A 107,377-nucleotide genomic window follows, 5' to 3' on the forward strand; every position below is an offset into this window, starting at 1 on the left:
AAGATTGACGGGAGAAATATCAATAACCTCAGATATGCAGGTGATACCACCCTTATTGCAGAAAGCAAAGAGGAACTAAACAGACTTGTGATGAAGGTGAAAGAAGAGTTAAAAAGCTGATTTAAAACTCAACATTCGAAAAACTAAGATCATGGCATGTGGTCCTATCACTTCATGGCCAATAGATGGGGAAACAACAGAAACAGTGACAGACGTTATTTTCTTGGGCTCTAAAATCACTGCAGATGGTGACTGCAGCCATGAAATTAAAAGATGCTTGCTGCTTGGAAGAAAAGCTATGACCAATCTAGACAGCATCTCCAAAAACAGAGACATTACTTTGCCAACAAAGGTCTGTCTAGTCAAAGCTATGGTTTTTCCAGTAATCATGTAGTGTGCGAAAGTTGGACCATAAAGAAGGCTGAGTGCCAAAGAACTGATGCTCTCAAATTGTGGTGTTGGAGAAGACTCTTGAGAGTCTCTCAGACTGTAAGGAGGTTAAACCAGTCAATCTTAAAGGAAATCAACCCTGAATATACATTGGAAGGACTGATGCTAAAGCTGAAGCTCCAATACTTTGGCCAATTGATGCAAAGAGCTGACTCATTAGAAAAGACCCTGATGCTGGGCAACTTGAAGTCAGGAGGAGAAGGGGATGACAGAGGATGAGATGGTTGGATAGCATCACCGACTCGATGGATATGAGTTTGTGCAAGCTCCGGGAGATGGTAAGGACAGGGAAGCCTAGCATGTTTCAATCCAAGGGGTCACGAAGAATCAGACACGACTGAACAACTGAACAACAACCCAGGCTAGTAAGGTCATGTTTAAAATTTTGCGTGCTAGGCCTCAGAATAATGTGAACCAAGAACTTCCAGATGTCCAAGCTGGGTTTAGAAAAGGCAAAGGAACCAGACATCAAATGCCAACATTCGCTGGATCACAGAGAAAACAAGGGAATTTCAGAAAAACATCTACCTCTGTTTCATCGACTACACAAAAGCCTTTGACCGTGTGGATCATGACAAACTGTGGAAAGCTCTGTTGTCACCTTGTCACACTCTCTCAATCCTGAGCCACTCTGTTGTTCTACGCAGCCTTCTAATTGTTGCTTCTTGACCCGCAGACAGGTTTCTCAAGAGACAGATGAGGTAGTCAGTACTCCCATCTTTTTAAGAGCTTTCCATAGAAAGATTTCCTCTTCTTGGGCTCAAGAATCACTGCTGATAGTGACTGCATCCATAAAGTCAGAATACAATTACTTCTCGGCTGGAAAGCTATGACAGTCCTACAGTGTGTTGAAAAGCAGAGACATCATTCTGCCAACAAAGGTCTGTATAGTCAATCTATGGTCTTCTCAGTGGTCAGGTATAGTTGTGAGAGCTGGAGCATAAAGAAGGCAGAGCGCCAGAGGATTGATGCTTTTGAACTGTGGTGCTGCAGAAGACTGCTTTGAGTCCCTTGGGCAGCAAAGAACAAACATAAAGTCAATCTTAAAGGAAGTCAACTCTGAATACTCATTGGAAAGATTGATGCTGAAGCTGAAGCTCCAGTATTTTGGTCACCTTATGTGAACAACCAACTCATTGGAAAAGTCCCTGATGTTGGGAAAGATTGAGGGCAGAAGGAGAAGAAGGTCTCAGAGGATGAGATGCCTGAATGGCATCACTGATGCAATGGACTTGAACTTGGGCAAACTCCAGGAAATGGTGAGGGACAAGGAGGCATGACATGCTGCAATCCACAAGGTCACGTAGAGTCGGACAAGACTAGGTGAGTGAGCAACTGCAACATAGCTTTTGTTAGAACAACTTTAAGTGAAAGTCGTTCAGTCGTGTCCGACTCTTTGTGACCCTATGGACTATACAGCCCATGGAATTCTCCAGGCCAGAATACTGAAGTGGGTAGCCATTTCTTTCTCCAGGGGATCTTCCCAACAATATTGAAATATAATTCACCCACTGAAAAGAATCAATTATAGCATATTCACAGAGAGGTCTGACCATTGCCACAATCAATTTTGAAAGGTTTTCATCACCCAGAAGCATTTTTAGAATATTGTTATCTAGGTACCAACTTCCCAGGTGGCTCAGTGGTAAAGAATCTGCCTGCAATGCAAGAGAATCAGGAGACATGTGTTCAGTCCCTGGGTTGGGAAGATCCCCTAGAGAAGGAAATGACAACTCACTCCAGTATGCTTGCCTGGAACATTCCATGGACAGAGGAGCCTGGCAGGCTACAGTCCAAGGGGCCTGAAAGAGGTGGACATGAATGAGGAACTGAGCATGCATGCAGGCATTGATGTACCAATTTATTCCTGGGCAGTCAGCCCCCATTCCCCTTCAACATTTCCCTCATCTCTAAACAAACACTAAGCTAATTTCTATCTGAAGGAATTTGCTTATAAAGCCTATAAATAAAATCCAACAATTAATAGGATCTTTTATTCTTGTTTTCTTTTGCAGAGCATAATGTATTCAAAATTCATCCACAATAGGCATCCATGTACTAGACAACTATACTTCCTTCTACTCATTTTCAAGTAATTTTCCAATGCGTGTTTGTACCGCTCTTACTAATTCATTCATGAAGGGATGGAGATTTGAGTTTTTCCTGCTGTTTGGCTATCATGATTAATGCTGCTGTGAATGTCAGCTACAAACATGATAGTGTAGACTGCCATTTTCATTTCTCCAAGGTAAATACCTAGGAATGGAATTTGAGTCCTAGTGCAACACTAGGTTCAAACTTGGAGGAACTTCCAGACTATTTTCCAACACCATTTTTATTCCCACTAGCAGGTTCCATGCTTCCAAATTCTCCACATCCCTCCGAGGATATGAATCTTGGTTTCTGGATTGGTGGGGATCAAGAAGGGGATGTCACCTATGCTCCCCACATGAACAAGCTCTGGGTTACATTTCCTATTACAGCTCATAAGGCTGAGCAAATCAAAGGGAAGATTGTCCCCAGATTTGCCTAATGCCCTAAGGGTAAAAACAACATCTCCCTCTGAAATATTGCCCACATTTATATTTTGGCCTAAACATTTATTCTCTTGGTACTGTACTTACGGAAGCTTTTTATACTTTGCCTATTATTTTTATTTGCTTTCACTGGATAAATAAGCCTTAAAACCAGGCTAACCATGTTACTAAAAATGGAATCCCCAAGGCCTATTTTTTCAATCCTGCTATTTTTCTGGCACCAGGGTAGTTGTCAGAATACAAGTCCACCCACACCAATGATACTTTATGTCTTCTGTGAGCCAGTGTTGGTTTGTGACATGCTTGTTATTGGATCACAATAAGAAACATGCAGACATTGAAAGTGAGCATAAGCAAGTAAAGTACCTTATCTTGACCCAGACTGGTAATTTCCAGGAAAAAGATGAGCATTTTTATGATATCATTGGATCTGCTAAGACTGTTGGATTATTAGTCCTCATGGACTAGAGATTATAGCATGGTTTCTAAACTAGTACTTTTAAAAGACATTTGTGTGGGTCACACGTAAATTGATCAATTTTATATACACTTTCCCCAGCAAAATGCATATACAAAGAAATACAAAAGTTCAGTTCAGTCGCTCAGTCGTATCTGACTCCTTGCAACCCCATGGACTGCAGCACAGCAGGCTTCCCTGTCCATCACCAACTCTCGGAGCTTGCTCAAACTCACGTCCATTGAGTTGGTGATGCCATCCAACCATCTCATCTTCTGTCATCCCCTTCTCCTCTTGCCTTCAATCTTGCCTGGCATCAGGGTCTTTTCCAATGAGTGAGTTCTTTGTATCAGGTGGCCAAAGCATTGGAGCTTCAGCTTCAGCATCAGTCCTTCCAATGAGTATTCAGGACTGACTTCCTTTAGGATGGACTGGTTTGATCTCTTTGCAGTCCAAGGAACTCTCAAGAGTCTTCTACAACACCACAGTTCAAGAGCACCAATTGTATGGTGATGGGCCTTCTTTACAGTCCAATTCTCACATCTTTACATGACTACTGGAAAAACCATAGCCTTGACTAGACAGACCTTTGTTGGCAAAGTAATGTCTCTGCTTTTGAATATGCTGTCTAGGTTGGTCATAGCTTTTCTTCCAAGCAGCAAATATCTTTTAATTTCATGGCTGCAGTCACCATCTGCAGTGATTTTGGAGCCCCCCAAAATAAAGTCTGTCACTATTTCCAATGTTGCCTCATTTATTTGCCATGAAATGATGGGACTGCATGCCATGATCTTAGTTTTCTGAATGGTGAGCTTTAAGCTTACTTTTTCACTCTCCTCTTCACTTTCATCAAGAAACACCTCAGTTCCTCTTCACTTTCTGCTATAAGGGTGGTATCATCTGCATATTTGTAGATATTGATATTTCTCCTGGCAATCTTAATTCCAGCTTGTGCTTTATCCAGCCTGGTATTTCGCATGATGTACTCTGCATATAGGGTGTCCCTGATAGCTTACTTGGTAAAGAATCCACCTGCAATGCAGGAGACTCTGGTTCGATTCCTGGGTTGGGAAGATCCCCTGGAGAAGGGAAAGGCTACCCACTCCAGTATTCTAGTCTAGAGAATTCCATGGACAGTCCATGGAGTTGCAAAGAGTCGGACATGACTGAGCCACTTTCACTCTGCAAGTAAGTTAAATGAGCAGGGTGACAATATACAGCCTTAATGTACTCCTTTCCCAATTTGGAACCAGTCTGTTGTCCATGTCTGGTTCTAATTGTTGCCTCTTGACCTGCATACAGGTTTCTCAGCAGGCAAGTCAGGCGTTCTGGTATTCCCATCTCTTGAAGAATTTTCCACAGTTCTCTGTGACCCACACAGTCAAAGGCTTTGGTGTAGTCAATAAAACTGAAGTAAATGTTTTTCTGGAACTTTCTTGCTTTTTCTGTAATCCAGTGGATGTTGGCACTTTGATCTCTGGTTCCTCTGCCTTTTCTAAATCCAGCTTCTACATCTGGAAGTTCTAGGTTCGCATACAGTTGAAGCCTAGCTTGGAGAACTTTGAGCGTTACTTTTCTAGCATGTGAGATGAGTGCTGTTGTGCAATAGAGTGAATTTACTTTGACATTGTCTAACTTACAAAATTAACATGCAATAAAATGTCAGTATATATGTATGGGTCCATGAAGACTTATAGATCTCTTTTCTAAGCCTGGAAAGAGACAACGGCAGCTGGAGGACATTTTGAGTAATCATTTCATCACTCAGAAGTGCACTCCATTTATCTGAAAGTATAAACTAGATTAGACAGAAACTGGCCCTCATAACGCAAGGTCACAGAAGTTGAAAGATATGATTCATTCACCCAACCTGACTGGTTACAATGGAGCAGACCAAGTTCTGATCTAGATCACTGCTCACAGCGATTGAAATTTGTCATTCTTTTCCCCTCCCTGACTCTCCTTCTCCAACCCCAGAATCTGTACCCTCTTCCCAAATGAGGGGAATTTCACACTTGATGATCTTGGTGGAAGGCAGACACCTTCCTCCATTAGACAGAAAACCTTGCTTCCTAAATATTCCTGCGGGTAGAAAGAGGCTGAGGGTCCACCAGGCAGGTTACCACATGCTGGACTCTTCCTTAGGACATGGTGCCACAGAGAGATTGGAACTGCACTGAATGCCTTAGGCGCATGTGGCACACGGGGCAGAGGTGGCAGTGTGCCGTCCAGGTGTCAGAAGCAGCAGAGAGCAGGTCTACCACAGGGTCCATTGTCCAGCATCAGGGCTGACAGTGCTGTGAACAGTGATGTCTGTGCTCAGCTGCAGGGGAAGGGGTTCCTGTGTGGGACCAGACCCAGGTGGGATTGAGGATGCTGTTCCCTGCCGTGGCCTCAGGGCTGTTCAGTGGTTTTCCCTGAAATAAACTCAAAACCATAAGTGTGCCTCTCTGTTCCATTTAGAACAATTTGAAATCTTTTTTTCCTCCCAGAACCACCTAAGAATACCATTCAGGGAAGTCTCAGAGAGCAAGGATTCAGAGACTTTTCCTTCTGCTTTATTATGATTGATATACAACATTGAGTCAGTTTATGGTGTACAGTTGTTGATTTGATACATTCTGTACTGCAAAATAATCGCCACCATAGCTTTGTCTGACAACTGAATCATGTCCCATAATTACCTCTTCTGCATGTGTGGAGAAATTTTAGATCTACTCTCTTAGCAACTCAGGGACTCTCTTTATGGTGAGCTGATAATCACTTCCTAAATTTTCAGCCTGGCGATAGCACACGGCAGAAACAACATGTAACTCGCACCAAATGTTTTGTCTTTTTCCTCTCAGGAAAAATACATTTAAATGTGTGTTTAAGACCCCTCCCCGCCTAAATCATTCTCTGATCTTTAATGTCAGTGGATCCCAGTCTGCTCAGGACTGCTTGTAGAGATTGTTACAAAGTACTCAGGACTCTTCCCGATCCATCATCTAGAGTGTAGGGCTCAGATTCCGGGAGTCTGTTATGAACGAGGTGTACAGGGAGGCACAGCAGGGTGGGAATCCAGATCTGTGTTCCTGCTATGAAATGCGTGATCTGAAGATCAGCACCAACCGTGCTATAAGTCTATTCCAGACTTTCTGTCTCTAAGAGGAGTGCAGGTGAAGGACATTCCTTCATGTCCTTCAGGACCCTTTTCCATGTGCCATCTAGAGGTCAGAATGGTGCCATCTGCTCAGGTGTGTGGTCTGATCAGTTCCCATAGTGCAGGGGATTCAGGATTCAGTCCTCGTCCCTCTGCTTCTGTAGCCAATTCTCCCTCATCTGTGACCTCATCTGTTCTCAAGGCTTAGAGCATCATTTACATGGTGTCACCTCTTCCATCTATTTCTCCAGTCAAGTCATCTCACCCAAACCCTAGACTAGTAACCCCAACTCAGTGGCCACTTTCTTAAACCAAATGCTGATGGTGATGCCTCCTCAAACATGCTCCTTCCAGAGTCCCCTCATTTCCACAGTAGGCGCCCCACATGCTTACTTGCAAATCTCAAATTTTGCAGTCCTCCTTCACCCTTTCTCATAACTCAGATTTAATCTACTAGGAAATCTGTAAAATGCATTTTCAGAATAGGTCCAGAACCTACTCATTCACCATTATCTTCCCTGCTCACACCCCAGAGAAGCAGCAGCCTCCCCAGCCTGGACCCTGCGCTGTTTCCCTCAGGCTCCTCTGCGCCTCCCTCGCCCTTCACCTCCTGCCTCTGCACAGCAGCCTGGCTGACGCTTCCAGAGAGCAGTCACAGCAGGTCCTCCTCTGTTCAAATCATCCTATAACTCCATAGCTTACTGAGATAAAAATCTACACCCTTCTAACATCCTGGAGGCCCACAGGACCTGGCCGGACATGGGAGCTCATCACAATTCCTTTTCCTTCAGCCCCGGCTGCCTCCTGGCTCTCCCTTGAACACAGACACTCTCCTGCCCTCTTGCATTTGCCCTGGAGGCTCCTCTGCCTGGATAGGACCTCCCCTAGACCTCCTTGTGGACATTCCTTCATGTCCTTCACATCTTTACTCCAAGGTCACTTTCTCAATGAGGCCCCTGTCCACCCTAGTAACACAGCCACCTTCACTGTCCCCACACACTCATACCTGGATCGCCTTCCTCAGAGCACTTACGAACCTGTAAGGGAAACTCTCCCTCACTCACTAGGCTCATAGTCATGCTCTGCCCCTTCCCCCTAGAACACACTGCACAAGGCGGACTAGGTTTGTCTGGTGTTAGTTCACTGAGCTCTCCTAGATGCAGAAAGAGTGTGTTATATCTCCGTCACACAACAAATATCAGTTGAATGAATGGTCAGTAGAGCGCTTCCCTATTCCAGAGTGTTTTATTGATGTGACCTCAGGGCACTTGCTGTCTCGTGGCAGTTACAGCACAACCTCCATTCGCACTGACCTCAAGCTGCTTATATTTTACTCACAAAGGCTGATCTTCCTTCCCTCCCCCACCAATCAGCCTGCACACCACACACAAGGCTCTTTATTTCTTCAGAAAGGAAGATCCTTCACTTCTGGGTCCTATATTCAACCTGCTGTGTTTTTATTAGACTCTGCTTTCTAAATCCATGAGTTGAGATGATGTGGGGGCGGAAGAGGGGGCAGACTGCAGAGAAGTCCAGCAGGAATTAAGTCAAGATATGAAACTATGCAAGTTCCAGCATGTGGTTTCTTTAAAAAGATGGAGAAAAGTTGGAAAGAATCCAGCAAAATCTCTAGAAGGAGGGCAAAAGCTGTATGACTCTGAAATTTCTCTCTTGACCCCACCGAGATTCCTGTGTGCATGGACCCCTTGCACTTGTGGGGACAATGACAAAGTGACCCCTGCTGCTGTCAGAGATGGGTTCACCCAGAGACAAATGATACCAGGGCTCTACATGTGAAAAAGAACAGCTATTACACCAACAATAAGAGCAATAACTAAATAAGCAAAATATAAACACATTCCAAAATGATAGGAGCCAAGGATTGGACGAAGGCCTGATCCTAGCTTACCCATTTAAGAAATGCACCCTGCCCATGGTCCTGGAGATACAACAAGGCCCAGGTGACTTCTGAATCCTTGATCACAGGTCCTTGGTGGGACAAGGATTTACTGAAGGGACAAGGACAATGGAATGCAGATGAGGACCCAGCCCAGGAGTGACCATGGGCAGTGCATGGGCAGTGCATGCATGCCCACCAGGCACTGATTCTGGGCACAGCCCTGTCCACACTCAGCTCCTCACAGCCTCCGCCTTTCCTTCCTGCAGCTGACTCAGCACAACAAATGTGGATGGATCTGGAAGGTTCTCGGTTTTTCAATTTATTTCCTCTTTGAAATTTTAAGAATCCTTACCTTTATTATCTGATCCCCCTTCATGGCACCAATTAGAAAAAACAAATTCATACATACAGATTTTATTTTCAATAAGGAAATAAGACATCATTACTCAGTGCATACGAAGCAAAGACAGGGATGGAGACGGCCCAGCCCTGTCTCTGCTGGAACAGGACAGTGGATCAGGGAGGAGAACACAGGTCAGGGCAGGAGGGGGCGCGGTGGGCAGGGGTGAACGGTCTCCCCAACTCCTCACGTTATGCTACTAGGAGCACAGACACGTGCAGATGCAGCTTCAGAAAGAGGGGTCCGGGGATCTGATGGCACATAGCGGGATGCAGCATCACTGTCTCACACTGTGAGAGAAAAGAATCAGGAACCAGTTAGGTCAGTCATGTAAGCACTCATATTCTCCACAGCCCCCCACACGCTCACATGTCCCACTCAAAGATCCCCACCACCCACTGTGTCCCCTCTGTTCCAATTCCCCTTCCAATATAGTCCCTCCTGGGTCTCACCTTTATGAACCGTGAGAGACACATCAGAACCCTGGGCACTGTCATTGCCTGGGGGAGAACAGGACCAGGACGTGGTCAGAACCCACAGATGAGAAACTAGAGAAGGAACTTTGAGGAGGGTGAGTACCCCATGGCCTCCTTCTGCACCCTCACAAGGGTCTCAGGAATCACCCCCTCCATACTTACTTGAAGCCTGGGTATAGGTCCCTCTTTTTTCACCTGTGAGAAGAAAATATCATGTGAGAGGCCAGGGAGAAGGCTGAGTCATGAGATCCTAGAGCAACCCCTAGTCCTGGACCCCAGAGAACATTCTGGAACCATGGTAAAAACTCATGCTAGGATCAGGAACACAGAGAAGGGAGACGTGTAAGGATGGGGCCATCTGCCCTCCTGTCCTCAGCAAGGACCTCCCTCTCACCTTCAAGTGCTGGAAACTTGGTCCCCAACTAGAATTAGGAAGGTGAAAAATTTGTATTTCATTTTCACAATGCTTTAGAAAAGAAAAATGTTAGCATTAGCTCCAGATTCCACATGTGTGTGGAGGGTACTTTCCAGTAACCAGGCAGGTAAACTTCTACCTTGGCTTGAAACCCCCAGTGAGACAAGAAAACTCAGATCCCTCCCTCCCTTCCCTACCTGAGCACTTCTTCCTCCAGATCACAGCTGCAGCCACCACAGCCACCATGACGAGGAGAACCAGGCCAACAATGATGCCCATTGAGGAAGTGAGGAAGGAGGTCTGAGGAGGTTCTGTGGAGGAAAGGGAAGGGGCCCTGACCTCAGCTTGAGCCCTGACCTTGCTGAACTGAGTGCTGAAGGGCTCCTGCTTTATCTGAGAGGATGCTCCATCCCATCCCCCTCCTTACCCCATCTCAGGGTGAGGGGCTCCTGAAGCCCCTCATGCTGCACATGGCACGTGTATCTCTGCTCCTCTCCAGAAGGCACCACCAGGGCTGCCCACTTCTGGAAGGTTCCATCCCCTGAAGGCCTAGTCTCCACAAGCTCCATGTCCTGCAACTGGTCCTCCCCATTGCGCTGCCAGGTCAGTGAGATCTCCTCAGGGTAGAAGCCCAGGGCCCAGCACCTCAGGGTGACATCATGGCCAGAGATGGGGTGATGGGTCACATGTGCCTTTGGAGGGTCTGAGGAAGAATCAGAAAATTCAGTTTGTGTAACCTCCATGGGTCACTGAAGCAGCATCATGTGACCATCCTGAGAAAGGACAGAACAGTGATTTTTCCCCCAGCTTTACTGAGGTATACTTCACAAAAATTGTACACAGAGTGTACTACATGTTTCTTTGATATATATGTACACTGTGAAGGTAATTAATATATTCATCAACTTACCTTATGTGTGTGTCTGTTTAACAGAGATGATGAGAATGATTAAGATCAATTTTAAAGTATATAATACAGGATTATTATTAACTATAGTCACCAGGCTGTACATCAGATCCCCAGACTTATTATAAACTTTTTACCCTCCGAGCTACAGAACATTCAGGACCATGGTTCTGAAAAAACAGCACAACAGCTATATAACAGCCTCATCTTAGAGATCTATATTAGTTCTTGGAACTTTGTAGAATGAGAGACTAAGACAGGAGCTCTAAAAATGTGAGCGGGAGAATACAGACTAAAGGTCCTGACTCTGGTGGAGGCTGAATGACTCAGAAAAGCTGGCGTCAGGCCTCCTAAGATGCTCTCAGGGTGAGAAGAGGCCTTGAGAGAGAGAGTCATGGATCACAAAATGGTGGCCAGGGTCAAAGGGCACCGCTGACGAGCTATTTCAGGGATGGTTTGTTTCCTGCTTCTTCCTCAAAGACACTGGATTCCTTGATTGTCGTTCAGAGAAGTGGGGCCACTGGTGACTGTCTTGTACAGAATATGAAAACCCGGGCGCATTCCTCCCTCTCCTGACAAGAACCTGGCGCGCTGTTCCCACAGGACCCCACTTTCCTCTCCTCGTGGGAAGCCAGCTCCAGCCCGAGGGGAGATCAGGGCGGCCCCGCGCCCCTCGTACCTGCGCGCTGCAGCGTGTCCTTCCCGTTCTCCAGGTATCTGCGGAGCCCCTCCACGCACCGGCCCTCCACGTAGTTTCTGAATCTCTCCGCAACACCCTCCTTCTCCCACTTGCGCTGGGTGATCTGAGCCTCTGTCTCCGCCGCGGTCCAGGAGCGCAGGTCCTCGTTCAGGGCGATGTAATCTCTGCCGTCGTAGCCGTACTGACTGTACCCGCGGAGGAGGCGCCCGTCCGGCCCCACGTCGCAGCCGTACATCCGCTGCCAGGTGTGAGACCCTGACCCGCCCCGACCACCGCGGTGATTAAACCCAAACTGAAACGAAACCGGGTCAAGTACCGCCGTCTCCTCCCGGGTCGGGGGTCGGCCGTGTTCCGCAGTGTTGGGGTGACCCTCGGACCCGCAGACTCGGGCGACCCCGCCAGTCCCTGGGGATGGGGGCGAGACCCGGCCCCGGGCCGCGTCGCTCACCGGCCTCGCTCTGGTTGTAGTAGCCGCGCAGGTTGTTCAGGCTCACTCGGAAAGTCTGTGTGGTGTCCTTCATGTTTCGAGTTTCCCGATCCCAATACTCCGGCCCCTCCTGCTCCACCCACCGCGCCCGCGGCTCCATCCTCGGATCCCGGGCGTCGCTGTCGAACCGCACGAACTGCGTGTCGTCCACGTAGCCGACGGCGATGAAGCGGGGCTCCCCGAGGCCCGGCCGGGACACGGCGGTGTAGACATACCTCAGGGAGTGGGGGCCTGGGGGCGGGGAGGGGTGAGACGCGGCCCGACCTCGTCCCGGCGCGGGTCCCGGGTCCGAGTTGATAGACCCAGTAGGGAGGAGGGGGCGTAGGGCCAGGGAGATGGAAGAGGTCGAAGACCGGCCCGAACTTCCGAGGGGGGAAGAGAAGAGGGGTCGGGAAGCAAGGGAGGGACAGGCCGGGACCTGGGGAGGGGCGGGTCTGGGCAGGGGCGTCGGGGTCGCTCGTTCCCTGGGATCCTGCCCCCGCAGACTCCCGGGAGATCCCCTTGCCCCTGCGCGCAGAGGCCGTTCCCTCCCGACCCCGCACTCACCCGCCCGGATCTCGGTCAGGACCAGGACTCCCGAGAGCAGCAACAGGAGGGTTCGCGGCCCCATGACTCGCATCCTCTGGGTCTGGGGAGAAGCAGAGTCCGGGCGGGTCGGTGGAAACTTTATAACCGGGATCCACGGAGAAGCTGATTGGTTTTTCTAGAAACCCGGTACCCAGTGGCAGTGAGAACTGGCGCCGCATCACGAGTGTCCAGGCAGTAGGGCTAAACACAGGTTATGAGAGAGAAAGTGAAACTCGAGGAGACGGGGAATCCCCAACATGGAGCGAGCGTCCCAGCCCCAGACAGCACCCTTGACCCTGAAATCCTGAACCGCTCGCCCTCCAGGAACCTGGGACTTTGCCCTAATCCCTCCCATCCTGCTGGGTAGAATGTTCAAATTACTGAATAATTGCACTCATCTCACATGTTAGCAAAGTAATGCTCAAAATTCTCCAAACCAGGCTTCAACAGAACCTGAACCCTGAACTTTCCGATGTTCAAGCTGAATTTAGAAAAGTCAGAGGAGCCAGACATCCAAGTGGATCATGGAAAAAGCAAGAGAGAAAACATCTACTTCTGCTTTATTGACTGCCAAAGCCGTTGGCTGTGTGGATCAAAAAAAAAAAAAAAAGAAAGAAAGAAAGTGGAAAAATCTTCAAGAGATGGGAATACCAGACCACCTCACCTGCCTTCTGAGAAATCTGTATGCAGGTGAAGAAGCTACAGTTATAACAGGACATGGAACAACAGACTGGTTCCAAATTGGGAATGAGAATGTCAAGCTGTCAGACACCACTGAGCAACTGAACTGAATTGAATTGATGTCATGTTGTGTATTGTCACCCTGCTTATGTAACTTACATGCAGAGCACATCATGCAAAATGCTGGGCTGGATAAAGCACAAGCTGAAATCAGGATTGTAAGGAGAAATATCAATAACCTCAGATATGCAGGCGATAACCACCCTTATGGCAGAAAGTGAAGAAGAACTAAAGAGCCTCTTGATGAAAGTGAAAGAGGAGGGTGAAAAAGTTGGCTTAAAACTCAACATTCAGAAAACTAAGATCATGGCAATTCGTTCCATCACTTCATGGCAAATAAATGGGGAAACAATGGAAACAGTGGCAGACGTTATTTTGGGGGCTCTAAAATCACTGCAGATGGTGAGTGCAGCCATGAAAGTAAAAGATATTTGCTGCTTGGAAGAAAGCTTATGACAAACCTAGACAGCATATTAAAAATCAGAGACATTACGTTTTCAACAAAGGTCTGTCTATTCAAGGCTATGGTTTTTCCAGTAGTCATGTATGGATATGAGAGTTGGACTATAAACAAAGCTGGGTGCCGAAGAATTGATGCTTTTGAACTGTGGTGTTGGAGAAGAGTCTTGAAAGTCCCTTGAACTGCAAGGAGATTCAACCAGGACATCAGAAAGGAAATCAGTCCTGAATATTCATTGGAAAGACTGATGCTGAAGCTGAAGCTCCAATACTTTGGCTACCTGATGGGACAAACTAACTCATTGGAGAAGACCCTGACGTTGGACAAGATTGAAGGCAGGAGGAGAAGGGGATGACAGAGGTTAAGATGGTTGGATGACATCACTGACTTGATGGACATAAGTCCGAGCAAACTCCAGCAGATAGTAATGGACAGGGAGGCCTGGCGTCCTGCAGTCCATGGGGTTACAAAGAGTCCAACACGACTGAATAATTGAACTGAACTCCCCTCCTGCACCGAGAACTCTTTGTTCCACTGTCTCCCTGAGTCCTAGCTCTGGGGCTGTTTGCCATTTTGATTAAAATATCTACACAATCTTACAAATTAATGAGGACCCCAAGGATAGTATTATGTGACCACTTCAATGCATATTTTCCATACTATGAATAATACACTAAAGATTTTTTTTACTTATTTAGAATAATATTAATAACCCATGCATTTAATATGAATAACTATTTCCCAAAATAAACAGGGTAGTGAGAAGTATGGAGAAGGAAATGGCACCCCACTCCAGTATTCTTGCCTGGAAAATCCCATGGACAGAGGAGCCCATAGGCTGCAGTCCATGAAGTCGCTAAGAGTCAGCTGAGCGACTTCACTTTCACTTTTCACTTTCCTGCACTGGAGAAGGAAATGGCAACCTACTCCAGTGTTCTTGCCTGGATAATCCCAGGGACGGGGGAGCCTGGTGGGCTGCCATCTATGGGGTCGCACAGAGTTGGACACGACTGCACAGAGTTGGATACAACTGAAGCGACTTAGCAGCAGCAGCAATGAGAAGTATAGAGCTTTTTACATTTTTTCCAAGTATCTTTCCTGTCTCTTTCACTAGAAGACCACTGGATTTTCAGGTTTGCCTCTGCATTCAATCTGTTATTTTGATTGTAGTCTGTGAAAGTGAAAAAGCCTTCACATATATAGGAGTAGTATTTTGTAATAATCTTTTCAGATAATTGTGTATGTTCATCTTGGATACAAAAGTAAAACTATACAAATTGTAGTTTCTCAAGCCTGAAACAAACCTGAAATTGACTATTTTCTATTCTGTTACATTAAAATCCATAAGTCTGTTTTGCTCATTGAACATCTCTTGTACTAATACAAGATTTTTACAAAGTAATACATTGTTTCACTAAATTATACAGATCTCTCTGCTCATTCATTCTTTCAAGAACAGTTGTTTTCCATGAAAAAGAGGGTAGTTCAGATCACACAGTTTTTCCTTGGGCCGTAGGACTTTGAAATGTAGTAGAAGTGCTCGATGTGTACTTTCCATGTCATCACAGAAGATACTTTTAAAATGTGTATTTAAGAATGATGATTACGAAACAAACATTTTTATTTATTTTATTTTTTAAATTTTATTTTATTGAAGGATATTCGATTTATAATGTTAATTTCTGCTGTACAGCAAAGTCATTCACTTATACATGTGTATATATATTCTTTTTCATATATTTTTTAAATTTTGGTTTATTAAGGACAGAATTTTTAATGTGTCATTCTGAATGTTTTAAAGCAAACCTGATTATTATTTTTCTTTTTCTGCAAGAAAGTTTTGGCGAAAATAATTACTAGTGCAGCTTGGTACCATAGTCTCTGTTACTGCTGTTATACATCAAAGCAAATGTCAACATAGTGAGAAGTCAAATAATATCTGAGTGATGCTATAAAAGTAGCTTTCACCTCAGGGATCTCATGAAAGGGTCTCAGTGACATCAAGGGTTCCACAGACCACACTCTGAGAACTGCTGTTCTGAATGAACCAGGGCATCTCCTTTCTGATCCCTGCCTTTGCCTCCTCTTCATTTTAGAAAATCCTTTTTTCCTGAGCTCACTACCTGCCTCCCCAAACTTAACTGAGGGCCCTGTGCCTGGGCTCCTCTAGGAGAGAACTCACCCCCTAGAAAGTGATGCCAGAGATGTCCTCAGTCTGGGAAGGGAGGCGGGGGGACAGGTGTTTCCCCTTTGGAACTGGGAACAGTTTGTACCTGAGGCACCAGACCCACTCATAACCTAGTTTGATTTTGCTACACACCAGCTTAATATGTATTCATATCCCAGACAGAAATCTGATGTAGTGTTTAAGAAAAATAACATTGGCCCTTTCAACTGACGTGGTCTAGTGCACATGACTCGAGGCCCACAAACCATGAAGAGTAGTCCATTCCAACAGAACATTCTGTGGTGAAAGAATTGTTCTATGTTTGTGCTGTCCACTCAGTAGCCAGTAGCTACATGAGGCTATTTAGCACCTTAAAGTGTCTGTTGTGCTGAGCACTTTTATGTATTTTAATTTGAACAGCAATATGTGGCTACTAGCTAGCATATTGGTCAATGCATGTCTAGAATGTTGTTAATTAATCTCCCATCTCTTTTCCCTAAAAGATCCTGTGTGACTCATAGGTTGATGCATACTAAAATAATCTTAATACTGAAGTCTGTGGATTTGTCTGTGCAGGTTTTAGACATAGCTTTAAAATACAGCATGCTCTGAAAGTTCCTTTAACGTGTATTTTAACAGATAGAGTGTTCAGACATTAGCCAAACCATGGTTTATCACCTTAAGGTCGTAAGTGTTCAAAACTGCCCATCACTGCTAGTTGTCCAATAGTGAGAAATGGGTATAATCCTTGATCTCTTGGTGTTTTCCTTAAACTGGTAAACATAAGGACACACAGAAGTTATCAACTGCACACAACAGATATCAATACTTCGTAGGACTTGTACATACTTGTAAAGTTATGAAGTAGAAGATGTAACATTAGAATCCATCACCTTATAACTTTTTACTTACTACTCCTGCTATACTTTCTCTCCAAATTCCATCAGTTCTGTTTCCCTTCACCCTTGGACCCCTCTCTCCTAGACAAAAATATACATGAATTTTTTACTCTTGTGGAATGAAGCATCTTATGACCCATAGATGAAAAGCCATCAAAACACATAAATCTTCCCTATGTCAAGCAGACACTCATAAGATACAAACATATGCCCCTATTCCGATGGAAAGACACATAAAAATTTTGGCAAACAGGTAACATGCCTCAATGTTCTTCAGTCAAAGACCACCAGGAGCAAATCTGTGGGCAATCAAGTTGGATTTATACTGGATACAGCAAGGGAGATCACACAGCATCAGGGACCATGGCATCTCTTGTGATGTGTTAGAACATATACAGCAGGGGGTCCCCAATCTCTGGGCTTGGGCTGGTATCTCCTGTCAGTGCCAACATTAGATTAGAAATAAATGCAATGTGCTTGAATCATCCTGAAACTATTCCCTCCCTCCCCTGGTCCATGGAAAAATTGTCTTCATGTAATCAATTCCTGGTGCTAAAAATGCTGAGGACTGCTGACATACAGGATGTGGACTTTGGCTGGGTGATTTTGAGGGGCATCTATGCAAGACTGCTTCCCTCATAGCTCAGCTGGTAAAGAATCCGCCTGCAATGCAGGAGAACCCTGTTCAATTCCTGGGTTGGGAAGATCCGCTGGAGAAGGGATAGGCTACCCATTCCATTCTTGGACTTCCCTTGTGGCTCAGCTGGTAAAGAATCCACCTGCAATATGGGGGACCTGGGTTTGATCCCTGGATTAGGAAGATCCCCTGGAGAAGGGAAAGGCTACCCAAACCAGTATTCTGGCTTGGAGAATTCCATGGGCCATGTAGTCCATGGGGTCGCCAAGAGTTGGACTTGACTGAGTGCCTTTCACTTTCACACGCAAGACTGGCTCACTTTGATTGGGTGTTGTTAGGAAGTGGGGGCATTTCTATGACTGGCCATCTCAGTGAGTCGTCCCTGTAGGGAGGGCAGACTAGAGTGAGGATACAGATGTGATTAGAAAGAAGCAGTGGTGACTAGTATTAGCACCAGGAGAGGTTTGGTACATTGTGAGGGGCACAGGGCCACTTCTTTGGTCTGTGCTTAGAGTGATGTCATGGTCTTGTTTTCTCTGTGTCACACACTCAGATGTCCTTGTCTGATGCTGATCTTCTGTGAGATGACTTATGTCCAACAAGAGAATAACACAGCCATGTGGTGAGTTCCAGCCCAGCTAGAGGATCAGAATGTACATCCTAATGTATGAGATGAAGGTGATCTGTCCAGTGTTTACAAATGTAAGGGATTTTTCAGTTCAGTTCAGCTGTCGTTCAGTCGTGCCTGACTCTTTGCAACCCCATGAATTGCAGCACGCCAGGCCTCCCTGTCCATCACCCAATCCCCTATAATTTTTGAAAACATTATTTACCAGCACACAAGAGAATTGAAAAGATACTTAAGAATGTACAAAAATAAATAATTCATGTTCTTCCCCTCATTCCCCATTCACTCATATCCTCTCCTCAGAAATGATTGCAGTTAGAAATTTCTCACTCTTTCTTCCCAGAAAAATCTATCTGTTCATTAATGAATATTGTTATATCAGTAAAAGAGTTCAGGCCATAGCTTGGGTGAAATTATTGCAAATTTACATATCTGATAAAGGACTTGTTTTAAAATGCACAGAGAACTCTTAATCACAACAAACAATAACCAGTAACCTTTTAAAAATAAAGTCTGAACAGATACCTCTTCAGAAAGACATAACAATGGAAATGCATATGAAAAGATGCTAAACATCTTATGTTTTAGGAAATGTAAATTTAAAAATGACAGTAATGTATCATCACACCTATTAGAATATCTAGAATCTAAGAACAGGTGATGCCAAGTGCTGACCAGGATGTGGTGCTGCAGAAACCCTTGCTCACTGGGGCACTAGAAACGAGTCAGCAGTTTCTTATGAAGCTACTCAGAGACTCTCCATCCCTCTGTTCATCAATCTAGTACTTGCTCAACTCATTTGAAAACTTATTTTTGCACAACCCCCTGAAAAACTTGTTGATAGAAGAGCACCCCTTAAGTGTGGGCTGTGTATGGTGACTTCCTTCTAAAGACCACAGTGTGGAAAGTGGGGAAGTAAAAATAGAAGTTCATAAGGAGAAACCTGGGAAATGCTACCTTAAGTAGGTGATGAGGTGAACTGATTAGTGATATTTGAGTGGACAGTGTATACCCTTGGTGAACTGGAGAATGTCACTCATCTCTGTGGTCCTCTTCCCCAAAACCCTTTGCCCCAGTCAAATCAAAAGATGTTCTACTGTGTCTCTGAGCAGTACTACCCAAAACATCAAAGTCATCAAAAACAAGAGAAGTCTGTGTGACTGTCACAGCCAGAGAAGCCTGAAGGAGACACGATTCCCAGACTTAAGGGATGTGTCTTTGATGGGATCCTGGATCAGGTTAAAGGAAAACTAATGAAGTTCAAATAAATTCTGGAGTTCAGTAACACTGTGTCAATATTGGTCATTAGCTGTGACAAATGTATGATGGTGGTATAAGATGTTCCCATAGAGACACTTGAGTGTGGGATATACAGTAACTCTCTACTAACTTCGCTACTTTTTTGTAAATTGCAAACTATACTAAAATTAAAACATATTTTAATATCAACCAGAAACAAACAGGGAGTGAAGAATCAATTACTGACTCTGAGATTTCCAGGGTCTTTCATCAGTGAGCTGCAGAGAGGAGACAGAGAGAGAAAAGACGGAAAGCTGAGATACAGGGAGGGCTCCAGAAACCCTGAGCCTGACCCCAGAGCTGCTCAGAAAGCACCTTTACCCCCTCACTGGACCAGGGCAGCCATCTCTGTCTGACTCAGACCACAGTGCATCCTCTGCCTTCCCTGTACAGATCTGGAGAGGAAAAGTGGTCGTGCCCCCGTGTGGACACAGGGCTGATGACTGGACACCTGAGCTCCTCTTTGACCTCCTTACCAGAGACCTGCCCAGGCTCTCCTTGGGCTCCCAGCAGTGGGTCAGTGCTGTGCACACAAGCTGGTGTCCATCCAGTGTCAAGTTCAAAGTGTGAGTTGTTATCCACAATACACGCTGACATGGATGTTTCTCTCTCCACTAAACAACCAAAGACTTTGGCCTCAGAGAGGATCAGATATCAAGGCTGTAAAACCTGGTTCCCAGGTCCAGGGTGGAGCTCACAAACATACAGGGAGATCTAGCTATCAAGGGATGAGACCTTGAACCCCAAGTTCTTATCACTTCTTCCAGCCACTGACAAGGTTATAGACTCTTCCGCCAGGGAATGAACTCTGGAACCTCTATCCCTGGGATGGGGTGTAAGAATTGGGGGGTGAGGAAGAGGAGGAGGGGAGGGGGGAAAGAGGAACAGGAGGAGACCCCCCCCTAGAAATATGGGGAGGCTCCTGGAGAAGGAGGAAACAGTGACATTATGGGATGGAGGCCACAGGAGTGGAGGGGAGGAACCAGAGAGGAGAGGTGTGAGGGAGGGTCCTTAGTGGACACGTGTGCAGGGAGGTGGCAGTGTGTGGGGAGAGACACAGGGGCTTCTCGCCTGAGCACTGGTAGAGGCTCTATTTTCCACCTGGATGATAATCACAGTGTCAACTCCATATTTTGCTGGGAAATTGTACTTATGTTTTTGGTATTTTTCTGTAATTACAGATATGACATGACTCAAATACATGTGGAAGAAGGGAAAAAAGAGAGAACAGAGGGGGTTAAAGAAAGTCCTCTCTTCCAGAGAAATACCCCCACCCCAGTCCCCACTCTACACCCCACACACATGATGCTCAGGGAGGGGGAGGGACAGGGAGACTTAAGGAAGGCAGAGCCCACCCTCAGCCCACAGTCAGGGGCTACTTAGACATCCTCTTTTTATGAGCTGAGACGGCAGGGAGCACTGTGCCAAATACACTGGCCCAAGAGCCTGGGGAAAAGACCTGTCTGCTGCTGGCCATGAAGGTGCTTCCTGGAGATCAAAGGACAGGATGTGAACTGGAGCCTGGAGGCCACAAGGGTGACAAGGAGATCAGTCATGAGTCTGGGCCGTGGGTCCCCCTAACATTTTCCTGAGACATGAAAAAGGCATTCCTCCTCCCCAGACCTACACCACCATACCAAGGACACCAAGGGTGGACCCCCCTGTCCAAGCATCACCCTCTCCACCCTATGAAGCCTTCAGGGTGCCTTCTTCTCCTCCCAGGCCTAAGAGCCCAGGACCCTAGCCTCCTGTCTCTTCATCCCCTTCATGGACCTGACAGAGAAAGACCTGCTGTCTGGATCCCTCAGGCCTGATCCCTCCACCTCCAAACCATCGAATTAAAAAGTTCTGAGCTCCTGTACCCAAATCTAAATTCTGGCCCCGAGGATGACCCAAGGTTTGGGGTCACGGGTCCCAGAGAGGAGGCTTCCCAGGGCCCCACAGGCTACAGCTGACCCAGGCCTCCAGCTGCACAGATTAAGCTGGTTCTGGACTAAACCCCCACCCCTCATCCCCCCCACCCCCCCACCCCTCATCCCCCCCACCCCCCCACCCCTCATCCCCCCACCCCCCCACCTTCCACCCCTCATCCCCCCCACCCCCCAAAAAAATAGAACAAATCGCTGCAGGCTTTTCCTAGCCCAAGTAAACGTAGAGTCTGGGCCGCGTGCGGCGAATTTATCTTGCTTGGAGGTCCTGCGCCGCAGCAAGCAGCCCCCTGCTCCTCCCCCTGCAGAATTTCCCTCTCCCAGATCTTGGTCAGACCCAGGGACCCTAACAGCAGCGGAGTGCTTGAGTTCCTAAAGTCCCTACCGTCCGAACCTGAGGAAAGCAGTCGGGGCTGGTCGATAGAGACCCTGAAGCCAGGATTGGACACTGATTGGCTTCTAGAAACCGAATACTCAATGGGAGTGAATACTAGGATCTCGTCATGAGTATCCAGGCAGAAAGGCCCGACACAGTTTGAGAGGGGAGATAAGAGACCCTAAAACCAGGAACGCTGGTGACGTTGATTGGCTTCTAGAAACCGGATACGCAATGGGAGTGAGAACTGTTATCTCGTCATGAGTATCCAGGCAGAAAGACCCGACACAGTTTGAGCGGCGAGAAAGTGAAACCCCAGGGAGGTGGGGAATCCCACGAGGTTTGACTCCCTCGCCCAGACCCTGAGAGCCTTATCCGGGGACCTGGGACTTTGCCCTGACCTCTCACCTACTGCCTGGAGGACCCTGTAAGTCAGAAGTTTACAATCTTTCGGTTTCAGAATCAATGTATTCGACTTGGGACCTCAAAGATAGTATCACTTATGTGTGTTATATCTGTGAACATTGGCCATATTAGAAATTGAAACAACAGAAATCGATTGATTCAATTGTAATATTATTAACCCATTACATTAAAATAAATAATTTTATGAAAAATCTCTATTTTCAAAATGAAATAGTATAGTGAGAAGTGAGACTTCTAGACTTTACATTCTTTCAAAAGTTTACATTCTTTTCTTGTATGCTTCGTTAGAAGACTGAAGTATTTGGATATCTGCTTCTGTATTTAATTTTTTTTAAATTAAAGTAAATTAAAAAAATCCAGCCTCACACAAGTATAGGTAAGGCAAGTATTTTGAATAACATTTTCAGATAATTATACCTACTCATCTTTGATATAACACTAAAACTACACAAGTGTTAGGTTTCATGTGAAACTTGAAACTATAACTGAATATTTCCAGATCTGTTGCATAAGAGTCCATAGGTCTGTTTTGTACATTGAATGAATATTATATCAATGCATTTTTTTTACAGTAATGCATTGCTTTACCAAGTTTTATAGATTTTAGAGTGTTGACGTTTAAGATTAGCAAACAATCACATTTGTTAATGTCACCACAGCTTACACTAGAAAAGTTTGTCAGTACTGGGAAGCTGTCAAGATTAATTTTCTAATGAGAACTTGCATTTTATCATTGGCAATAATACTGTAAGTTGATTTCCTGGAAGGGAGAAACTCATGTTCATTATGCCAAATAACGAAATCTAAAAAATCATGTTTTCCTGTTATTCATTCTTAAAATGAAATAGTCTTCCATAAAAAAAGAAGCTAAGTCAGCTCAGAAAAATTATTTTCCTTGGGACATAGTACTTTAAAATGGAACAGAAGTATTTTATGTGTACTTCCCATTTCATCCTATCAGAGAGTCTAAAATGTGGACTCAAGAATGATGACTGTAGAAACAATAATTTTTAATACTACGACCCGGATATTTTTCAGTGAAACTTGCTTTATTATTCTGCAATTAAATTGTGGTGAAGAATTCATAAGTGCTATTGCTGTTTGTTGAAATAGGCTCATTTCTGCTAAGTTTTACCTCAGTGTAAATGTCAACACAGTGAAAAAGGTAGGGGCTTCCCTGGTGGAACAGTGGTCATGAAATGGCCCTCCAATGCAGGGGACAAGGGTTGATCCCTGTGGGGGAACCGAGAGCCCATGTGTCAAAGGACAACTAAGCCTTCAAGTTGCAACTGCTGAGCCTAAAGGCCATGCTCTGCAACTAGAGAAATCCCTCATGCCTCAGTGAAGACCCAGTGCAGCCAAAATAAGAAATACATATTTAAAAGAAAAAGGTTAATACATTTTTGGTAATGTCATGAAAATAGTTTTAACCTCATGGATCCCATAGTAGGGTCTCAGAGACTTCAAGGGTTCCACAGACCACAGTTTGAGAAGTACTGTTCTGAGTAAAGCAGGGAGACTGCAAGCTAGCATCCACCTCTCTGTCTCTTCACTTCTAGACTCCCTCTTCCTGAGCTGGACTCTGTGCTTCCCAACCTTTATGTATTAGGGCTCTGCCTCTTGGTTCTTCTAAAAGTGAAGTTACCCCTAGAAATTTGATGCCAGAGTGTCTCCACCTAGGAAGGAGTTGGGAGACAGGTGTTTCCCCTGTGGAATGGGAATAGTCTGTGCCTGAAGGCACAAGAGAGAAATTTATTCCTGACCCATTTTGGATTTGTTGGTACCAGCTTAATATTTATCCATATCCCAGAAATAAATCTGATGTAATCTGTATGAGAAATAGTATTGGCCATTTGGTTTTGAATGGGCCTAATGTACCTTACTTGAGGCCCACTAATATCATCAATAATAGTGCCACTCAGAGTTCTGGGTCTGCACTTTTCATGTGGTAGGTGCTAGCTCTATGTGGCTACTGAGCACTTGAAATGTGGCTAACATCACTGAGCAGTTGAATTTTTATTTAATTAAATTTAAATTTAAATAGCCATATGTGGCTAGTAGCTACTGTATTTGACAGAGCATATCTAAGTGGTTTAGTTTTCATTCTCCCAAGATACTGTATGACTCATAGATTGAAGTACATTGAAATTATCTTCATACATTTGGTTATGTGGGTCTTAGACATTACTGTAAAATACAGCAGGCCCAAGAAAATTTAATCTGCCTCCAGTGCAGGAGACCCAGGTTTGATCCCTAGATCCCCAGGAGAAGGGAATGGCTATCCATCCACTCCAGTAATCTTGCCTGGAAAATTCCATGGACAGAGGAGTCTGGTGGGCTATAGTCCATGGGTTGCAAAGAGTCAGACCCACTTTCACTTTCTTTAACATTATTAATCTAAACATAATTTATCACCTCAAGGTCATTAGTTTTCAAAAACACTCATCTTTGGAGCTATTTCTTATCTATATTACATTGAGACTCTTCATGTCATTTCTGTTTATCTGGTAAACATAAGCAAGCACTTATATCTTCACTTAGCCACAAGAAAGTATTTATTGAATATCCCATTATAAAATACCCTGTTGGTCCTACATAATTATAAAAATACAAAACAGAAGATAAAAACCTTAGAATTCCCACCACCTTTGAATTCTTTACCTATTATTCCTCCCCATAGTGTGTGTAAAGTGATACTTGCCCCCAGTTTCAGTTTTTGTTTCCTTTTACCCTTGGACCCCACTCTCCTCATTATCTCTATCTAAATGAAAATATACATAAAATTCTCACAGTTGTTGAATGAAGAATTTTCTAAGCATGACTCAAAGACTTAAGAAAAAAACACAAAGAAGAAATAAAACTTTTCTATGGCAACCACAAACTCACAAGCATGCAAACACGTGTCCATAATCAAATTTAAAGACACCTAAAAAATCTGAGTACATCATGAGAAATGCTGGGCTGGAGGAAGTACAAGCTGGAATAAAGATTGCCAGGAGAAAAATAACCTCAGATATGCAGATGACACCACCCTTATGGCAGAAAGTGAAGAGGAACTAAAAAGCCTCTTGATGAAAGTGAAAGAGAAGAGTGAAAAAGTTGGCTTAAAGCTCAACATTCAGAAAATGAAGATCATGGCATCCGGTCCCATCACTTCATGGGAAATAGATGGGGAAACAGTGGAAACAGCGTCAGACTTTATTTTGGGGGGCTCCAAAACCACTGCAGATGGTGACTGCAGCCATGAAATTAAAAGACGCTTACTCCTTGGAAGGAAAGTTATGACCAACCTAGATAGCATATTGAAAAGCAGAGACATTACTTTGCCAACAAAGGTCCGTCTAGTCAAGGCTATGGTTTTTCCAGTGCTCAGGTATGGATGTGAGAGTTGGACTGTGAAGAAAGATGAGCACTGAAGAATTGATGCTTTGGAACTGTGGTGTTGGAGAAGACTCTTGAGAGTCCCTTGGACTGCAAGGACATCTAGCCAGTCCATTCTAAAGGAGATCAGTCCTGAGTGTTCATTGGAAGGACTGATGCTGAAGCTGAAACTCCAATACTTTGGCCACCTCATGTGAAGAGTAGACTCATCTGAAAAGACCCTGATGCTGGGAGGGATTGGGGGCAGGAGGAGAACGGGATGACAGAGGATGAGATGGCTGGATGGCATCACTGACTTGATGGACATGAGTTTGGGTGGACTCTGGGAGTTGGTGATGGACAGGGAGGCCTGGCATGCTGCGATTCATGGGGTTGCAAAGAGTCGGAAACGACTGAGCAACTGAACTGAACTGAAAACATCTGATAGACAAAATATTAGCATGTGTAGATATTTTTCACCTAAAGACCACCAGGAACACATCTAGTTGAACACATTGTGTTTTCTACTTGATACAGCAAAGGAGAATGTATACTGTGGGGAACCACAGTGCATCTTAGAGTGAGGGGATAAGAAAGAATGTGTTATTGTGGGATATGGGCTTTGGTTGGAGAAAAGAGGGATTTACTTCAAACTGAGTATTGCCAGGAAGCATAGTCAATTACATGATTGGGTGTCCAATCAATCACATCTATAAGGAGGGCAGACTAGAGCAAGGATAAAGGAGCATTTGCAACCATCAGTCCTGTTACCCAGGATAGGGAGATGTTCAGTACTTTCTGAATTGCACAGTGCCCTGTTTCTCTGTGCTTAAATGAAATTATGTATAGTCTTGTCTTACTTTGTTTCATTTTATTATGATTTCAGTGTATCCTTATTTGATGTTTCTATTTTATAAATGATTTATTCCAAAGAGAACAACATGACCTAGCTGTGAGCACCGGGCCAGCTTCAAGTAACTCAGGTCTAGCTGTGAGTGTCACACCTGTTCCCTGGGGTCAGGAGGCTGATTTTTCTTCCTTAAATTCAATATTTTAAAATTGCTACATTGAGATTGGAAAATAAAGACTATAGAAAACAATTTGGCGGAGAAGGCAATGGCACCCACTCCAGTACTCTTGCCTGGAAAATCCCATGAATGGAGGAGCCTGGCGGGCTGCCGTCTATAGGGTCGCACAGAGTCGGACACGACTGAAGCGACTTAGCAGCAGCAGAAAACAATTTGGAAAAGAAGAAATGTAAATACCAAATAAATTATTAATAAATGGGAAAAATGGGAATGTGAAAGGGAAAATGGAAAGAAAAATTAAAATCTGTCAGCTTGGCAAAGATGAAAGGAAAATAAAGGCTAGACCTTTAATAGGTCATCTTGGGAAAGTCAAGGTGTAGGGCAGGGAAAACAGATTAGGATTGGCTGGTATGAACAAGTATCACCAGGCTTTGGGTTATAGTAGTGGTCTTTGGTTGTCTGGTACCTGGCCCTGGGATCATTAAGGCAGAGGAATATTGCCTCTTAGGGTACAAAGGCCAGAAGGAGGAGGGAGACGGGGTGGGGGGTAGGGAGGGTGGGCGCGGTGGGGGTCTGGGTTGGTTAGTTTGCACATCAGAGGCTTGCTTCTGTCTGGGCTGTAGTCTGGGAAAGCTGTCTCTCCTCAGTGAGAAAGATTTTGTCTTTGTTTTTTAATTATTAATTTTTATCTTTGCACTGAGTCTTTGTCTCTGCGCATGGCCTTTCTTGCTTGCAGAGAGCAGGGTCGGGGGCGGGGGGGTGTGGCCCCTTTCTAGCTGCAGCGCACAGGCTTCTCACTGCATGGCCTCCCATGTTGCAGAGCACAGAGTCTGGGCCCAGGGGCTTCAGTAGTTACAGCACATGGGATCAGTTGGTCTGAGGTACTTGGAATCTTCCCCAACCAGGGTTGAATCTATGTCCCTGGGTTGAACCTGAATACAAGGGGATTCTTATCCACTGTACCACCAGAGAAGTCCTTCAGCAAAACATTTTTTTTTTAATCTTCAGAAATATTTAATGACGTGGGCAGATGATCAGATAGGACATTAAAAGTGTACACTATGAGAGTACATATAATGCAATTTCAGTTTTGTAAAATAAGAAATATGCAAATTTTTACACCAGAAAAGTTAGTAATATACCAAAATGTTAATAGAGAAAATGTTTTGTTGACAAAAAGACTATGGGATTAAAAAAAAAACCTCTTCGTTTTTATAGTGAATTTATATTCAGTTTACAATCAGAAAAAAAATGCTTTTTTTTCTTTTCTTTCTTTTAATTAGAGGCTAATTACTCTACAATATTGTGATAGTTTTTGCCATACAATGACATGAATCAGCCATGGGTGTACATGTGTTCCCCATCTAGACCCTCCCTCCCACCTCCCTCCCCATCCCATCTCTCAGGATCATCCCAGTGCACCAGCCCTGAGCACCCTGCCTCATGCATCAAACCTGGACTGGTGATCTAGTTCACATATGATAATATACATGTTTCAATGCTATTCTCTCAAATTATCCCACCCTTGCCTTCTCCCACAGAGTCCAAAAGTCTGTTCTTTACATCTGTGGCTCTTTTGCCGTCTAGCGAAACATTTTTAAACAACTGAGCTATCAGAGCAAATTTCCCCACATTTTGAACCCAGGAGTTTAAGTATGGGAAGTTCTTTGGCAACTAGCATGCGCTCCCATGTCTTGAGAATGCTGAACTACACGAGTCTTGATGAGACCATGTCTTATTACAGAAGCCAAAAACACTTTCCGTTTTTGTTGCTGGGTACCGGCAGGCATCCTATTCTGGTGTGCTTATGGCAGATTTTGATTTAGGGGTTAGTTACATGAAGAACTAGGGCCTGTTCTGTCCACTGATTTCCTGAGCCCATTCCTTCCTCAACTCTTCATTCTCACCTCTGTATCCAGGAAAACTTTACCCATCAGTTGAGTCTATGAATCCACCAAGATAGCTATGCCAAACACGCCTCTGGCTCCGTAAGTAAGTGTTCTTACATCTTCCTCTTCTATTCCCCCCCAAACTATATCCACTCTCCAATAGCTTGGACTCATGCATGATGTCTTCTGTTTATATCCTGACAATTCAACAATCCTCTCAAGCCCTGCTGACTCCACCTCCTCCCTCTCTCACTGCAGCTCCCACCTCTCTGGGGGTCACTTGGACGTGCCTCCAGAATTTGCATGCAGACAGGCACACCCCTCCCTCTTTGCATTCCACATGCTCGTGATGTTTAATTAATTTCCCTTTTTTAAAAGTTAATATTCCTTTTTCTAAAATTAGGCAATTTGTTTTCTACTACTTATATGTAAGATTACTAATTTAACATTAAGCTACATATCTATTTCTACCATCTCAAAACACAGCCGACATTAGACATGACTTCAGAAGCAAGTGACTTCCAAAAACTCATATACACCTGAACCTTATATGGTTTTCCCTCTCGCCTTCCCACTGCAAAAATTATCAGAACGTGGCAGATAAATAAAGGCATTCTTACGCCAGATATCTCAGATCTCATAGTGTGTCAAAGGTTAAACAGATATGAACTGCCAAATATTTACCGTTTCCTCAGGCCGCTTAGAAGATTTGGAAAAGACCCTGATGCTGTGAAAGATTGAGGGCAGAAGGAGAAAGGGGTGACAGAGGAGGAGATGGTTGGATGGCATCATTGACTCAACGGATATGAGTTTGAGCAAACTCTGGGATATGGTGAAGGACAGGGAGGCATGGCGTGCTGCAGTCCATGGAGTTGCAAAGTGTCAGACACGACTGAGTGACGAAACAACAACAACTGCTTAGAAGATGGCAGGAGAAATTATGGGACAGAAAAGGTGCTTCAGAAACCAATATGGATGTTGTCATCAATTACTGTTTGTTGCAGGAGCCGAGATTCTGTAATACGGTCACTCGTTCTCATACATTTTTCTCAGTGGCGGGTGAAGAACCAAGTAAAAGGCAACAGGAGAGATAAATTAGTTAACACACATTTTAATAAGTACATTAAAGACATTCCAACCATTCCCCTTAGAGAGAAAAGATCAACTATTACCGTCCCCATTTCAGAGAGAAAGCAGCGAGGACAAGAGAGTCATGACTACCATAAGGCTCCAGTTGTCTGAGAGCAATCAGAAACCCAGCAGGACCATCCAGCTGAGGCTGAGAGCTGGGAATGATGAAAAGGAACAAAGGGTAAATGACAAAACCTGGGGCTGTGCCAGGAGGTCTTCCTCAGGGTCTCAGCGTAAGTCTGGATCTCATACAGTTAAGCCACAGTAAAGGGAAAATTTTCCCAGTGAAGGCAGATGAGAATTCATAGAAAACTCTTGAGTTCTGGCATTGGTAAAGGTTACCTTCCCACCATCATGATCCAGAGCAACTCCAATCTACCGGGGGCAGTGGGACAGGATCTAGAAGGGCCCCGGGCTGCTGCATATAGACACCCCAGCTGAGGACAGCTGCAGAGTCCAGACCCCTCCTCGGGGGTGAAGTTGAGAAATCCCCTTCTCACCACTGACTCTCTTGCCACCCCCACCAGGCAGAATTTTGGCCATATTCTATTTTCCTGAGACCGTTCCCCCTCCAGCTCCTCATTCTCCTCTCTGTATCCAGGAGAATGATACCCATCAGTGATGCCTGTAAATCCACCAAGATTGTTACTGCCAAACACACCTCTGCTTCCAACCCTGTATCTCATTGTTTCTTCTTCTTCCTCTGCTTCCCACCAGATCCTGTCCACTTTCACTTCCCAGTATACTCTGCCCCATGTGAAGCCCTTACTGCCCAGCACCCCAGGCTCCAGATCAAATTGCTGACCACACTGGCATTTGTTCAACCACAAGCCAGTGAACACCATACTCTTCCCATCTGGAGACACTGCGAGGTAGCCATTGGCTGGCCGGGAATTCAGGATGCTCCTCACTGTGGGGACAAGGAGACAAAGGTGTGGACTCACAAAAGATACAAATGAGATTTGTCCCGTAGGTTCTGGGGCCTTCATGACAACGGTGGGAGACTCCTCAGGGGACCAGGACAAAGACTGCTTTGACCTTGTGTTCAGACTGTTAGCAACTAGAAAGTTTCTAGCAATCTAGAAATTATAAACACAGAAAATTCAAGGCCTCAGGCAGTGCGATGAGACTGGAGAGGAAAAAAAGATAAGCACTGGGATCACTACAGCTGAGCAAATCTGGGGAAATGTTTATGGTTCTGAACTCAGGATAAAGAATTTGGAAAAAAAAAAAAAGAATTTGGATACATTAGCCACATGAAGACCTTCCTCTTTAAAACAAACGAGCTGACCCATAAGTAATAAAAGCTTCACAGGAAAATGGTAATTTGCAAACTTCAGCCACTATCCATCCTCTCCAGATACTCACTTGTCTTATATTCCAGATCCCTCATCAATTTTCCTAGAGTAAAAGAACAAAAGGACAGTGAGCAATTCTTGTTTTTTTTTTTTTCTTTAGCCATACTGCTCGGCTTTCAGGAAGACCAGGGATTGAACCCAGATCGATGGCAGTGAAAGCACGGAGTCCTACCCGCTGGACCACCTGGGAATTCTTGACAGGAAGCAGCTCTGGCACCACAGCTTCTCAGTCAAACTCTCTTATGGTATCTCATATAACTTCAGCAATTAACAGGGGATCAGCAAAGTTCAAATGAAACAGAGGAATTAATTCAGGAGACACCCACAGCTGTCCAGTCTAAACAGTTTCATGTGAATATCCATGGCAACACGTGCTGAACCCTGTTTTAAACTAAATCCTAAACTTTTAGTCCTAAACCACTCTATTTCTCTCCACTCTCAAAGAAACCTCTTTAGAGTCATTCTCTCACTATGTAATTTTATTTCAATTGTGGTTAAAACACATAACATTTACTGTCTTTACCATTTTTAAGTGTATAGTTCATTAATGTTAAGTATATCTAAATTTTTGTGCAACCAGTTTCCAGAACTTTTGCATTTTTTAAAACTTAAACTCTATGCTCGTTAAACAGCAGCTCCTCATTTCCCCCTCCTCTGTAACCTGGCAACCACTAATCCACTTTCTGTTCCAATGGATTTCACTACCTTCAGTTCAGTTCAGTCGCTCAGTCGTGTCTGACTCTTTGCGACCCCATGAATCGCAGCACACCAGGCCTCCCTCTCTATCACCATCTCCTGGAGTTAACTCAGACTCGTGTCCATCTAGTCAGTGATGCCATCCAGCCATCTTATCCTCGGTCGTCCCCTTCTCCTCCTGCCCCCAATCCCTCCCAGCATCAAAGTCTTTTCCAGTGAGTCAAATCTTTGCATGAGGTGGCCAAAGTACTGGAGTTTCAGCTTTAGCATCAGTCCTTCCAAAGAAATCCCAGGGCTGATCTCCTTCAGAATGGACTGGTTGGATCTCCTTGCAGTCCAAGGGACTCTCAAGAGTCTTCTCCAACACCACAGTTCAAAAGCATCAATTCTTTGGCGCTCAGCCTTCTTCACAGTCCAACATCCATACATGACCACTGGAAAAACCATAGCCTTGACTAGACGGACCTTAGTCGGCAAAGTAATGTCTCTGCTTTTGAATATGCTATCTAGGTTGGTCATAACTTTTCTTCCAAGGAGTAAGTGTCTTTTAATTTCATGGCTGCAGTCACCATCTGCAGTGATTTTCGAGCCCCCAAAAGTAAAGTCTGACGCTGTTTCCACTGTTTCCCCATCTATTTCCCATGAAGTGATGGGACCGGATGCCATGATCTTCATTTTCTGAATGTTGAGCTTTAAGCCAACTTTTTCACTCTCCTCTTTTTAGAGACCTCATATACATGGAATCACATAGTACTTGTCTCTTTGTGACTGGCTCATTTCACTTAGCATTTTGTCCTTGAGGTTCATCCATGTTAGAGTATGTGTCACAGTTTCCTTCCTTTTTTAGGCTGCTGCTGCTGCTGCTAAGTCACTTCAGTCATGTCCGACTCTGTGCGACCCCATAGATGGCAGCCCGCTAGGCTCCTCTGTCTCTGGGATTCTCCAGGCAAGAATACTGGAGTGGGTTGCCGTTTTTAGGCTGGATAGTATTCAATTGTCTGCCTATGCCACATTCCATTTCTGCATTCATCCAGTGATGAACATTTGGGTTGCTCTACTTCCTGTTCATTGTGAATAATGTTGCTATGAACATGAGAGTGCACATATCTCTTTGAGTGCCTGCTTTTAATTCTTTGGGAATTGGGAATGCTAGATCATATGGTAATTATGTGTTTAAAATTTTGTGGAAATGCCATACTGTTTTCCATAGCCTCCCAATCTTCTTTTACCTCATTGTTAGATATGAAATATATTTCTATCAACTCTGAGAACTATTAACTATGATTCTACATTATGGAACAGTCTTAGACTATCACATGGAAGCCTCCATGGTTTGGACTTAGATTTCCTCCCCAGTGTCCCTGCCTGGTGTGAATGACATGCAGGAACTCTGAGAAGGTGCAGCCACGATCAAAACTTAAAGAAACATTTCAGAGAAAGAAAGGAGGCTTTCTAGGCTCAGAACTCCCTCCTTTACCATGGAATCCTCTGAGTCCTTTCTCTAAACAAAGACATTTATCTGAAAATTCTTCCATCCGTTTTCTGATTGCAGGACTGACAGGCTTTTCAATCCAGAACTTCTTCTGAGGGTATCTAGAGATAATGAAGTCACAGTAAGTACTCCTGAGAGAAAGGCATGGTTTCCCACCGTCAGAGTATACCCATGTGAGCAAATACCAATAATGGACCAAAGAGGCAGATAGGAAAAGCTGCTTTTCCAAGTGGCTGGTTTCGACATCAGAGTGAGAGAGAAGAATATAGAGATCTGAAGAAAGGGCCATGATCCAAGGAGTCTCTATCCACCAACATGTCATTTATGGTGGTTTAGTTGCTAAGTTGTGTCTGACTATTGAGACCCCATGGACCGCAACCTGCCAGGCTCCTCTGTCCATGGGATTCTCCAAGCAAGAATACTGGAGTGGGTTGCCATTCCCTTTTCCAGGGCATCTTCCCAATTCAGAGATCAACCTGCAGATTTTTTTTTTTTTTTTTTTACCACTGAGCCACCAAGGAAGCCTAAAATCCTAGAGCTATACCTAAACAGGGACTTAAACAGATTAAAAGTCTGATGTTTGACCTACTGACTGAGCTATCTGGGCCCTCTTAAGTATCAAAACAAAATACTTAAATAACAAAATTACTAAGGAAAACCTCATGGAGATATATCAATCCTATTCCAAGAACACAAAGAATGTACCTTATTTTCAAGTGCATAGAAAGTGAAAGTGAAAGTGAAAGGGGGCTTCTCTGGTGGCTCAGAGGTTAAAGCGTCTGCCTGCAATGCAGGAGACCTGGGTTCGATCCCTGGGTTAGGAAGATCCCCTGGAGAAGGAAATGGCAACCCACTCCAGTATTCTTGCCTGGAGAATCCCATGGACAGAGGAGCCTGGTGGGCTGCAGTCCATGGGGTGGCAAAGAGTCGGACTGTCCAAAAATTTAAAACACACAATATAAAGTGTGTTGATAAAGTCCAAAATAGTAGAAATGGCAACACACTTGTCTGATCACAAAATATAAAAACTATGAAACATAAAGCTGTTAGAAAAACAAAAACACAGCACCACTGACAGATGTCCTCTTTTTTAAACAAGTCTTATATGAAATAGCAAATGAAATTTAAAAATTTAAAATATCTAGAAAACAACAAAAAATACTATGGACTAGAAATTATAGCATATTTCAAAAACAAGGCTCCTAAATATATACACACAAAAATATATTAAAAATAGAAAAAAGAGAAAGGCAAGTAGAGAAGACAAAAATAGATATAAACAAAACATATTCAGATATAAACAATAAAATGTAAGGATATTATTTGTCAAACACTGCAGATACTTTTTAAATTACAAATGAAAGTGGTGGTTTTCCAGGAGCTATAAATACTAAATATTCCAATTAAAAAGTGTCAGATGAATTTATTTTAAAAGAAAACAAAATTTTATGTTGCTTATAAGAGATACATAAAAGTAAGAGCCCAGATAGGTTGAGAGTTAAAGAATAAAAAGTTCAATAGTATGCAAACACTAATCAAAAGAAAACTAGAATAACTACTGATATCAGACAAAATACTCTAGGGCAAGAAGTCTTACACATTCTGTAACACCCTCATTTCTTATATAATCACTCATCTCCGACAGTCTCTGTCTGGTCTCCCCAGCTAGAATCTGGCAGCCTATCTCCTTTCCCCACCTGGTAACTGGTCCATGGTAAATACTTAGATTATGCCAACAGTCCTGGTGTCTCTGGAATGAACTGTGTATTCTCAAAATACTTGGCTTTTATCTCTGTTCAAAGCTTCTGCCTATCGTTATGAGTATGGTTTTTGAAAACTGTCAGTGTTTAATGCCTAACACATTGCCTGAGAACCACTGCCAAAGAAACCATTATCCCTGTGACTCATATAAGTGTCTTCTTCTTATGAGCCAGCAGAGAGCAGGAAACCATCACTAACAAGCATGGAGGGCGATCTGATGAAGAAACGTGCTCTACAAAATGTGAGGGAGAGCAGCCAGGAGAGGGGGCTGGGAACCAAACAGGAATAAAAACAACGAAAGGACACTGGGTCTTAGCAACAGATGTGTATTTTAAACTTTTTCAAATACTCTGCCACAATCTCCTCCATTTCAACTCTCCCTATCCTCTCACCATCCTAAGTTCCAAGACAATAATTTTTCTGGGACATTCTGTGGAATACCTTTCATATTATACTTTCTAGAAGAACCTCTCTTCTTCCAAATAACCCCTTTCAGCCCTTGCCAAATTTCGGTAAGTTACGGTGACAGAAAGAAAAAAAAACGAAGGAATGAATACCCGAGTGATTAAAAATATAAGGCAAGCAGCACTTACCTGCTTGTTCTGTCACTTGGGTCCTAGAAAGGAAGAGAAGACAGACTGTCATGGAAATAAGGTTCCCAGGAGCTGACACCGTTCCTTATGATGAGCTCTCTGGGAATGGGTACACAATAGGACTGAACAGAGAATTTTCTGGTGGGCTTGGACCTGTGCTATTCTCCACTGTGGTATCAGTTTATGGGGACATGTTTCCCCTTCCTTTCCTCCATTTGAGTCTAGAATATCCTCTCCAGGAAAACTTGCTTGATCTGTTGACTTCTGTTGTCTATCAGATTAAGACTGAAATCTCAGAATGCCTTTGAAGGCCTCTACTCAGCTGGCTCCATCTTACCTAGCGCATCTTCCCTTTAACTTCTTCCTCACTTAAGCTGAGTCCTCCAGAAAGGTAGCCCGTTTCACTCTATGTACCTTCCTATCTTCCAAACGCTCTTCCTCAGCACCTGCAGGCTTCCCAGGTGGCTCAGTGGTAGAGAATCCTCCTGTCAGTGCAAGAGCCACAGGAGACTCAGGTTCAATTCCTGGGTCAGGAAGATCCCCTGGAGGAGGAAATGGCTGACCCACTCCAGTATTCTTGCCTGGAAAATCCCATGGACAGAGGAGCCCATGGGCTACAGTCCGTGGGGTCACAAAGAGTCGGACATGCACACTGCACCTACAGCCACCTTTTTATTATCACACTCATTAAGTTTATCATCACATTCATGTGCTTCATTTTAACCAATGCACCTCCACAAATGGAATGTTCAACTCCTCTTTCCTGCTAACACAAATCTTTACATTTTCCTCAAGTCTACCATTAAGAGCTGCTTCATCCATGAAGCCTTCCCTGACTAGCCTTTTCCAGAATTCCTATGGCTTCCAGTCTGATCATAAGATTTAACACTCAATTATTTCTTATAATTGTAAATGTACATGTATGGATGTGAGAGTTGGACCATAAAGAAAGCAGATCATCGAAGAATTGATGCTTTGAACTGTGATGTTAAAGAAGACTCTTGAGAGTCCCTTGGACTGCAAGGAGATCAAACCAGTTAATCCTAAAGGAAATCAGTCCTGAATATTCATTGGAAGGACTGATGCTGAGGCTGAAGCTCTAATACTCTGGGCACCTGATGTGAAGAACCAACTCACTGGAAAAGACCCTGAAGCTGGGAAAGAATGAGGGCAGGAGGAGAAGGGGACGACAGAGGAGATGATTGGATGGCATGACCAACTCAATGGATATGAGTTTGAACAAACTCCAGGAGTTGGTGATGGACCGGGAAGCCTGGCGTGCTGCAGTCCATGGGGTTGCAAAGAGTCGACCCGACTAAGAGACTGAACTAAAGTGACTGACAGATCTTACTATCTCAGTGTAACATCTGTGCATATTGCAGTCTCCCGCCCACTGTGATTTGGGACTTACAGCCTATTGGTTTGCTAATTAACCTGTCAGGAACTCAACAAATGAGAAGAAAGCCTTGTCTCTCCTGACTCCCGGCCCAGATCTCCTGCTAATGGTGCAAGAGGTACAATTTCACTGGTCCCTCACCTGCAAAAGTTCAAGTGCTGGCTGCCGAGCCTTCTTCTCTAACTCAGAAATCAGGGTCTCCAGCCGGATGACCTCCTCAGAGCCCTTGGCAACATGGCTGTTCCTCCCTCCAGTGAGCTGTTGCTCCGTTCCCTCCAGCCACTCCAACAGGTACTTCTCCCTTTCTCTCAGGAACTGATGGCCCTGCTCAAACACTGATGCTCTGTCTTGTTTGTGGCTCTGGAATTTTGCCTACAGTAAAGGCAGAAAGACAGAGAGGATTTCTCCTGAGAGGCTGGAAAACACCAGAACATTTGTGAATTCTGGGGATAAGTTCAGAACAAGAATCCCTTCTATCACACTCTCCTTCTCCTCATCCCTCATTATGCCCCCTCCCCTCAACATACATACATACACACACACACACACAGACACATACACACACACTCTGTCTCCCACTGAACACAGGTACACAGAACATTCACCCGAAACTTCTCGTACCAGCACGGCCTGAATCTCATCTTCTCCTGTAGACTGAAAATTCTGAATCCTGTCCCTGTCTCCCTTCAGAATCTTCAGATGGTTTAGAATTTTACCTTGTGGGGGTGGGGGGAAACATGAATAATCTCAAGATGAAGATAAAAATGCCCTCAAAAGACACCTGCAAAATGATTTCAGAGTGAAATCAGATAGTCTTTGATCTTATATAGTATTATAAGATAACTAGGTTGGAATAGTTTTCATCCTAGTTAATGAAGAAGAAACAAAGTGAGTGCTATGTTAGCTTAGAGTAGCTTCTCAGAAGTGAGATAAAATGCATGTTAAACTTATACTGTACTGTATGTCAATTACATCTCAATAAAACTGGGAGAAAAACAAGTGAGATAAAATAAAATTTATTATCATTACAACTACTAAGACTTATAGTGTAGTTTTTATATTTACAGTCTTTCCACCACAAATATAGATGATTTATATTAAAATTAATTGATAACATAGAAATAAAAAAGAAAACCAACACAAAATAATGAAGGAAAATATATATACTAACTCCAAATCACTGAGTGAATGACTAAATTGATTTTAAGAGTCCTGTTAACCAAGGACAAAAGGGAAATAGCGATTCATGTAATCCTTTCACAGACAGGAGGAAAAATACTGGTACATCAGAAAAAAATAATATTTTCCCTGAGATTAAATTCTGAAAGGAAATTCATACAAGATGCAATATTCTCAAAAATATTTTTATAATACAGATGAAGCACACACTTTGAAGCTAAGTATCAAGACAGCTATCAAGAGCACTGGTATTCCACACTGCTAGTTGAGGCTTGATCAGATGTTTCAGAAACTAAAACATCAAGGCAGTGGGACAGACTTGCTATTATAAAAGATATGAAAACAAACCAGTTTATTATTCAAATTAAAAGAATACATGTTGCCAAGAACTTACCATGCTACAGAATTTGAACCTTCCCCTTACAATTGTTAGAATGGCTATTATTTAAAAAAATGAAAGATAACAAGTATTGGTGAAGATGTGAAGAAAAGGAAACCCTGGTACACTACTAACGAGAATGGAAAGTGGCACAGTCATGGAAAACACAATAGCTGCTTCTCAAAAAGTTAAAAATAGAACTACCATATGATCCAGCAGTCCTATTTCTAGGTATTTATCTAAAGAAATTGAGATCAGGATCTCGAAGAGAGCAGCCAAGTTATGGAAACAACCTAATGTCCAATGGATGAATGGATAAAGACAGTGTGGTATATACATACAATGAAATCTTACTCAGCCTTAAAAAAAGAAGAAAATCCTGCCATTTGCAATGACACAGATGGACCTGGAGGACATTATGCAAAGTGGAAAAAGCCAGGCACAAAAGACAAACACCATATCATCTCACTTGTATGAGGAATCCAAAACTCACAGAAGCAGAGTAGAATGGTGGTGGCCAGCAGCTGGAGGGGAGTGTAACGGGGAGGTGATGGTCAAAGGGGAAAAGTTTCAGTTATGCAAGATAAGTAAGTTCTGAAGATCTACTCTATATCACAGTGCTTACCAGATAACAATACTGTGTTGTACAGTTAAAATTTGCTAACAGATAGATCTTACGGTAAGTGTTCTCTCTCTCACACACACAGTAAGACAATAATAATAATAAATCAGGTGGGAGGAAACTTTGGGAGGTGATGAATATGTCTCTGGCTTTGATGGTAGTGACATACTTATCCCCAAACTTAAGCTGCATACAGTAAATATATGGACAGCTTTTTATGTGTCAATTATACCTCAGTAAAGTGTTTATTAAAAAAATTTTGGACCTTATCCTGAAGGTACAATAGAACATTTTTGGCTCCAGGAACAGAGCTGGGGTCCAGCAAGCTTCTCACCTGATAAAGCTGCGCAGCCTTCTCCAGCAGAGCAGCAGCGTGGTGCCTGTGCTCCTGGGACTCCCGACACGTGACACACACTATCCGCTGGTCATCCTTGCAGTAGTAATGCAGCTTCTCCAAATGCTGCCCGCACAGCTGCTCCGCTCTCTGCGCGAGTGGTCGGTCCTCCCTGGGTTGTCTCTCCTCATCTGCTTTCATCCTCCAGATGTTCTCCACTATACTGGCCATCTGCCACACGTGGCGGATATTCTCTTTCTTAAAGGCTGTCTTGCAGAGAGAACAACATAACGGCTGCTGAGCAGATTCACAGACCTTAATGATGCGGTGAGAGCAGGAGACGTGACCACAGTCGATGGTAACGGGGTCTTTCAAGTAGTCAAGACAGACAGAGCACAGCACCTCGTCCTCCAGTTTCCTCAGAGGAGAGGCAGCGGCCAAGACAGCAGCGCTGGAACCCTGCAGAGCGCTCCTTCTCAAAACAAATGACCTTCTAAGAGGATACGAAGGAAAACCAGAAACTGTGGATTTATTCAACATTAAAATGAAACTCATTAGAAAATAGTTTTTATGTTCAAACTGTTCCCAACCTTTTCCCTCCAAACCCAAAGTTCCTTCCAGACCACTATTCAGAACAGATTCCAGCCTGCAAAGCTAACCTGGTATTAGTTTCAGGCACTCAGCTTTTCTGTAAACATTTTAAAGGGTACTAATACGTGTAATTAAGTGGTGAGTATTCTAGAAGATTATAGTATTGGGAAAGTAAATACCCAATAAAGTCTAAGGAATTTCCCTCACTCTAAGTAGATCCGCTTTAGTGAAAATATTGGCTGTAAATGATTCAATAGTAAAGAATAGGAATTACAAAAATTTAGGGCTTAGGTCCAGTGGTTAAGAATTTGCAGTCCTACTGCAGAGGGCATGGGTTTGTTCCCTGATTGGGGAACTAAGATCCCACATGCCACACGGTGTGGCCAAAAAAATTATAATTATAAAAACCTTAGGGCTATATTTTAAAACTCATTTGAGAACATGAGACTTAGATTATTAGAAACCATTAGGTTCAACCATAGGTCTTTTATTCATATGCTGCCTTGTAAACCTCGTTATGATTTAAACTGATGGTTTTCAAACATTTCTGGAAACATCACAGTTAGAAACGCATTCACATCCCAGTCTAGCAAATTAACACATGCACATACATGCGTATGCACACACATGCTAAAGCACGAGTTTTGTTCTATATCATTTACTGACTTTTAAAACTGCAGTCCATCTTTAAAATGCTGGTTATAACCCATAAAATTGATGCCATGATATAAGCTATTGCAATCAATAATTTGAAAATCCCTGATTTAAGCCACACCAACTTTATCACTAACCCTGACCTCTACCCAGAAATGCAGTATCTAGGGAGCCACAGAAGTCTATTGTGTCACCACTTGCAGCTTAAATTCACATCTCCAATTGCATTATTTTCCTCATTGTTCTTATTCCTTGGTAAGAGCTACCAACAACTACCCCATTACCCAAGCTAAAACCTAGGCGTGATTTTAGACACCTCATTCTTTCTCTACCACCTCCCATATCTGGTCACTGAATTAATAGAATATCTGACATAAAAATTTCACTGCATGGCCTTAACAGTAGAATGCAGATGACAGGAAAAAAAAAAAAAAGTCAATGAACTTGAAGAAGGTGCAATAAAAATTTTATATCTTATTATAGAATTTTTTTCTAAAAAGCAGAAACTCAGTAGCATATGAAATATCAAAAGGTCTAACGTTCATGTCATTAGAGTACCAGGAAAAGAAATTGGTAAAGGAAAAAACAGAGAAAAAGTTAGCTGAACACTTCTCAAGTATGTATGGCAAAAGACACAGATTTACAGATTCAAGAAGCTCAGCAAATGCCAAAAAGAATAACTTAAAGAAAAACCACCCCAAATACACCATCATCAAACTGCTGTAAAGCAAAGATGAAGAAAAAATTCTTGAAAGCAATCAGAAAAAAAAAAAAATCACAATGAGGGGAAGGATGATTCAGATGCTGGCACATTTCCTGTTAGAAGCCATAAAGGTCAACAGACAGTGGGAGAAACATCTGGAAAGTGCTGTGAAAAGTCCTGTCAATCCAGGGTTCTACAGCAGTAAAATATCCTTCAGAAATGAAAGCAAAATATAAATATTTTCAGATGAAAGAAAACTGAGAAAATGTTATCACCAGTAAACCTGCCCTGAAAGAACTGCTAATGCAAGTTCTTCAGGCTAATGTGAAATTCCACAGGGACATTCGGAACTTCAGGAATAACAAGAGAACAGAAGAAAGGGCAACAGAAATGGTAAACATTTGGATAAATACAGTAGCTTATTTTACACCTCACAAGTTCTTTAAGATATGTAGGACAGTTGGAAGCAAAAATTGTAATATCATTAGAGAGATTATGTAGATGTAATACATAAGACAATTATAGGGAAAGTCTATATGGTTGTAAGGCTTCTTTTAGGTTGTAAGGCTTCTTCAACATTTTATTTGAAGTTGCAAACTTTTAACTCTGCTTAGCTTTTTAACTCTAAGGTCTGTATACTGTAACCCAGAGACCAACACCGAAAAATACTATGAAGAGATATAGTCAAAAGCTAACAGATAATTAACTTGGAATATTTAAAAGTATTAGAAATAAATGAAGAGAAGGCAAGAAAAATGAAGTAGAAGTGTAAAAAAAATAGGGTACAAAAGAAATAATAGAATAGTGGGCCCAAGTTCAACAATGTTAATAATTACATTAAATATGAATAGTCTAGATACACCTACTAAACAAGATTGTCAAAATGGTTTATAAGAAAGACAAAACTATGTTCTATCTCCAAATAGAAAGTTAAATGTAGTAATATAGATCTCTAAATATCTATATTATTGTTAGATACTAAATATAATAATATAGATCTTTAAAAGTAAAAGAATTGAAAAAAGTGTACCATCTAGCAAACTCTAATCAAAATAAAGCTGGAGTAGCTATGTTAATATTAAATAAAGTAGACTTCAGAACAGGCTATGTTACAAGGGATAAATAAGACTATTACATAATGATAAAGGGGTTATTTCTCCAAGATAATATGCTAATCACAAACGTGTGTGCAACAGCACCACCAAAAGAAACAAAATCTGAATTGTTGGTGTTCCAGAAGGAGAAGAGAGGGAGACTGAGGCAGAAAAACTATTTAAAGAAACAAGGTCTGAAATAAACAAATGGGACCTAATTAAACTTAAAAGTTTTGGGCAATGAAGGAAACTATAAGCAAGGTGAAAAGACAGCCTTCAGAATGGGAGAAAATAATAGCAAATGAAGCAACTGACAAAGAATTAATCTCAAAAATATACAAGCAGTTCCCGTAGCTCAATTCCAGAAAGATAAATGACCCAATCAAAAAATGGACCAAAGAACTAAATAGACATTTCTCCAAAGAAGACATACAGATGGCTAACAAACACATGAAAAGATGCTCAACATCACTCATTATCAGAGAAATGCAAATCAAAACCACAATGAGGTACCATCTCACGCTGGTCAGAATGGCTGCTATCAAAAAGTCTATAAACAATAAATGCTGGAGAGGGTGCAGAGAAAAGGGAACCCTCTTACACTGTTGGTGGGAATGCAAACTGGTACAGCCACTATGGAGAACAGTGTGGAGGTTCCTTAAAAAACTGGAAATAGAACTGCCATGTGACCCAGCAATCCCACTGCTGGGCATATACACTGAGGAAACCAGAATTGAAAGAGACGTATGTATCCCAATGTTCATCACAGCACTGTTTACAATAGCCAGGACATGGAAGCAACCTAGATGTCCATTGGCAGATGAATGGATAAGAAAGCTGTGGTACATATACACAATGGAATATTACTCAGCTAGTAAAAAGAATGCATTTGAATCAGTTCTAATGAGGTGGATGAAACTGGAGCCTATTATACAGAGTGAAGTAAGTCAGAAAGAAAAACACCAATACAGTATATGAACGCATATATATGGAATTTAGAAAGATGGTAACGATGACCCTATATACAAGACAGCAAAAGAGACATAGATGTAAAGAACAGACTTTTGGACTCTGTGGGAGAAGGCGAGGGTGGCATGATTTGAGAGAATAGCACTGAAACATGTATATTATCATATGTGAAATAGATCACCAGTCTAAGTTCAATGCATGAGACAGGGTGCTCAGGGCCAGTGCACTGGGATGACCCTGAGGGATGTGATGGGGAGGGAGATGGGAGAGGGGTTCAGGATGGGAAACACATGAACACCCATGGCTGATTCACGTGAATGTATGGCAAAAACCACTATAATATTGTAAAGTAATTAGCCTCCAATTAAAATAAATAAATTATTTAAAAAATAAAATTAAAAAAATAAAGAAAGAAACAATGGCTAAAACTTTCCCAACCTGGGAGAAATTTGCGTATTCAAGTTCATAAAGCTATTAGATCACCCTATTACTTCAGTCTGAAACGATCTCCAAGATACATTATAATAAAACTGCCAAAAATATAAGACAAGGACAGAATCCTAAAATCAGCAAGAAAAAAGAAGACTCTAAACTACAAAGCTGCTCCTATTAGGCTAGCAGTAGATTTCTTAGCAGAAATTCTATAGGCCAGGAAAGAGTTGGATGATATATTCAAGAATTAGATGTCAATTACATATTGAGAAGTCTCTATCTGACAAAGTTGTCCTTTATTAAGGAGAAACAAAGACTTTGGGCTTCCCTGGTAGTGCAGCAGTAAAGAATCTGTCTGCAATGCAGGAGATGTGAGTTTGATCCCTGGGTCAGAAAGATCCTCTGGAGAAGAAAATGGTACTCCATTCCAGTATTCTTGCCCAGAAAATCCCACGGACGGAGCCTGGCAGGCTACAGTCCATGGGGCCGCTAAGAGTTGGACATGACTTAGCAACTAAACAACAACAAAAACTTTACCAGATGGTTTGACAGAAAACAACAAAATTCTGTAAAGCAATTATCTTTCAATAAAAAAATAAATTAAAAAATAAGTAAAAACATAATTTACAACAAAAAGGAAAAAAAAGACTTTACCAGATGGGATTTCTCTGATGGTCCAGTGGTTAAGAATCCACCTGCCAATGCAGGGAACATGGGTTCAATCCCTGGTTCAGGAAGATCCCTCATGCTGCGGAGCAACTAAGCCCGTGTGCCACAACAAGAGAGACCACTGCAATGAGAAGCCTGCACACTTCAACCAAGAGGAGCTCCTGCTGGCTGCAACCAGAGAAGGCCCACGCACAGTAACGAAGACCCAGTGCAGCCCAATAAATAAACAATATAATCACACAAAATGTTTACAAAACACTATTTAAAAAAGAAAGACTTCACCAGACAAAAACTGAGGGAGTTTATCACCACTAGACCTTCCTTCCCTTGTAGCTCAGTTGGTAAAGAATTTGCCTGCAGTGCAGGAGACCCGGGTTCGATCCCTGGGTTGGGAAGTTCCCCTGGAGAAGGAAATGGCAACCCACTCCAGTATCCTTGCCTGGAAAATCTCATGGACAGAGGAACCTGGTGGGTTGCAGTCCATGGGGTCGCAAAGAGTCGGGCACGACTGAGCGACTAACACAACACAGACCTTCCTTACGGGAAATGCTAGAAGGAGTTCTTCAAGTTGAAATGAAAAGATGCTAATTAGTAATATGAAAACATACAAATACATAGAACACATAGGTAGAGAGTGAATAAATAGTCAAATTCAGAAAACTCTCATACTGTAATATGCTAGTGTGTTGGCCACTTAACTATAGCATAAAGGTTAAATGACAAGAACATTAAAAATAACTACACAGTTACTATAATTTCTTAATAAATACACAATACCAAAAGAGGTAAAATGCCGGGGTCCAGCCCCGGTGGATCCAGGGTGATTCGAAGGTGGGGACGGAGTCGGCGTCCTGGAAAAAACTTATTTAATTACAGATATAGAGGGAGATTAGAAATAGATAGTGTAGTAGGAGAATTAATGGAGAAAAGAGGCTGAACAACTGGTTTACGTGGAATACTAATCACCACCTACGTAGGCCACAGGCGTCTTTCCATTCTCCCGAAGGAGAGGAGGCACTGAGGCCTCCCCGGTCCAATCTCAGAAGCCCAGGCAGAATTAGCAGGCTTGGTGAGTACCCACATTTCAGATGGGAATTCAGCCAGGAAAGCGGGGAGCAAGAAAGAAACGACACAGGGGAATCAGTCTTTCCAGAAACTGATCCAATTTCTTTATTTTTCAGGTTTGTTTATATACCTTTTTGTTATACACAGGGATGAATACAGAGTCATGCGGGGGTCAGCAGACCTGACCCTTGTCACAACCAGGTGCTTCATATAAAATTATACAAAGGTCTTATGAGTTTCATCATCTTCTAGCCATGAGACCTGCTGACATTTTATGGCCCTTTCTGATACCGGTCAGTTAACCAGAAAACTTATTTTTCCAGGGGTGATTTTTTTTCTTAAATCAGGTGCCACCCTCCAAATAAAGTTGCATTCCTATAGGGTGAGGGTGTAGTGAGTTACAATCAAGAAAGGAATTTACTTAACCTAAGGTTTAACATAATTAATCTTAAAGGTTAATACTTATTTCTCCTATATGCTAGTTATATTCATTATAAGGGCAGGAATATGGAGATTTAGCAGCAAATATTGGCTCAACAAATGTAAACCGTTCACCAATGTTCCCCTTAAAATCTTTTTTGTCTTAAGATAGTGATAAAGTTACATTTTTACATAGCATAGTGATTTATAACAAAGTACAGGGATCTATAACAAAAGAGAAAATTCATTAACTCAAAAAGTCTAGTATTGCTAACATCAAAAAACTACTATATTTCCTATTCTATATTCCAAATACATTGATTAATACATTCCCAGGTGCCTAAGGATATGGAGGCCTGATGGCAATCATTGACTCATCAATGAAAAAAGCCCTACGCTAATACTCCAAACTCTCTGTGCTGTTTATGGTTGAGAGGTTGTCACATGAGCTAGTCTGTCAGCAGAGAGGTTTGCCCTGAGACATCCTTGTCACACCCAGGGCAGGGAATTAGCAGTAATTATTGGCACGACAAATGAAGAAAAAACCCTTCACCAATATAATTCCTAATCAACCCACTAATACTATACTAATGATCTTCTAACTTCTCAAAAGAGTCTGTATTTAGAAAGTTTTAAAACATCCCGTGGGGCGGCAGCTCGCTCCTCGCTCCGGGCTCCCCGCCGTTGAGCCGGGGAGAGAGCCTCCCGCCTAGCGGCCAGGCACCCGGCCGGACGCCGCCCAGCGACCCGGCCCCTCCGCGGCACCGCGCTCACCTCAGGGCGGCCACAGGCACCCAGACCCGAACTCCAAGATGGGAGGCAAACTGAGCAAGAAGAAGAAGGGGTACAATGTCAATGATGAGAAGGCCAAGGACAAAGACAAGAAGGCCGAAGGAGCCGGGACAGAAGAGGAGGGAACCCCAAAGGAGAATGAGACCCAGGCAGCTGCCGAGACCGCAGAGGTGAAGGAGGGCAAAGAGGAGAAGCAGGAGAAGGAGGCCCAGGATGCCGCCAACATGCCCGAAGACAGGAAGGTGAGAAAGACGCCGAGGCGGCCAAGGAAGACACCCCGAAGGCAGAGCCTGAACCGACGGAGGGGGCTGAGGGCAAGCCGGAGCCCCCAGAGATGCTGAGCAGGAGGCGGCGGCCGCCTCAGGCCCCTCCGCTGGCGGCGATGCCCCCAAAGCTTCGGAGGCCGAGGCAGCGGAGCCCGCGGCCCCCGCCAAGGATGACAGGAGCAAGGAGGGAGGGGACCCCACAAAGACTGAGGCTCCCGCCGCTCCTCCCAGCTTCAGATTCAAAACCCAGCAGCACTGAGGCTGCCCCATCCTCCAAGGAGACGCCGGCAGCCACGGAAGCGCCGAGTTCCACGCCCAAGGCTCAGGCCCCGGCAGCCCCCGAAGACGAGGTCAAACCTGCTGAGACCCCGGCAGCTAATTCCGATCAAACCGTAGCAGTGAAGGAGTAACAAAGGACAGCCTATGGAAAAAAAAAAAAAAAAAGAATACAGCTTAACGACGACCTGTCTCTCTTGTCTCTCTCTCTCTCTCTCTCTCTTGTCTCTCTGTCTCCTATACTAACTTGTTTCAAATCGGAAGCAATCATATGTATTGCCCAAGAATAAGGATGTGGTCCCATCAAAGGGAGGGAGGGGGTGGGGAGAATCCAAATAGTATTTTTGTGGGGAAATATCTAATATACCTTCAGTCAACTCTACCGATCAGCCCTGGATTTTCAAGATCAATGTCTGGAAGTGCAGTACATCTTTTGTACCTGAACTGCGGTCACATGCGATCCTGCCACTAAGATCTGAACATCCTGTCTTTCTGCAAGGGGCTGGGGGTGGGGAGTGATGCGTTTGATTCTGCCCGCAGGGCTGTGCCAAGGCAATCAGATGTTTATGAAAGCAGTATTTTCTGTGTTTTCTTTTTCATTTACAGCCTTTCTTATTTTGATATTTTTTTAATGTTGTGGATGAATGCCAACTTTCAGACAGCCCACCGTAGCCTGTCCACATGTATCTTGATGCCAATACTCCATTTTTCCTCCCCTGGTCTTTTTGGGAATAACAAACATTCTCTCATCCTACTTAGCCTCCCTAGATTTCTCATGACGAGTTAATGCATGTCCGTGATTGGGTGCACCTGTAGTTCTGTTTATTGGTCAGTGGGAAAAAAAAAAAAAAGTCCGAGTTCATTGCAGTTCCAGTTTTCTCTTCCATTCTGTGTCACAGACACCAACACACCACTCATTGGAAAATGGAAAAACATAAAAATTAAAAAACAAACAAAAAAAATGTACAATGGACGCATTGAAATTATATGTAATTGTATAAATGGTGCAACAGTAATAAAGTTAAACAATTAAAAAAAAAAAAATCCCGTGCCTCTCACAGTTGGGAGGCTGTAAACAATCACATGCGGCCGGACGAGCCTGATCAGGCAGGCCAGAGAACCTTCAGAGTTCGTAAGGTGAAACACTCTTGTCACACCCAGGAATTTTTATTAACTGGAGCTGCAAGTTAACTCCTTCTCCGGGAGAAATGGTTATGGGGAGAGGCCCCTGTAAAGTACTCTGGTTTTGGGGGTAGATGCTCGGGAACAGGGGGTTTCCTGAGGCTTGATCACGCCTTTGTGTATGCCAAGCTTCCTTCCTCATGACCTTTGCCATGGGCGGAGTTCCTCACGCTGGCTCCCAACAGTAAAATTTTACATTAAAAGTGTAAATAGGTGAGAAGTAAAAGGGTAGAGTTTTTGCATGTTAGTGAAATTAAGTTGCTCTCAGTATAAAATAGACTGATAACATCTACAAGAGGTTTTATGTAAGCCTTGAGGTAACCATAAAGAACGAAAAATTAGAGTAGATTCACAAAAGATAAAGAGAAGAAAATCAGAGCATACCACCACAGAAAATACCAATTCACAAAGGGAGGCAGCAAGGAAAAAAGGAACTGCAAAACATCCAGAAAGCAATCAATAAGATGGTATCAGTAAGTCCTTACATATCAATAATTACCCTAAAGGTAAACATATAGAATTCTTCAGTCAAAATGTACTGGATGGATTAAAAAAATTCAACTATAAGCTGCCTGCAAGATACTCACTTTCAGCTGTAAGTTCACTCATAGGCTTAAAGTAAAGGGGTGGAGAAAAAATAGTCCACGCAAGTAGAAAACAAAAGAGAGTGAAGGCAGCTTTACTTGTATCGGAGAAAATAGACTTTAAGCTGAAAACAATAATAGATAAAGAAGGTCATTATATAATAATAAAGGGGTCAATTCATCAAGTGAGTGAAAATTGCTCAGTTGTGTCTCTTTGCAACCCCATGGATTACATAGTCCATGGAATTCTCCAGGCCAGAATACTGGAGTGGGTAGCCTTTCCCTTCTCCAGAGGATTGTCCCAACCCAAGTCTCCCATATTGCAGGCAGATTCTTTACCAGCTGAGCCACAAGGGAAGCCTAAGAATACTGGAGTGGGTGGCCCATCCCTTCTCCAGAGGATCTTCCCAACGTAGGAATTGAACCAGGCGGATTCTTTACCAACTGAGCTATCAGGGAAGCCCAATTCATCAAGAGAATACAGCAATTATAAATATATAAGCACCCAACATCAAAGCACCTAAATGTGTTAAGCTAACAGGTCTGAAGGGAGAAATAGACAACAATAAAATAGTAGCAAGGGACTTCAATATTCAAGCAATGAACAGATCATCCATCTAGACAAAATCAGAAACACTGGACTTCAACCATACTTTAGTCTAAATGGACGTAACAGACATGCAGTAGCAGCAGAATATACATTTTTTTGGTTGCCATGCTGTATAGTACATCCCAAGAACTTACATATAACTGGAAGTTTGCACCTTTTGACTACCTTCATGCATTTTGCCCACCCTACTGTCACCTCTGACAACCACCAATCTATTCTCAGTATCTATGAGCTTGGTTTATTAGATTTCTCAAACAAGCAAAAATAGAACTACCAATAGATCCAGCAATCCAACTTCTGGGTACATATTCAAAGGAAATAAAAACAGGATATCAAAGAGCTATCTGCACTCCCATGTTTTGGCAGTATTATTCCCAATAGGCAAGATATGGAAACAACCTAAGTGTCCCTCTATGAATGAATGGATAGAGAAGGTGAGATATATATATTAATGGGTGTTATGTGCTCAGTTGCTCAGTCATGTCTGACTCTTGGTGACCCATGGACTGTAGCCCACCAGGCTCCTCTGTCCATAGAATTTCCTAGGCAAGAATACTGGAGTGGGTTTTTCATTTCCTCCTTTAGGGGATCTTCCCAGCCCAGGGATCAAACCCACTTCTGTGTCTCCTGCATGGGCAGGCAGATTCTTTACCACTGAGCCACCTGAGAAGCCCTCCATATATTAATATAAAATTTTGTTGTTGTTTAGTAGCTAAGTCATGTCTGACACTAATGTGACCCCCATGGACTATAGCCCACCAGGCTCCTCTGTCCATGGGATTTTCCCAGGCAAGAATACTGCAGTGGGTTGCTACTCCCTTCTCCAGGGAATCTGCATTACAGGTGAGTTCTTTACCACTGAGTCACCAGGGAAGCCCTAATATATAGTATAATATATCTAATAGGATATTATTCAGCCATGAGAAAGAAGGAAATCTGCCATTTGTGACAACTTGGATAGACCTTGAGGGCACTATGTTAAGTGAAATAATTCAGACAGAGAATGGCAAATACTATATCACTTATGTGGAATCTAAAAAACACAACCCACAGAAATAGAGTATAGAATTGAGGTTACTAGGGCCTAGGAGAGTTGGGGGGGATAAGAAAGATGTTGGTCAAAGGGTACAAACTTCCAGTTAGAAGATGAACAAGTTCTGGGAGCCTAATGCACTGCATTGTGATCACAGGTAGCAGTACTGTACTGTATAACTGAAAACTGCTAAGAGAGTAGATCTTAAATCTCACCACAAAAATTAAACAGTAATTATGTGATGCAGTGGTGGTGCTAGCTAGCAATGATGGTAATCATATTGTAATATGTTTCAAATCAGCACGCTGTACACTTTAAACTTGTGCAACTCTTTGTGCAACTCAGTCGTGTGCAACTCTTTGTGAACCCATGGACTGTAGCCTGCCAGGCTCCTCTGTCTATAGAATTTTCCATGCAATGATACTGGAGTGGGTTGCCTTTTCCTACTCCAGGGGATCTTCCCAACCCAGGGATCTAACCTGTGTCTCTTGCATTGGCAGGCAGATTCTTTACCACTGTGCTGCCCGGGAAACCACTTTAAATTTATATATCAATTATAGCTCAATAAAGTCTGGGGGCGGGGTGGGGGGGGTAGTAGAGAAGAAAATGCCAAAGATCCTACAAAAATGAAGCAGAACAAATGAGTTTTACAAATTAATATACACAAATAAATGGACTAGTGAAGACTGACAATTTTTTAAAAGTGCATTTACAACAATACCATAAAACATGAAATAAATACAAATCTTACAAAATATGTGTAAGATCTTTATGCCATAAGCTAATAAATTACAAAAAACATGAAAGAAATCTAGGTAAATGGTGAAATACACTATATTAATAGGATAGATAGGCTCAGTATTCTTAAGATGCCATGTTAAACCATGGAAAAGCCAAAGGGGCACCACTGTAAAGCTGTTCTTAGGGCATCAGTTGGCCTTAACCCAGCCATGAAGCTCTCCTCCAGCACCACCATCATTCCCATACTGGGAGATAATAATAATAACCCGTACATCCCAGAGGACTGCAGAAAGGATTCAATGAGGTCAGGTAAATAAATGAAAATCACTCTGGAAAGCAAAATACCCTACAGAATGCTGGTTCTCTCTCCTCTGCAGTGCACCCACTGGCACAGCATCTGGCCCACCCCACCCTCGGCCCCTCCGGCCCAGCCCTGCACTCACTTGGGCCGCCTGCCACTAGGCAATCACGGACAAGACCTCAGTAACTGGGCTCTGCTGGAGCCTCTGCGACCACTGCCAGGCCCTTCCAGGCAACCCCAGCCTTGCCAGTGCCTCCGGGCCTCTCAGTCTCGCCTCTCGGACCGTCCGGAAAGGCCTCCACTGGGCAGACCACTAGGTGTAAGGGTTCCTCAGGGACCTCCGTGTCCGTGGACTTGACTCTCGCCCAGGTCAGCTGGGGAAAAGGAAAACCCAGACACCAGGGGGATTCACTGGCTACGAATGCTTTTAAAATAAGTTGTTTGTACCGTGTTGTGATCCTCAACAATCCTGTGAGGCAGGGCTCAAAGACACTGGTAGGCCTATTTTACGAATCAGTCAGAAGAATAAAAGTAATGCAGCGGAGACTGGCCAAGAAGGCGGCCCTCAAGTCTACCAAGTCCCAGTGGGCTACCTCGGGTGAGCCCTGTGGTCGCCTGGCAACGCGGGACCCCGTTGCTCCCAGGCAGGCCTCCGGTTTCCTGGACCTAAAAGTGAAGATCTTTCCCTTTGTACTGCGGAGGTAGGTGTGGGGGGCTCGGGGCGGGGTTCATCCATCCAGAGGCAGGTGCTTCTTGCGTTTTCACCATTCATTTACCTTTGCCCCTTTGAAAATCCCAGCATTTTGAAGAGCTCATGGACCACTGGAGTCCCACCAATCTGGACAGCCATACCCATATCCCAGAATTCGATATTTTTCCCTGAAGTCTTAGTGCCTTCATATGATGCCAGGCACCCCATTATTTTTTACCTCAGACTAAGCATGCATGTTGGTGATGGACAGGGAGGCCTGATGTGCTTCAATTCATGGGGTCGCAAAGAGTTGGACACGACTGAGTGACTGAACTGAACTGAACTGAAGCATGCATGTTGGCAAAGTGCAGTGTCCCCTATAACCAACTAATCCTGTCTTGTCACATATAACCTCCCTAATCGAATTCAGATTTGTGAGGACAAATATGAATCCCAAAACCAAATAGGGGCACAAAAGATAAAAAAGATCAGAGTAGTCATGAAGAAACATTTTTGCATGAAACTTACATCTCTACTACTTTTAGACCAGACAGCCTAATCAAGTTCTGTGAAGCCAGCATTATCCTGCCACCAAAGCCAGATAAAGACTTGACTACTTATATTCCTCTGCATTTTCTTGCATTAGAGAAGTGGCCCACTCTTCCCTGTTATGGGCTGTCCTCCTGGTGGTGGGTTGAATGGTAGCCACCCCCCTCAAAAAAAAAAAAAGACATGCCTACATTTGAATCCCCAGAACCCGTGAAGTTTAACTCATTTGGAAAAAATATCTTGAGATGAGACCATCCTGGACTACTAGGGTGGACCCTAAATCCAGTCCAAATGTCCTTATAAGAGAAACACGGAGAAAAGGAAGAGGCAACATAAAGACAGAGGCAGAGCTTCAGGTGACTCAGTCACTATTCAAGAAACACCTAGAATCAATAGAAGCTGGAATATACAAGGAACAAACTCCCTCCTAGAGCCTCTGGTTAAGGCTGGGTGGGCCTCATGTGAAGATAAAACCCGGGGTTCTGTGTCTTCCTTAGGGGCCATTTAAATACAGCCCAAAGAGACATTCCACAATCCAGAAAGGATAAACTGTTAGCCCTACAGACTCCAACTGAAAAAAAAAAAAGCGCCCTCACCCTCCTCCCAGTATCTGATTAACCTGTTTAGATATTGGGGGTAGCACATTTCTACCAAATTCCCAGATAAATAACAAAGTTTGAAGGGGACTCTGGTATTAATAACAAGAAGTTGCAAAAGCAACAGTAAAGGAGTGCTGAAACTTCCCTGGCGGTCCAGTGGCTACGACTCTGCACTCCCAGTGCAGAGGGCCCAGGTTTGATCCCTGGTCTGGGAACTATAGATCCCTTACGCTGTTACTAAAGATGCTGTGTGCCACAATGAAGATTGAAGATCCTGCGTTCTGCTTCTAAGGCCCAGGGTAGCCAAAAAAATAAATATATATTAAAAAATAAAAAAGTCCTGCCATTGGTCTCCCTGCCCTGTTCAGGCCTCACAGAACGTTGGGCATCTGTAACCAACCTCCCCAGAGTCTCTGGCAGTGAGATTCTTCCAGCACCTGCCAGCGCCCAGCCTTTGGACCCCATGAACTTTCTCCCTGTGGAGCAGGACAGGCTTTTGCACAGCAGCTGCCAGCTGTCCATGGGCCACAAGGAAGGCTGATCCTCTGGTCAAAGGGAAAGTTGTCCCTCTCCAACTTGGCGTTCTCATCCTGCTATGTCTTAGTTCTACTGTGGTGGGAGTATAGACTTTTTAATTTTTAAATCTTCCTATAGTTTATTCATTTTCTTTGTTTAAAAATTTTGAATAGCAAGGGACTCACATGATTCTAAGATCTGATGGTACACATATAAAACCACAGAAATACAGAGCTTATGAGGAAAATAGGGTTTTGCCAAACAGCTCAGAATCTCCACATTTTGGTAACCATAACAGTAACAAAACAATCCATAACAATCCAAATAAAAACACTGGCATCGTTTTAAAAAAAAACTCGTTAAACAGCTAATAGACAAAGGTTATAATATGAGGTAAAGGACTTTACCATTATTGGAAAAAAAAGGGGGTAAAGCTACTTTGACTAGGTGAGGAAAGATGGAAGCTGGTGGTTTATGGAAACAAACTAGGGGGTCATCACCAACAGAAGCTGCAGGATAAGCAGCTGAGACTTTGCATAAAAAGCAGGTGCCAATGCTGGTGACATTGGCTCATTGTGGTTGTTTCTTTTGCACTAGCATTTCTGGGCTGTCTTACTACCTTTTTCATTTAGAATCCACTTACAGAGTTCCAAATACAATCTTCTCCCACAAAGCACAGACTACACCACAATCATCTTTTCTATCACTGCAAATGCATCTCAGCAGAAGACACCTAGAAAAGCTCTTGTAAGGCAGCCTGATGACATTTTTCTCCTGTGCTTTTGAGGAGTGCATCAGCAAAAAAGTTGTTGCCGCTCCTGCGTAGAATCAGACTGCAGCAGCACCTTACTAATCTTGTCCTCAAAAAATTCTTGAAGATGAGGATAATTATTTCACAAGCACTTCAAGACAGAGAGTGAGTCCAACTAAGTGGAGAGGAAGGAGATGCCATGATGAACGGCATCATCTAAGCATCATACTCCCTCAGCTTGTTCTGTTCTATCGCATTTGGAACTTTGCAATCAGCTGCTGCTACTCAGCGCAAAACATTCACATACTGGGACAGATAAACGCGACACAATGCAGATTCCACATTATGCTGACACCATTCCCTTGTTTATTTGCCGGAAGAAGCACTCTGCCACAGTAGAGACACTGAAGGGTCTTGCTTACAATCCCGCCCACCATCTCTCCAGTTCAAGCCTCAATCCCAAACAGGGAACCACCTTCTTTACTTTCTTGTGTACTTTCTTGCTATGAAAATATCAAGAGATTCTTGGTTCCCATCTCTCTGTTTTTTTTTTTTTTAACACAAAGATAACCTATTCTACACAGTTTTTCACCTTATTCTTTCCACTTGCAATATATCTTTGAGATCTTACCAAAAGTACACAGAGAACTCCTGCACTGTGATTAGTTTTTCACTGCATAGTATTCCTGTGTGTGTGCGTGTGTGCATAAAATTTTAGCCAGTCTAAAACTGATGGATGCATGGATTATTCCCAATCTTTTGTTAAGACAAACTGCAATGAACAAAATTATATGTTTTGCATGTATACAAACATATCTGTAGAATGAATTCCAAGAAACGGAACTGTGGAATTGCAGGGTTTAAGGGTATATACATTTACAATTTTGACATTCGCTGTCAATTGTTTTTCTTAATGTTTGTCCTAAGTTGGATTCTACAAGCAATAAATGAAAGGAGGGCTTGTTTCTTCACAGCCTTGCCAATCAAGTACATGCCAAACTTTTCAATTTTTGCCATTCTGACAGGAGCAAAAAAAAAAAAAAATCCTTGTGTAGTTATTTTATTTGCTTCTTCTTTATTATGAGTTAGGTTGAGCATTTTTTTCATCTTTCAGGCTATTTTGTTTTCCCTTGCTGTGTGAACTGTCCATAGGGCTCCTTTATCAACACCTAGCATAACAAATACTTAATTTATATTTCGTCCATTGTTTGTCTTCCCCCAGTTGAATGCTAGCTCCCCTGAAATTTTTGTCTGTCTTGTTCTGCTGGAGCCCCAGCATCTATGAAAGGACTCAGCACAAAGTAGGTGCTCAATAAGTATTGGAGAATAACTAAATGGATAAACAGCATACGATTAGAGCTGGCAATGGGGCAAGGAAGAGCTATGCAATAGATGGTCCGGGGATAATCAGATACCATCAAGGAAAGAGAGAAACAAATCCATATCTTGCTCCAAACATAAAAATGAATTAATCCAGATATACTAAAGTCTTAAATTTGAAAGACAAAACTTTTAAATTTTATAAAATAATATTGGAGATTATTTTTGTGACCTCAGGAAAGAATTTATTAAACTAGACACAGAGTCCACAACATAAAGACCGATAAATTTGGCTACTTTAGAATGAAGAACTTCTCTTTGTCAAAAAAAATCAAGACAAGCCAGAAACTCTGAGAAGGTACGTGTAATAGGAAGCCAAAATCGTTTTCCTGCAATGACTCTCTACTGCCCTCTAGTGCCAAAGCTCTCTGCCTGCTGGCAAAGGGAAAATATTTAAAGGGCTCAGGCGCATTTTTGGAGCTGAGAAACAATAAATTCATAACAAATCCCATGGGGAAGGAGTGATGAGCATGACAATACCTGAACCTTTCATCAAACTTGCCATCATTCAAAGTGGGGTGGAGGTCATATACCTCTTTGTGTGCAGCAGTAGGTACAGGAGCACTTATGAAATATTTCTTGCCTTAATAAATGGGACCCAAATCTGACAGAGCCTCTCGATCTAAGAATGAGCTACAAGAAATACAAAAGACAGAGATACAAGTTAATAGACATTATGAGGAATCTAGATAAATCCAGACTGGAACATTTTGCAGGAGCAATGAACTGGTTTCTTCAGCAAATTAATAGTATGAAGCTAAAGGGAGGGTGGATTGCTATAAATAAGAGGAGAATTAAAAGACATAATAATAAAACACAATGTATTGTCAGAGTATGATTTTTAGAAACTTAAAAATAATGATCCTGTACACATATCAAGTGAGCATTTATCAAGGAAGGATAAAGGGAACCAGTAAAAAAGAATTACTGCAAAAAGAATTCAGAAGACTCAATATACGTGGGCATTGGACATACATCTTTTACGTCTCTACTGACCAATATTCATTTACATTGCTATTGACCAAGAAGCATTTGCATCTGTGTCATTTTTCTATAAATTCACATCTACCCTTAAAGAGTACACTATATACTCTAAAATAACAAATCACAGTAAAGATACACTAGAGAATGAGATCATTCTTCCATGGGCCTGTTGGAAAACACTCCAGTGTTACACAGAAAGGACACACACAGTCATCGGTTTGTCTATGTCCAAGTTTGGGATTTTTTTTTCCTTAATAGTATGGACTTTGTTTGCATCTAGATTCCTACAACTCAACTGCCAAAAAACACCTTTGAGAAAATCAAGGAGTTTAAATATGGTCAAGTAAAGTAAAACATGTCTATAATTTGCTTTAAAATATTTGAGTTAAAAAAGAAAGTAGGGGGAAGGAATAGATAAAATAAACTAACATGTTGATAATTGTTAAAGCCAAGTGGTTCATGATATTTCCTCTATTTTTATGTAGGTTTGAAAAATTCCATAATACGTTCAAAAAATATGTCATGATAGTATTCTACTTCACACTGTGAGGAAACTGCATCCTCACTACATAAGGTTTAGAATTCTTAATTATAAAGTTAAAAGTTGAATTTCTCATTGTTTACTAAACAGCATATTTTTACTAACTTTTGAACAAAAAGATGTTTATATAAACATGCTTAAAATATAAATATAAATGGAATATAAAGTATTTTAAACAACTACTCAAGTCAAATAAGAGATTGGCTCAGTCTACACCTTCTTTCTGTTCAAAACCTAGCAGTTAATGCTGTTAGCATTCAAGATGCCTTTTTTCCTTTGAAAAGAGACAGTGATGCCTGTGGTTTTTTAGCCTGTAGCCAGGTCTTAGTACAAAAGCAGTCAGTTGTTAGCACATATTTATTTCTTTATTTGTTAAACCTTTGCTAGAAAACAGACATCTAGGCTTAAAGCCCTGTTTAGCTGACATAACTTTTAGCTTTTCCTTTAGTTACATCATTTATTCATGATATGTCATAGACCTGATAACAAGGTATCCTTCATACAAAAGGTTCAAATTCTTTGCCTCTTAACCCATGGGAGCTTCATATTTTTAAGTATTCTGGTTTAGAGGCCTCTTTCCAAGCACTCTAATATTCTTAAGACCTTGAGATTTCTGAAAGCCATATTTTAACTCAATAAATACTGTAAACAGTAGGAACATATCTACTAAATTATCTTGCTTGATTTAAGACTCTCATTTCAAATGCAAATAGTGATATCCTTTGCACTAGTCAGTACTTATTGCTTCAGGCTTTATATATTATCTCATTTAACCCTCACAATGATTCTATGAAGTGGATATAATTATTATATGTACTTTTCAGAGAAAGAATCTATTGCACATAGAGGCTGAGCAACTTCAAGAATCATGAAAGAAGTGGTAGAGAGGAGGATTTCTGCTCATGCAGAGACTTGACTCGAAAGCCAAACTCCTAACCAGCCCCATATGATGCTTTGGTCTCAGGTGGTATGGCTGGAGAGCTGGAGGAAGGAATTTTGGCTCTGCCTTCAGACACTCAAGGGGCAGTGAGTCTGAGCAGCCAGCAGCCTCAGGGACAGTTATCTCTGTGTGTTGCTTCAAAACTGCCATTGACTGTAAAGCAAGCCTTGGAGGGACTTCACCGGTGATGCAGTGTCTAAGACTCCATGTTTCCAATGTACGGGGCCCAGGTTCCATCCCTGGCTGGGGAACAAGATCCCACATGGTGCAACCAAGAGTTTGCATCTCAAAACTAAGGATCCCGTGCAAATAAGCAAATTAATTAATTAATAAAAGCAAGTCTTGGAGTCACCATTGCCCTTACTTGATCTTGAGTAGCTTCATCAACCAAGGTGTAGTGTGGTGGGAGGGGGGAATGTGTAAGCGACACTGCAGCCAAGCAGAGCCACAGGGCTTTACAAAGCTTCCAGAAATGCCCAAGCAGAGCCCATTCATTCACCATGTGTAGGGAACACAGATGATGTCTCCACCCTCATGGCTTACATTGGTGGGTCGGGGGTGAGTGATAAAGAAATGAACAAGGTGCTTTCCAATGATGACAAATGTACAAAGAAAGTGAAACAGAATGCTGTGTCATGAACTGATTTAGACTGGGTGATGGAGGAAAGCCTTATGATGCCAGCTGAGCAGAGACATGACTGACAGGAAGCTGGCAGCCATGCCAGGGGCTATGGCAGAGAATTTCAAGACTAGAGAGGCTGCAGCACAGGGACTTAGGGAGAAATGGGAAGTCAGAGAGAGGAGCAGGCCGGTTGTGTCAGCCCCCCAGGCCCTGCAGAGGCCTTCCTGTCTCTCTAGGCTGGGAAGATGCAGAGGATTTTAAGCAGGAGAAAGGACCTCTGTGGCTGGAGGATGCACAGAATGGCCTGTGGGTGGGGCAAGTACCTCCTCGAGGCAGAAAGTGAAAGTGAAGTCGCTCAGTCCTGTCCGACTCTTTGTGACCCCATGGACTGTAGCCTACCAGGTTCCTCCGTCCATGGGATTTTCCAAGCAAGAATGCTGGGATGGGTTGCCATTTCCTTCTCCAGGGGATCTTCCCAACACAGGGATTGAACCCAGGTCTCCCGCATTGTAGGCAGACACTTTACCGTCTGAGCCGCCAGGGAAGTCCTAGAGACAGGGAGAGGACAAATTAGTAGCATGAAATCATTTAAGGAACGTTTTAAACATGTCTTCCAAAACACTAACCAAAAGAGTAGGTAGTTGGAGGGCCTATGTGCTGACCGCGGTGACTGTTCCGCCAACCCAGGGGAGATTGTGCCTGGGACACAGTAACGGCTGCATAGGGATCGCTGCACAGCAGTGGAGCGAGCGGCCCGGACCCTGGGGCTGGTCAGCTTCCCTGCCTGGCGGCGGGGTGGACTTGCATGAGCTTCTAGGAAATCTCCCCACCAAGGATCCTGGGACCCTGAATGCCCGTCCGTTTTTCAGGCTCTGTGGTTTCTGAATCCAGCATCAAAGAGGGAAACAGCTCAGGCCCCTAAGCTCTTGGAATCTCAGTTTTCCCTTCTGTCAAATGGGGACAAAAATGCCTGCCTGATTTAAAGATAGTTCATGTAAAAGCGTCTTACTCCTCATGGACACCTGGGACTATCCGTTTGCTAAGATCCTGCCTGGTGCAGGAAGCAAACGTAGGCCAGGTTGGGTCGGTTGGGTCAGGGAAGTGCAGTTGCTCAGTCGTGTACAACTCTTTCTAATTCCATTGATTGTAGTCTACCAGGGGATCGAACCCAGATCTCCCGCATTGCGGGCAGACACTTTACCCTCTGAGCCACCCAGGAAGCTTTAGGGTCAGGAAGTCCTATTTAATGTTGAGCACCTGGCAAACGAAACTTGTATGCCAAACGCCCTCCCGGTGGGGCGGGAATCGGGAGGCGGGGAGGGTTTCATCCATTGCAGAGTCCTACAAAGGGGTCTCCTGAGGCCTTAAGTTTCGCTTCCTTCCACCCTGCAGGGCAGGTGCGCGCACCACGAGCCAAACTCAATACAGCAGCCGCTAAACCTAGGCTCCGCACCATTTCAGTTTCGGTTTCTCGGCCCCTGCTGCCCCACCCCCCGCGACGGCCCGGGGATTTGCCCAGTGATCAGTGACGTAAGGGAAATAAGGCTCCCATTGGGAGGCGGCGTTCAGCAGCGACCAATCCGGGTGCTGGTCCGGGGGGCGGAAATCTCGGTGGAGGGCTCCGGAAAGCCGGGAGATTACCAGGCGGGGACGCGCGGTTGCCCAGGGTGCGGGCGGAGGAGCTCGACCCGGAACTGACCGCTGCGAGAAAGATCGACCCCAGCTCGGGATTCGCGGCCCGGAGCTGGGGACCGGTGAGTAGGGGGTGCCCGGTGAGAAAAGTCACACATGCGCCCCGGGGTCCGAGTGGCCGGATGCAGCCGCGCGGGCAGAATGGGGCCGGGCCGCCTGGCGCGCTCGGGAGAAGGGTGAAGTTCGCGCCGTCCTCCCTGCCGGCCTAATCCTCCTGCTTGCTTGGGCCTCCATTCGCTCTCTCCTCGTGGGTCTTCCTCGCTTTCGCGTGTTCAGCCCGGGCACCCATCCATTCTTGTCTCCAGAGCCAGAAGTAATTGGGGGCCAGATTCCGGTCTCGTTGCTTGGAGCCGTGTAAACCGCCAGTCTGGCCCCAGGACCAAAGTCATGGTGTTTTTTTTTTTTTTTTTAATTGGTCAGAATAAACCGGTTTAGCCACGTATACCTGGAGCTTTGCATTCACTCCTTCCTCTGGCCCATTAGTAATTGAGCATTTTCCCTGCTGCTTTTCACCCTTAGAAAGTGTGTAAATTCATCTTTGTGGAGCAAATGAGAAGCAAACACCTCCAAATTCTCAGTACATTCCAGAGTTTGGCACTACGACGGTTTGTGTGCGCTTCCTGAGAATGATATTGGTTCATTCAACAACAAATATCAGTGTCAGGGACCCTGAGCTAAAAATCATGATTCTTAGAGTTACTCCTGACCCGAGTTTAAAAGCATCAGCTTTTTAAAAAATTGACTTTATTTTGTACCTCAAATTGCAATTCCGTTTTTTTTTAATAGACTTTATTTTTTAGAACAGTTTTAGATTTACAGAAAAATTGGGAAGCTAATACAGAGTTCCCAGTACCCCCAAACCTTTCCCCCATTCATTTATTAACATCTTACATTAATATGGAACATTTCTTAACGATTAGTGAACCTGTACTGATACATTATTATTGGCCGACATACATACTGAATTCACATTTTTATACTTTTTACCTAAGTACTTTTTTTGTCTCATGATTCTAACCAAGTTACCATATTCCAATTAGTTCTCATTATGCTCCCCTTGGCTGTGGCAGTTTCTCAAAGTTTTTTTATAATCTTGAGAGTTTGGAGGAATACTCCTTATATATACCATATTATGTTACATTATAGGCTGCCCCTGATACTGGCTTACGGGTTGTTGGGAGGAAGACCACAGAGGTGGATTGCCATTTTCATCACTTCACATCAGGGGAACATGCTTTATGACTTGATGCTGGTCTTGATTACTTGGCTGAGGTAGTGCTTGTCAGGCTTCTCCATTGTAAACTTTCTCCTTCCCGCTCCCCCACTCCTCCCTTCCATACTGTACTCTTTGGAAAGTAGTCAGACCCTGTGCAGAGGAGTGGGGAGTGTGTTCCACCCTCCTTACGGGCAACTCTGTACCTGTGTTATTTGCAGTTCTTCTGCATGAGAGATTTGTCTCTTTTGCCTTATTTATTAAGCTGTTCATTTATTTGTATCAGTGTGGACTCAGGGATATTTATTTTATACTCAGGGTTATAATTCAGTACTACTTCGTTTTGTTGCAACTTTAGCCACTGGGAGCTCTTTTTGGTTGGCTTCTCTGCTCCTTTCTAGGATGTATTTTTGTAGCGTATTTTGCTGTTGAGAACACTTTTCACTTGTGTGACCTCACTTGAAGTCAGTTTGGCAAACTTGACATTATTCTTTCTTGTTAAGCGGTAAGGAAACTGAGGAGCAGAAAGTGGCTTCTTAGATGTCACTTCCCCCAAAGGGAGGAGGGAGTGACAGGCTGGGCTCAGATTGTTGGAGAAGACCTTATGACTGCTAGTGGAGAGCCCATAGTTGGAATCGAGGCTTCTTGGGGTGACTTCAGACTAGGCTCTGAATAGAAAAAGACATGGAGAATGGGAAGAAATTAATTTTGGAAAACAAAGGCTTATTGGCTGGCATCCAGGATGAAGGACTCTGCCTGCAATGCGGGAGACCCAATTCGATCCCTGGGTCAGGAAGATCCCTTGGAAAAGGAAATGGCAACCATGGCAACCCACTCCAGTATTCTTGCCTAGATAATTCCATGGACAGAGGAACCTGATGGGCTACAATCCAGGGGGTAGCAAAGAATTGGACACTACTGAGCAACTAACACTCACTCACTCACTCAGAGTGAGTTCAAATTTGCCAGGTTGGTAGAAGTGACCATCCTCACCCCCCCCCCCCAAACTATATGCGTGAAGAGAGGAAATCTGGGCAGTGTTTGTGGCCAGGAGTGTCTAATTGGAGGGGAGCCCTTGGAGCCTCCTGCTGAAATGAGATTGCAAAGTGGGAAGAGGAGTGTGTTGATGGGAGAATGAAGAAGATATGGGACTCTGGAATCATAGGATAACATTTAGCCTCACAAACATTTATAGACTTTGTGTTTGATATTGAAGATATGGAAAGATCAGTGAGACGTGACCCTTGGATCCACATCCTGGTTGGGAGAAAGATGGGTAAAATATCAGTTAGGAAGCAGTGTGACGGTAGCTATAATAACAGCGTCTGTAGGAGCTTCCTGAGGGAGGGAATTCATTCAGCTCAGAGGTGGGATGGTCACCGAAAGGACCACAGATACTGGGGCATATCTAATTCAGGCTTTCAAGGATGAGCTGGAGCTGACAAACTCATGTACAAGAGCATGGCGTGGGAGTGGGGGTGGTGAAGAAGGGGCTGTCTTTCTGGCTCACTGTCTCTAACATTTGGCTGAAGCAGGATTCAGGGCTGGTTGTTAAGCGGGGCCCAGATTCTAGGGGGCCTGTGTGTCCTGCAGTACAGCTTTGACCTCAGGAGTTTTGAAGCAGGAGGGTGACAGGATGAATTGCACATGTTGGATGACCCTGGCAGCACTTTATACAAGATAAACGCTACATTTCATCAAATCTATGATGTCATCCATTGTCTTGTTTCACATAGAAAAAAATATTTGCCAGTTATATTATGGTATGTCATTGACCACATTTGAAAGATGCAAACATGTGATGACATAGGTGTCTCAACTTTGATGTAAAGTAGTAACTCTCTAGCTGGTGGCTTAGGGCCCTCCTGCCTCTGGAGGTTGAATAAGACTGTCTCCATCTCACTAACCCATAGTTGTTGATTTCACTGACTCCATTTATGATCTTGAAAAAACTAAATTTGTTAAACTGACTTTTTCCTGCCTAATAGCCAGTTGACAAAACAAAAGAAACCAATTTGGTGACTCTTGATCTCAGCAGTGACTTTATGTTGCACAGTAAAAACACTGGTGTCTCCAGTCCTACCTGGTTGGGTGGAATCACAGCCAGCTTCCGGTTTATTGAAGGGACAGAGGACCTGTCCACCCTGAGCAGAGGTGAATGGCCTCTGGTAGAAGGTAGGTCATGAAATGACTTCCTTAGGTTTCAGAATCCTCATTTAGGTAAAGGGAGTAGGGTGGACCATGTCATTGTGAAAACTTTTTCTGGCTCTTATTTCTGTGGTTCTGCCCTTCCAAGAGCCAGGAATAGCAAGGAGAGTGATAGTTTTACCGCTTACTGTGGAAACCTGTTGAGATCATCAGGCTATGTTGAAGGCACAAGTGATAGAAGGGGCAGAGTCACAGGGGAGCGTGATAAGCTAGGGAGGGGTTTGCGAGAGGGTCAGTTTTGCGTTGGCTCGAAAGGGCTGGCTATGAGGTGTGAGTAGGTGTTCAGGTCCACCCACTCTTGTACAGGAACCACACTGCCTGTCGAGTAAGAGGAGAGGGTGCTTTTACTCAGCATCAGCAGTAACACGTGCCCCTTGACTTCTGTCAGCACACTCCTGTTTACAAAGCCCTTCCATTGAGATGACCTCATCGGTGCCTCCTGACAAAGGAGCTGGTATTAGGGCCAGTTTTGCAGTTTGCCTGGGCGAACAAGAGAGTGTAGTGGACTGGGCCGAGGCATCAGCACCAGACACTGCATCCTTGCCACGTGCTCTTGGGCAGGTTGCTTCCCTCCATGAACCTCAGTTTCCTGAGAAGAGTATCCTGAGTGTTAAATAACGTGAGGTGTGTAAATGGCCAGTAAGGTGGGTCCTACAGAAATACTGTCACCAAGATGTTGTCAGTCACCAGGCTGTTGAACCCAAACCTGAATCTGGATTTAACCCAAGATTTACACCTTGGATCCTACATGTGTTCAGCAATGCCAGAGTAAGCTGTCTTCAATATTTGCTATGCATTTGCGATGGAGCCTATATAATGAAGCAATGGGATTGAACATGGAAATGTACCGTGTTTCTTTTATTTCAGCAGACTCAAACAAATGCATGTGCAATTAGCATGGCCTTCCGGTCCTCCGAATCTGATCGTTTGTTCAGCACCTGTGTCTTGAGCTTCCACAAGTGTCAGACACAAACATCTCTCTATTATGATTTTCAGGGTCTTTGGTAGTTACAGACCCTTGTACAGATGACTTTAAGACGGATGGAAAATTCTAGCCCCTCACCTCAGAATTTTTCTGCCTTTTATTTTTTCTTGTTGAACTATTTAAAAGCAAGTTGTACTGGTGTTATATATATATATGCATGAGTGTTCACTCGCCCAGTCATGTCCAATTCTTTGTGACCCCATGGATTGACTGTAGGCCACTAGGCTCCTCTGTCCATGGAATTTTTCAGGCAAGAATACTGAAGTGACTTGCCGTTTCCTACTCCAGGGGATGTTCCTGACCCAGGGACCGAACCTGCATCTCTTATGTCTCCTGTATCGGCAAAGTTCTTGGCGGGTTCTTTACCACTGTCAACACCTGGAAAGCCCCTGTGCAGTCCTAAATCCTGCAGCATGCATAGCCTAAAAATACGGACATTCCCATACATAACTTGAATAAATGCCATTAAAAATCAATAATAATTTTTCAGTATGATCCGATACCCAGTCTTTAGTCAAGTTTCTCCTAATTGGCCCCAAATTATTTTATAACTTTTTTTAAAAGCCCAGATCCAATCAAAGTATTTGCATTTGGTTGTTATTTCCCTTTAGTCTGTTTATATCAGGAACAATCCTGCTTTATTTTTCATAGCTTGACTTTTTAGAAGACCATGCCAGTTGTCTTGGGGGAATGTCTCATGTTCTCTATTTATCTGATTACTTCCTGATGATGTGGTTTATAGCTCATCTCTGTCCCTTGTATTCTTGCTAAACTGAAAGTTAGGTCGAAAGATTTGATTCATTGTCATCAAACATTTTTGGCAGGACTGCTGCAAAGGTGACATTTTCAATTCGTGTGGCACCACATTGAGAAACATATGCCAATCTGTCCCATATGCTGGATTTGGTCACTGGCTGAGCCATCACCAGATCCCCCTTATCAAGGTACGTTAGGGAGTAACCCACTGGGCGGTACCTTGGCACCATGGAACCGTCCTGTCCCCTAGTACCTTTCATCTCATGGTTTTAGCATCAGATGATGATCCTTGTCTTATATAGTGGGGGTTGCAAGATGATGTTTTCCTAATTGTTATCCCTCCTACACTTTTTCACTGGTGTTCTTCCATAATCCCTGGACAGGTTTGTTTGTCTAGTACATATGTGATCATTCATATAATGTTGGGGGTTTAAAGATGCATCAAAGTTCAGCATGGAGCCTGGGTGAAGAACCCCTGCTCCAAGTGATGAGGGTATCAGGTTTTGTGTGGACTGGGAGCCATAGCTAAGCTCTTCATAGTCATTTGCAACAGAATTAATTTCCCAACCCTGAAGATACAACATCCCCCATTACAACAAAAGAAACAAATAACCTCAACCTTTGAACTTTCAAGCCCCTAGCAAAGTGATTGGTGAAGGGCTCCAGTGCCCACAGGAATCACCAACACTGCCGCCCACCGGTCCCAACCCTGTGTTGGGACAACAGAGGATGAGATGGCTGGATGGCATCACCAACTTGATGGATGTGAGTTTGAGCAAGCCCCAGGAGTTGGTGATGAACAGGGAAGCCTGGCATGCTGCAGTCCATGAGGTTGCAGAGAGTCAGACATGACTGAGCAACTGAACTGAACCTTGTGTTACATTTCCGAGTGCTGGGTTAGGCTCACTTCCTCAACAGACAAACCAGGGAGTTGCACCAGGCAATTCCTAGACTTTTTACCATCCTTATTAACATACTAAAAAGTTTATTACCTGCATTTACCAGTTAAATTCTTTATAATCATTTCACTTGAGCTTTGTAGGTACAGGTCTTTTCCACACCCGTTACATCTCTTAAAGTCACGCATCTCTAAATCTGTTGGAGCTTCTGGTTGGAGTTCATTGTCAGTAGTAAAATAATACCTTACATTTGTACAGTACTTTCCCTTTAGAAAGCACTTTTTATATATTGCTGCGTTAGATCCTCAAGAAATAGACTTTGTATTTCTGTGTTTTCTCTTTGGGGCTTTATTTCTAGCTCATTCATGTCAGTACATGAAAGAAATTGAAGGCCACTGAACTCTGTTGTAATGGACTTTCACATACATAATAAGTAATCAGATTGATTTGCCTGTGGTTCCAAGGGCTTCATTCCAGCCTGGCAGTTATCTGTGTGCCCTGTCTGCTGGCTGTCTTCCCAGAGACTGCTCCGGTGGCCTACCATGGGTCTCTCCACGAGACTTTAACTTGGAGCCCATGTGTCACCGTGGCATTTCATCCTTACTTCCTCTCTTGCTGCCACTTTAAATTTCCAGTCTTGCTTTACTTGTGCTTTGAATACTCACTGGATTTGGGAGCCAAGGGTTCTGGATTCTCTTCTAGATTTCCCCTCAATATCATGCTTATGCCTAATACTTCTAGCATAATTCTTTTACTCAATCCATGTAGGAACCCCTTGAAGGTAAGTATGACTCTCCCCATTTTATGGATGGATAAACTGAGGCTCAGAGTACTTAAATGAGTTTTTTCTTGTCACACAGTGTAAGGGCAGGAGGCAGCTGTTGGTTTAGGTGTGCTGAGGCTCCTAACCTCAGACAGGAGGTGTGCCAAGGCTGCGGAGGTAAACAGAACTAAAGTCCTCTGTGCTCAACTTATGTGCTCCTTCTGAGGGCCACGCTCTCATCCACACATCCCTGTCAGAGCCACCTGAAGGTTCCTCCCACGTTGGTTTCAGTCACCCGTGTTAGCAGTAGAGCGGCCAGGCCAGCTGCGTGGAGGAGCACAGCTGAGAACGAGTCCATTGTGGCCTGGCAGTGCTCTGCCAGCAGACTGAGTCTAGGTAGGGACCACCTCTCTGGGGCAAGTGAACCCAGTCAAAAACTCACACAGCCCAAGGAAACATCTATAAAGGAGGACACCGGAACTCAACCTCCTGATGCTCCTTGAGTCTTGGTAAAGAACCTCAGTGCACTTAGTCTTTGCAACCTGAAGTCTGCAGGGCAAACAGAGGAGTCTCTTGACTCTGTCAAGGCCCCTCATAAACAGTTGCACAGGCTATGTGCAGCAAAGTCAGGGAGCACTGTGCACATAGTAGGTGTTGTGGATTTGTATATTATGACAGTTCAGCAGGTAGTTATCTGGGGTCTTGTTCTCATAATCGCTACATTAGAGCAATTTTCCAGCAGATGGAAGGACAGGGTCTGGAGGTAGGAGTGTGTTCCCAAGAGTACGGCATGGGCTGGTACCTGCGCTACTCTCCCTTCTTCCAAGCTACACACTCTGGGCCTCAGTTTCCTCATTTGTAAAATGAGGGCGTTGGACTTGAGGATCAGTAAGGTCCTTTCCCTCTGATTCTGGGGGAGCCTCATAGGAGCTGCGACTGACTGGTCGGTTGCTTGGGCACGCAGCCCCATGTGCGGCTGCCACTCCCGCCCCTCTGCTGGGCCTGCTGTTGACTCCATGTCTGGTCCCTAAGGAGGAGAAGTCCCAGCCGGTGAACAGGGGCCCCTCTGAGCTCGGGATACCATGGCCGCGTCAGCACCGCTGCGGAGTCTGGAAGAGGAAGTGACCTGCTCCATCTGCCTCGATTACCTGCGGGACCCAGTGACCATTGACTGTGGCCACGTCTTCTGCCGCAGCTGTACCGCTGACATCCGCCCCGTCTCAGGGGGCCGCCCTGCCTGCCCCCTGTGCAAGAAGCCTTTTAAGAAGGAGAATATCCGGCCGGTGTGGCAGCTGGCCAGCCTGGTGGAGAACATTGAGCGGCTGAAGGTGGACGGGGGCCGGCAGCCGGGGGAGGCGGCCCAGGAGCAGGCAGACGCGAGGCTGTGCGAGCGGCACCGGGAGAAGCTGCACTACTTCTGCGAGGACGACGGCAAGCTGCTGTGCGTCATGTGCCGGGAGTCCCGCGAGCACAGGCCGCACTCGGCCGTCCTGGTGGAGAAGGCGGCCCAGCCCCACAGGGTAAGCCCTCCGCTCCCCCGCAGGGAGGGAAGCTCTGCTCGGCGCCCACCCGCAGGCGAGGCCTGGCACAGCCCCCTCGGAAGGCTTCTCGCAGGCCAGGGACTCGGCCCGAGCCCACCCTCCTGCCTCAGCCCAGAGCATCCCCACTGCTTGTCTTTCTGCAGGAAAAAATCCTGAACCACCTGAGTACCCTAAGGAGAGACAGAGACAAAATTCAGGGCTTTCAGGCCAAGGGCGAAGCTGATATCCTGGCTGCACTGGTAAGTGAGGCTGTCGAGGGAGAGAGAGCCCTGAGGCAGGCAATGGGCGGTGCAGAGCAGGAGCTCTTGAGCTTGTAGAGACACAGCTGGGTGGCCGCTGGCTCCCTGGGAGAGGAGCCCCGACTGGACTGGCAGTGGGAGACCTGGGTTTTGGCCCACGCCCTGCCAGTCTGAGGTCTGCAGGCTTGGCCTGCTTCCTCATCTCACAAGTGAAGGGGTTGCCTGGATGTCGGCTAAGGTCCTTCTTCTGTGATTCACCTCAGCTGCAGGACCTGTTTGCTCAGCAGAGTCAGGGTGTGAGGAACTGAGGAAGGCCTGGCTTCATGCTTCCTTTCAAAGAGCGGGAGAGAGACATGATTCCTGCGAGTGAGGGGAGCCAGAGGGTTTGGAAGGCGGGAACTGGCTCCAAGAGGAGAACTGAGAGGAGTGGGCTTGGCCATGCCTGGCCAGCTGTGAGGACGCTGTGTGTAGGGAGTCTGTGGTTGCCTGTAGTTAGGAAACAGAGACAGCGCATAGAGTGCTTGGTTAGAGAGGCGATCAGGAAGGGAAAAAACTGATAAAGATTCCAGTTTTCTGGGGCAAAGTCTGTTGGGGAAGCGGGCACTGGAGGGTGGGGGGATATTGGGGCCAGTCCATGCGGTGAGCTCGTGGGCCCCGGGAGAGGGACGGGGAGGCAGGACATGGCCCAACCCGAGCAGTGCCTCCAGGCGCCCTGTGTGCGAGGATGCTGACCAGGTCCCAGCCTGGACTCAGCAGGGAGATTGGGAGAGAAGAAAGGACATGGTCCCGGTCGTAGACCTTCCAGAGTTTCACTGAGGAAAGAGGAGATAGTGGCAAGGATAGTATGCACGTATTTTACACATGCTGGGAAGGATGCTGAAGAGAGGGTTAGTTAGGCTTGAATAAAATTAATCAAGGGAAACGTCCTGGAAGAGGCAGCACACACCAGTTGGAAACTGTTGGCTCATAGTGTTCCTCAGAGGGCCCCAGAACATACTGGTTTACCTAGAACAGCTGATGGTAGGCACTCATGCTTCCAGTCCCGTGAGGGGACTGACCTGGCTGACTTACCTTGTCTTCCCTGAGGAAAGGAGGTTGCCCCAGGAAGGCTCCAAGCCCCTTCCAGCCTGGACACTGTAGAACTCATGAATGGGGTCAGCGAGGGCGAAGAGCCAGCGTGTACACCCCACGTCAGATCCCGGAGGGGCCTTCCCCTCCGGGGCGGCAGTGCCACCCGCTTCTCCCCCTTCCCTCCCTGCAGAAGAAGCTCCAGGACCAGAGGCAGTGCATCGTGGCTGAGTTTGAGCAGGGCCACCAGTTCCTGAGGGAGCGGGAGCAGCACCTGCTGGGCCAGCTGGCGAAGCTGGAGCAGGAGCTCACAGAGGGCAGGGAGAAGTTCAAGACCAGGGGCGTCGGGGAGCTTGCCCGGCTGGCGCAGGTCATCTCCGAGCTGGAGGGCAAGGTGCAGCAGCCGGCTGCGGAGCTCATGCAGGTGAGAGACCTCCCCAGGGCAGGGAGCCGGGAGACCAGGACGGTGGGCATGGCCTTGCCTCTCCCTCAGGGGACCTTGGAGAGTCTCTTCTTCCCGGGGCCTCCGTGTTCTCATCTGAAGCATGGAGACGATGCTCCTTATCCCCACCACTCACTGCAGCGGTTGCATGAGCGTAAAATGAGACAGTTGGCACGGTGTCCCTTCAAAAAGTAAATCTATGAGCAAGAGTTTATAGTCTTAAGAAGTGCTGTAGAAATGGAAGAGAAGCTTATTAGTATTTTCATTACTATCCTCCATTCTCATTACTGCCGGCACGAGCCTGTCTTCCAAAGTCACTGGCAGATGCTGGTCTGAGGAGGCTTTTTATGGTTCTGGAGATGAAGAAGCCTGTGGGGTCGGGGGTGGCTGAGGGATGGCTGAAGGGCGGCTTCTCTTAAGAACCCAGAGGATCTGGAGGAGATGGGCAGCTGGGGAAGAGAGTCAGAAGACAGAAGTTTTCTCTGAGCCTGTGGCATCAGCCTCAGAGAATCGGGTGGCAAGCAGGCAGGGTGCCTCTGGAGCACCTGCTGGAGGAGGCAGCTTTGATGCTGAAAAAGGGACGGTCATGGATTGGAATCATGGATGGTTGCTAAGTTGAAATGACACCACAACCCCTTCTACTGGGAGCTTCCCAAAGGAGTCACACTGCCTTCAACAGGGCTTTGAACTGCCTCTGGGTGGAGCATGTGTGATCCCTCAGCCTCCCGCCCCACAGGCCAGGAGAAGGCCTGTATAATGAGCTCCTCCACTTGCATGGTGGGGGGTGGCTGGCCTGTCTGTCGGCAGCGGGACCACCCAGGACGTCTAGGGAAATGCTGGCCCTGGCCCGTGGCAGGGCAAGCCGGTGGTGGGACCTCCGGGGAGATGGTGAAGCCCCCAGGTGTGTGTGCCACACAGGTGGCCTCTGCCTGCCTCTCTGTCATTGTGGACTCTGACTCAAGCATTGGGAACTCTTCCGCTCCAGCCCTCAGTGATAAAGTCTCAGAGCACCAGAGGGTGGAAGAGTTCGTCCCAGGCCATGGGGCAGATCAGGAAGTGAGTCAGAGCTCCAGCCCGGGCGTCCTGACTCCCAGGCCTCCGGCCTCTTGCTCTTCTTTTCTCTCACTTTGTCCAGAATGTCTGCCTGGCTCCTTCCTTTCCTCCTCTGTCATTCTGTTCCCTCAGGTTTGTCTCTCTGACTAGGTCACTTGCTGTCTCCCCTCTCCCTCTCTCCCTCCCCTTCAGGGGTGCGCATCCTTCCTCTCCCCACAGCCGCCAGCCCCTGCAACAGTGTGGGTGGGCACTTGTGGAACAGAGGGGCACAGCTAGGGTGCCAGGGGGCGGGGATCCGGTTGCGTCTGCCCAGAGGGGAGCTTCTCCCCAGTCTGCCTGGAAGAGCTTTGTGGACCGACAGAGGCCCAGCCTTCAGAGCCTCTGAGACCACTCAGATAGAGGGCACCCCTGGGGCTGGGTGGGAGGAGAGAGGGAGAGAAAGTGGGTGTCTGCTGGAGGTCAGCGCGGGAGTGTGGCACTGGTGGGTTTTGTCGGTGTCTGTTTGGGTCTGCCTTTGCTGAAGGGAATTGGACAGCTAACTCCTGCCCTGGTGTTAGTATTTCTCCAGAGATTGACTGTCAGTGGACAGTAAGGATGAGGCCCTACTAAGATGGGGGTCCTGATCCAAAATGTGGTAGAGAAATACAGGTGAGGGACAAGCAGCAGGACAGGAGATAAATACAAGGCCTTTTGACAGAGGTGATAGAACAGGAACGATCTCTGTCAGGAGGAGGTTTAAGGGAGCTGGGGGAGTGGGGAGCACCTCGAGGGTACCAGGAACCAGCTCCTTGGTTCAGTCCAGGGTGGGCCTTGCAGGGTCGAGTGGCAATTGGCGACTCTGCCTTCCACTGTTGGGCACCATCCACACCCATGAAGAACCTTCGGATTCTTACTACCCAGCATTGGTGTGATTCCTGCCCCAGGCTTGCTGCTCTGACTGCCTCTTTCACCACAGCCCCAGGAGCTGGAGGTGGTGCGGGAGGCCTCCGGGAGCCATGGGCAGGTTGCTTCCCTGTGGAGCCCCGGGTGTGAGGCTGCAGGTCATCTCAGGACTCCCAGGTCTCTCCTTGTGCAGCCTTTGGGAGTAGGGTTCCTGCACTGGTGCTCTGGGTCCTGTCCTCTCTGGGCGGCTCACAGCCTGCCCTTAGATGAGCCCAGTCTCTCTCTGTGAGACTGTAGTAGTAACTCCCGTGTCCCGCCATCCACCCTCTTAGCTCCCTAATCTTGCCCACCTCCTGCCCATTTATTTACCTTTTTATGCCACGTATCCCTTGTGGCTCAGCTGGTAAAGAATCCTCCTGTAATGCGGGAGGCCTGGGTTCGATCTCTGAGTTGAGAAGATCCCCTGGAGAAGGAAAAGACTGCCCACTCCAGTATTCTGATCTGGAGAATTCCACGGGCTGTATAGTTCATGGGGTCGCAAAGAGTCGGACACGACTGAGCGACTTTTACTTTCCTGGCAGAGTTGCTGGCATATACTGTCTCAGATTTATCACCACTCTGGAACTGGCTTGGACTTGTTTTGAGGGGCCGAGTAGAAGGGCAACAAGTTGCTTCATGGTGGCACACCGATGTAGCTCTCACCTGTTTGATGGCCTCTTGGGAGCAAGACCCCAAGTTCTTCCTGAGAATTTGCTGAAACAGTCCGCTGTAGGCACCATTCAGTGATTTCCTTTGTTTCCCAGATTTCACTCTCAGAGGTCACTCTGCCCCCGCCCTTACCCAGTCCCCGTCCAGGCTCCTCTCTTCCTGTAGCACTCATCACTTGATGGCATCATCTAATGGATTTGTTGGGTTGATTCTTTGCTCTCTGCTTCCCCCTGTTAAGAGATTTGTGTCTCTCTTTTTTTTTTTTTCTTGCTCTATCCCCACTTCTGGAGTGGCACCTGACACACAGGAAGCACTTAATATTTGTGGAATATGTGAAAGGAAAGCAAAAATTAATACAAAGTGTTGTGGAGGCTTTAGACTCACAAAAAGGAAATGACCAGCCTCTCACAAGAACCCCCTCCCTATTCTACCATGTCCCGTCACTCAGGCAGCACCATTCTCCACCCTGCACAGACTGCGGCCTGTCCTTAGTTGTCCCTTGCCAGCATGCCCAGTCTGCCCCACACCTGGCGTGTGCTGCCTCCCAGGCCACACTGCACTGCCCTAGTCAGCGCATCGTTAACTCTTACCGGTCCACAAAACAGTCTCCAGACTGCCCCCCATGTTGGCATTGCTTCTCTTAATCCATTCTGTACAGGATGGCCAAGAGCTTGATCACTTAGGATTTTGGCTAGCTACTATACCAAACAAGTTATTTCTCTCCCAGTGACAGTTCAGACACGAGGGGTCTAGAGCTGTCAGGGCAGCTGTCCATGTGGTCAGCCAGGGAGCTGGTTACTTCCATCTGGTGGCTTCACTAACCTCAAGGGATCTTGTCCTTAGCTGTGTAGCCGAAGTTGGGCTCACCCTTGTTTCCAAAACTGAACCAAGCAAAAAGAGGAAGAAGAATGGATTTTTTTTTTAAGGACACAACCCCAAAATTATAGCCATTGCTTCCTTTTACATCCCACTGGCTAGAATTTAGTCACATGACCATACCTGGTTGCAAAGGGATCTGGGAAATGTAGTCTTTGGTAATGCTCTGCCCAGCTGTTATTTCACAGATTCTATTACTACAAGGAAGAAAGGAGAATGGATTGTAGAGGGTTCTTAGCAGTCTCAGCCACGGTGAAGCAGATCACATACAATCACTGCCCTATTTGAAGCTCTGGTGGCTTTCTTCTGAATGTGGCACAGAGTTTGAACTCCTTACTGTGCCTGCCCAGCCCTGCATGATTCGGCCCCTGCCACCTTTGCCGAGCCCGTTCTCACCCTGCTTTCCTCCCACTCTTCACCTGGCCAGTACCTTCTCCTTCACATCTGAGCACAGTGTCATCCTCTCAGAGAAGCTGGCTCAGTCATCCCCTGGCCCCCCTCCATTCGCTCTGTCACTGTGATTATTTTGTTTGTTTTCTTTTTGTTTTATCCTTTGCTGCCGCTAGAATGTCAGCCTCATAAGGAAAAAACTGTATATGTTCATTGATGCAGCCTGGTCTCTAATAGTGTTGATACATATGAACAAAGTGTTTAATTCACACTGATGCTTGTGCTTTCTTCCCTTTCAGGACACCAGAGACTTCTTAAACAGGTAACAGAGTTTCGTTTTCACAGTGCACCTCATTCCCTTGTGCCCGTGTCCCTTCCCTTGTTGCTTGGCCATGATCTGAATTAGTAGCACGTGATATGGGGTCAGAGGTACCCACATCCCAGGGTTCATCAGAATGACCTTGTCTCCTGGAATCAAGTACACATCCTTGAGAAGTTCTCTGTATAGTCTCCACTCCTGGGACCACTAGCCGCGTCTGTGACGGGATGGGATCGTGCAAGTACACACCTTGGTAGAAAAAAGGGCTCTGGATGTTGAGTCTGCTGGTGGTCGTGAGTCCTGGCTCAGCCTTGGACTGAATACCTTTGAGGGCCTGTTTCTCTATTACCTGGGATAATCATACCTTTCCCTCCTCCTTCATAAATTGTCACGAGGATTGAGAGAAATGTAAGAGGAGCTAAGTAACAGGCTTGTCTGTCATCTCAGGTATCCACGGAAGAAGTTCTGGATTGGGAAACCCATTGCTCGAGTAGTTAAAAAAAAGACAGGAGAGTTCTCAGATAAACTTCAATCTCTGCAGCGAGGCCTGCGAGAATTCCAGGGTAAGGGTTGGGGAGGGTCTTGTGGTGGGATCAGTATTGGGTGCTGCTTTGAGAAAAGGGTACCTGGCTCCCTATTGTGTGTCTCTGACCTGATTCCTCTGAGGTCTCCTGGGGTTTTCTTTCTCTGTCTTCATGGATGGACCCTTGGCACAAAATTAGTACTGACAAATACTGTGAGAAATAGGCTGCTAGGTTTGCTGAGCTCAAGGGTCATTGCTGTCCATTTTTCCTCTCCAGGGAAGCTGCTGAGAGACTTAGAATATAAGACCGGTGAGTATCCAGAGGGTTGTTCTCAGACAAAGAGTGCTCCCCCCACCGTGTCCTGCTGCCCCCGCCCGCCCGCCCTCCCGTCCAGCAGGGCGGTCTCCCAGCCGCACATCTGCAGCCCCGCCTTGTATTTTCTGACCCGTCTGCTGCTCTTCAGGCGGGAGGAGAGGCCTCCGCTTGATAGTCTGGCCCCTCCTGCCCCAAGGTTGGTTATTTTGTCCTCGGAGGTCCTGCCACCAGGCCTTTGACTGAGTCGCTGTGACTGACTTCTCATCTGCCTGATCACGTGGCTCCTGTATTCGGAGCAAACTGCCTTGGCTTTGTAAGACCAGCGACCTCTCTGCCCCAGGCCCCACCTGTGCTCCCTCTGGCCCTGCCTTCGCTGCAGACGCACGAAGGGCCTGCTCACACTGCCGCAGGTGTGGCACATACCCCTTGGAGCATGCAGCGTGGCAGCCCTGCCGTGGAGACTGGGGTCCCCTCCCGGCCTGCTGGTGACACCGTTGCTTCGTCCTCTGTCCCCACAGTGAGCGTCACCCTTGACCCACAGTCGGCCAGCGGGTACCTGCAGCTGTCGGAGGACTGGAAGTGCGTGACCTACAGCGGCCTGTGCCAGGGCGCCTACCTGTACCCCCAGCAGTTTGACTGTGAGCCGGGGGTGCTGGGCAGCAAGGGCTTCACCTGGGGCAAGGTCTACTGGGAGGTGGAGGTGGAGAGGGAGGGCTGGTCCGAGGATGAAGACGAGGGGGACGAGGCGGAAGAAGGGGAGGAGGAGGAGGAGGAAGAGGAGGCCGGCTACCGGGACGGATACGACGACTGGGAGACGGACGAGGATGAGGAGTCGCTGGGGGATGAAGAGGAAGAAGCGGAGGAGGAGGAGGAGGAGGAGGAAGTTCTGGAAAGCTGCTTGGTGGGGGTGGCCAGAGACTCGGTGAAGAGGAAGGGAGACCTCTCCCTGCGGCCGGAGGACGGAGTGTGGGCGCTGCGCCTCTCCTCCGCCGGCATCTGGGCCAACACCAGCCCCGAGGCTGAGCTCTTCCCAGCGCTGCGGCCCCGGAGAGTGGGCATCGCCCTGGATTACGAAGGGGGCACCGTGACTTTCACCAACGCGGAGTCACAAGAACTCATCTACACCTTCACTGCCACCTTTACCCGGCGCCTGCTCCCCTTCCTGTGGCTCAAGTGGCCAGGAACACGCCTCCTGCTGAGACCCTGAGCCCCAGCTCCCGGCCCCACACCCACCGACGCTTCTCTTCTCTGGAACCCTGGGCTCTGTGACCGGAGAGGCGGTGTCTGGCCAGAGTACCTGGAGTAGGCGAGGGAAGGGGCCGCGTGTCCGCTGCCGTTCCCTCCCCGTGGCTGTGGTCCCTTCAGGCCCTCTTTCAGTGCTCCTCCATCCATCTTGCCCTGGGGCCCTTCTCCCTGCCCCTGGGGTTCCTGTGCTGACCTCTGACCCTGAAGTCCACGAGGGCTCCTCCCTCCTCCTCCCCACTGCCTTTGACCCAGCTCTGCCCTCCCTCGCCGCAAATGGCATCCCGTACCAGCTGTTCTTGGGAAAGACCAGATGACTGTTACCCCCAGGCCATTTTACGGCCCTCCAACCCCATGGCTTCCCCTTTGCCCAAATCCCCTTCTGCTGCCTGCCTCCGCAGCACTTTGAGCACGCGTACCGCCACCCCAACTCAGAGTTAAATGTACATGAAAATGTCCCAGGTCAGTTAAGCCGCCTGGAGTGCAAGTAGAAAGCATCTCCTTGTAAGGTACAGGGCAGAGTCCATGCTTCTCTGAGACCAGGGCTGAGGTTTCCATCACTAGGAGGCGGGGCTCCCTGAAGCCACCTGTGGTCTCCGGAACGAATCTAGATACATACGTCTTTGGTGTAACAGTTGTGGTCGGTGGTCAGTAAATTACCTCTGTGAGTTGATCCTTGTGAGGAGAATCTCTAAAAGAATCCAGAATATCCTGCTCTTGGTCAGTTCATATAGAAGCACCGAGGCAAGTATTCAGTCAAACAAAACCTCCCCTGCCTTGGAGGCCCTGGTGGGTGCTACAGCGGGATATTAAGCTTCTGTCACTAGCTTTCCTCGACATCCAGATTTTCCTAGGAGTGAGGCTGTGAGAAGGGCAACAAGGGTCCCCCATAACCCCTCAGGTCTGCCTGTCAAGGGAGGGATCAGAGCATATCCTCGTTGCCCATGGGCCCAGCCCCCAGTCCCAGCCTCTGTCCAGGCTCCGCTCAGGCCCACAGTTTAGCACAAGCTCGTGCTCCAGCCGGATTACCTCGCAGCCTTTATTATCCATTCCAGGCATTCTGCCAGTCTCCCGCTGACTAATTTTAACCCCTCCCCTGGTCTAGGAGACTTCCCAACTGCTGTGGATCTCGGGGTCTCTTAGCTGCCTCGTTGTCTGAAGTTGCGCTCTGTATATTTCACATGCTGCCTGAGTCATGTGTACATTTTGGTTCTGCCTCTAGTTTTGTAAGCTCATCGAGGACGGTTGCCATGTCTTCTACTTCTCCTGTATTCTCCATGACACCTAGTTCAGTGCTGTGCACAGAGTAGGTGCTCAATAAAAACTTGTTGAATGAACAGCCTGGATTCATATATATTTAATTGTGACTCAGATATCACCAGACCTTCACAGTCTGTGGCCACACAAAGGTTCCACTGATAGCAGTAGGCCAGGGTTTTTCTACGGTGCCCCTTCTGGGTCCTTTAAAACTCTACAGCTTTGCTCACTCCCCTCAGCCTGCACACACATGCTGTCATTGCTGGAAGTCCCCAAAGAAGAGCTTCGCCTGGGATACAGACCAGCCAATGCCAAGGTTCCAGCTTGTTCTTCTCCTGCAGTGGTGACCTGGTGCTGAGATCCAGCTTCTGTAGAGCAGGGGCTCCCATGAGAAGGGTGACGTCCAGTACAGCACCCCCACAATCCTTCCCTGAAAAATAAGTGCCCCAACGGAGATATAACCTACAGAGCCAATTCTCCCTCCTGACATTCAGTTGTTTCACCATTTCTTGTCTGTTCTTTTTTGATTTTTTTTAAATTGTCATCTTAAAGGTAGGAAAGGGAGGATTACAGAAAGTACCTCTAAGATTATACTAAATGGCAAAGACCATATTTTCTCCTTGAACTCATGTGTGGACTCATTAATGTTTTTCGTTTTTAAAAGAATTTATTTTTTCTTTCTAAATACATATATGCAAAATGTCTTGATTACTAGAAATGTTATGCATTAATTATAGTAAAGTCTTAATTCACATTGGAATCTTGAGAGAATGTTAGTTTCGGGTGTGCGGTAAAGTGATTCATTTCAGTTCAGTTTAGTTGCTCAGTTGTGTCCAACTCTTTTTGACCCCATGGACCACAGCACTCCAGGCCTCCCTGTCCATCACCAAGTCCCAGAGTTTACTCAAACGCATGTGTGTTGAATCGGTGTTGCCATCCAACCACCTCATGCTCTGTTGTCCCCTTCTCCTGCCCTCAGTCTTTCCCAGCATCAGGTTCTTTTCAGGGTCAGTCAGCTCTTCACATCAGGTGGCCAAAGTATTGGTTTCAGCTTCAACGTCAGTTCTTCCAATGAACACTCCTTTACAATGGACTGGTTGGATCTCCTTGCAGTCCAAGGGACTCTCAAGTCTTCTCCAACACCACAGTTCAAAAGCATCAATTCTTCAGTGCCCAGCTTTCACATCCATACATGACTACTGGAAAAACCATAGCCTTGACTAGATGGACCTTTGTTGACAAAGTAATACCTCTGCTTTTTAATGTGCTGTCTAGGTTGGTCATAACTCTCCTTCCAAGGAATAAGCGTCTTTTAATTTCATGGCTGCAGTCACCATCAGTGATTTTGGAGCCCCCCAAAATAAAGTTAGCCACTGTTTCCCCATCTATTTCCCATGAAGTGATGGGACTAGATGCCATGATCTTAGTTTTCTAAATGTTGAGCTTTAAGCCAACTTTTTCACTCTGCTCTTTCACTTTCCTCAAGAGGCTCTTTAGTTCTTCACTTTCTGCCATAAGGGTGGTGTCATCTGTGTATCTGAGGTTATTGATATTTCTCCTGGCAATCTTGATTCCAGCTTGTGCTTCTTCCAGTCCAGTGTTTCTCATGAAAGTGATTCAGTTATACATAAATTTGTTTTTCAGATTATTTCCCCATGTTATTACAGAATATTGAGTAGAGTTTTCTGTGCTATACAGTAGGTCCTTGTTGATTATCTAATTTTTTTAATTAAAAAAAATTTTTTGGCCACACCATGCAGCATGGGGATCCTAGTTCCTCAACCAGGGATCAAACGTGCAGCCCCTACATTGGAAGCACAGAGTCTTAACTACTGGAACTCCAGGGAAGTCCCAGTTATCTATTTTATATATAGTAGTGTGTATATGGGAGAAGGCAATGGCACCTCACTCCAGTACTCTTGCCTGGAAAATCCCATGGATGGAGGAGCCTGGTAGGCTGCTAAGAGTGGGGTCGCTAAGAGTCGGACACAACTGAGCTACTTCACTTTCATTTTTCACTTTCATGCATTGGAGAAGGGAATGGCAACCCACTCCAGTATTCTTGCCTGGAGAATCCAGGGACGGGGGAGCCTGGTGGGCTGCTGTCTATGGGGTCGCACAGAGTCGGACACGACTGAAGCGACTTAGCAGCAATTTAGCAGCAGCAGCGTGTAAATGTTAATCCCAAACTCCCTAATTTATCCATCCCCATCCCTTCTTTAATAACCATAAGGTTGTTTTCAAAGACTATAAGTCTGCCTTTGTAAATAAGTTCATTTGTATCATCTTATATGCAGGTCAGGAAGCAACAGTTAGAACTGGGCATGGAACAACAGACTGGTTCCAAATAGGAAAAGGAGTACTTCAAGGCTGTATATTGTCACCCTGCTTATTTAACTTCTATGCAGAGTACATCATGAGAAATGCTGGGCTGGAAGAAGCACAAGCTGGAATCAAGATTGCCAGGAGAAATATCAGTAACCCCAGATATGCAGATGACGCCACCCTTATGGCAGAAAGTGAAGAGGAACTGAAAAGCCTCTTGATTAAAGTGAAAGAGGAGAGTGAAAAAGTTGGCTTAAGGCTCAACATTCAGAAAATGAAGACCAATCATGGCATCTGGTCCCATCACTTCATGGGAAATAGATGGGGAAACAGTGGAAACAGTGTCACTTTATTTGGGGGGGCTCTAAAATCACTGCAGATGGTGATTGCAGCCATGAAATTAAAAGACCCTTATTCCTTGGAAGGGAAGTTATGACCAACCTAGACAGCACATTAAAAAGCAGAGACATTACTTTGCCAACAAAGGTCCGTCTAGTCAAGGCTATGGTTTTTCCAGTAGTCATGTATGGGTGTGAGAGTTGAACTATAAAGAAAGCTGAGCACCAAAGAATTGATGCTTTTGAACTGTGGTGTTGGAGAAGACTCTTGAGAGTCCCTTGGACTGCAAGGAGATCCAACCAGTCCATTCTAAAGGAGATCAGTCCTGGGAGTTCATTGGAAGGACTGATGCTAAAGCTGAAAGTCCAATACTTTGGCCACCTGATGCAAAGAGCTGACTCATCTGAAAAAACCCTGATGCTGGGAAGGATTAGGGGCAGGAGGAGAAGGGGACGACAGGATGAGATGGCTGGATGGCATCACCGACTTGATGGACATGAGTTTGAGTAAACTCTGGGAGTTGGTGATGGATAGGGAGGCCTTGTGTGCTGTGATTCATGGGGTCGCAAAGAGTCGGACACAACTGAGCAACTGAACTGAACTGAAATCACATACAAATGATATGTGTCTTCTCTGATTACTAGCATATCCTTGAAAATTTAAATTAATTTTGTTGGTTAATATGAACTGTCCCCTAAATACACTACTAATCCTTTATTTATAAAGTGATTTCATCATTCTCAAAATGCCTTTTATCCCCTCTTAAAAAGAGCTTTTATACAATGAGAGGCTTTTGAAACTTTCTAAAGTGATTACTATATAAAAGCTAATACTTATTAAATAGGGAATATTTCCATTTGAGCAAAATATTAATGCCTTCAGGTCATTGTTGTTGTAATGAGTTAATGAGTGTTGTATGTCTAAAATAAACTATAGGAGATAAATTGTCAGTATATAAGACCCTTGCAAAATAATAAAAATGTGTGATAATAAAAATGTATAATGCCATCTTAGTACAGAAAGTTGCCAGCAAGATCTACTCAACAGATTGTTTTTTTAATTTTTGTATTCTTACTTTTAAGTTGTTTTTTATGAAACAGTGCCTTGCCCTATTCCTCTCCCCAGTCACTCAGTTCATCCTTTTTGGCAGACTACTTCACTATTCACCTTCATTTTTTGTAAACAGCATGGATTTGGGGCTCTATCTAGCTTTCCACTGTGGAGAAGGAAGATTTAGCTTTGTTCTCCTTGTTGGTCATCACACACACACACACAAACTCACCACCTATTCCCATCCCTTCAGTGTAGGCCTAACATCAGTTAGATAAGCACTAACTATGTTCTTTATCACGCTATATCCAAACAATTCTATACCTGAGTCATAAGGTAAACGGAATACTTTCGCTTCCCATACAGGTTTTCTTTGATATTTTGATGTCTGAAATTAAACTGTGATGTCTGAAGACAATCTTGTACACACTTTGTTGTAATATACCCCTAATTAGTCACCATGTCCTTGTTCTACTAGAGAGTTAATGCTTCCTTCTGCTTCTGTCTCTGCTTATGGCTTAATCTCTGTCTCTGCTTATGGCTGCCTCTTGTATCACCTCCCTCTTCCTCCTGGGTTTAACTTTGCTCTTCCTGAGAGGAAAATGTTAGGAGATCTCTCAGCAAAGGTTTGTGGTACACTACAGTTTCTTTTCTTATTCTGGAGCTAGAGTTTAACTGAGTGGTCATTTAGTTTAATGGCATTTCTTTCAGAAGGTCAGAGACTCTTCCGCAGACTCCCTTGTTGCTGTTGAGAAGTCTGCTGACATTTGACTTGCTTGCTCCTTGGGATATGTTCTCCTTCTCGCTGCTTTTCAGATTTCCCTGTCTGTCTTTTGTTCACGTTCTGTTCTAGGGGTAGGTTTGTCTTTGTCCTGTTTAGCACCTGTGTTTGTTGAATCTATGCTTGGTAGCTTTTATCAGTTCTGAAAAACTCACACTTAATGTCTCTTAAAATATTACTTCTCTCAATTCCTCTTTTCTCTCCTCCCAGAGATGTCGACAAGTTACAAGAGTTCCGGGGGGAGAGAAATTGAGAGAAGTAATATTTTAAGAGACATTAAGTGTGAGTTTTCCAGAACCTAAAAGTTGAGAGTTACATTTTATTCTATGGGAATTTTTAGGACTCCAAGCCCGGGAGACAGGATCTCAGGTAACCCTGAGAAGACTGCTCCAGAGAGGTGAGGAGAAGAGCCAGGTTATATAGATAAGTTTTATAACAAAGGGCAAGTAGTCTGAACATCAAAAGATTATTGTTAATGAAAGAAAACCAGGTGTCCCAAGTTAAGGAATTTAGCACTTTTCTGAAGTACGGGAAGATGCAAGAGTCTAGACTCACTGAAATCATTCCTTTGATAGACACCTCAGCTGTCTGCGGCCATTGTCCCGTTTTCACAGCCTAAGCTTCCTTTCCTCAGGGCTCACTTCAGGGAGCGACTGTAGTCTGATTGCTGCTAGACAGCAGGTATTCTTCCTGAGTTCCTTTAGGGCTCACCAGCTCGAGTCTGAGGGCTGTAGTCACTGGTGACTGTGGCATTCTTATCTACTGATATGACAGGAAATATTCCATTTCTCACAGCCACCAGGGATTTAAAGAGCAAAATGAAAATTCTTTGAGCATGTCAGTGTACTCATCTATTTTCTTGTGAAACTGAAAGAACAGTTCTAACCAACCCCTTAACTCACAGTGCAACTGGAAGAAACGTTATTTTTGTTTTTTTAACACAATGGTTAGCTTACAATATGGTGAAGCTCAGGATGAGTTCTACTCATCAGGTGTAAATTTAAGATGAAAATTTCAAAAACTCCCATAGCAATTCCACAGTGCCCCTATGATCATGGTGTGTGCTCCAGGTGGGAGAGAAGGGGGCCTTCAAGGAACACAGCCCCGATAGCTCTTGACTTCCTTAGGGGGGAAAAAGGTTGGTTTGTTTGTTTTTCCAACAGGTCTCATTTATTGGAGGAAATACCCATTTTCTCAGTGCTTAAATTTTCTTTATTTCAATTACCTTATCTGTAAAATGGACATCAGATTGTGGCTGAAGATAGAAGCCTGGATTTGATCATCCCTTGAGGTTCTTCCCAGCTCCAAGATTTTAAGTCATTGTCAGCAGCAGCAGGGCTTCCCCGGCCAATGCAGGAGATGTTAGAATCCCTGGGGTTGGGGAGATCCCCTGGAGTAGGAAATAGCAACCCACTCCAGTATTCCTGCCTGGAAAACCCCACGGACAGAGGAGACTGGTGGGCTACAGTCCACGGGGTTGCAGAGTTGGACATGACTGAGCGCACACAGCAGCGTTGTTGACACTTACACTGCGCCAGGCAATGTGCCCAGCACCTTTACATGTATTGTTTTCTGATGATAATCCTAGAGTGGATTTGAGGTAGGAGATAGATGGGCTTCAAGCTAGGTATTTACAACTGGCCACCTGTTCACACCTGGGGTGAGAAGAAGATGAGTCCCAGGCTGTCCATTCATCAGCAGCTCCCTGTTTACAAATCCTGAAGCACTTCTGCTTCAAATGGGCCCTAGGACTGTATAGTAACTGAACTCCTGTCTATATTTTGAGATCTATGTTGTGGTCTCTATGGGGGTTGGAAAAGAATTTCCAGACGTGAGGCACAATGAGAGGAGAATAAAGTTTACTAGAGTGGGAGAGGCTGTTAGAACAGCAGGCCGGCTCAAAGGAGAGCTAACACTTTCAAAGACTTGCACTCAATTTTTATAGCCTCAAGACAGAAAATTTCAGATGATTGGTTAGGATGCTATAGGGTGGATAGTAGCATGGGTATTTTACATAATATGGGGTCAGGGAACTGGCTGGTTTTGATCTGGAGGCTCATGGCAACTATTGCTTTGGGGCTTGGTCAGTTCCAGAGATTTTTATCCTGTGACCTTGATGCAGCGTTCCACAAGCTACCCCTCAATATAAAAACCAGCAACAGGGCCTTCCCTGGTGGCTGTGGTAAGGAATCTGCCCGTCAAGGCAGGAAACGTGGGTTCAGTCCCCGGTCTGCAAAGACCCCACATCCCATGGGGCAACTAAGCTCGTGCACCACAACTATTGAGCCTGTGCTCTGGAGCCCAGAAGCCGCAACTACTGAAGCCCACACTCCCTGGAGCCCGTGCTCCACAGGAAGAGAAGCCACCGCAACGAGAAGCCTGTGTATTGCAACTAAAGAGTAGCCCTCACTGGCCCAACCAGGGGATCCATCTTAACTGAAGGATGCGTGAATATCCAGGGGAGGGTCCAGAGGCGAATTAACCATGGGGTCAAAAATATACAGTTGGCCAAAAGAAGACAAATACATGGAAGGCTGCCTCCTAATAAGAAATTTAAATTCCTAAAGGTGTGTCTCTCTCTCTGAGTTCGCCTATCTTTCTACAATATAATTTTCTTTTTGATTAACTTTCTACTTAACTCTTTACCTTCTGCCTCCTCACCTGCATTTGTTTTTGACAAAGCAGGCAAGAACTAGAGACTCACACCATAACTTCTGACCCCTGTGGTCCAGTGGTAAGGACTCCCGGTCCAGGGAACAAAGGTCTTCCAGCTATTGCTCGTTGCTGCTTGCCGTTGCCTACGTCTGAAATCAGGTTCTTGTTCCCAGTTTTCAGACCAGGAGTCTACAAGCTCAAGGAGATAAAGTAAACCTCCCTGAGGTCACACAGCTAAAACCTGAGTCAGGATCTGAATTGGGGTGTCCCTGTTTCTAGAACCCATGGTTTTCACTGAGCACAAAGGTATGAGGTCATTGCTTTCCCAAGAGACCTAGAAGGAAGAATCTGAAATCTGTCCCCATTCCTATGAGAAACAAGGGGTAGAATCAGCACTCACTCTTCACTCCCTCAGATTGGCAGCTCCCTGGGGATAAGAGGTAAGTCACGAAGTCTCGGAAGGGGTCCCATTGCTCTTTAGGCCCTGGGCAAATTGGTTGATTTTTCCAAGGTCAAAGTCATTGGCTGAACCAAGACCAGGACAGGAAACCTTCACATTCCCTGGGTGGGTACTTTGACTTGTTTGCATTCACTGTTTCTTCTCTTCTTGGGGCCATTCCCCCAGTCTCAGAATCCCTATACAAAGAGACTGCTATGAGGGGATGATGCTGGAGGCAATGGCTTTATTGTCATTATAAGGATAATTAGCTCTTGTGTCTTCTTACTAATGAGGGGTGGGAGGGAGAGAATTTACAAAAATAATATTCACTGGTGATGTTACTGAGTCCAAACTTGCTCTGCTTGCCACATGACAGGCCATTGAATCCAAGAGACGAGGTGTTGAGGCAAAGAAGAGACTTTAATCTGGGGGCTGGCAGACCAAGAAGAGGGCAGGCTAGCGCCTCAAAATAACCATCTTATTGGAGTCTGGATGCCACGTGCTTATATAGATCAGAGAGGAACTAAAGAGGCAGAATAGAGAGGGAGATGCAGCGGGGAAGTAAAGTGAAAGGGTCTTCAGTCTTGCAGTGCTGTAGCCACGCGTTCTGGGAAATAAACTCACTCAGAAGGACAGTGCAGATAGTGGAGTACAGTTTATTACACCGGTGGGCCCAAGGCAGATTCTCCTGTTAGCCAAGGACCCCGACCAGTTTTTGTGAAAACCTTATATACCCTAAGTGTATGTGCTTAAACCCACCTCCCCAAATTCTCTGAAACTAGTCTGAACAAAGGAAAAGAAAGATACAATCAAAGTTAACCCGTGATTCGTATGCCTTAAGCCTAGATAGTTAACAGTGGACAATTATCAATAGACCTGTGGTCATACCCCAATAAGCAAAATAGAATTTATGATTCTATTCAGTTACACAGATTATTAGGATATTCTTTTAAGTAATGGAGAGTCTAGGTATGAGCCCTGGGGCTCTTCCAACCTGGGGGTCTGATTCGCCAATTGGTATGTCATTTCCATAGATAATGGGCATATAGCTCAAAGTCCACACTCTGGCCCAAGATGGAGTCCTACTTTCAAGATGGAGCCTGTTCTGTCTGTTTCCTCCTTCAATGCTATTTCCAGGTAGATAGTGTCAGAACTGAGCCAACTTGTAGGACACCCAGCTGGTGTTCAGAGAATTGTTGATGTGTTGAATCCCCTGCTGCTACTTCACATTGCAATAAGGTTCCAGAATCATATTATATTGTTTAATCCATTTTTAAATAAAATCTTTTTCACTTAAAGAGACTAAGATTCAGAGGCCTTAAGCAACTTGGGTCTGGCAGAATGAGAGGTTGGACTCTCTTAATAATGAAGCCAAAGGGCTGTGAACTGTACCAGGGACCTGGCTACAATGATTGGCCCTGAGACGGCTATCTTATTATTGTAGGAAAGTGGGGGGGGGGGGTGCCCTCCAGGGCCCCAAGAGCGGGCTCTTGTCTAACACTAGGAAAAGAATTGTCCGAGGAGACATGTGCTGACAAAGCAAGAGACTTTATCGGAAGAAGGCACCCGGGCAGAGAGCACTAGGGTAAGGGAACCCAGAACTGCTCTGCCATGTGGCTCGCAGTCTCGGGTTTTATGGTGATGGGATTAGTTTCCAGGTTGTCTTCGGGCAATCATTCTGACTCAGAGTCCTTCCTGGTGGCGCACGCATTGCTCAGTCAAGATGGATGCTAGCGAGAGGGATTTCGGGAAGTGGACGGACACGCAGCGTCTCCTTTTGACCTTTCCGGAACTCTTCTGGTTGGTGGTGGCTTATTAATTCTGTATTCCTTACCAGGACCTCCTGTTGTAAAACAACTCGTGCAAATGGTTACTGGAGAGTCTGGCCAGGGTGGGTGGTTTTAGTCAGCGTGCTTCCCCTAACATTATCAAGGGTCATCCAGACACACTCTCCAGTGACCTGCAATCTGGCACAAAAATCAGCACTGAGCCAATCAAAAAAGCCTTTCTCTGGAATTTGGAGTTTGAATAGCTCAGGTAGGACCTGAAGAGTAAGAGTTGTGATCTTGTGGTGATGAAAAAGACCTTAAAAACATAAATAGCAAAGTGAAAATGTATGAAATGTATTACCAAAACTCAAGATTTTAACCAAATGAATAACACCATTATCAGAGCTAATGAGTCAGTTTCAAGTCTCAAATGAGCAGGAGATGAATGTCTCAAATATGCAAGGAATTCCTGGAAATCAACAGAAGAAAGATGGAAAACTGAAAAATGAGTAGAAGACCTGAGAGAAAATTCCAGAAGAGATAGGCACCCTCGCATGCAGTCAGAAAATGAGAAAAAAAAAAACAATAGTGAGAGATCACTTTACAGTCAGGAGATTTTCAGAAATTAGCACGTTTGATAGCACATGTTTTTAGGGTGAGGATGGGGGAGCAAGAATCTCAGAGCTCCTCCGGTGGAAGTGTAAACGGTTATGTTACCAAATCGAAGCTTGGTCTGCTTGCTGCAAGACAGGCCAGTAATCGGGAGATGATGTGTTGAGGCAAGGAATATCAACTTTATTGGAAAGCTGGGTGTCCCAGAAGGTTAACGTCCTAGAGTACCATCTTATCAGGGTCTGGACACCAGTCTGTTTTATAGAACAGAGCTGGAAGAGGTGAGGAAATATAAAGGCCATAAGTCTTACAAAATATCTCCTGGCCAGACCAGCATAAAGGAGGGAATGTGTTGATTTCTTCTTTTCTGCAACCATTCACAGTTGGGCGGGTCTGAATGTCTCCCTGAGAGCTGAACAAAGGCACTTTAGCTTAACATTCAGGCAGAAGGGCTGGGTTTCCCAAAACAGGGCATTATGTATGTTTACAGCTATAGACAGCATTCTTTTAGTGGTTACAATAACAAAAGCAATGGAGAACAAAGGTTAAAGTGAAAAGGAGCAGATCCAACATGGAGTCAGATTTTGTTCTTTCCTGTAACAGATCTAGGGAGCAGTTTGGTGGTGCTTAAGAAATTAAGTGTGCAAATAGCAGCCATCCTCTCCTGGGCTATATCTGAGGCCTGTTACACAGGGAGGAGTATTAGGCTGTTCATCCCAGTATTGCTCCCCCACCCTCCTCCACACTGTGGCATGTAGGATCTTGGTTCCCTGACCAATCATCTATGGAAGCACGGAGGCTAAACCTCTGGACAAGCAGGGAAGTTCATCACACGTTGCTTATTGTCAAAAGCAGATGGAGGTAACCCAGAAACCCTTTGCCAAAACAGAATATGATAAAATATGGTACTGTGTATTATAGAATACTATTCTGCAATTAGAACCTATAAACTAGATGTATAAACAACAACATGATTAAACTTTAAAAATAATAGTACTGGGTTTAAAAAATAAGAAACAGATCTAGTACAGTACTATTAATATATTCAAAGATTCTTCTGTATCCAAAGATACATGGAAAACATTAGAGAGTAACTGCCTGCAGGGGTGAAGACAATGTGAGAATGGAGATACATAAGAAAATATAAATAAAACAAGAAGACCTTGCATGGGATGATTATGTTCCTAGAATGAAGGAATATGATTGCATTAACTCTGCCCTGAAAGCCAGAAAAAAGGAAAGGACTGAAATGAGCAGGAAAATAAAGGACACGAGTAAGGACAGCAAGCCCCACTGGTAGGCTCAAAAATGGGCCCCACATGGAGACCAAGGCAAGAATCAGAGACAACGCATTGCCATGGCTCCTGTTCCCATCACAGCCAGCCCAGCGTATCACCATTCTTGGGCTTCAGGTTCCCTATAATCACCGCTCTAGTTCACTAAGGCACCTTGAGTGTACGTAATCCAGCAGCCTGGCAACCCTTTTGTGGGATATCTTTGTCTCTCTCTCTCTTTTTTTTTTCTTTAGCCCAATCTCTCAATTATCCCGTGCCACCCTCTGCCCCCTTGGTATCCATACATTTGTTCTCTAGGTCTGTGTCTCTATTTCTGCTTTGCAGATTAGGTCATCTCTACCCCTTTTCTAGATTCCACATGTAAGTGTAAATATACGGTATTTGTTTTTCTGATCTACTTCACTCTGTATGACAGTCTCTAGGTCCATTCATGTTTCTGCAAATTATACAATTTCATTCCTTTTTATGGTCGAGTAATATTCCATTGAATATATGTACCACATCTTCAGAATGACCATCATCAAAAAAATCTACAGACAATGAATGCTGGAGAAGGGGTGGAGAAAGGGAACGCTTGTACACTGTTGGTGGGAATGTAAATTGATACAGCCATTATGGAGAAGAGTATGGAGTTTCCTTTAAGAACTAAAAATAGAACCACCATATGATCCAGCAACCCTACTCCTGGGCATATACGCAGGAAAGAAAATCACAGTTCAAAAAGATACATGCACCCCAATGTTCATTGCAGCACTATTTACAATAGCTGGGACATGGAGGCAACCTAAACATCCATCAACAGAGGAATGGGTAAGGAAGTTGTGAGATCTCTTTTTGCCTCCTGCCCAGTAGGGGACGGGCTTCCCAGGTGCTAGTGGTAAAGAATCCACCTGCCAACGCAGGAGATGTGAGATGCAGGTTCAATCCCTGGGTTAGGAACGTGCCCTGGAGTAGGAAATGGCAACCTGCTCCAATAATTTTGCCTGGAAAATTCCATGGACAGAGAAGCCTGGTGGGATACAGTCCACGGACTCGCAATGAGTCGAACATGACAGAGCGACTGAGCACACTCTCAGCAGTGGACAGACCTCAACACTCTCTTGTTCCCAGAAAACTGCAGTGCTAACAGAAATATCGAGATCAATGGAGACTGTGCCAAAGATCCCATAGAGGAGATAAAGGATGGCTTTACAGCACAAACACTGCATCACAGATATTCTCCAACTTTCCAGTGGGGCCACCAAACGGATTATTTTCCTCTGCCTTTTTTCCAGACAGCTCCGAGTCCTCATCCTTGGGTCTTATGTACACCTAAGCCTTTGCTTCAGGCTTCTGAATCTTTTCTTCAGGGCAATTTTATTTTGGCAGAGAGCCTCCACATGTGCATATCCACAGCCCTCTGTCTGCCCAGTTCAGTTCAGTTCAGTTGCTCAGTTGTGTCTGACTCTGCAACCCCATGAATTGCAGCATGCCAGGCCTCCCTGTCCATCACCAACTCCTGGAGTCTACTCAAACTTATGTCTATCGAGTCAGTGATGCCATCCAGCCATCTCATCCTCTGTCGTTCCCTTCTCTTCCTGCCCCCAACCCCTCCCAGCATCAGGGTCTTTTCCAATGAGTCAACTCTTCGCATGAGGTGGCCAAAGTACTGGAGTTTCAGCTTTAGCATCATTCCTTCCAAAGAAATCCCAGGGCTGATCTCCTTCAGAATGGACTGGTTGGATCTCCTTGCAGTCCAAGGGACTCTCAAGAGTCTTCTCCAACATCACAGTTCAAAAGCATCAATTCTTCGGCACTCAGCCTTCTTCACAGTTCAACTCTCACATTCATACATGACTACTGGAAAAACCATAGCCTTGACGAGACGGACCTTTGTTGGCAAAGTAATGTCTCTGCTTTTGAATATACTATCTAGGTTGGTCATAACTTTCCTTCCAAGGAATAAGTGTCTTTTAATTTCATGGTTGCAATCACCATCTGTAGTGATTTTGGAGCCCCCCAAAATAAAGTCTGACACTGTTTCCACCTTTTCCCCATCTATTTCCCATGAAGTGATGGGACCAGATGCCATGATCTTGGTTTTCTGAATGTTGAGCTTTAAGCCAACTTTTTCACTCTCCTCTTTCACTTTCGTCAGGAGGCTTTTCAGTTCCTCTTCACTTTCTGCCATAAGGGTGGTGTCATCTGCATATCTGAGATTATTGGTATTTCTCCCGGCAATCTTGATTCCAGCTTGTGCTTCTTCCAGCCCAGCATTTCTCATGATGTACTCTGCATAGAAGTTAAATAAGCAGAGTGACAATATACAGCCTTGACGTACTCCTTTTCCTATTTGGAACCAGTCTGTTGTTCCATGTCCAGTTCTAACTGTTGCTTCCTGACCTGCATACAGGTTTCTCAAGAGGCAGGTCAGGTGGTCTGGTATTCCCATCTCTTTCAGAATTTTCCACAGTTTATTGTGATCCACACAGTTAAAGGCTTTGGCATAGTCAATAAAATAGAAATAGATGTTTTTCTGGAACTCTCTTGCTTTTTCCATGATCCAGTGGATGTTGGCAATTTGATCTCTGGTCCGTTGCCTTTTCTAAAACCAGCTTGAACATCTGGAAGTTCTGGTCCACCCTAAAATGGGAAGTACTAGAGGTTTGGAAATACAGTGTAAGTCGCTCATTTGTTTCTTTTCTATTTCATACTCAACCAAAAATAGTCTTGTCCGTCTAAAACAGTAGTTCAAGACGGAGGAAGAGAAGCAAAGCCCCATCGACCTGTCTGGAAAGTCTGAGCTTCTTCGTCAGGTCACCAGCCTGAGGCACTGAGGACCAGGAACTGAGGATTCCACTTCCCACAGGTTACAAAGACCAGCTGAGAAGTCCGTCACACAGTTCCTTTAACTTGTGCCAGTTTTCTCAGCCATGGGGTGAGAAAAACAAAGTAAGTCCTCTGTACTTCACAGGTTTGTCAAAATGTTCAAAGGAAGATATGTATTTTTGAAAAATAGCTTTTGATTTGGGTAATATTTGACAAATGTTACAATGAGGCATGTGTTGCATATCATTTTTCTTTGAGAGGGGCATTGCAAAGAGTATTTATGGAATAATCTCATAAGTTCATTAAAAAAAAAGTTAAATACACTTGTCTACAAAACTGGTAGTATACACAAAATGTTTAACCAGAATTTTATGAGATGTGATAAGAGAAAGTGAGGAGAGTGGGACTTTTCACTCTCTGAAAATGTTTAAATCTTTGAAAAACCAGGAGTATATATTGATACTGCTTTTATAATAAACATTAGGTAATACGACTGAGGCAGAAATTGCTAGACAGTATAAGACTTTGAGACTTCAATTCATTTTTATTAAATTTAAATTTTCTCTTCTTAAGTAAGCCTCTCACTCAATTTCCAGGCATTCAGAGGAATGCTTCCCTGGTCTGGACGGTCATAAAACATTCAGACCCAGGACAAGACAATCATTAGCTGCTGTCCAGTTTATCAAGGAGAAAAACTCCAGGTAGACGATTACCTACAATTAGCTCCCAATCAGACATCTAGCCCCTAACTAATGATCTGGGGTCTTGAGAAAGGGTCAAGGGATGGCATCGCAATGTCTGGAGAAACTGAGAAACTGGGGGATCCAAGAAAACCATAAATTGACAAACTGGACACTGAGACATTTAAACTAGTTGGTCAAAAATGGCATGTATTAAAGTCATGAGCCAACCAAAAAGGTACAGGTCAATACTAGTAGAGATACAAAACTACTGTAATCCCTGCCTTTTGGGGGCTCTTCACCCCCTCTCAGTGTCTATACTGAGGGCTCTGTATCTCTATCTTCTAGAATAAACTTTGCCTGCGTGAGTGTTGGCGAGTTAGCAGAATTCATTCCTCGGCTCCGTGAACAGAACTCAGCTTTCACGTTTCACTACTACTAGTACTAGGCTGGACTATCAAACAATTTGATTTTTTTCTGGGTTAGACACAGAGTGGCTCTGCCTGTGACGACAAAAGAGCCTCAGATTCGCTTCTTTTGTATCAAGGACTTATATTAATGTACTGAAACTGGCGGTAATTATTTACATTGCAATGATTCATATTACAGTTTTGTAATGCAGTTCACATAGGGTACAAGCACTTGGAGTATCTTGAAAACATCTGACCCCATAGTTCAGGAACAGGGCTCATAGGATACAAAAGGTAATCTTGTACAAAGATTTCTACTAGAGAGACCCTGATAGGGGAAGAAGGTAGATTTTTTTCCAGGGTTGGGGTGGGAGGATGGGAATATAAGTGTTAAACTTGAAAGGAAAGAGAGCTAGAATCAGAAAGTATAGTGGAGGTAGTGATGGTGGTAGTGTGTGGATCATCGTCATTTTTACAGAGATTCATACTTTGCGAACTTACTTGAATGTGTAGTCAGATTCTCAGTCCAATAACAACAGTAACAATAATAAATGTTTAAGAAGTGAGTTGGAACTGAACACAAGCCACCTCTTATTGAACAGTGGGGTCTGGCTAGCCTACCCTCAGGCAAGTCCTGAGTAAAAGGGGCAGGATATGTATTGGTCACAGAGATTCCACTGGCCTTTCTGTCCACCCCATCAGCATTGATTAGACACACCGGACGCAGGAGTCTGGGTGGGTTGCACACTTTATTAGGACATACTCTACAAGAGAAAGGACCAGAAATAAAAGGGACCTGGTCCACTTGGGGCTGGCTGAAGAGACTCTAAGATCAGAGAGGCAGAAGCATCTCCATGTGTATGTCCAAATAAAAACAGTCAACTGGATACCTTAGTGCAAGTTCCACACAGTTTTGGCTTTTCCCATGATGGTTATTTTGAAACTTAAAAAAATTTTATCTTAGTTTTTTTTTCACCCCCCAAAACCCACTGACTACACCACTTGGTTGCCCTGGTAGCAACCTGCCTATCACTGGTTCTCCCCTCGGGGGTGCACAGAAGGCAGGAGCGTCAGCGGGGTGACCAGGGACTTCTGGGAGTTGAAAGACATACGATAAATAAAATGAAAAAAATTACAAAACTACAGGGACTCGGAGATCCCGTGTCCTAACGAACCGTCTAGGGGTCGGCGCTGGATCCCCGGGCGCCGCACTGCCCACTGGACGGCCTGCTTCAGCCTTTCAAGGTAAGGCAGGAACCCTTTTTCCAGACAGCGAAGAAGGGAAAGACTTTGCCGGAGAAGGAGGCGGTGAAGGTGAAGATGGGCGCCTGGGTGTCGGCGTCCAGCAGGGCCACGCGCCCCGCCTCGTAGTCCAGGGCGACGCCCACGTGGCGCGGGATGTCGCTCAGCGGCAGGTCGGTCCCCGGCGAGGTGCTGGCCCAGCACTGCTGGTGGGAGAGGACCACCGCCCAGACGCCCTCCTCGGCGCTCAGGCCCGGCTCCCCCTTCCTTCTCACCTCCTCCCCGACCACCCCCACCGTGCATCCGCCGCCGTCCCCCAGCTGCACCTCCACCTGCCAGCGATGGCGCCCCGAGGAGAAGCCGGGGGACCCCAGCACCACCGGGAGACCCTCGAAGCGCAGGGGGCTGTCGGGCAGGTTCTGCTTCTGCCGGGTGTACCTCACAGACTTCCTGTCCTCGGAGAGGACCAGCCTCTGGCTGGCGGTCTGAGGGTCCAGAGTGACGACCTCTATTAGGAGAAAGGCGTGCACATCAGAACTGGCGGCACCAAAAGTACCCCTAGAGCTAGCGCTGTGACTGGGAGGCAGAAAGAGCATCCGCCTTGGGCAGCCTGTCATTGTCTCGCTTCTCAGAACCTCAGTTTTGTTCCAGGAGGCAGAGGATGACATCTATACCTGACCAGCAAGGGGTGCTGCAAGGCTTTGCTTCTCAAAGTGGGGTCCATGAATCAGGACCATCACTTGCCTGGGAGCTTGTTAGAAATGCAGAATCTTGGGCCCTAACCCAGACCTACTGCATCAGAATCTGCATTTTAGTAAGACCCCCCAGTTGAGTTTTCTGCAAGTTAAATTTGAGAAGCAGAATAAGGTGATGCTTTTGGAAATAGTTTCTAAATTAAACACCAATTTAAAAGTCGTGTCTGACTCTTCATGACCCCGTGGATTGTAGCCCACCAGGCTCCTCTGTCCATGGAATTCTCCAGGCAAGAATACTGGAGTGGGTTGCCATTCCTTTCTCCAGGGGATCTTCCCATCCGAGGGATGGAACCCGGGTCTCCTGAATTGCAGGAGAATTCTTTGCCATCTGAATCACCAGGGAAGCTTAAAAGTAAATGCTATTTAAAGAACTGTTATAATATTTGTCCAGGTCAATAAAGTCTAGTACAAGTTTTAGAAAAAAGACCAAGCATTTGATAAGTATTTTAAATAAATAATATGTATGTGTCATCTAACATTAACTGAGTACTTACTATGTGCCAGATATTATACTAAGTTTTTTCATACATGAATTCACTTACCCTCAACTACTTATGGGATGGGTACTATTATATTTTCTATTTTACAGATAAAACTGTGGGACAAAGAGGCTTAATGACTTGCCAGTGTCTCATAACTAGCAAAAGCTAGAACAGAGAAGCCAAACAACTAGGCTCTAGAGTTTAATTGCTCTGTCCTTCTGTCTTGGAGTGAATGGATGAATGCACGAAGGGATAAATAAAACAATGGCTCCCAAAGCCCCCAAGTGTTTACCTGATTCTGTTTCCAGATGATGCACCAGATTTTCTGAGGGAAGCAAAAATAGAAAGATCTGTGACTTATTCTTATAAGCCTTATTATTATCAGATTTATAGGACTTATTAGCTCTTATTTCAAATAAATAAGGGCAGTGTGTCCTGGGGACAATGTGAGGACAGGGACAGAAGAAAGGGGGCTTCTGCTGTGAGAGAGATGATGTCCTCACCTTCCTGACTCTGCTGTGCCCATCCTTGGGGAGAGGAGATGCTCCAAGGAGTGGTCTTTCTGGGCAGAGTAGGATCACTAAGGGAAGGCTTAAGGGATGGGAGATGTCTTGAGCCAGGTTGGGAAGGTGAAGATGGAGCTTCATGGAAGGCAGATGGGAAACTGATGGGAATGGGGGAAGTTGCTGTCCCCTTTCTTACCAGAGAACGCCCTCATCATCTCTGGGAGGGTGAGTATTTTCCTGTGGAGATCGCGGATCTTTTTGACAAGGTCAGGAGAAATGGCTTCTGGACTCACAAAAGTCTTCATCTCACACCTGCAGACAAGTTGGTAACCAGTTAGGTTCTAATTCCAAAAATAAGGTTTGCGTCATCCAGACCCAATGAGGCTATAATCAGCCTCAAGAATCTTGGCATCTGTGGTGAATTAGATTGAGTGACATCTCTTATCTTTGCTGGAAATGTGGAGTTATTAAAGCAAGAAGGGTTTCAGCTAGACCTAAGAGGAACTAATGGTAACCACTCCTCAGGAATTAGATACAGGTGCTTTAAGAGAATGTACCCCTGGGGACCAAAAGGGATAAGATCACCACCCCTATTAATCTCTAGAGGGCGGTACAGTGCCATTTGAAAAACAGCCTTAACCGATCTAATTTGCGTGATGTTTGGTACAAAGGGAAAGGGGTTGAAGAGGGATGAAAAAAGGAGTTGAAAGAAATCCTACAGGGCAGCAGCAGCGAGAAAGCCCTCAGTGCTGGTTCCAGCTCAGTCTTTGCTTGTCAATCTCTGTGTGACTGACAAGCACTTCTCCTCTAGGTCTTAGCTTCTTCATCAGACATGAAAACCTCAGAAAAACTCTTCTAGATCTAAATCTCCGACATTCTTTGGAAGTGTGTTTAGAGAACTTCCTGATTCGTGGGCACCTGAGTTCAGCCCGCTGACACACACATGGGCAACAATATATGAGAACTCTTCCCTAGTCACTGTGTCTAAGTTGAGTGGGAAAAATGATTGAAAGAATAGACTGGTCTTCCCAAGTTTCGTGCTTCTCATATTCTGTACTAAATATTTCCCCTTTGACTGACATTTTACATGGTGTTAAATACTGACTCAAACACTAATAATTTCAGGAATTAAATAAGATGTTCCTGGATCAGTTCAACATAATTATTATTTAATTTTTTAAATTATTACTATTTTGGCCTTGCCACATGGCTGGTGGGGTTTTAGTTTCCCTATCAGCCATTGAACCCAGGCCCTAGACAGTGAGAGCATGGAGTTCTATGCCAGGGAATTCCCCATGATTATTATTTATAACTTCACTTCTAAGGGGGAACAAAATGTGTCCCCAATACCAGTTTAAAAAGGAGCCTTAGCATACAGACCTGAGTAAATTGGGGCTGTTTATGTGTGAGGGGATGACAGAGTGTGTCTATCGAAGTGCTTTTGCTTCTCTGTGTAACCACATGTGGGTGCAAGGTGTAGGACCCTGCACCTTCAGTCCCACAATGCGTGCCTCTCCCCCTTCAGTCTCACTGTCAAGTGCAGAGCAGGGATAGTGGGGCCTACCTGCTCTGGTTGACTCTGACATCCTAGAAAAGAAAAAAAAATGCACTTAGTTTCCATACATCCTTCCCATCAGGGCTTCTGTAAATCCTTTCTTCCTTTTCATATCAGCTCAAAACTGTCCCCTCCAGAGAGCTGATCTGTTTAATCACCTACTCATAGACTGTTCATTTACATCATGCCTCCTTACTCATGTGGGACTGTGTTGTCAGTTCATTAGCTGGTCCTCTGTCTCAGCCTCATCCTACGAGTGTGTTCTGCTTCCAACCATTAGGAGATGGTGGACAGCAGGGACCAGGCCTTGAGTTACCAGCCAGAAGATATGAGACAGAATAACGTAGTGATAATCACAACAGGCACTGTTTTCTGAGTCCTTTCAGTGAGCCAGGGACTATGGTAAGCATTTTGCATGAATTTTTTTTTATGGTCTTTGCAACAACCCCATGAGGGAGGTACTATTATTTCCCCATGTTTAGAGAGGTTATGAGATTTGCCAGAGTCACACAGCTGGCAGAGCTGACACCGAAGCCCAAGACCATCAGACTCCAGAGCCTTTGGCATGACCACCATATGTGACATGGGAAAGTCATCCAGCCCTTCTGGGGCTTCATCTCTGTAACCTCCTTGGGCCAAAGGAACCCAATAACCATCAGTCCCTCTCATTACACATCATCTCCGCTTCCCTTTCCTGTCTCTCTCCAGCATCTTCCAGCCCCCAGCATGGTGTCCCCTTCCTGTGGGCTCCCTCTCCTATCCCATGAGCTGGTGGGGTGTCTCTCACTTGCAGAAGCTCACTTGCTGGCTGCTGACACTTCTCCTCCAGCTCCTCGACCTGGGCTCCCAGCCGGGCCACTTCCTCAGAGAGTTTGGAGAGATACTCATCCCTCTCCTTCCATATCTGCCGCTCCAGCTCCGTCAGCCTGGCCAGCAGGAGGCGCTGCTGTTTCCCCAGCTCCTGCTGCAGCCTCTCAAAAGCCGCTTCCACCTGCTGCTTCTTGCTTTCAATCTGAGTCTGCAAGGGGTAGAAAGACAGGTATGGTTAGCGAGAAACTCACAGAGCTGGGTTCCCAAAGCCTCATCTATATCCTTACTGTTGATTAAAAGGGACAGGGAGTAAGTAGTTTCAAGATTCATCCTCCCAAATAATATTATGGTATTAATACAAGTAGGTAGGTGTCAGGATAAACTTACCAAGGATGAGAGTCATGCTCTCATCTCACCTAGAGATTCTAATAATAATGTCCATCATGCTCTCAGAGCCAGGATTTTCAAACATACTTCCACATCTGCAGTACCATCCTAACCCTCCCATACCATCTCTAGAGTCAGGTGGAGATGATCTCTTAGAGAGCAACTGAAGCTAGAGGAGGCTGTGATTAGAGCACAACTTATGAGAAGAGAGGGCTTCCCTACTGGCTCAAGTGGTAAAGAATCCACCTGCAATGCAGGAGACCCAGGTTCGATCCTTGGGTCGGGAAGATCCCTTGGAGAAGGAAATGGCAACCCACTCCAGTATTCTTGCTGTGAAAATCCCACGGACAGAGAAGCCTGGTGGGCTACAGTTCATGGGGTCATGTCCATGACTGAACATGCACGCACTGTATGAGAGAAGAACCATGTGATGTTGGTCTTAGCCACCGAGGTCGCCATCTACAGGGCATGTTTTGATGGGAGTTCAGAAATGCTGGAGATCTTCCTGTCCCCAAACTCTCTCTCTTTGGTCAGAGATTCCATAGTGTGGATATCCTCCTGGAGAACTTTGTAGCACAAGAAAAGAGATGGAAGGGAGCCAGATACTGCCACACTATCAGCCCACTGTCCTCAGGGTCAGCCTTGTGATCAGTCCTAGCGTGCAGACACTGGTATACATTTTCTGGCCCCAAGGTTCCTATATGAAGGCAGTGCTTTCAGGTAGACAGACTGTAATGGGAAGAGCAATGGATTAAGGGTTAAGAGAACCAGGTTTTAGTTACTTCATCATGAACTTGGACTTTGCCATGTGGCCTTGGGAGTATCACTTTTCTGGACATGAAATTTCTGCTCTGAAAAATAATGGCTGGCAAGATGGATCTTGGATTAGAAGATGCCAGAACCACTTCCAGCTCTGATATTCTGGGATTCCTCAACCTTGACCCCAAATGCCCTTGTGCAGAGGCAGAGGCAGAGGCAAGCCAGGGAGGTGAATAAGAACAGTCTGCCCATTCTTCCCAGCCAGGCAACAGACACCAGACAACAAGCTGCCCCAGAGTCTGCTAAGAAAACCCCTAACAGGATTTCCAAGTGGGAGAAATGGGTAAACTTTTTGTTTAAATAAAGTGAGTTTTAAAAACAAATAAACACGTGTTAAATAACTTTATTCTAAAGTTTGACTAGTCAGATAGACTTATGAAAAGCATTTTTGAGCACTTATCAGAATATGGACATAATATTCAAATACTACAGAGTATTGTTTTAATATTGCAAGGTTTTAGGCCTAAAAATGTATCATTAACTTTATGAAATCCTACAGCAGAAATCCTATAGGTCATATTTTCTCAGCACTGGGAATGACAATAAAAATATCAGTTAATACATAACTAATAAGTACTATATAGCTGCAAGAAAATTGAATTTAGGATCATTTTAAATAGCTACTGGATTAAATAGCAAATCCAAACTGATATTGCTTTTGCAGAGTCAAAGGAGTGCTAAGAAGGAAGCAGTGAGACTAGAGATAAAAGACTAAAATCACCTAATTCTACCAAAACTACCTTAATGTTACAGGAAACAATGTATACATTGGGCAAAACATCATGTTCATAGCTTAAGCATATGCATTTTTATTTCTCAAGTATACCTTAATAAAAGCTGGGATGGAAGGAGAAAATGCACCCTTAAAAAAAAGAAAAGCAAAATAGTAATTCTGGCCATATACATGCCTTATTCATTAAAGTGGAGGATTACCACATCAGAAATTTGTGCAAACCAGAAAAACACTTTCAAATATTAAGAAAATAAATACAGGGTTTCCCTGGTGGTCCAGTGGTTGGAAGTCTGCCTGCCAATGCAGGGGACATGGGTTCAGTCCCTGGTCGGGGAGGATCCTACATGCCACAGTGCAACTAAGCCCATGCTCCACAACAGGGGAAGCCACTGCAAAGAGAAGTCCACACACTGAAGCTAGAGAGCAGCCCCCGACCACCGCATCTAGAGAAAACCTGCACACAGCAACGAAGACCCAGTGCAACCAAAAATAAATATATAGAAAATAATCACACTCTACAAATAACGTTATTATATGATATATGGGGTGGGGTGTTCTAAATGAAGAAAACCAGGATTTCTTATGAGACTGTTCTGCCACAAATGTCTCTGTGAGATATTTTATTTGTGGATGCTAGGTGGTTATTTGATGATTCAGAACAAAATTATACTTATTCCTAAAAGCTATCTAATGCAGACAACCAAAAATTCTCAAAGGTTACAAGAATCTTTAAAATGTCTGACGGAGATGATGGAAAACTTGGGGAACTTCTCAGGACCAGAAGTTATTAAGAGCAGGATCCAGAAGAGCGATCAAACTGAGAGGCCAGGGCTCCATCCAGATACTGACTGATCACATGGCCCTCCCTCCCGTGTGGACTGTCTCCCACCCTGCCCCCTCGGAATAAACAAAGAAAGGTGCTCACTGGAGCCACCCCAGATGTGGGACCCCCAAATGTGAGAACCACAGGAAAACTCACAAGAAAATAAGTTACCGAGATGAAGGGTTAAAAGAAATTAAATATCACATAACCTTCAGATACTAACAGTAAGGTTTAAAGACATGGGGAAAACAGGAAAAAACTTAATTTGAAGGAGAAAAAAAAAAGAACTGCAAAACTATATTTGGAAAACAACCAAATAGAAATCTGCGTGAAAACTGAGATGAAAATAAACAGAGTTGAAAATGAACAAACAATGAGAAAAGAAAATCCCCAAAGGAGAAGACAGTCTATGGGGCTGTGGCCTTTACCAGGAGCACTTGGAGCTTCTGGGCTTCCCGGCTCTTCATGTTGTCGATCTCATCTCTCTCTGTGCTCAGAGCTTCCAGCCGACTCCTGAGACGGTCCTGCGGAGGGAAGAATAGGAAGAAAGAGGTGGCTTAGTTCATGATTCGACTCAATTGTCTACCATGTTCCCGGCACATCGTCATGTGCTGAAGAAGTCAAAGGTAAAAAAAGACCCAGTTCTTGTCTGTAAAAGACCACTATCAGGACTTTCCTGGTGGTCTAGTGGTTGGGACTTGTCACTCTCACTGCCTGGGCCCTGAGTTTGATCCCCGGTTGGGCAAGTAAGATCACACAAGCCATGCTGCTCAGCTCAAAAATGAAAAAAAAAAAAAAAAAAGACCACCATGTAGAGATGGAGTCTGTGAAAGGTGAATGAAACAGACACAAACGCAACAATCGAGGTGTGTACACAGTGAGGTGGGTGCACAGCAGAGGGGACAGTTCTGCCTGCAGGGACAAGGGAAGGGTGTAGAAAGCAGCCACCAGTTACAATGGGCCATGAAAGACACATTTCCAGTTGGGTAAGAGACAGGGAGGAAGGTATTTAATGCCTCTGAACTGTACACTTAAAATTTGGTAAAATGGCTTTAAAAAAAGAGAAGAGTGAAGCAGACTTAGAGAGTGAACTTACGGTTGCTGGCAGGGGGAAGGGTGGGGTGAAGGGATAGTTAGGGATTTGGGGATCAACACTGCTATATTTAAATATATATAGGAGGAGCCTGGTAGGCTGCAGTCCATGGGGTCGCTACGAGTCGGACACGACTGAGAGACTTCACTTTCACTTTTCACTTTCATGCATTGGAGAAGGAAATGGCAACCCACTCCAGTGTTCTTGCCTGGAGAATCCCAGGGATGGGGGAGCCTGGTGGGCTGCCGTCTATGGGGTCGCACAGAGTTGGACACGACTGAAGTGACTTAGCAGCAGCAGCAGCAGTATATATATTTTTATATATAAAATATAAATATTTATATATATATATATATATAGTACACACTGCTATATTGAAAATGGGTAACCAACAAGGACCTGCTGTAAAGCACATGGGACTCTGCTCAATGCTATGTGGAAGTCCGCATGGGAGGGGAGTTTGGGGAAGAATGGATACATGTATATGTATGGTTGAGTCCCTTCACTGTTCACCTAAAACTATCACAACATTGTTAGTTGGCTATAGCCCAATACAAAAACCAAAAAACCACCACTAAGGTGGGTGGGGGGGAGAGTGAGGGGAGTGGAAAGCTTTCCAAGAAGAAGAAACCACTGAGAAGTATTAGAAGCAGGAAAGAGTGTTAACCCAGCAAACAGCAGGTACATAACGGTCAGTCTGTCTGGACACATTGTGCCTGGAGAAGGTGGCTGACAGATAAAGGCAGGACCCTGAATGCAAGTGGCCTTGAATGCTAAAGGCACGAGCTTTCTTCAGACACAGAGTCAGGATCCACAGGGTGGTTGTGAGCAGGGGAGCGGCGTGACGGGCTTTGCGATTTGGGAGGCTCTGCCTCGAAGCAGACTGGAGGGTGACTGGAGAGGTGAGAGCGCACACAGGGCCCTTGATGGAGCCTCTGGGTGACAGACGGGGACAGCCTGGATTCCGTGGTGGTTGTGGGGATAGTGCCGAGGGAAAGAGGAGAGATGCTTCCAGGGAGGCCACTTCCAGACCTGGTGACTGGGTGACAAGAGGGACCTGAGGGGCAGATAGGAGTGGATAGCGTCCCCAGGACCAGAGGGGCTACTGTACTGCCACACCCTGCTTCTCGAAAAGAAGAGCAGCGCTTGTAGGATGACCTCCCCATCCTGCCTCCCCTCTGAGCCCCAGCCGTCGGGGCCTTGCTAGGTCCCATACCCAGTCTGGATCTGGGGAGACCAAGGCCACCCTGCCCGTGACCTGCAGGAGGACAGCTGCTCTCTCTCCTTCCCAGTGAAGCCGTGGCTACACTGCTCTGTGCTCTGTCACTGTGGGTTCCCCTCAGGGCTGGAGCTGAAGTTCTCCAAGACTGAACGGCCACACCTCCAAGTGGAAAGAACTACGTCCCACTCATCCAGGGGCTGCCCCAGGTCCCAGCAGCCTGGGGTTGGTCTCCTGATATGGACCATGGCCATATCCAGCCACGGCTCTTCCTGGAGCTTTCTGCTCCATCCCCTTCACCACCTCGGGACACTGTCCTGCCCCAGATGGCCCGAGCTGACCCCACGCCTCTTACCCGGTAAGGCTGGATGGCCTCGTCCAGGAAGCCCACGACGTGGGCTTGGTGGGAGGGACCCTCCCGGCAGAACACGCAGAGGAACTCGGCGTCATTCTCGCAGAAGAAGTAGATCTTCTCGCCGTGCTCCTCGCAGTAAGTCTCCCCAAGAGGGCCCAAGGGCACGGGGACCAGGAGGGTCTCACTCGGCTCCTTCTCCTCGCAGAGGGCACAGAGAAGGACCCTGCCGGAGGGCTGGGCCCCCATCTGGGAGGGCGGAGGAAGGCACAGCCGGCAGAAGGTGTGTCCGCAGGCAGCGGTCACTGCATCCTCCAGGGGCCCTTTGCACTTGGAACAGGCAGCCGCTTTGTGGGAGGGGGTCGTGGGCATCACGGTGTCTTCCCCAGCCTGTCCTCTCAGACCTCTGCTCAGTCCACATGAACCCTCTTTCCCTGAAACTGAATCACTTTACATGAGTCACAGAGGAAAGGAATGGGAGGCTGAGAAAGGGGAAGGCAGGAGTGTCCGGACAGAAAAGCCACCTGGCTCCACCTCTTGTGCTTCCCAGAGTCCCGGCCACCACTTATCAGCTGAGTGGGTTCAAACTCCAGGGCATCTCGAATTACCCAGCATTTCCCCAACAGCAGCCTGGCAGCCCAGTCTCCCCTCGTCCTAGTCCTTCCCGCCCCTGGGGTGGGGAACAGAGCACACCATGAGGTCACAGGGAGATGGGGTTTCCTGGAATCCTTCCCTTGACCGCTGTGGGGTGGGGAGAGTTGGGGAGGAGACCTTGCTTCCTGTCCGGCTGAGCAGGTGGTAGCCATAAACTGGCTCTGAGGTGTGCACACAGCGGCAAAGTCCAGCTGGAGTGGGAGTGCTCACTTCCGGGAGATTGTTCCGGGGGCTCTGCTCAGTGCTGCAGGTGTCATGATCACTCACCAGGTCCCCTCCTCTGCCCTCCTTTCCTTGTCTCACCTCCTTGACTCTGCCTGGTCTTTCCTGAACTCTGCCCCCACCACCTCCCAGAGTCAGCATCCCCACTGGAGGTAACAATGTACTTCCATTTAAGCTTTTAACTGCAGCAAGGAGAAGGTAAGAAAGCATAATACAAGTGATCTGTGTTGGTACAATTTATAAAACTCAATTAATAAAAAAAAAGATAAACAGGTTCAACCACATTTATCTAAGGCTTAGTATTTTTGTATTATTACATCCAATCTGATAACAGCCCTTGAGGGCAGGTGATGATTATAGGAAACGTAAAGTGAAAGGTAAAGCGACTTTTCCTGAGTCACAGAGCTAGAAAGCGGCAAGGCTGCAGTCAGCTCAAGTCTCCTGGCTTCTAGCCACGTGCCCTTCCTGAACTCCCAGCCAGGACAAGGGGATCAGACAGTCATGGGTCTTCATCCACTCACATGCATCTGTGTATAAAACCAAGGAAAACACCTCCCATAACCCCACTGGAGATCAGCCCTCCACCCTGTCTCACTCCCTTTCCACTCCAGCTACTTTGTGTATCAACTTCCCTTCCCCCTACCTACACCCCCTGCCCCCAAAAGTGCAGTCCCTGGAGCTGTGCTGTCCAGCACAAGAGCCTCCAAATGCCCAAGGCTGCTGGGCATTGAATGTGGCCGGTCCCAAATGAAGTGTGCCGTATGTGTAAAATACGCCCTGATTTCAGACTTTGTTGTTGTTTACTTGCTCAGTCATGTCCAACTCTTTGCAGCCCCACGGACTGTAGACCACCAGGCTCCTCTGTCCATGGAATTCTCCAGGCAAGAACACTAGAGTGGGTCGCCATGCCCGTCTCCAGGGTATCTTCACGACCCACGGATGGAACCCATGCCTTGGCAGGTGGATTCTTCACCACTGAGCCACCCTCGAAGCCCCTTCAAAGACTTTAGCGCCAAATAAGAAGAATGTAAAATGTCTCATGACTAGTTTTTTCTACCAATTACACACATTGGTAATGTTTGGGGCTAAATATTAGTTTCCTGTCACCCTGCTTGTTTAATCCATATGCTGAGCACATCATGAGAACCGCTAGGCTGGATGAGTTACAAGCCAGAATCAAGACAGGCAGGAGAAACATCAACAACCTCAGATAGACAGATGACAGCACTCTAATGGCAGAAAGTGAAGGGGAACTAAAGAGCCTCTTGATGAGGATGAAGGAGAAGAGTGGAAGAGCTGGCTTAAGACTAAATATTAAAAAAAGATCATGGCATCCGGCACCATTACTGCATGGCAGATGGAAAGGGAAAAGGTGGAAGTAGTGACAGATTTCCTCTCGGGCTCCAAAATCACTGTGGATGGTGACTGCAGCCTTGAAATCAGAAGATGACTGCTTCTTGGCAGGAACGTGATGACAAACCTGGTCAGTGTGTTGCAAAGCAGAGGCATTACTCTGCCGACAAAGGTCTGTATAGTCAAAGCTATAGTCTTTCCAGTGATCACGTACAGTTGTGAGAGTTGGACCATAATAAAGGCAGAATGCCAAAGAATTGATGCCTTTGAACTGTGGTGCTGGGGAAGACTCCTTTAAGTCCCTTGGAGAGCAAGGAGATCAAACCAGCCAGTCTTAACGGAGATCAACCCTGAATATTCACTGAAAGAACTGATACTGAAGCTGAAGCTCTAGTATTTTAGTCATCTGATGTGAACAGGCGACTCATTAGAAAAGTCCCTAGTGCTGGGAAAGATCGAGGGCAGAAGGAAAAGAAGGCGCCAGAGGATGAGATGGCTGGATGGTATCACTGATGCAATGAACATGAACTTGAGCAAACTCCAGGAGACAGTGAGGGATAGGGAGGCCTGGCCTGCTGCAGTGATGGAACAACAACAACAATTAGTTTCACTTATAAAAAATATGGCTACTGGAACTTAAAATTGCATGTGTGGCTCACATGGTA

The 107,377-nt window shown here is 45.2% G+C and overlaps 4 protein-coding genes, 3 long non-coding RNA genes and 1 pseudogene across 7 annotated transcripts; 4 read left to right on the top strand and 4 right to left on the bottom strand.

Moving 5' to 3' along the window:
* Window positions 1–8,884: 8,884 nt before the first annotated feature.
* On the bottom strand, window positions 8,885–13,054 carry LOC138425562 (BOLA class I histocompatibility antigen, alpha chain BL3-7-like). The gene is made up of 8 exons (XM_069563590.1): window positions 12,418–13,054; window positions 11,833–12,102; window positions 11,364–11,639; window positions 10,205–10,480; window positions 9,975–10,088; window positions 9,525–9,557; window positions 9,339–9,386; window positions 8,885–9,176 (listed from the first exon to the last, which is right to left on the bottom strand). Exons 1-8 carry the CDS (start codon window positions 12,488–12,490, stop codon window positions 9,172–9,174), a joined length of 1,095 nt encoding a protein of 364 aa, XP_069419691.1. The 5' UTR covers window positions 12,491–13,054; the 3' UTR covers window positions 8,885–9,171.
* On the top strand, window positions 12,458–15,061 carry LOC138425569 (uncharacterized). The gene is made up of 2 exons (XR_011251283.1): window positions 12,458–14,394; window positions 14,693–15,061. It is a non-coding gene; the product is annotated as an uncharacterized lncRNA (long non-coding RNA).
* A 6,799-nt stretch (window positions 15,062–21,860) lies between these two features.
* Window positions 21,861–32,567, top strand: LOC138425662 (uncharacterized). Its single transcript, XR_011251297.1, has 2 exons — window positions 21,861–22,000; window positions 30,866–32,567. It is a non-coding gene; the product is annotated as an uncharacterized lncRNA (long non-coding RNA).
* LOC138425590 (tripartite motif-containing protein 26-like) lies at window positions 29,377–41,148 on the bottom strand. The gene is made up of 6 exons (XM_069563684.1): window positions 39,218–41,148; window positions 36,845–37,075; window positions 35,308–35,330; window positions 32,939–33,054; window positions 30,776–30,808; window positions 29,377–30,317 (listed from the first exon to the last, which is right to left on the bottom strand). Exons 1-6 carry the CDS (start codon window positions 39,770–39,772, stop codon window positions 29,746–29,748), a joined length of 1,530 nt encoding a protein of 509 aa, XP_069419785.1. The 5' UTR covers window positions 39,773–41,148; the 3' UTR covers window positions 29,377–29,745.
* A 5,385-nt stretch (window positions 41,149–46,533) lies between these two features.
* Window positions 46,534–48,703, top strand: LOC138425627 (brain acid soluble protein 1-like; annotated as a pseudogene).
* Window positions 48,704–56,618: 7,915 nt separating this feature from the next.
* On the bottom strand, window positions 56,619–60,667 carry LOC138929796 (uncharacterized). Its single transcript, XR_011445984.1, has 3 exons — window positions 60,430–60,667; window positions 59,572–59,720; window positions 56,619–56,718 (listed from the first exon to the last, which is right to left on the bottom strand). It is a non-coding gene; the product is annotated as an uncharacterized lncRNA (long non-coding RNA).
* Window positions 60,668–60,769: 102 nt separating this feature from the next.
* On the top strand, window positions 60,770–78,624 carry LOC138426034 (tripartite motif-containing protein 26). The gene is made up of 8 exons (XM_069564665.1): window positions 60,770–60,926; window positions 68,721–69,208; window positions 69,373–69,468; window positions 70,730–70,960; window positions 75,187–75,209; window positions 75,654–75,769; window positions 76,007–76,039; window positions 76,564–78,624. The coding sequence occupies exons 2-8, from the start codon at window positions 68,771–68,773 to the stop codon at window positions 77,250–77,252; spliced, it is 1,626 nt and encodes a 541-aa protein (XP_069420766.1). The 5' UTR covers window positions 60,770–60,926; window positions 68,721–68,770; the 3' UTR covers window positions 77,253–78,624.
* A 16,315-nt stretch (window positions 78,625–94,939) lies between these two features.
* Window positions 94,940–104,855, bottom strand: TRIM15 (tripartite motif containing 15). The gene is made up of 7 exons (XM_069563488.1): window positions 104,487–104,855; window positions 102,248–102,343; window positions 99,035–99,265; window positions 98,257–98,279; window positions 96,889–97,004; window positions 96,479–96,511; window positions 94,940–95,457 (listed from the first exon to the last, which is right to left on the bottom strand). Exons 1-7 carry the CDS (start codon window positions 104,853–104,855, stop codon window positions 94,940–94,942), a joined length of 1,386 nt encoding a protein of 461 aa, XP_069419589.1.
* Between the last annotated feature and the right edge of the window lie 2,522 nt (window positions 104,856–107,377).

Source organism: Ovis canadensis, chromosome 20 (assembly GCF_042477335.2).
Source record: "Ovis canadensis isolate MfBH-ARS-UI-01 breed Bighorn chromosome 20, ARS-UI_OviCan_v2, whole genome shotgun sequence".
In the NCBI taxonomy this organism is placed as follows: Eukaryota; Metazoa; Chordata; class Mammalia; order Artiodactyla; family Bovidae; genus Ovis; species Ovis canadensis.

Coding starts and splice junctions, on each gene's coding strand:
- LOC138425590 (XM_069563684.1), bottom strand. CDS start 39,772: ATGAGTTTCATTTTAATGTTGAATAAATCCACAGTTTCTGGTTTTCCT. Junction 37,076..39,217: donor AGGCTGCGCAGCTTTATCAG/GTGAGAAGCTTG, acceptor CCTTTACTGTAG/GCAAAATTCCAGAGCCACAA. Junction 33,055..35,307: donor CCAAGTGACAGAACAAGCAG/GTAAGTGCTGCT, acceptor CATTATCTCTAG/ATACCCTCAGAAGAAGTTCT.
- LOC138425562 (XM_069563590.1), bottom strand. CDS start 12,490: ATGCGAGTCATGGGGCCGCGAACCCTCCTGTTGCTGCTCTCGGGAGTC. Junction 12,103..12,417: donor CCTGACCGAGATCCGGGCGG/GTGAGTGCGGGG, acceptor CCCCGCCCCCAG/GCCCCCACTCCCTGAGGTAT. Junction 9,387..9,524: donor GACCTATACCCAGGCTTCAA/GTAAGTATGGAG, acceptor GTTCTCCCCCAG/GCAATGACAGTGCCCAGGGT.
- TRIM15 (XM_069563488.1), bottom strand. CDS start 104,855: ATGCCCACGACCCCCTCCCACAAAGCGGCTGCCTGTTCCAAGTGCAAA. Junction 99,266..102,247: donor AGAAGCTCCAAGTGCTCCTG/GTAAAGGCCACA, acceptor TACCCCTTGCAG/ACTCAGATTGAAAGCAAGAA. Junction 96,512..96,888: donor GATGATGAGGGCGTTCTCTG/GTAAGAAAGGGG, acceptor TGCTTCCCTCAG/AAAATCTGGTGCATCATCTG.
- LOC138426034 (XM_069564665.1), top strand. CDS start 68,771: ATGGCCGCGTCAGCACCGCTGCGGAGTCTGGAAGAGGAAGTGACCTGC. Junction 69,209..69,372: donor AGGCGGCCCAGCCCCACAGG/GTAAGCCCTCCG, acceptor GTCTTTCTGCAG/GAAAAAATCCTGAACCACCT. Junction 76,040..76,563: donor AGACTTAGAATATAAGACCG/GTGAGTATCCAG, acceptor CTGTCCCCACAG/TGAGCGTCACCCTTGACCCA.